Source organism: Sciurus carolinensis, chromosome 2 (genome assembly GCF_902686445.1).
Source record: "Sciurus carolinensis chromosome 2, mSciCar1.2, whole genome shotgun sequence".
Lineage (NCBI taxonomy): Eukaryota > Metazoa > Chordata > Mammalia > Rodentia > Sciuridae > Sciurus > Sciurus carolinensis.
Genome location: NC_062214.1, coordinates 14,254,318 through 14,376,423, shown reverse-complemented (window position 1 = coordinate 14,376,423; position 122,106 = coordinate 14,254,318). Strand labels below are relative to the sequence as shown.

At 38.4% G+C, this 122,106-nt stretch overlaps 2 protein-coding genes across 2 annotated transcripts; one reads left to right on the top strand and one right to left on the bottom strand.

Annotated features, from left to right (window-relative positions):
• Positions 1 to 1,157: 1,157 nt before the first annotated feature.
• Tomm34 (translocase of outer mitochondrial membrane 34) lies at positions 1,158 to 20,652 on the bottom strand. Its single transcript, XM_047540201.1, has 7 exons — positions 20,258 to 20,652; positions 16,143 to 16,242; positions 14,912 to 15,064; positions 11,642 to 11,811; positions 8,226 to 8,373; positions 2,350 to 2,476; positions 1,158 to 2,117 (listed from the first exon to the last, which is right to left on the bottom strand). The coding sequence occupies exons 1-7, from the start codon at positions 20,382 to 20,384 to the stop codon at positions 2,013 to 2,015; spliced, it is 930 nt and encodes a 309-aa protein (XP_047396157.1). The 5' UTR covers positions 20,385 to 20,652; the 3' UTR covers positions 1,158 to 2,012.
• A 2,760-nt stretch (positions 20,653 to 23,412) lies between these two features.
• Stk4 (serine/threonine kinase 4) lies at positions 23,413 to 116,896 on the top strand. The gene is made up of 11 exons (XM_047541029.1): positions 23,413 to 23,522; positions 28,891 to 28,971; positions 34,879 to 35,007; positions 37,675 to 37,789; positions 41,984 to 42,148; positions 49,081 to 49,248; positions 50,837 to 50,974; positions 53,831 to 53,959; positions 54,587 to 54,773; positions 73,929 to 74,086; positions 112,831 to 116,896. Exons 1-11 carry the CDS (start codon positions 23,488 to 23,490, stop codon positions 112,987 to 112,989), a joined length of 1,464 nt encoding a protein of 487 aa, XP_047396985.1. The 5' UTR covers positions 23,413 to 23,487; the 3' UTR covers positions 112,990 to 116,896.
• Positions 116,897 to 122,106: the final 5,210 nt, after the last annotated feature.

The window sequence follows — 122,106 nt, the reverse complement described above, 5'->3', positions numbered from 1 at the left end:
CAGGGGAATTGGCAGGAGACCCTGTCATCCCCATGTGAAGCCCTTCTCTTGGGATAGGGGGTAGAATTCATTTATGGCTATTCAAACAATCACACTGATAGCTTGTGTGTCCTTTTTCTAGAAATGTTAACTTATGACACGCAGAAATTTTGATCTTCATAGCCTTTCAGGAGATGGATGGTTATACCTTTCAAACATGGGTGATGAGGAAGCTTATCACAATATTGTCTTAGTGTTTATTTGAAATTTACCCCCCAAAAAGGCTTTATCTGTGAAAGCCAAGGCCTGGCCGCCTGCTTCCACAGAGTCCAGATGTGCCTTCTTTCTAGACCTCCATGTGGGTTGCGATGGGTGTTGCCCCTATAGCTGTCTCAAATCAGTGGAGTCCAAAAGAGGCAACAATAGGGGTGTGGCTCCCACTCTGACACGGTCCCCTGACCACACAAGGTGCCCACAGGGTGTGTCTGACTCCTGCCATGCACTTGAGCCTAGAGGTCTGACTATCAGATAGCAAAAGACTCATCCTTAAGCATTGTTCCTGTCTTCTCCACAGCTCATGTGATAAGAAGCATGAGCCAGTTCAAATTCATAAAACTTGTACTTCATTAAAGTGAAACCATTAGGACACGACCCAGGAAGGGGAGGCAGCCATTAGTTCTGGACAAATTCTAAAGTTCTCCAGACTTACTCCATGCCATGTTTTGTGAACCTGAACGGTATTTTTTTAGCCCTTTTGCCTCCTCTCCAAGTGCTCCCAACTAGGGCTTTTCCTCAGGCTGTTCTGTCTCTCCACACTGCTTTCACCTCCCCTCTGTACCAGTTAACCTCAAGCTTTACGCCCTCAGGGGCCCTTTTCTCAGTGGAGCCAGGTAGATGCTGATGACTTCATGATGCTCTGCAGGCTGTGGCTTTATCTTTGGGTGATTATCTGATTAACTTCTTGCCTTCCCACTGGATGTCAGCCCTACAGCAGGGACTGTGTCTATTTATTCTTTGTTGCCTCCCCAGCACTGTTAGTAGCACCTGGATTAAGCAGACATCTGAGTAAATTTGTTCAACAAATAGACAGAAGCACAAGAAGCATTAGCTTCTACTGTTACTGCTATAAAGTTCCAGGCGCAAAGCTGAAAAGGCATCATTAAAAGTATGACTTTTATATAGAAGAAAGCCTTTAATGCAATAGTTTTAACACAGTTCAACAAAATCAGTCAGTTCAAATTAACTTCAACATATTACAAAGAACTAAGAAGCTGGAGGGGCCACCACTGTGGGAGGATGAGGGGGGGACAAATTGCCCAGAATGGAAGCACACTGACCTCAGGGAGGCCCCTCTCCCCATCCCAGGAGGTGTGGCCATAACCACTGGGCTCTTGAAATAGCTTAGGTACCTCCATGCAGAGGGCAGCAGCACAGAGTCAAGGACAGAGCCATCCAAGGATCAGAGCTCTGCCTTCTCACCAGAGGGCGGCCTGGAAAAAAGGCACTAGGGCTGACACAGAAAACTGTGTCCAGGACAGGGTGGGGACAGCAGCTGCACCCTTGGGGAGATTGCAGCCCTGGAGAACCAGCTCGACAGGCCACTTCGGGTGTAGGTGGCCAGGGATTTTAGCTTATCTGAGCTCAGTTCAGCTGACTGCAGAGAGGTGGGGTCTGATGCAGCTACAAAGGCCAGCACTCAGTCTGCAGCACACTTGGGGCAGGGACAAAGCCAAGTGCTTTACTGTTGAGGACCTGCTTGTCTGATATGCTAGCTATGTGAGGCAGGAGGGTGGGAACAGGGCTCCAGCTTCACACAAGGGCCTTTTTGGTAAAACAATGTCTGCTTGACTAAGCTGGCTTAACTTGAACAAGCAAAGCCTTTCAAAGGTGGAGGCCACTGCTGTCCAGAGGGGCTGAGGGGGGCATCTCAGTGTTCCCTGTGGGGCATGCTGGGTTCAGGGGTGGATGCAAGGGAGGAGGCCCCTGGCTTCTCTGGGAAGGTCAGAGAGAGGTTCCTGCTGCCCTTTAAGGTTTTATTTCAGTTTCTGGTTAACCTCCTGCCGTAACTTCTGTGCAGGGCCATTCCTGGGCTCGATTTGTAGGAGGCTGCTGATGTCTGCAAGGCTGGATTTATAGTCCTAATGGGGAAGAAGAAAAGTATGGGAAAGGAACCTGGATGAGGTGATATTCAAATGTATGGGACAGCTGCTGAGGCAGCAGTGTTTTAAAAACCCAGCCTCCACCTGCCCTGAGCTATCCTGGGCCTAGGAGAAGAAATGTGACAGGAAACAGCTTACCCAACCTGTACCTGAAGGAGCACTGGCATAGACCTCTGCAGCTATGGTGGCACCTCTAGGTGGGACCTTTTACCTTGAGGGCCTTGTAGGCTTGAGCCCGTCTGTACAACGCCTTCACGTTCTTGCCATCCAGCTTGAGGGCTTCTGTGCAGTCCTTCACTGCCTCCTTGTCCTGATTCAGGGCCAGATGACAGAGTGCTCTGAGAGAGAGGACGATTGCAGAGGGTCAGTCACTTCTGTGGGCCCTGCAAGCTGGAAGCGAGTGCGGAGTGACCTCTGGATCACTGAACACCTACTCTGCTGATCACTTCACAGCGTCAACTCTACCCCCTTTCTACAGATAAAAAAACGACGAAGCTTTTACAGCTGGCTCAGAGGGCTGAAGGGACTCGCCCAGGGTGTACTGCTATTGAGGGCCAGACCCAGCGTTCAAACAAGGTGAATTTGAACAACTCCAGACTCCAGATCTGGTTCTGTTATTTTGTTTACTCCACTCTCCGGAATCAGGTTCTTTTAAGCAAAGAAAAGTCATCCTGAAGCCTTCCCCTTGAGGGATTAGAAATACTGTTTGAAAAAACAAACACATAAATACTAATCAATAAGCAAGCTGACATGTAAGGAGTGAATGTAAGATCATGAATACAGATGGCTAATAAAGCAAATATAACAATACTGTAGGATATGGACGGCAGGTGTGTTCAACGGACTATGCTTTCAAACTTTTCTATATTTTGAAAATTTTTATAATGTTGGGAAAAAATAATCATGTATACCCATAAAACAATATTCTGCATCTATGGGGAAAAGAGCACACGTGTACTTTAATCACTCAAGTCTTGGCCTTTTTTCCAAAGACAGTCACTAAATGCACAACCACTGGATTCCTGCAGCTTGTTGTGTCAGTCCATCCGTGCCACCTCCCAGTCTGCAGTGGGGTGCCGAGCAGTCACTTGGTTGGGGCTAGCATAATTTACCAATTCCCTATCAACAGGCATTTTCTTTTTTCTTTTTGGTACTGAGGACTGAATCCAGGGGCACTTTACCACTGAGCTACATCTGCAGCCCCCCACCCCTTTTAGAATTTTTAAATTTTGAGACAGGGTCTCGCTAGGTGGCTTTGGGCCTTGCTAAGTTGTGCTGAGGCCTAGAACTGGTGATCCTCCTGACTCGGTCTCTCGAGTCAGTTGGAATACAGGTGTGTGCCACAGCACCTGGCTTATTGTTAGGTATTTTCATTGTTTCTAGCTGTAAATACATGATGCTACAAAGAACACCCTTGTGGGAAGGGCTGCTGGCTCAAGATATGGGCATTTTAAATTTTGAATGTTATTGCCAAAATGCTCTCTGAAAAAGATGCACACTTAAGAACAGTTACTGACAGCCTATTTTTCTAAAACTGTGATAAACCTGGGTCTAAACTTCAATTTATGCCAATATGGAAGAAAACAGTAACTCACTTTTCAAATTTTGCTGCTTTATACAAAATAAAACTAAAACAGCCATACATAATATTTTTAAAAAAGTATGAATTCAAATTTATCCAACTTTTCCTTAACATTCATGGTTTTTTTCTCCCCACTTAGGATACCTTTCCTCTTGTAAGTTAATTAACCTATATATTCTTCTATAACTAAGTGGTTTCATTTTTACCTTTGAAACTGTGATCTACTTAGAATTCATTTTAAAATAAAAAGTAAGGTAGGATTCAGGCTTATATTTAATTTTTACCCAGCCAACCCAACACCATTTATTCAATAATCAATCCCTCTTTTCCTCACTAAATACACTAAATTCTCCAATGTTGTTTTTCCTATTTTTTTCCCTGACAAACTCGAGAATCACCATCATGAATTAAAAAAGAGGAACGAAGAGAAAACCTTGGCTGAGTGTGTAGCAGGGTGCTTGACCGGCGCGTGCAAGGCTCTGGGTTCCATCCCTGCACTTGCAAAAACCAAAAACAAACTGAACTACCCCTCCCCCAATAGGAAAAAAATTAGTATTTTGGTGATTTCATGGAATTTTTAAAATCAAAGAAAAACCTTCCTGTAGCAATTTAAAGACAGGCGTAAGCCAGGTGTTGTGGTGCATGCCAATAATCCCAGTGGCTTAGGAGGCTGAGGCAGCCATATCTCAAGTTCAAAGTTAGCCTCAGCAGCTTAGCAAGGTCCTAAGCAACTTAGTAAAACACTGTCTAAAAATAAACAGGCTGGGTTTCAACAGATGAATGGATAAAGAAACTGTAGTATATATACACAATGGATTATGACATTGAAAGATGATGAATGAAATTATGGCATTTGCTGGTAAATGGAAACATTATGCTAAGTGAACTAAGTCAACCCCAAAGATCCAAAGGCTGAATGTTTTTTCTGATATGCAGATGCTAATTCAAATGGTGAGGGGAAGAAGAGAGGTATTATGGACTAGACAGCGAGGAGTGGACAGGGGGGTACAAATGATAGAAGAATACATCAGACATTACTACCTTATGAGATTACATGACCTGTGTAACTCTACACATGTACATCCAGGTGAATGAGAAGTTATACTCCATTTATGTCAATGGCCATACCACCCTGAATATGCCTATCTTGTCTGATTTTAGAAGTTATACTCCATTTATGTATGATGTATCAAAATGCATTCTACTGTCATGTATAACGAATTAGAACAAAAAAAAAAAACACGCAGGGGATGTGGCTCAGTGGTGGTAGAGTGCCCCTGGATTCAAACCCTGGTACTAAATAAAATAAAAACAAATACAGATAGGTACTAATTCACTGACACTCTTATTGAGAGGTGGGTATGTTTGTGGCTGTGTTCTCTCCCCTTGAATTCAGGCAGGTTCTGTGACTGCTCTGATCAAGAGGAGTGGAGAGAAAGGGACATGATGTGACTTTCAAGGTTAAATCATAAAGGTCTCTGAACACACTTACTCGTGGAGACTTGAGCTGCTACATCAGAAGCTAACTAGTCTGAGGCCACCAAGGTATGAGGAAGCCCAAGTCAGGGAACAGGGAAAGGCTTCCACGAGAAAGGGAAAAAGTGCCAGCTTACTCTAGTAATTTTTTTTTTTTTTTTTTTTTTTTTTTTTTTTTTTTTAGCGACAAGCCACATCCTAGCCCTTTTTTATTTTGAGACAGGGTATCACTAAGTTGCTTAGGGTCTGCTAAGTTGCTGAGGCTGTCTTTGATCCTCCTGCCTCAGCCGGGAGTTGCTGAGACTACAGGCGTGCACTACTATGCTTGGCACTTGCTGTAGATTCTATCCCCTAGCCATGTATGTCCTTCCAGTGGGTGACACACATGTAATGATTACAGCCCCAGCTGACCCTGAATGAAAGACCCAGAATGAGAACGACTGTTCTCAATTCCTCACAAATTACAGCAAATGAAATATGTTGTTGTAAATCATTAAGTTTTAGAATAGTAGTTCCTGATTTAAACTTTGAACACAGAGAATTCTAGGGAAACTAAACTTTTCTCCCAATGGGCTCTGGCAATTTAAAGAATTAGCCAAGGTTTTGAAAAGTAGAACAACCATAGTATAAAAGCATTATACACTATACAGTGACTTCAGAATATAAATATTAAATGAATATAGTTGAATATGACCTCCAAAAATTGTATTTAAGATGATAAAAGTGACTTTGGCCTATAAAACACCTTTAATTTTTGGAAAGTGGAATGATTTGTGTATCCAGTTAGAAGGGTTTGAATTACAGAGGAGTCTGCAGGATAATATGAGTAAAAAGGAACATAAGTTTGGAGTCAGAAAGACCTGGCTTGGGGCTAGGATGTGGCTAGCATATGCACAAAGTCCTGGGTTCTATCCCCAACACTGCAAAAAAATCAAGTGACTTGTGCTGCCATGTATCGTGTTCATTAATTCATTTTTCCCAGCCAGTTTGGGTAAAATGAGACTATGACATAACTAGAAGAACTATTGTTTTGAGTGCTAAATGATTATCTTATGGAAGGGTCACTCCATATCTGGCAAGTCGCAGATGCTGGGTACCAAGTGATGATATGCCTTCAAGTCTCATTAGCACAAAGGGTAAGCTAAGGACTAGGCACTGTTCCACCAGATGCATATGCAAGAGTGGGCCATTACAACTGCATCCAGGATGTGGGTATCATTTCAGTTACAATGGATGAAAATTCAGTTTTGTAATTATTCCTCTAAATTAAGTTTATAAATTCAACGCAGTCAAAACCAAAAGTTGTTCAACCAAAGTTTTCAGAATCTGTCAATACGATCCTAAGGCTTAGCTGAAAGAACAGGTATGGGAGAACAGCAGAGATGCTTCGATTGAGAATGACGGGGCAAAGACCAGCTCTACAAGATGTTGTAAAGCAAGAGTAATTAAAACAGTGTGGCACAGATACATTTGCCTAAAGAACAGTATTTAAGCCAGATTGAGGGGTGCGTGCCTGTAATCCCAGTAACTTGGGAGGCTGAGGCAGAAGGATTGTAAGTTCAAGGGCAGCCAAGGCAACTTAGCAAGGCAAGACCCAGTCTCAAAAAATAAAGAGGTGGGGATGTAGTTCAGTGGTAGCACACCCCTGGGTTCAATTCCCAGTACCAAACAAACAAACAAAAACAGTAAGCAAAACAAAGGACTGTCCTAGATACTGCCCACAAATATGGGCTGTAGGCTTCCTTTTGAAGTTAGCCTGAAAAATTGAGGCACCCCTAATCCAATCAGTAAAACCAGAGGGTTCAAAATTACTTTGTCTTTTCAACTCTTTTGGCAGCAAAACCAGACCTGAACTGACATGAGACTATTTAGTTAAGCTACCCCATGTGAGTAAGGAATTTTCATATTTCACTGAAGAAAAACTAATAATTTCAGTTAGCCCCCCCATACCCTGCTGGGTTTTACATAATTCAGTATATGGACTGTATTACCTTACTAAAATCTAAAACACATTTTATCCCAAGAGTTTTTGAATAAGGAATAGTAAACCTACATCAGATTAAGTGAACTGCAGAGTGATAAGTACATGTTGGTAGGAAGGAGAAACAGATTTGTAACATTTTATAAGAAATATTTGGATCAGATATTGTTCTTGATGGCTGTCAAGTTTTTGACAGAATATTAACAGATCTCACTGAAGCCAGACTCCAATTCTGGCATCACTATTTATGGGCTGCACGAGCTTAAGCAAAGCCCTTCCTTCTCTGAGCCTTGGTTTTCTCAACTTTAAAACAGGAAGACCTCCTACCACCCATACCTCCAAGCACTGCTGCAGAGCAGTGAGCCCCACACAATAAGAGGATTCCAAGGCCCTCACTACCAGTGGTCACTGACAGCAGCTCCTGGCAAAGGGCCTTCAGCCCACAGGTCCAATCTCTCAGGCTAGACTGTGTCCCTCCTGTTTCCAGGCCAGACAACCATTATTCCACTCCCTGGGCTCTGGGCCAGTACTCTGACAGAAACTGCCAGTATTTTTAACAGTAGTGTCTTAGAGAAATCATGGGGTAAGGGAGCAAGAAGAGGGTAAAGAGGCAAAAACTCATTTTGAGATTGTTTATATACATAGTAAGCACACAGCTTTTACTTACTGTATGCTTACTTGGGGTGATTAATAAAAATTTGGGGGAGGGCTGGGGAGATAGCTCAGTTGGTAGAGTGCTTGCCTTGTGTGCACAAGACCCTGGGTTCGATCCCCAATACTGAAAAAAGAAAAAAAAAAATTGGGAGGAAAGGTCTAACAAAACCCAGGCTACTTTTTGGCATCCCTTAGTTCCTTACCCCCATAAGAGGGCAAATACCACTGGCAATGCCTAGGTCATAGTGCCTATAAATGGTATGAACATGTTTTGAGTTGCAACATATGACTAAATGCTAGGGACTGAAGAACCTACCACAGTTGGAGAGAAGACTATGGAACAAATCATCCAATGTTCTGAAATCCCCCAGGCCAGCAGCTGTGTAGAAGATACCTGTTGCTGTATGTGGTAGATTCCAGGTTACTAAACAAGAGGCTTTCACTGTACTTCTCAATAGCTTTCTTATGGTTGCCCTTCTTTACAAGCTCATTGCCTTCTTCCTTCAGAACTCTGGCTCTCTCCACATCCCCAGCAGAAGGCACTAGATACAAATTCAGAAGAGGAAAAAACCATAGAGCAGGTGCTAAATGAGATCAGTGAGATCTCTTCAGTATCATCTCTTCAAAGCTGAATATAATCCTCTCTCCCCCAGAGAATGCCTATACCATTGCAAATCCTCCTTCCCAATTAATGGTTTCCCTCAATTAATGGCTTCTGGGAAATTAAAGTTTTTCATTTAGAAAAGGTTGAAGAAGCCTGTGAAAAACACATTGATACATACACGTAATTATACATAGATATATTTTTTTGGGTGCTGGGGATTGAACTCAAGGCCTTGTGCATACAAGGTCAGCACTCTACCAACTGAGCTATATCCCCAGCCTACACATAATAATATTTACATGATAAAAACCAACCCAGGTTCTAGTCTTGGTGCTGCCACTTGGTACTTGAAATATCTTGTGTGACTTACTGAACTTTTGGATTTCAATTTCCTCACCAACACACTTGGGCAACACCTGTTCTACAAAGGACTACTGAGATCTGAAAATACAAGAGAAAATACAGAGAACCCTATAAACTTAAAGTAGGAGAATAAGTATTAATAAAAAAGCATCTAGTGGAGAAAAGCTATAAAGTTCAAGGCCAATCTCAGCAACTTAGCAAGAATCTGTTTTGAAAATTTCAAAAAAAGGGCTGGTGATGTAGTTCAGAGGTAGAGTGCCCCTAGCTTCAATCCCCAGTACTGCAAAAAGGCTGTAATTCTGGACTTTCAGAAAAGTACAGAAGACCCCGTACTTCCTGTTTTGCTCTGACCTGTGAGTGTCCCCCCTCACCTGACACATTCAGTTCTGTTCCAACCTTCAAGAGGCGAGAACAAAGTTAAAACCCAAAGCTGCTCATGTTGGTGGTCAAGCCCCTTCACTGCTTGGCTCTAATAGATTGTTCCAGCCTCTGTTCTACATCACTGGCTTCTTTAATCTTTAAAAACTAACTCTGGGCTGGGGCCATAGCTCAGTGGCAGAGCTCTTGCCTTGCAAGTGTGAGGCACTGGGTTCAATCCTTAGCACTGCATAAAAATAAACATATAAGATAAAACCAAAAAAAAATTTTTTTAAACTATCTTTAAAAAACACCATATTTATAACAAGGGCAAGATTATAGGATTAAAACCAACACTGGAACTCATCCCCCTGCTTAAGAAACAGAACACTATCAGGACCCTTAAGGTCCTATAAGCCCCTCCCCAACTCAACCCACTTCTGAAGGAAACTATTCCATTCTGTTCTTCATTTTCATATTTTTAAAATATAATTTATATACAATAGTACTCATAAACGATTTGTTGTTTACTTTGGTTTTGAACTTCATAAATCTATGTATTCTAAGATTTGGTTTTCTTGTTTCCCTCGCAGTGTTATATTGCTGAGATTAATCTGTGTTGATGAATGACACTGAAGTCCATTCATTTTCAATGCTACAATACCACAACTGATTTGTCCATTCTCTTATCTGCAGAGATGTGAGGTGTTTCCAGTTTTGTTTTTACTATTACAAACATTCTGCTGTGATCATTCCTGTGTCTCCTTGTGCACATGTGCATGTTTCTCTAGAAGTAAACCAGTGGGCTGCAACATACGCATGGCTCCAGGTATACCTGGCCCTGCAACACACCACTCACTTCAGTCATAACTCATTCCCACTGTTCACCTCGTGCACTTTTACTCTCCAACTCCCTCCACTGTCTCTGCCATGAATTCTGCTCCCTTCCAACCTGATAATCGCACCTCACTTTTCCAGGTCCAGTTCAAACCATCACCTCCATCAACATCTCCTCTGTGAGCCTTTCCCCAATTTCAGCAAGCACACTTAAGCTAGTTCCTAAGACAAACTTCCTGAACACTAAAGACTCTAAGGCACTCATTCCTCCTACTTGTATTTTTAAATGCTCTGCTTAAGTGTCTCAGGTCCTCATTATACCAAGAACTTCCTGAGAACCATGGCTGCCCCTATCTTGTGTCATACTGCTTAACACAAAATAAATGGTAGATGCTCTGAATTCATCTAGTTAATAGCACCCTACATTTTTATTCCATAGAAGAGTGGGGAACACTTACCACAAACCAGAATAAATGCTACCCATGGCCTGGAAAGAGGAATAATTTCTGCTCTCCCCTAATAACTATAGGTCACATGACCGGGCTCCAGCCCTGTTCCTTTTGGCACCTCCCTAGCCTTAAACCCTAGTTTGCTAGGCTGGGATAATTCCTTTGGATTACTCTAAGAGCTTTCCTGTGGAAAGTCTCCTGTTTGTGGCTGCCTAGCTTTGATCTCTCTTCTTTTACTCCTCCTTCTCCAGGATTCATACAGTGCATGTTCCAAGGAAGCATAACACTCTAGTTATGGAAGTGACACAGCCTATGGTTGAGCTAGTCACAGAAATTTCATCCTTTAGCCTATTATTAGAACAAAGGAGAGAGAATACCTGACCTAGGGATTCTGGGGAAAATGTTCTCTTTCACTAATGAACTATGGGCAGAGGGGACTTACTTTCTTCTGGGTCATGAGGCATGGTGTATGGCTGAAAGATAGGAACTGGTATAGCTACTTTACCACTAGGAGGGGAGCCTGTCTGAAGACAAAGCTCACAACACACAACAGAGAAGAGAGTAAAGACACACAACAGAGAAAATAGCAAACAGAAGTACTGAGAATTGAAGTCAAGAGTCTGGTAATGGCCATGCATGGCAGCACATGCCTATAATCCCAGTGACTTGGGAGGCTGAGGCAGGAGGATTCCAAGTTTGAAGTCAGCCTCAGAAACTCAGTAAAACCCTATCTCAAAATTAAAAAATAAAAAGGACTGTGGATGTAATTCAGGGGTAAAGCAGCCCTGGGTTCAAACCTAGTACTGGGGGTCAGGGGAGTAGTGAATTGCTGAAGTAAACCTCTCCTGAACTCTTCAGCTATATAAGCCAATAAACTTCTTTTACTGTTCTATTCTTGCAATCAAAAACATCCTAAGTGACACATCTCAATGCTGCCAGAGGAATGGGAGCTAATTCTACATGCCCACGTGCCAGGATGGTGCCTGGCTTGCTCCAGTTTCATCCACACAACTGTGAGCGCTGCCACCTCATGGCACAACTCATAACATGATCTTTAAGAAGTTGAGACTTTTTCATTTTGTTTTTACACTTTGTTTACAAGACTATTTTTTATAACTCAGAGAAACAAGGCCAATTTTTATACAACTACTCTAAAGAAAGGTTCTAAGACTCTCTGGGTAGAAAGGGGTCACAGCTCACCTTTGTTCTTTGTAGTTGTGGTTTCTTTGGATTTGCTTTTGGTTGAATCTTTGTTGTTTCCTGAAGGCAAGGATTTCCACCTCTTCTGGGCTGAGACAGGCACCACAGGGATAGAGGGCAGCTTCAGGCGCCACTCAGGCCCAAGTGAGTCCATGAGAGCTCTGGTCATTCTGGAAGGGAAGGCAGGATTGCAGGGAGCTTTACAGCCAGTCCAATTAGATAGTCCTCCATTCATACACCCAAGGGAGGCAGGCCCTTTCAGAAGAGCCAATTATCATCCTCTCCCTGGTCTGAACCATCTGTTTATATCCTCCAACACAATGCCATAGAGGAACAGGAGTCTGGCACTCACAGACGCCTTCTCAGATCAGTTATTGTGACACTCCTTCCCTTGAGCTTGGCCATACATAACGTTAAAGTGGTGATCTGCAGCTTATTGAGGATGCTTAAGCTCCGCCCCCAAAACATTACACATTCCCCAAGAAAGGATTCTGTGTTGTTTTATATTTTCTCAATGAATTTAGTAGAGGCATGAAAGCACCTGCCATTTGATTAATGCTCAGAGATTTTTTTAAAATGCAAATCTTAATTCATTCTCCATCCTTATAGTCCCTCAGAGTTCCCATTTCCCTATTTAACATGGCACTCTTTCCACTTTTATCGTGCACCACATTCTATCCTGATCCTTGTATTTACATGTTTTTTCCTTTATCTGAAACAATTTCTCCCATTTTCTATTCCCACCTTCTAGGTCCAGCTAAGTCCTACTTATTCTTTAGCTCTCAGCTTAACATGCTACTCATGCTTAACTGTGACCATGTCCATTTTGTTAACTGATCTCTTGCACCTAGCACATCACCTGACACCCACCAAGGTCTCATAAGTATGTGCTGGGCTGGGGAGATAGCTCAGTTGGTAGAGTGCTTGCCTTGCAAGCACAAGGCCCTGGGTTCAATCCCTAGCACCGCAAAAAAAAAAAAAAAAAAAAAAAGTATGTGCTGAATAGTCATATACTTCTGCTCCTACAACCCTGTTCCTATGTTACAAGAGTGAAAACCACAGACTGATATTACTACAAATTAATGATCTCCAATGAGGTCACAAAGCTGTTTTCCTGGTTAACTTAGCTATTTCAAATCTCTTAAGCCTGTTTCCTAACCTTTCTCTTTTTTCAAAGCAAGCTTTCTCATACCCCAAATATAAACCTACTGCGTAGGGACTCAATCCTTCCTCTCTCTCTCTCCTGTCACAATAGAGGAGACAACAATGACTATCCTTCCATCTGGGATGGATCCCATCTCCTGCCTCAGGCAGCATCTCCCTCTTCTTTATCTGCATTGTTTCTCTCTACTGACTCTATCTGCATTTAGGTTCCTTTAATTCTTTGTTTACTAAATAAAACCCTCCTATCCATCTACCATCCCAGCTACACTCCCCTGCCTCTTTTTTATTTTTTTATTTTTTTTTGTTTTAGTTGTAGATGGACACAATACCATTATTTTATTTATTTATATGGTGCCGAGAATCGAACCCAGTGCCTCCCAAGCATTCTACCACTAAGCTACGACCCCAGCCCCTCACAGTCACTTTCTGAACTCACTGCCATCTGGCTTCTGATGCACTGAATTGCATCCATCAGTATCGCTAGTCACTAGACCTCTAGTTTACTTAAGTTCCTTGGAATACCTGACATTAATGACATCTCAATTCCTCCTTGAAATACTCTTTCACATGTGACAACTAAATGTTCCACATTTTCCTCCACTTCTCTTCTGTGAGTCCCCAAATGCTGGAGTTTCTCAAAGTTCCATCCTCTTCCCACTACATACTTCCTGTGGTGTTCTTTTCTCCCATAGTCTCAACCACTGTGTTGATCACCCTCGAATCTCTGTCTTGCCTACTTTTCTCCTTTGCTCCAAACCCATGTAAACAGCCTTTCTTACATCACAGCTACCTCCACTGCAACATGCCAACAACCTTCCCTTCTCACTACTTCCACCTGCTGAGACTGTTGACATCCTTAGTGTCCCCTGAATTGTGCCACCATTCTCTCTCTACCATCTCCACCTTCTCCCCTGGACTGCTGCATGCTTCCCTCCTAATTAGTTCTTTCATGTCATCATGCAACAATAAGCTTTTCTATAAAACACAAATCTGCTCATGTTGCTCCATGGTTAAAAACCTTCTTACGGTGCCTCACTAGCTCAAGATTAAGTCCAAGTCCCTGAACACCAGGCTGTATGTGACCTGGCCTCACCAATTCATCCCATGATTAATTTTCCACCTACAGCACCATGTGGAATGCACTTTTTATAATTCCTGTATAATATGTCAAGCTCGCTCACCCTTGCACACACTGCCCTCTTGCCTTGATGATCCCCTCCCTAGTCCAGATCTCTTCTGTTAGTCTTCGCTCACCTCCCCTGAAAAGCCCTTTCTGGCTTCCCTCCTCCTCCTAGTTGGTTAGAGGCCTCCTTTCTGTCCCGAGAATCCTCCGTGCTACCTCCTACCATATGCCTATTACTGGTTCTCTTCCTGAGACTAGGAGCTTTAGGAAAACAGGAAGAGTTAAGTCACAGCCAGCAGCCCAGGTTCTAGTGTGAAATCTCACAGATTTTGTTGAATAGAAATTAAAAGAAGGAAAACAGAAAACAAAAGATGCTCATAAAAATAAGCAAGAAATGAAACACTAAACAAGTACTAGGAAGTCAAGGGTTTGCTAATAGTTTGGTGTTGGGTTTCTAGCAGCCCACACAGGAGAAACATAATCAGTTATACAAATGAGATAAAAACCAAACATAGCTCAGGAGACCAGGAAGAAATTTCACCTGAGGAGCTACACGGAGGGGTCATAATACAACAGCGTGAACCACATCCACAAACAATATCCTTACAGGCTGAGTCCTGTTTGCATATGCTTACTTTCCCAGTTAGAGTTAACTCTGAAGACACACGGGGTTCAAATCTCTTTTTTTACTTCTCCCTACTGAACCTGGCACAATACCTTAAAGAGAGTTCAATAAATATTACTGTGTGAATGAACTTGCATATCTAGACAAAAACCAGTCAGTTAATCTCAATAATTCTGACTCCTTAAATACCTGGTACATATAACAGCAGATTCTCCTTCCACATTTTAACCCAATGCTCCTTAGGAAATTTCTAAGACTAGACAAAGAGACCCTGTAGAGAAGACAACCAAAGCAATGGCCCAAGTCAATTAAGGACAGGAAATTCCCATGGAGAAGTCAAACAGTGAATCTGAATCACCTGTTGATGCCTTCCAGGGCTGATGCCACACTGTTATCAATTTGCAGTACAGTCTTGTAGTCGACATAGGCCAGAGGATACTTCTCTAGGGCCTCATAGGCAGATGCTCGCCGCAGTAGAGGCTTCATGCTGAAGGGAACCAAGGCCAGTGCTCTAGAAGAGGAGGCAAAAATATCATCTGCCTAATGTGTTACCAGGGCTCCTGCAGTATCTTTCAGTCAGGGTCATCTGCAGCACTCAGTATACTGAAAGTTTCTGGGCAAGAGACTGCTAAAAATGCTTAACCATAATAAAACTTTTAAAGCTGGACACAAGTAGGAAGGGGAAGAAATTTCACAATTTGTGTACATATATATTCATTTTCATAGATTCAATCCCCCCAAAATTAAGAACCAAAGATTTGTAGTTTTCTGAGCTACCATGTTTTTAGACTGTGACCTAGCAGTAGTACCCAAAGACTTTGTAGTCAGCTGGGATGGTATCTGGATTCCTCCTCTGCCACTATGTGATCCTAGGCAAATCACTTTATTTCTCCAACTCTCTGCAACTCAGTTCTGGACTGGGAAGAATGATAAACACCAGAGAGTGGTTTGAAAACTCAAAGAAGGAAACCTACCACAGACCCCATGAGTAAGCTCACCTCCCTGCTCCTGCCTACTGTCCCTGCACAAATCTAAGGCAATGTCACAGGATATCAGATCTGAGAACACATTTAGCTATGTGTTATTGTAGCTATAATGAAATGAAGCAATATTAGACTGCTCTGGAGAGAAGAGGTAATGAAAAATTATTCAATATCCTCTACAACTGTTCACTGACAGAGACCCACTGCCTTCTCTTTCCTTAGTTTTTTATAAACTATCTGTTAACCTCTATTCTATCTTTACTTCTTTCTTTCCCTCTCACCTATACCTATCCCAGAAAAACACCCGAGCAAGCAAGTCACCAGTCTGCAACCCTACCTCTCCCCGGATATCAAGTCTCACAAAGACTTCAAGGCCTACGTCCAACTATCTACCCTACTTCTTCTTAAGCAGCAAAGCTTACTCCAAAGACACAAGTCAGGTGCCACAAGGACAGAGCCTCTCATTCTCAGTGGCCTGGTGTCACTTAGCAACACTTGCGAATAACTGTCACAGGTATGACTGGAGGAATCCTTCCAAAGAAGAAATAAGTCAGGTAAACCTAGCCTCCTCTTCCATAGCCCTCAAAGTTACCCTGGGCCACTTACGAAGTGCAGTCTTTGATGCAGTCTGTGCAGTTTCCATCCTTTAAGTGGCATGCTGCTCGGTTGGAGTAGAGAACACTTTCTTCTTCAGGGTCTGAAGAACCTGCCCAAGCGAAGGCAGGAATAGGTAGAAAATCATCAGTTTGGGAAAGGGATTTCTCTGGACACTGGGGCTCATTTCATACCTGAGCTCTCTAGACTTTGGGAAAGGGCGGCAGAGATGACTATAACCTGATCAGGCTTGTCTGCCAGATGGAACAGCATGTTTGACATTCTTACAAAACAGTGGGGACACAGAGTCTTCTGCCATTCACAGGGGACCAAATAATGACCTCCTTCACTCATTCTAGCACTGAACTTGATACCAGGTGAAAAAAATATGAAACAGTTGGTTCCTGCCTCAACAAAAATCTAAGTTATAACTACTTGGGGCTGTATGTCTTAACTTTATTACAGAAAGCATGTAAACCCAAGTGAAGCTGGGGAAAAAAAGGAAAAGAACGATATAAGAAATGCCCAATAAGTAGACTAACCAAGAGTTGTAGGGAATACACCACCAGTAAAACTCCACATCATGTACAACCACAAGAATGGGATATAATTAGAATAAGTTATACTCCACATATGTATCATATGACAAAATACACTCTACTGTCATGTATATCTAAAAAGGAAAAAAAAAAAGAGAGAGAGAGAGTTGTAGGAACATGAAAGTCAAAGAGTAGTTCAAGTCAGAGGACTTCGCCTGGTAAGTGAAAACCGAGTTGGGAATGCAGGACTTCAGAGAAGTCAATCGGGAGGACTCAAGCTAATCAGCGGAGAGGAGAATTACTAGTCATTTCTCTAAAGGCAATCCTACCCATAGGAATACAGAAGGCTATGGCTACAATGATTTACATCTTTAAATATAATATTCCACCACTTCATACCCACTAGCATAGGTCATAATTAAACAACAAAAAAACCCCAAACCAGAAAAAGAGTAAAAATAATTGTTGCCTCAGTAACTCCACTTCTAGGTATATATCCAGAACAGAAAACAGGCTCCTTTAAAATTTTTGAAACATTCAGAAAACCATATAAAATACTCGTTTCCACTGCTCTGTTCAGCCAAATTATGGTTCTGAGCTTTTTATTTTTGAGGTGACTAAAGCTCTGCCAATCCTCACCCTATCTCTGTGCGGCTTCCCCAGAGCTCAGAGGCTGGCCTGTTTCTGAAGCTGGTATGTAAATTTTCAAGCATTACCTACTTTTATTATGTTTTCATAGGTAAGATATAATATCATTTTATGTCTATTAAAGCATTTCCTAGGTGGCATTTTATTGCCTCTTCTCCTGACACTTACTTCTTTCACCAAATATCACATTACCATGTTAGTATTTGGTATTTTTCACTCAATACCAACAATAACAAACTTGGCTACTAGCCACTTTTCCCCTCTTATTTTGCCAGGTCTGAGACAGAAAATATGAGAACATTATGGTTTAGATACATGGCATCCCCTAAAAGCTCATTGTGAGACAATGCAAGAAGGTTTAAAGGTGAAATGATTGGGTTATAAGTATCTTAACCTAATTGATGTATTAATCCCCTGATAGGGATTAATTGCATGGTAACTGTAGGTAGATAGGGTGTAGCTGGAGAGGGTTCCTGGGAGCATGCCTTTGGGGTTTGTACTTTGTCTATGGGAGCAGAGCTCCCTTTCTGCTTCCTGGCACTATATTCCCAGCTGTCTTCCTCTGCCACATGCTCTGCCAGGATGTTCTACCTCATTCCAGGCTCTGAGGAATGGGGTAGGCCATTTATGGACTGAGACCTCTGAAATCATGAGTCCCCAAATAAACTTTTTTCTTTAAATTGTTCTTGTCAAATCTTTTAGTCATAGCAACGAAAAGGCTGACTACAACAAGGGATAAGTAAAATACATCCTTGTGCTTAAGGAACAAGTACAAACACTCAAAACCTGTAATCCATCCCAAGTTGCTCAGAAACAGCAGTGGTGTGCTGGAAAGTGCATGAGGACCTAAAATCCAGGGCTGGGAGTGCAGATGAGTGATAGAAAGCTTGCCGAGTCTGTGTGGCTCAGCCTCTCCCCCAACATTCACCCCCCACAGCTGAAAAGAATCTACAATCCAGCCTGTGACCCTGCGCAAGTCATTCGACCCCCTGCATCTTGTGTGCTCAACTACCACATGAAGATATCACTTTACAGATTTGCTGCAAGGGTTCATTGTATCTGGGTGCTCCCTGCACTCCTTTCAAGATCAAGAAAATACCAGAAAAATCAAGACAATGTCCACAAATTACCTAGAATATCAGTAGCAAGATCAGAACCAAACTCTAGTACCTGCTAAGTCTGAACTCTAGGCTAGCTAGGATATTACCGGGTGGGAGGAGGCAGAAATATCAGTATCTCAGATACCTTAGCAATTTCCTCAGGTGAGGCTGACATGAGGAAATGGGCCTAAAGAGGAGGTTTCTAGGAAAAAAAAAAAAAAAAAAAAAAAGAGGGGTTGAATAACTTGAAACTGCAAAAAGTTTCAACAACAACAACAAAAAAAAAAAACCCTGGAATTTGAGAAGTCTAGGTAAATGACTAAAAAGACAAAAAATTTGGACTCAGCAATCAGAAAGATTCATATTCAAATCCTGGCTCTGGCATGTCCTCTCTGTGTAACCCTGGGGTAGGCAATTTAATTCTTCTGGATTCCTCATCTATGGGTGTCTTATCCATAGGGTCATAATGAAGACAAACTAGATAATGTCTATAATGTTTAGCACAGTAAATAATTCAATAAATGCTGGCCGAGAAAATGAGAAAGACAGGCAAAGGGAAACAGGTACTAAAAAGTGACTTACAGAGAATTGATCCAAGGCTCTCCTCAAAACCAATGGGAGCTCCTGGATAAGGTATTTTGGAGAAGTGGCTTTAGGCAAAGGTCTGTTGATATGAACTGGAGGCTGGGAGAACAGATAAGAATATGCTACTCCTGTTTAAAACTCTCCAATAGCTTTCCATTAGGGAATGAAACCCAAACTCCTATGGATTAAAATAGCTATACAACAAGGTTCTGCCTACCTCCTGTCTTTCTTATTCCCTCCACAAGCTCACTATAACTTTAACTCTAAATACACCTCATTTATTTTCTCTGTGGGCCTTTCTAATGGCTGTTTTCCTCCCCCAGGAATGCTTGGCACCCTAAAATTTGTGTGCTGGGCTTCTTATTCAGACATCACCTCAAGTTATCTCTTCTTCCAAGTTGTCCTTGACCTTCCAGTCTAAAGAAGTACCTCAGTCAACTCTATTGATCATTTCTTTATGTGTTCTTTATGTTCCTGGGCAGCTCTAATATGCCAGGGAGAAAAGAGGCTGGGCTATAAAGCTCAATGCTTCTTAAATATTTGGAGTCAAACTGTTAGGAAAATAGTTTTTATTGAAAGCCAGCTCTGAAGGAAGACAGAAGAAACTTAACTGTTTCAAAGGTTTTATCTTTGAAAGTCCTGAAAAAAGGGCAGAATGTTTAAAGGCAAAAAGGCAGGGAGGTGACAAAAGGCAGGAACCATACACATACAGATTTAGTTAGCCTACCTTTGACATCATCTTTAGTGTCTGTCAGCTTGGGGTGCGGGTCTGCAGCCTCCACAACCTCCGCTCTCACCATGAGGAGGCCATTCCCAATTTCAGATGGAGGGGGCAGATTTGGTCTGTTTCATTCACAGCCCAGATTTTTTCATGTCTTTTTTTTTCCTTTACTAGTTTAAGACCCCCCCCCACACACCCCAATAATCCGTGTTTTGTATAAAACATGCTTACAAATATTAACTGAAAAATGAATAGCTGTGGGAAAGGCGGGTTCAGCTATATCCTCGGGGATCAGAATGAGGCCTGAATAACTTCAGATGAGAACCAAGAAGGCAGATAAAGAGCAGGCGGAAAGAAAGGGCCGAGGAAGTTTCTCGTCTGATGCCAAAGTCGGGAAGGGGCAGGGAAGCGATGGGCCGGGAGGGCCGGTCCGCGCGGAGAAAGCAAGCCGCAGAAAGCCTGGGTAGAGTGAGGCTGGGCGGCGGAGGGGACCGGGGAAGCCGGCCTGGAGGAGAGACGGGGGCGGGTTCATACCTCGCACCTGCAGCAGCCGCAGCGCGCGGCAGTAGAGCGCCGAGGCCTCGGCGTACTGGCCGTTGCGGAAGCTCTGGTTGCCGGCGGCGCGGAGCCCCTCCACAGAGTCGGGGAGTTTGGGGGCCATCCCGGAGCGCAGCGGGCAAACGCGGGCGCTTAGGTTTCCCTAGTCGTGCGGCACGGCGTCCGGGCGGAAGCACCGGCTGCGACTACTTGGGTCCGGCAGCCAACCCGGCCGCGAGGGGGCGCGGCCTTCGCCGACCCGAGACCCGTAGCGCCCGGTCCTCTGCGCATGCTCAGTTCGGAACCTCTGTCCCTGATGCGTGAATGGCTGGGGTTTGGGGTCCTCTGGACGAGTCTGGTGAGGACGATGCCTGCCCTCATGCGCTTACGTTCTGGAGTGGCCCGGCAAGCAATTAAATCACAAGCTAATGAAGACGCTAATTTCATAATGTGATTAGTGCTGTTAAGGAAAACAAAACAGGGTAATGTCATACAAAGTGACCACGTGGAGGCTATTTTAGATGAGGGGTAAGGGGAGGCCTTTCTGAGGGGGTAATTAGGTTGAGATCTGAGAAGACTTAGGGAATGCTGTTCCAGAGGGATAGAAAGCGAAAAGCCTAAGCTAGAAAGCACCTGGCACCTCACACACTGGAGATACTGATTTACTAAATGAATGTGCAGATTGAAGGAGGAAGACCGGGCACTGAAGGTGACTAAGTTTATACCTCCAGCTTCATCTGATGTCCCTTGCTGTCCTACTCAGTATTACAATTTAAAACAAAACAAAACAAACAAAAAAAACCTTTGCAACCTGCACACACTAAGGTCTTTCTCTTGACTCCTCCCTTTGCTTGTGTTATCCCCTTCTCCTGAAAATCCTTTCCAAACTAATCTCCTATCTAATCCTGAATCAACTTAGAATTTTCAACTCAAACACCATCTCCTCCCATTCCTGACCCTGCCCCATACCCCTCCTCTGCTCTCCACTGGTCCTTAGGTTTATCTTTGTCATTTATCAGTCAGTGATTACCAGTGTAGTTTTCCTCAAAGACCGAGGTCTTTAAATGCAGGAATAGGTCCTCTTAATCTTTGTCTAAGACCTAAGAGTCTGGCACCCAGCATGTGTGTGTCTTGGCAAAACTTACATATTAAAATCTTTTCTAACCCCTAGGGTGCCGGTATTAGGAGGTATTAGGACCTTTGGAAGGTAATTAGATTGTGGAGGCATAGCCATCATGAATAGGATTAGTGTCTTAGAGGCCTCCTAGCCACCTCTACCATATGAGGACACAGCAAAAAAAAAGGAGCTATCTATGAGCCAGAAAGGGGTCCCTGAGCAGATATTGCATCAAACCGGTGCTTTGATCTTGGGTTTCCTGCCTCCAGAACTGTGAGAAATAAATTTGTCATTTATATGCCTCTCATTTATGGTATTTTGTTAATAGTAGCCTAAACAGCAAGACAACCTGAGTTGAAAATTACTCAGAACTGTAAATTGACAAATTATGATGATATTTACACTTTCATCCCCCAAATTGTTTTCAGCCTCATGATTGTTTTGTTTTTTGGTATACTGGGGATTGAACCAGAGGTGCTCTACATCCCCAGTCATTTTTAAAAACATTTTTATTTTAAAACATGGTCTCACTAAGCTATTGAGGCTGTCCTTGAGTTTGTGAGCCTTCTGTCTCAGCCTCCTGAGTAGCTGAAATCACAGGTGTGCACGATCACACTGGGACGGCCTCGTCGTTTGGAATCAATATACAAAAGTACTGGCTGAGCCTGGCTCGATCAAATGAAAGACATCCTGATTCTAACATATCTTTACTTGCCAATATTCTCTCAACCAAGGAAGGCAGAGGTAACTGTTTAAAGAAACTATCAGTTAATCGTGGGAAGAAGTGTTTAAATGAAACAAATTCTATAAATAATTGTCCAATAACATCTGTATATATTAGTCCACTAAGACTATAGTTAGCATACCTATTCCTTCCCTAGTAGAGCTGAATACATAATGTGGCTTTGATACGATGGTTAACTCTGAGTGGAAAATCTTAAGGTCAAAAAGTCAGCCTCCACTGTAATCCCAGCGACTCAGAGGTCAAGGCAGGAAGGTCACAAGTTTGAGGACAGGCTGGGAAATTTAGGGAGATTGTCTCAAACTAAAAAGAGTTGGAAGTATAGCAGTTCAGGGGTAGAGCACCCCTGGGTTCAATCCCCAGTATCACTAGGGGAGAAAAAAAAGTCACCTGCCAAAAAGTGGATACAATCCAAAGATCTGTCAGCTGATAAATGGATAAAGACAAGCAAAATGCATGCAATGGAATACACCTATTGTGCTTGGTTGAGGTTTGCTATTTAGATTTAAAATTTAAAATTCATTTTTTCAGTCACGTTAATCAGATGTGACCAGTGGCTACCATTTTGGACGGCACACATGCAGAGCATTTTCATTACTGCAGAAATTTGTATTGGGCACTACTGGGTTGAATCTGTGGAAAGAAGTAATCATGTCAGTCCATCACAGAAAAAATCCTGGGAAGAGGACAGAGGAGGGATGTTTTCCATTGTATACCGGTAAGCTGAGACTAGAGTTCAACCAGTGAAGCAGAAGACTGCAAGTACCTCCAGACTCCCTAGAATGTGTAGACCTTGGCCTGATAGGGATTGACAGTTTTGCTGGGCGTGGTGGCCCACGCCTAGAATTTGTTACTTGGGAGGCTGAGGCAGGAGGATCACAAGTTGGAGGTCAACCTGGACAATTCTGCAAGACCCTCTCTCAAAATGAAAGTAAAAAGAACTGAGGATGCAGCTCAATGGTAGAGCACCCCTGAATCCAATTCCCAGTACCGCTTACCCCCAAAAAAGAAGAATCAACAGTCCTATGGAGTCTGTGCTTCGCTAGAAACACCCGCTTCTGAGAAATGGGGAAACTCTGAAGCGCACCGGGAATCTAGACCCTTCAGCGAACAGAGACGCCAACACACGCAAGTCCACTGAGGACTCCAGGCCAGGAACCTCCTCCGCTCCAGGTTCCAGCACCACGTGGCGTAGCCAGCATCACGTGATCCAGGCGCATCGCCCAGCGGCCCCGCCCCGCTCGCGAGCCTCACGCCGCTTCCGGTAGGGGCGGAAAGCGGAAGTGTGGGAGGGTCTGCGGGGCGGGCTCCAGGAGGTCCGGGGGAGGATGGAGCAGTGAGCGGGGCTGGGCCGCTGCCGGCAGCGCCATGGAGACCGTGCAGCTGAGGAACCCGCCGCGCCGGTGAGGGGCCGCTGGATAAGAGGAAGGGCTTGGGGCGAGAGAGGGAAAGGCGGGAACTGGCCGAGGGGAGCCACCTGTGTGGGAGCCCCGGGAGAGGGGAGGGACCTGCGGGCCAGGCGGCTCCGCGCATGGGGCACCTGCCGAGTGAGGGGGATGTCTAGCGGTGAAGGTCCGGCGGAGCCGCTGAGCACCGTGAGCGTGGGGTGCTTAGAGGAGGCGCTCGCCTTGTGGGTGCTGCCCTGCGGAACGTGGCGGCAAGTTAGGGAGAGCACCTGCCGAGGCCCGGGGCCCCTCAGAGAAGGCTGTCCGACAGGGACTCTCGGAGGTTGGGGGCTTGATGAGAACCAGCGAGGAGGGGTCTGTACGTGGTGCAGAGAGGGAGGCGATGGATTTTTTAAGGGTCCTCGGTCCCACCCGAGGGGGCGTGCAGTCGGGGGAAAGAGTTGCGCGGAAGAGCTTTGCCTCCCAGGCCGAAGTTGCGCGAAGACAGGTCAAGGGTCTAGCCACGGAGAAGTTGATGGTGGATAGCATTTAGGATGGGGGTTCGTCGTGGTGTGCCCACTGAAGGATGCTGGTGTCATCTTTATTACTGATGCCCAGAATGCCTTCCTACTTTGCTTTACATCCGTCTCAGCCCTTCAAAACCCAACTTGGGAGGTAGATAAGGCTGGGTAAGCTGGGGTCTAGAAAAGTTGAGACACATGGACCCGGCCGACCATTAGTTCCAGATCCTAGTGGCACCCGGAATAGTTTTGGGTTAAGATCAGGGAGGTGGTTGATCTTGGAAAGTCTGAACTCCTGGATTGGTTGTATCATTGATTCCTGCTGTGGACTCCCGGGTCTTAATGCCACTCTGCCACATCTGGAGAAAAGTAGGGAGTACAGACTGAGGGAGTCCTGCTTCTCTCAGGTGCAGTATAATTAAATTGTTTCACGGAGAAGACATCTGACTTCCTGCTGCAGAAAGAGTACTAAAGTAGGAAGTGTTAAGTGGGTGGGAGTGCCAGCCAACCGAGAGGTGAAGGGTAGGGATTGACAGCCTGGGCAGCACTCTTGGGAGTTGTTTGAAGTGCACAAACATTGCAGAAGGCAAATAGCTTATTGGGATTGGCTCATGATTCACCAAGCATAGTGTGTCAAGACTGTGATCACTGCGATCGTTACACTCATGGACACTTACAGGGTGCCAGGCACTGTTCTTCAGTGTCTTCTTGTTGAACCCTGTGAAGTTGCTATTTGACCCTTTTGAACTATAAAAATGGTGGTTTCATATGGTTCACCTTACTAACTCACTGAATCCTCACAACAGTCATAGGACGTGGATATCCCTATATCTGTATTTTACAGATGGTGGAACTGAGAGAGGCTTGTGATTTACTGGAGTTAGTAAGAGGCAGAGTTGAGATTGTTATGTCCAGGTGGTCTGGTCCAAAGTCCGGGCTCTTAACTGTCTCACCCTCAGGCTCTCTGAAAATACCTGGTTTCACAGTCATTGTGTATGTTATTGTATATTTGCTATAGCACGGTAATGATCCAATTATGAATGTACACTGGTAATTTTTTTTTCTTGAAATACATTTACTCTTTTTCCTTAGTTTCTTTCTCCAAGGCCTTCATTTAACTGAAAAGAAGGTTAGGAGTCTGAGTTTTGTTTCTCTTTGCCTCATGTTGTGTAATCTTGGGCAAAGGAGTTAAACAGTCTTGTTTTTTGACCTCCTCATTCATATGTACCCTCTCCCCACTTTACTGGGGATTGAATGCAGAACCAATTTCTTTCTAGGCAAGTGCTCTACCACTGAGCTATGATCCCAGCCCTTTTTATTTTTTATTTTGAAACAGGGTATTGCTAAGTTGCCCAGACTGGCCTCAAACTTGCAATCCTCCTGTCTCAGCCTCTCACGTAGCTGGGATTACAGCATGCACTACCACATCCAGCTCATTCCTTGATCTTTTGAATTTAAAAAAAAAAAGTGTTATAAAAGTGCAAAAGAAGAACTTTGCAGGAATGAATTAATGACTGGTGTTTTCCTGCTCATTATAACTAGTAGTCTAATTTGCAGTAGCTTAATTTTATCATTTATATTAGTTTGTTAGGAATGCCATAACAAAGTATCACACCTGGGTGGTTTAAACAACAGAAATTTATTTTCTCATAGTTCTGGAGGCTGCAAGCCTGAAGTAAAGTGTGATGGCAGAATTATTTTGTAGCCTCTCTGGTTTATAGATGACTGTTTTCATAAGGTCTTTCCTCTGTGCCTGGGTCCTCTTCTCAGAAGGACACCAGTCATATTGGATTAGGGTCACCCATATGACCTCATTTAATTACTTCTTTACAGGTCCTAGCCACAAAACACAGTAACATTCTGAGATACTGGGAATTAGGACCTCAACATATAAATTGGGATAAGGAGAAACACATTTAAAATGTCATTATCATTTAAAAAAATTCAACTTATATTTGTGGTAACCTATATTGAATTCTGTTTGAAAAGAGGGATAAGTATACATAAATAAAATGAGGCTTTCAGCAGTTCTGAGATAGAAGAAAGAGGTTTGAGAAATAGCCAGACCTCTGAGTAAACACTTCATAAAAATCATTATTTTGTTTGGAAAGATATAGATGTCTTTCAGAGATTCAGATGGCATGCATTTCCAATAGTCCTGAGGCAGGAAATGCTCTTTGTGTTCATGAGTTTGACATTTGTGTGTGATTGAGTGGATGATGATAGAGTGGTGTCTTACGTGAGACTTAGTGATTTTAAAAAAGTGAGCTGCCATTAGATAATGATGCATTGGAAGGCATAGAGTACATTCCTGGGATGCCAGCCTTCCTTGTAGCTGTCTGACTTAGGAGAAGAACATCCACCAATATTTGGTCCTTGGATTTTGTATTGACCAGTCTTGTTTGTTATGAGCAAGCCCTGGAGCTGCTTATGACCTGGGGAAGTCTAGCTGAGAGAGCTTCGTCTGCAGTGTCAGACTGTTTTGGTAATAGTACCCCATGGTACCCCATGGTGTAAAATATCACTGTGAGTCACTCATCAAAAGATTTTCCTTATAAGTCTTATTTGTTGATAATCTAGTAATACTTTTTAGGTGAAATTCTGTTTTATTTTGATAACTCACAAAGATGACTGATTGAAGGTATAATTCCCATCTTTCTTTGTTGATCCATTTAACACATTTTTTGCCCATCTTTGGTAACTAGGTATCAGAGATGCAAAGCTCCTTTAAGTTCAAGTTGTTTTAAATAACTCCAGATCAAAAATAAAAACCCACTTAGATTGTTTTAAAGAAGTATCTGAGCAGTCATATAAAGTTTGTCAGAGTATTATCAGAGCCTTGCAATTGTCTCTCTCATGCTAGTGACAGTTTCCTTTGTTATTCTGTGGTCTCTGTAGCATAGTTGAAACAGTGAGTTTTGTTTTTTGTAAACCACAAGAGTCAACACTTCAAAGAAACACATTTGATCTTCCTTTATATAAACTGTTTATAAAACTCTATACTCGATGAATGAAGTATTGTCCACTTATTTTTTTCAGCACTGGGTATTGAACCCAGGCCTTATATTCCAAGGCAAACACTCTGCTCAGCCCTTTTGGTTTTATTTTGAATCAGTCTTACTTAGTTGCTCAGGCTGGCCTTGAATTGGCGATCCTGCCTCAGCTCTGTAAGTTGTAGGGATTACAGGCATGTACCAGCATGCCTGGCCCCTATCCACTTTTATGTAGTAGTAATGTACCAAAAAAAAAAAAAAAAAAACAAAAACAAAAACCCTGGCATATGAGGTATTCATTCCAATTTAAAAATTCATAGAAATTTCAGTTCTGAAGTTTAAGAAGAGTTTCACTTCAGCCTTTTCTGTTTTGAAGCTGGGATTTTTTTATGATGTCATTGGAATTTAATTTGGGGATCTTTTGATTTCCCCACCTCCCTCAAAGGTCAATGTGGTCGTTGTATTTTATTGATCTTCAGGTTAAGATAAATTAAGGCAATGACTTTAAGCAGTTCTTCATTTCTCTATTATATAGAGTTTTTGATATATAGAGTCCCTACTATATATAGTCCTTGATAAGTATAAAATTCTGTGAGATTGCCCTCTTGAGGTCATTGCTTATTGGTACATTTAATGTGGTCAGATTTTTTTCAATCTTCTGATTTTCCTATTTTCTGTACAAAGGTATATATTTATGTATGTGTGTTGTATGTATTTTTAAATTCAGGTCTTAAGAATTGGTATTGTGTGGCTAGCTAGTTTAGACCCTTTTTTTTTTTTTTTTTTTAATACAAGAAATCTCCAGGGTGACTACTTCCATATTTCACCATTTCCTGAGCTCTCTTTTCTTTGTTGTCCTTTGTAATTTCAGGAAGCCGTTGTGTAGACAGTGCACTTTGTGTGTGCGCACGTGCACACACACATACACACACAAGCACATAGATATTCCTTAGGAAGCTTTCTTTAAGTCTCTTAATTTTTGGAGGTCTCATAGTTTTAATAGTATTTTAACTTGTTACCCTATGTATGTTGCAATTGCCTAGTGTGGTTGGTAAAATTTGAACTGTTTGGAGGTTGTGAGCAGCCACGTATCTTTGATTTTTGGGGACTAGTCTAAGTACGTGGCTGCTTGTGGGAGGGTCTTTGTGATACTGAAATTCCCAGCTGCCAAGATCTTTTTCACTTTTACTTACATCTAAATGTATACTTTCCACTTTCTATTTCTGTGATACCTATAAACTTACGTGTTTTGACAAAATTACCAAAACCTTGCTAATAAAATGTAAAGATCCTGTTTTCCTTGGCTACTAGTCCAATTCATGTTTCAGTACATAATTAACCTCATATTAAACATCTTTCCTGAAGAGATGACTGTCATTTTTTGGACTCTTGAGATTTAAATGGATTCTAAAGGATTTATTTTATGCTTGAATCAATTCTATAGCATTTTAGCCACACAACAGTTAATTTTCTGTTTAAATTTTCCAGCAGTGGGGACTTCTTAAGGCAGTCAGCACCACTGTAGGATTCTGTATATTGAACTGAAGTCTGAATCTTGGCAACTCCTCATCTTGTCTTGTTTTTACTTATCACATGACCTAGAACTAGTATTTCTCTTTCAGAAAGTTTCTTAGCTTGCCTTTGTTATTTATTTATTTATTTATTTTTTGTGCTGCTGGGGATTGAACCCAGGGCCTTGTGCTTTTGAGGCAAGCACTCTCTCAACTGAGCTACATCCCCAGCCTGTTGTTATTTATTACCGAAGACTTTGTAGAGAAATTCCTAGGAAAATTGTGAAATGTGATTCATTGTATGATTTAGTTGCTAGGAAGTAAAATACATCTCATGTTTTATATTATTTTATTTTCACAGGCAGCTGAAAAAGTTGGATGAGGATAGTTTAACCAAACAACCAGAAGAAGTATTTGATGTCTTAGAGAAACTTGGAGAAGGGTGAGTGTGGAGAAAATATAGTTAAACAATGGGTCACAGTCTTTTACCTGCCCTAACACCTGAAGAATGTGAACCTTTCTCATGACAATAACTCTCAACTCTGAGGAAAAGAAAAAAATGTTGGCTATCATCATGGGTCTAAGTGGGGCAGATAGTAAATTTACTGCTCAGAATGCCCTTCCTCACTTGAATCACCATTATAGAAAGATTTAATGATTCCCAGTCTTTAGTATCAAGGATATCTGTTATATTTTTTCTTCCAGAATCTGGGGTTTGTATTATTGTACTGGTTAACAGAGAGCACTAATTAAATTAAAATTCATTAGAAGTTTTAAAAATCAGACATGTATGTTTATTTGCTGCTCATGGCTTCTGATTAATATGCAATAAATGTGGTTTCAGTAAAAACAATGAAATTCAGTGTTTTAGTTATTGCAGATTTGTGAGATTTAGTAAATAAATCAAAGATGGTCACCACCTTTACACTTCCCTAGGAAATTCATAATCCCATTTTGGGAAACAGTGGACTTTTTGGAATACAGACTTGTGAACGAGTTTATAAAATGTTGCTGAAATTATATTTAGTAATAGTGGCCATTTTTGACTTTTATGATACAGTAAGAGTTACATTACCTTTAAAAAAAACTTTTACAAACCCTTTTAATTCTGTTTTTCTTCTGTAACAACAAGGACATTAAAATATTAGGAGCACCTTAAGTTTTTGTTGTTAACTTTTGAGTAGATAGTAAATTCATATGATTCAAAATTCAGACAGTATAAAAATGTATACAATTAAAAAAAAATCTTCCCTCTGTTGCTCTCACACCCAGAAGCACACCATTGTAGTAGTTTCTTATGTATCTTTTAAAGATAGTTTATGCATGTGTGAGTGTGTGTGTGAGAATTTTTAATCCCTTAGTACTGCTGGTGCAAGAGAAGACCTGACATCAACTTTATTTATTTAGGAAGTACTGGGGATTTATCCCGGGACATCACACATGCTAGGCAGGCAGGCATTCTACCACTGAGCTGTATCCTCATCCTGACTGTATTGTTATTACGTTAGTTTTTAGGTTTAGTGTTGTTACCTATGCCTAACATAATCTGTAAAATATGAAGTCCAATTCTGGATTACATGGAATAGTTTTTCACAGATTACCTCCTTGTAAAAAAACGTCAGTCTTTGATTTTTTGTAAGTTGGAAAAATACTGTTTTGGAGTTCAGCAAGCATCAAGCAGAGAAGGGAAGTAAAAGATGACAACAGCTGTGCTGTCAAAAGACAAGTCCAAGATGACTCTGAAGACTGCCAGTTGACTGGCGTCTTCAAGGTGTGGGGAAGTGGAAGTCCCTCTACCTCTGCTGCCTGTGTTTTCAGTCAGCTTGGTATCCTTGCTACTTGCCTGCAGGCAATGAGTCCATGATCCTTTAATCTAACAGTGCTCTTAGGTTGTAATTAAGGTAAAGAATGGAAGGAATATTTGACTTACTTTCATTTTTAATAGCAGTATGTTACAGGAATAAGAGTATAGACTCTGAAGTCACACAGACCTGTGTTAAAATCCTTGGTCTACTAATTATTAGTTGTAGTAAACAAGTGAGCTTGAGCTTAATGTTTGCAGCCTCACAGTTCTCATCTATAAAGTGGTGATAATAATAGTATCTACTTCATAGTCATGGCAAATGTTATATGAAATAATAGAGGTAAAGAATAAATATGGTGCTTGTTCAATCCCGGGTTAACTCCTCCCCCCCCAAAAATTTTTTTTTTAAGTCTTAAAGAATATTTAGGTGTTTTTACTGGTGATTCTGAGTTGATTGGGTTTGAGGAATATAAAAAAAATAAATAAAAAAAGCCATAATATGGAATGTAATATAAGAATGAAATAAACTGTTACTTTTAATATCATATTTTAGATCATGGATGTCTTCAGCAAGGAAATCAGAAATTTCCCTGCAACAGTATCACAAAAGAGAAAAACAGTAAAGTTCAGGGATTTTTTTTCATGCTGTCACCTTATTGCACTACTGGGGAGTGAACCCAGGCCTTACACATGGCAGGCAAAAGTGCTTTACCACTGAGTTATATCCTTAGCCCATCTTGTTGCTCTTTTTAAAAATTATTATTTAAAATTTTTTGGTACTAGAACTTGAACTCAGGGGTGCTTTACTACTGAGTCACATCCCCAGCCTTTTTAAAAAAAATTTTATTTTGATACAGGAGTTTGCTAAGTTGCTTAGGGCCTCTCTGAATTGCTGAGGCTGGTTTTGAACTTGTGATCCTCAGCCTCCTGAGTCTCTGGGATTACAGGCATGTGCTGCCTCCTGGCTCCTTGTTGCTCTTTTAAATGACACGGTAGATACTTGGATTTCTGTCATCTAGAATCAGTGAACCTGAGCATGCTTTATTGACATAGCAAGATCCTGAAGGAAGACCTTAATTGTACTTTTGTAAACAGAAAATGCCATGCCATCCTTAAATTTTTTCTAGAGAATGAGTGGATTGTGAGCTTTTACTGACTTGTATCTTGTGAAATGAGCTCTTGCTAAAGAACTTATTGGATTCTGGAGCTGCACTCATGCTGTGTTATGGGGAAGTCATGTGGATCTGGAACAGGGCAAAGCCAGAACTACAGGCCAGGACGACTGGAGAGCACTTGGAAAGTGTTTTGAATTGAAGCCTACTGCCTTTTTCTTCTGGTATACTTAAAATTTTACACAGTGACTCATTTAAATTTTTATCATAGGATAATAGCAAAAACACTACAGTAGTCTGTGGTTTCATAGTAAGTGGTATTGACAAATAACACTTACACTTGGTTAGGTTGCTTTAGATACTGTGTGAAACTCCTACTTCACCATCTTTGTTTTCTGGCAGTTAAAATTCATTAAGTCATTAGTTTGGTGGTGGTTGTAAGGAATCAGGTCTAATAAGTAACTTGCCTTTAAGTGCGTATGATTGCTGAAGTTTTCTAACATTCCTTTCTCCCTCCGTCCCTTCCCCCCGCCCCCCGCCCCTCATTCGTTCATGCTAGGGTTTGAATCCAGGGGTGCTTGACCACTGAACTACATCCCTGACCTTTTTTATTTGTTATTTTGAGACAGGGTCTTTCTGAGTTGCTTAGGGCCTGACTGAACTACTGAGATAGCTTTGAACTCATGGATCTTCCTACCTCAGTCTCCCAAATGACTGGGATTACAGGGCCTGGCTTTAACATTTCTTCATATTACTGTGGAATCATGACTGTTAATTGTTCATGTGAACTATTGGAGTTTTGTTTGCCATCAAGATAATATAGGGGATCAGGCCGAGGTACTCAGGAGACCAAGGCAGAAGGATCCCAAGATAGAGGCCAGTGCTACTTAACAAGACCGTGTCTCAAAGTAAAATACAAAAAGGACTGGGAAGTAGCTCAGAAATAGAACACTCCTGAATTCAATCCCTAGTACTGAGGAAAGAAAGGAAGAAGGGAGGGAAGGAGGGATAAAAAGCACAGAGGGAAAGTATGGAGATTGTTCTGGCATGATTGCTAAGTGAGTGCATGCAGAGATCTCTCCATTTCTAATATTTTTAAAATGATGAAATTAATTCTCTTAAATATTTAATCATTATAAAAACATTTAAATTTATCTTTTATAATTAATATACATAGGACCAGGGATAGAAAAGAATCTACCATAATAAGGGGAAGGAAAAGTATGAACTGTCATTTCTGCTTCCTGGTTGCCATATCCTGAGCTGTTCTTCTTTGCCATGCTCTTCCACCTTGATGTTCTGCTTTGCCTTTGACTCAGAGCTATGAAGTCAGCTGGCCATGAACTGAATCTCTGAAACTATGAACCCCAATTTTTTGGTACTAAGACTGAACCCTGGAGCACTTAACCACTGAGCTACATCCCAGCCCTTTTTATTTTTTATTTTGCCACAGGATCTTGCTAAGTTGCTTAGGGCCTCACTAAGTTCTTTGGCTGGCCTCAACCTGTGATCCTCCTATCTCAGCCTCTTGAGTCCCTGGGATTACAGGTGTGTGCCCCAATACCCAGCTCCAAATAAACTTTTCCTCCTCTTTTAAAAAAAAAAAAAAAAAAAAAAAAAAAGGAAGAAAGAAAGAAAGGAAAAGAAGAAGAATTGTGCATCCAGTCGAACTGTCTTTCCCGAGTAAAGCGGAAATACATTTTCAGATGTGCGGGATCTAGTGTATCAAGAATACCTTTGGATGGAAATAACAGAATACTTAGTTAACAGGGGGTAACCTATAAAGACATTTAATAACTAAACAATAAATTTAGGGATAAGAGATTCCTGAAATGATTAATTACTCAATAGTGGTTTGGTGTTTGGGCAATCGAAGTCTGAACGTGGTTGCATTTGTTTCAAGCATCATCTTTATAAGACAATAATCAAAGCAATAAGGGAAGTGGCAGGTGGAAATGGGTCTTCTTGTGTGCTTGTCTCTTACCTGGAAAGGAAATCTTGATCAGAAAACCTTCAGCAGAATTCTAGTCAAATGTCGTTGGCCAGAACTAGGTCATATGCTTGCTGCTGGGTCAGTGACTGGCATAAGGTAAAAGGAATACTGTGACCAGTTTGGCTAGTGTGATTTATCCTCTGGGACCAAGTACATTGCCATCCCAACAAATCAAGATTTGATTTAGGAAAGAGGAAGAGTCTGTGGTTGAGTCTTCCACACAGGTCAGCAGTAACCTTTCTGTAGTAAAAGGGTATTTGATGCCCTATTTAAGCGTCATCATACTAGTTTTATAAATACAAGAATTCTGATGGAATTTTTATGTGCCCATCATAGATTTTTTTTAAAAAAATTGTGTGTTATTTGACATTGAAATTATTCTTGAGCATCTTTTTGGCAGCTGGTGTGTTCTGCTAGTTTGACATATTAGGTGGCACTGTTGTCTTGATTTTTTTTTTCCTTATTTTTTTTAACCCCATCAAGATGTTATATAGAAACGTGTGCTTGGGAAAGATGAAAGACAATTTACTCATTATTATTTCATTGGGAGCCTCCCTGGAGTCCAATGAAAAATCTATGTAAGATGATGATGGTATCTCATTTGAACTATCACAACTAGTTTCTAAGGTAGTTTATATAATTGTCATTTTACACATGAGAAAATTGATGCACACAGAGTTAATGATGTGTGTATAAGTAATAGCTACTGTGTAGTGGTCGTTTAAATTCTAAATTTAATCTTACAGTTTCCAAGTTGAATGGATATGTAAACTCTTTATTTTGATAGTAAGCTCTTAAGGAAAGATGGAATAAAAGGTGAAAAATTTGGTATGTGCAATGTTCATCCGATACTAATATTGAAAAAAAAGATTAGAACTTTATTAGTTTTCATAATATTTTAAGCATTATTGCAAGTAAGGGAAACAAGGACAAAAACTTATGGTACCCAGAGCAAATGTAATAAACACTTCGATATTGTATTCCAGTGTAGACGTGGAGAGAAAACGAACATCGTAATCAGACACCTGGGTTCAAATCCTGCACCAATCACTTATTTATTACTTGTGTAACCTTGTATAAATCATATAACTTCTCTGAACCTTTTCTTATTTACTTGTAAAGTAGGAATAATCACCTCTTACTCATTGTTTGTTTTTTTTTTTTTTTTCAAATAAGGATACACTGAAATATGCAGTTTCTAGGAGACATCAGGCATGTAGTACATGGAAGCTATTTCATAATTCATAAATTTAGAAATGAAATTTTTAAGGTGCCATTTTTTTCCCCAGAGTACTTTAGCTATCTCAATTTTGCAAATGTAATTAAGAGTGCATGTATTAGATACCTAGCTAAATAGGATTGTGAGTTGGTTGTATTGTGCCACTTCTTATCTCTTGGTTTGCCTTTGATTTTGTAAATGTTTTCCCTCCCCAATTTTAGGTCCTATGGCAGTGTATACAAAGCTATCCACAAAGAGACCGGTCAGATTGTTGCTATTAAACAAGTTCCTGTGGAATCAGACCTGCAGGAGATTATCAAAGAAATTTCTATAATGCAGCAATGTGACAGGTAAAGACACATGGGACTCTTTTGAAGAGAACATGGTTTTGGATTTGCTGTGATTACATTTAGAGTTTGACACCTAGAGATTCATTTTCTTAGATATTTTTGTAGAAGGGAGAGGTCAATAAAGTCACTGGGTATGGTCTTTTTCAGAAAGACTGTGATGAAAAAGTTTTGTTTTCCTTGCTAAATTATTGTTTCTGTTTTTGCATTTTATTCCTCCTTCAGTGAGCCCACTTAGAAACCAGGAAGAAGAGGCAGAAGGTGGTGTTGGCTTTTTCTGGTTTTGTTTTGATAATGATCTCTTTTACTTCCTACTGAGAGAGTGTTTCTACAGAGACAGCTAAGACAAACTAATTCAGATGATTTTTAACTCTAGAAACCTTAGACTATTAGATTTGCCTATAAAAAGAGAATACTTATTTATGTATTACTATTCCTTACTTCACATTAAAATTTTTTTTTCAAACTGAGGTAGTTAAGTATTTTATTTTTGAGGAACTAAGATTTGTCAAATGTTGTAAGCAGGAAGTCAGGCTGAAAGGTAACCGCAGAAAAGCATGTGGTTTACTCTGAAATTCCGTGACAACATGGTTTCATTGCTGTGATGGAGCAGGCTTCCCCAGCACTGTTTAGATTAGAGAGAAACAAAGTTAAGGACAATGCTAGCTACAGGGAGTTGGACGTAGTGGTTGAAAACTTTTTGAACTTAAGGCTACATTCATTCTTTATGGTCAGATCAGCTTAGTACCTCCTATTTTTTAAAGTTTCAACATTAGACTGAACATTTCTTTTCTCCCTTCCCCCCTTTCTGGTTTTTTTTTTTCTATTTTTGTGGTTACTGTCTACTTGATAAAACCCCCATTTTTCTTGATTGTATTGGCCAGATTCAGTTAACAGTTTTTCTTTTCCTTTTCTTTAAGATCCATTATGGGGGAACTGGGGTTGTAGCCCAGTGATAGAATGCTTGCCTGGCATGTGTGAGGCACTGGGTTCGATCCTCAGCACCACGTAATAAATAAATAAAATTAAAAGTATCATGCCCATCTACAACTAAAAATATTAAAAAAAAAAAAAAAAAAAAGATCATTATGGGAACTCTTTCCATTTGGCTAATTGGGACTTTGTCCAAATAGGGTATAGAAATGTTCCTAATTAAAGAAAAGATGTTTTGAAGATCCTACTCTGTGTAAGCACTGTAAAGAATACAGAGACTGGGCCCAGTCCTGGGAGTTTATAGACTAATTGGACAGGTCAGCATACATGTGTGCAGGGAAATCTTGTCAACAGTACCAGACTGTATAGAACATACTGCAACAGTAAGTACCTCACAGAGGCAGTAAATGCTACAGAGTTGAGGGAAGGGAGAGTACAAGTGGGGATCTGAACCTTGGAGACTTGGTCATCCATTTGTTCTTAATATTCAGTGTGTGTGTGTGTTTTCCCTCCTGTCTTTGTAGGCATATTTCCCAAGGTTGAAGGAGCAAACATTTGAAATTCTAAGAGTTAATGAAGCCAAGTTAGTTTTAGCATCTTTGGGTTTTCTTCAATTTTATTTGGCCATGATAACAATCTAGCCAATCAGAGGGCAGATTGTTTCATTTTACTGGGACATTTGATTTCTCTCTGAAAAATTTTTTTTTTTTTTGGTGGTGCTGGGGATCGAACCCTAGGCCTTGTGCTTGCTAGGCAAGCACTCTACCAACTGAGCTATATCCCTAGCCCTTCTCTGGAAATTCTTGTTTGGTATCTCTCTTCAAGCTTGAGACCTAAAATTTCAGATTTGATCCTGAATATTTATTTCATAATAGATTATATGATGCTTTGTTATCACAAAGTATATATCACTTCTTAGAAAAATGCAAAGAAGGAAATAAAATCACTTTTCCTGGCCAGACATGCCTGTAAACCCAGTGGCTCAGGAGGCTGAGGCAGGAGGATTATAAATTCAAAGCCAGCCTCAGCAACTTAGTGAAACCTGTCTCAAAATAAAAAAAAAAATAAAAAAGGCTGGGGATGTGACTCAGTGGTACAGTGCCCTGGGTTCAATCACCACCACCCCCCCCCCAAAAAAAAAAAAAGACTTCCTTTTGGAGAAATCATCATTGTTAAATACTCCTTGATATATATATCCATGTGTCTTTTTGGAGTTTTACTGTGCTTATCTTTTTGTAACCTGCATTTATTTAGTGTTGGTAACCAGGGTATCTTCTTACATTATCAAATTTTCCTCTAGAACATTCTTCATAAGTTCATGATGTTCACTGTATATATATACATATATATATATATGTTCACTATATATATATATCATTATTTATTAAATGTGTTAAATAAATTTTCTAATGTTGGACATTTAAATGGTATCTGAATTTTCACTTCTATTAACAGTTCTGTGTTCTAACTTTCTTTTTGAACATACATATTTCTTTTCTGAAGATAAATTATAAACTTAGAAATGCTTGTTAAATTACTCACCATTTTTTGTACTTTTGATATTTATTACGTTTTGGAAAAGCTATCCCCTCTTATATTGTTAATCAGGAGAGTGCTTATTTTAGCCTTAACTAGAAATAATTGATCTTTTGAGATGGAAATTAGTTTTCATATATTTAACAGAATGAATTAAATGTTTGAGCTCGTTCCACTAATTTGTATTGTGTCTCTCTGTAGCCCTCATGTAGTCAAATATTATGGCAGTTATTTTAAGAACACAGACTTGTGGATTGTTATGGAGTATTGTGGTGCTGGTTCTGTATCTGATATCATTCGATTACGAAATAAAACGGTAAGTTTACTTTCTGGGTGAATGATGCTGAGCCAGTCTTCTCGTACCATCTTTTCTCTTGCCTTTTTGTTCATGTGCTGTTTTCACTACTGCCATATCTAGAGAGATGACTGTCACATTTCACTTTTTCTATGGTTCTTTCCTCCTTGACTCTTGTTAATCCTGTAGTTTTGACATCATCTCAATCTAGTGATTTTTAACATGCTTAATTTTTTACTGTGGGAAATGGGACTCTCAAATCCTGGTTATGGAATGAATTTTGAATGTTTAATTTTGGATTTGAATTTCTCCTCCTACCCAACATATTCTTAGATTAACTACTATTTAATATTAATCAGAGAATAATCTCATTATGGAAAATTATTTGCCATTATGTGATTTCTGGAACAAGACCTACGAGTCATGGGTTATAGTTCTGTTTTAGTTGCTTAAACTCTGTTTATTCATTCGGTCAGCATTTCTAGAACACTGCTTTAGGCCTTTAGTAAAGCAGTCAATAGAACAGACAACCCTGCTTTCATGGTAGTGCACTTTCTAGTAGGGCACCAAAATCAAATCACTTGGGAATTAGAAACAAAATACCAGACAGTGATAAATGCTATGAAGAAGATGAATGAGGATGAAGTGGTGTTAAAGTGATAGAGTGCCTGGTGGGCTACTGCAGTGTAGGTGGTGGTTGAGAAAGGTCATTCAGAAGAGGTAACATTTAAAGTAAGATAAGAAAGGAACACCTGAAATGCAGGTGGAGACTATCCAGTGCAGAGACCCCGAGGCTGGGATGAGTTTATCATGTTTGTGTGTTAGAAGGAAATAGGCAAAGGAGAAACTGTAGGAGATGATTTGCATTTTAAAAAGACAACTTGGTTTCTGTATAGATTGTGAGTGTTAGGAGTAAAAGCAGGGGAATTTTAGCCTTCTGGGCTTGTTTGGTTTTTGGTCTTGATACAAAAATAGGAATAATGATAACCATATTAAATATTTGCATAGTTGTGAAAATTAAGTATATAAAAGTATTTGTAAATTGTGCATTGCTATACAATTTTTAAGGTGAGGGCTGCTTTGAAACTCAGTCATAAATTTTGGGTTATCTGTACCACTATTTCCTTTTCTTAATTTATGCTATTCAGAGTTGCTGATGTTTTCTTAATCAAGTAGCAAGGTTTTTAGCTAGGAATAAGCTAGGTATGGTGGTGCAAACCTGTAATCCCAGCAACTGGGGTGGCTGAGGCAGGAGAATGGCAAGTTTGAAGACCGCCTCAGCAACTTAGTGAGACCCTGTCTCAAAATAAAAAAGAAAAAGATCTGGGGATGTCAGTGTTAAAGTGCCCCTGGGTTTGAACTACAGTACCACAAAGTAAATAAATAAATAAATAAAAATAATAAAAATTTAGCTAGGTGGATTATCCAAACATAAAAGAAATTTAAGGAAATTCCAAAGCTTTGAAAATTTATTGATTTGGAAAATGGGATCCAGAGCTGCTTATGTGCAACATGAAGTTGTTTTGTTTCGGGTATTTTAAAACAACTCAAAATTAATTTTGATGGCCCTTTTGGTATTTATTGAGATTTTAATATTAGTTCATTATATTTATAATTTTAACTATTAAATGCAGTTTTAAAGTATAATTATTTTAATTATAATAATTTTAACTATTACCCATTATTTTACCAAATGTTATAATTCTACAATGTACAGCACTATAGTCACTAGCCAGGTATGGTTATTGAAATGTGGCTGATCTGAAATTAAGATGTGTTTTAATTATAAAATATGCACCAGATTTTGAAGAATGATTAACAAAAAAGTAATTTAAAAAAATTGATTTTTTTTATTGATCACATAGTAGTAGAATGGTAATATTTTAGATACATATGGTTAAATAAAAATGTATTGTGAAAATTAATTTTAGTTTCTTGTTTCTTTTAATGTGACTATTCTATAAACATCAAATTATATTTTTGACTTCCATTATATTTCTCTGGGCAGTGCCGCTTTAATTGACTGAGCTGGTTAGAATAAAGAAAAAATTTGAGTTATGAGCTTTGTTCTCTTCATATGCTAAATTCTAGCCTGTTACCTTGCTAATAGTATTTGTTTGAAGTTTCATGGAAACTATCATTTATAGCATGTGGCCTTAAATTACTCAAGTTAACTTGCTTGACTTGTCTGTGACTTAACTTCATTTTTATAAAATTTTATAAAATGACAGTAATAGTACCTCTTTCTCACTTAGTTGTTATAAGGATTTAATGAGTTTTAAAAAGTAGCGCTTAGCATTAAACACTTAGAAATGATTGCCAGTTTTTAATACTCTTAGCATAGTGCCTGGTTCACCATAGGTGCTTGTTAAATATTTGTTAATTGATTGTGTGGTGAATATTAAACCATGATTAATCATGGTGTTTAGTAAACCATTTGATTTTTGTGTGTGTGTGTGTTTGGTGCTGGGGATTAAACAAGTTCTTGTATGTGCTAGACAAGCATATAAATTGATTTTTATGACTCTCTTAAAGAAAGGTGATATTCCTATTTTGTATATTGAAAAATTGAGATTAAGAGAAATTCAACAACTTGCTTAAATCACCTTAAGCTAGAAAGTATAGTTAAGAGTAAAGTCTAGGTCTTTCTAATCCTATATTCTACACATTTGGTACCATTGCACACTCCCTTTTAAATGTGAATTGTTTGTTCAAAGGTGAACCATCTAAGAGTTTGTTGATACATTGAGTTTGTTAGGACTTGGGTTAGATCTACACAAATTCAGCATTGGTCTAATTCTGTGCCAGTCTCCAGCATTCTTGATTTCATTTAGCCATCATCATTTGGCAATTATTTTCTTAGCACCATGTGTCAGGTCACTTTTTTGGTATTAGGGATATAAAAGTAAACAAGTCAAAACCTTATGTTTTGAATAGGGAAGACATTATACAAATAGGTATATAAATAATGCATAATATGTCAGATGGTGATGTGCTGCTCTGATAAGGTGAAATGGATAAGTGAATACAGAATGATCTAGGAATGGAGTTGGGAAGATCTCTCTGTTTTTTTTTTTTTTGTTGTTGTTGTTGTTTTTGATGAGATGACATTTGGACAGAGACAGTGGAGCAAGAAAGCAAACAGTATGATATTTGGTTGAAGAGCATTGTAGGCAGAGAGAATAGGCAGGTAAAAGGCCCAGAAGGAGAAGTATGCTTGGAGTATTGAAGGAACACCAAGGTAGACTGCATGATTGGGACAGAATAAGAAAGGTGGAAAGTAGGAGAAGATGAAGTTGGATAGGCAGCTGGGAACCTGATTATTTCAGATCTGGTAAAATCAGATTTTCATTTTGTTTTGTTTTTGCAGTACTGCAAATTAAACCCATGGCCTCATGCCATCAAGGCAAGTGCTATATCCCTGAGCTGTGTCCCTAGCCCTTTTTAAATTTTTATTTTGAGATGGAGTCTTGCTAAGTTGTCCAGGCTGGTCTCAAACTTCAGGTTCTTCTGCCTCAGCCTCCCAAATAGCTGGAATTAAAAGCATGCACCCCCATGCCCAGCAGCTCTTGTGCTGGCTTTTATTTTGAGAGACTTAGGAAGCCACTGGTAAGTTTTAAGCAGATCTGGCTTACATTTTAAAAGGTTTGTTATGTGTGAAAGATATAGAGAGAGTATCAAGGGCAGAAGCAATGAAACTAGTTAAGAGATTGTTAGAACAGCTCAGGCAGATCATGATGGTGATTTGGACCATGGTGGTTATCAAGGAAATATTTGGATAGATTTTGAAGATAGAGAAGAATGAAGAATGACCTCAATGTTTTTGGTTGGAGCAACTGAAAGAATGACGTTACCTTTTACTGAGAAAGGGAGCACTGGGGGAAAAGTAGAGTAGGTTGAGTGGGTAGGAGGGGAAGGGTCGGATGGAGGTGGAAATAATAAATTTCATTTTGACATGTTCTGCTTATGATGTTTGAAAGCTTTTGAGTTAGATGTCGTAGGGGGATATATGAATCTGCTGTTCGAGAAGAGATTTTGTCGGGAAACGACTTGGGGAGGAGTCAGCATGTAGATGGCATTACAAGCTGTTAATGGGTTGAACAAGATATTAGTTTATAGTCAAGAAAAGGAATTTAAGTCTTAACCTTTTTTAAAAAACTTATTCTGATGCATAATGTAAATAGATAAAATTTGAACTTCTTGTTCTTTTTTCAGTTAACAGAAGATGAAATAGCTACAATATTACAGTCAACACTTAAAGGACTGGAATACCTCCATTTTATGAGAAAAATACACCGAGACATCAAGGCGGGAAATATTTTGCTAAATACAGAAGGACATGCAAAACTGGCAGATTTTGGAGTAGCAGGTCAACTTACAGTAAGTAAAAATGTTACTTGTATTGATACTTTCAGCCCTGTCCTGAGGAAGCTATTCTTTTTATTTATTAAAAACAAAACAAAAAGAAAAACTTGACTTGCCAGGCACAGTGTTGCATGCCTATAATCCCTGCTATTCAGGAGGTCAAGGAAGGCTGAAGCAGGAGGATCATTAATTTTGAAGAAAATGGAAAAAGAGGAGGAGGGTTCCATAGAATGGGAAAAAAGCAGGGTCTGGGATGTAGTTTAGTGGTAGAGTGCTTGCCTAACGCGTGAGACCTCAGGCTCAGTCCTCAGTACCAGAAGAAAAAAAATCGTGTTAATAAAAAAATTGTAGAATCTACAAATAGATTCAAAAGTCAGTAAGTTATTTTAGATCCTTTCTTGCGGGTTTAAGAGACATAGTTTAACTTTGTTTTAACTCTTATAAAAATAAAAACTAAACAAGAAATGATGGGATGTTAATTTAAATTTTTTTGAACTGCATCATCCATTTTTTTTTAAGTTTTAGATGGACACAATACCTTTATTTTGTTTATTTTTTATGTGATGCCGAGGATCGAACCCAGTGCCTCACATGTGCTAGGCAAATGCTCTGCCATTGAGCCACAATCCCAACCCTTACATCAGCACATTTTTAAAAGGAAGAAAAATTAAATTCAAATTGTTTTCCTTGAATACGGTATAACATTATTTTGTTCACCTTCCACGCAATATTTGACAGTTACTATACTGAAAAGACTCTTATTTGGTTATAGGATCATCTTTTCTTTCTCTTCCCACCTCACCAGTACATGACAGTGAAAAAAAGAAAAAGAAAAAAAAAATATTCAAAACAGGAAGCCTAGAATTATCTGATTTTGTGAAATAACCAAGCACATATGAAAGTTTGTATAGAAAATAGAAATAGTTTTAGACAGGCATATACTAAAACTTGTAACGTTATATATAAGCTATATATAAGTGGTTTTCTTGGGTTATAGAGTGAATATGTATGTGAGTGTGTGTGTGTGTGTGTGTGTGTGTGTGTGTGTGTGTAAAGTGTTAGTTTAGAATTTGGCATTATATATATTTTTGATTTTTTTTAATTTTAAATCTGTCTAGGATACGTTAGGGAGTCTTTGCAGCAGCACAGAATTGCTGTGATGTCCTTAAAAAAATTCATATGCTATTTAATATGCTGATTTGTGAACCCTTCAGATGTTTTAAATATACAGGTAAACCATATCAAACAATCTTAGAAAAGCTACAATCTTAATAAGGAAACTAAATTGAAAAATATATTCTTCTGGTGTTATATAGAAAGATAATATCAAAATTAAGGACATACATTTAGTAATAATTTTAGTAATTGGTTAATTACTCAAAAATTACTTATAACGTTCTTATTGCTATAAAGCCTATCTTGGCAGAATCACATACGTACACACTTCTAATATGCACAAGTCACTTGTTTTTAGTATGCTCACCACATTGTGCAACTATCATCACTGTAATTCCAGAACATTTTTTTAATCATTTTATACACACACACACACACACACACACACTTTTTTTCATATAAATATCTTACAATATGTGACCTTCATTTTTTATTTCTTTCCTTTAACATTAAATATTTCAGGGTTTATTTGTGTTGTAGCATGGATTAGCATGTAGCATTCATTCCTTTTGATAGGTGAATAATATTCCATTGTATGGATATACCTTGTTTTGTTTATCTGTTCATTAGTTGAACATTTTGTTCATTTCTACTTTTTGGCTATTGTGAATTATGCTACTATGAAATTTGTGTAAACCTATGTTTTTGTATGAGACACAGAGTTGCTGTGTCATATGGTAACTCTGTGGTTAGCTTTTCAAGAAATTGCTGAGCCTGACTCAGTGGTGCACACCTGTAATCCCAGTGGCTTGGGAGGCTGAGGCAGGAGGATTGCAAATTCAAAGCCAGCCTTAGCAACGGCAGTGTGCTAAGAACTCAGTGAGACCCCTTCTCTAAATAAAATACAAAATAGTGCTGGGGATGTGGCTCAGTGGTGAAGTGCCCCTGAGTTCAATCCCAGTACCACCACCCCCCAACCCCCTGAGAAAAAGAAAAAAATTGCCAAACTCTTTTTCAAAGTGTTTTACCATTCTAGATATTTCCATGGCCGTTATATGAAAGTTCCAGTTTTTCCACATCTTCAACACTTTTTATTTCTGTCTTTTAAATTATAATCAACCTAGGGGGTATAAGTAGTATCCCATTGTGGTTGTGATTTGCATTTTACTAATGCCTAATGACTCAGTGTTTTTTCTTGTCCTTTTTGAACATTTGTATATCTTCTTTGGGGAAATGTCTATCAAATCCTTTGCTGATTTTTAATTGGGTTGTCTTTTTATTGTTGAGTTCTAAGAATGCTTATATTTTAGATATAAATCCCTCATAGGATACGTGATTTGCAAATATTTTCTCCCATTCTCTGAGTGAGTCTTTTCTCAGTCTTGATGATATCCTTTGAAACACAAATTTTAAAATTTAGGTGATATCCCCTTTGTTTTTCCTTTGTTGCTTGTGCTTCTGGTGTGACATCTAATAAATCATTAGCTAATGCAAGGTCACAGAAATTTAGTTATTTATTTTTTTGGTGCTGAGGATTGAACCCAGGGCATTGCACATGCTAAGCGTGTACTCTACCACTAAATAGACCTCTACTCCCCTTGATCTTCTTTAGTTTGTTTCAGCAGTTTTAAAATTCGTAGTACATGAGAATTGCACTGACCTGATTAAATTCATTCCTAAATGATTTATTCTTTTTGATGCTATTTTAAATGGAATACTTGATTTTGTTCACTGCTAGTATATAGGAATATAATTGATTTTTGTATATTATCTTATCCTGCAATCTTGGCTGAACTTTGTCACTTCCTGTTTTGTTTTCATTTATAATGAGTGTATGTGTTGCTTTTCTAAAGAAAAACATGACTTCTTTTTGTCTCACTTTATTTTAGTGATGGTAAGGATGATCACACTGGGCTGTTTTGTTGGGAAACTTGCAGTGGTAAATTTAGATACCTTTCTGACTGTTCTCTCTTCTAGAGTTTGTAGGCAGCCTTCTGAGACGTGTTGGTGGGGATTGTGTAGCATGGAGCATATAGACTAAGTTAATGTTCCTAATTCACAATTTACTCACACTCTCTACTGTCTCGAAATCCTGTTCCTGTCTCTAAAGAATACACCTCCAGCCCAAAGCCAAAAGCCAGGGTGGACAAGGGAAACCCACAGGTTGCCAAATGTGAAAGAAGCCTCTATGCCTTAACTGCTTCTTTTTATATAACTTTTCAAGAAATTGCTGAGCCTGACTCAGTGGTGCACACCTGTAATCCCAGTGGCTTGGGAGGCTGAGGGAGGAGGATTGCAAGTTCAAAGTTCTTTTTTTTTTTTTTTTTTTTTTTTTCCTTTTTTGAGGTCCACTTTCACTATTCTCCATACCAAATGCTACCAGTTTCTAAGCCTTTTGAAGGCGCTGGTGTTGAAATTAGAATGTTTGCTAATTTTTTTTTTTTTTTTTTTTTAAGCAACTGATTCCATTTAATGGTCTGTTCAGATAATTACCACTCAGCCATCTGCTTTCCAGCTTACAAAATTCTGTGGCTGTGATTTCTTTTCTTTTTTTTGTTCTTGTGGATTCATTCCTTTAAAAAAATATCCTCTTAATATCTTTTGAGTGAGTTTTGTTTGGGAGTAAAAATAAGATATGTTTGTGCAATCTGTCATTGTTACCCAGAAATCTTTATTATTATTTTTGGTGATATTTGTGGGCATTTCATTTTCTGGATGTACCATGATTTATTAGCTCATTCTCTATAGTTGGATATTGGGTGCCCATTTAAGTTGTTTATAGTTTTCCCACATGAAAATCTGTGATAAGCATCCTTGCAGCTAAAGTTTTCAGCCTTTTCTTAAGTATATTCTTAGGATAATTTCTTTCACGGTGAAATTGGTCAGGAGATATGTGAAATTCTGAACCTTTTGATGTATATTGTCAAAGTGCTTTTAGAAGGGAGCAGTTTCTATTCCCAACTGCTAATTATAAACTCCTTTTTTGTGGGGGTGGATACCAGGGATTCAACTAGGGGTGTTTAATCATTGAGGCACATCCTGAGCCCTCACTCATTAAGTTGCTAAGGCTTGCTTTGAACTTGCATTCCCCCTTCCTCAGTCTCCTGAGTCTCTGGGATTACATCATGTGCTACCACGCCCTGCAGCCAACTGCTATTTATAAATGTGTCCCTTTCCCTAGTATTTGGTAATATTGGGTGGATAGTAAATTTACATCTTTCTTATCATTTTCAAAACAATTATTTTTATATTTCATTATTGACCTTTTTTAATTATTCACTTATAAATGAACTGTTCATTTGTCAATTTTTCTAATTGTTAGATCTTTTAAAAAATCTATTTGTTAAAAAAAGAAAACCAAAACTAAAAAAAAAATCATTGAAATTATTAACCTTTTCTTGTATATGTTGAAATACTTTTTCTTTGTTGCTGTCTTAATTTTGTCTATGGACTTTTTTTCCTCCTTTTTAAAATTGGTATGTTATAATTATATATAATAATGGAATTATTTTACATAATATGCACATAACATTATTTGATCAATTTCACTTTGCAGTACCTCCCCTTTCCCTCCCATCTTCCTTTCCCCGATTTCCTTCCTCTACCCTACTGGTCTCCCTTCTGTTTTCATGAGATCCCTTTTTTCCCTCTCTAACTTCCCAATGTAAATCAGTACAACCACTATGGGAATCAGTATGGAGGTTCCTTAAAAGACTAGGAATTGAACCACCATATGATCCAACTGTACCATTCTTCAGTATTTATCCTAAAGAATTAAAGTCAGCATACTCTTTATAGCAGCATAATTCACAATAGCCAAGTTATGGAACTGGCCTAGGTGTACACTGTCAACAGATGAATGGATAAAGAAAATGTGGTATATACACACAATGGAGTGTTATTCAGCCACAAAGAAGATGATATTATGTCATTTGCAGGAAAATGGATGCAACTAGAGAGCATCCTGTTAAGCCCAATAAACCATATTCAGAAAGTCAAGGGTGATACAACTTTTTTTAATATAGAAATTCCTAGATTTTTTTTTTAAATTGTTAGTTGTAGATGGACACAATACTATTATTATTTATTTATTTATTATTATGTGGTGCTGAGAATCACAGTGCCTCATGCATGTGAGGCAAGTGTTCCACCACTGAGCCAGCCCCAGTTTCTAGATTTTATATAGAAAAATTCATCCACTTTTATCTTATGGTTTTTGTCTTTGTGCTTAAAAAGTTCTTTTTTACTCTAACATTATATAACCATTCATCTGTACATTTATTTATTAATTTATTGTACTGGGGATTTAACCCAGGCGTTTTCTATCACTGAGCTATACCCCTAGTTCTTTTTATTTTAATTTCTTTATTTTGAGACAGGGTCTTACTCAATTGCTAAGGTTGGTCTCAAACTTGCAGTCGTCTACCTCAGCCTCCTGAGTACCTGGTGTTATAGGTGTGTTCTACTATACCTGGCCTGAGCTTTGTGGTTTTTTTTTTTTTTTTTTTTTTTTTTGTGGTGCTGGGGATTGGACCCAGGGCCTTATGCTTGACAGGCAAGCACTCTACCAACTGAGCTATATCCCCAGCCCTGTTTTTTTAATATTGAAAATTTCAACCTATTTGAACTTAGTTTGCTAAAAGTGTAAGGTATGTGTTTAAATGACAAGTCAGATTTTTATTTTTGCTTAATTCACCCTTTGATGATTTGAAATGGCATTTTAATATCATATATATGACATACATAATAGACTGTTATATATATATGGGTTTGTGTATGTACATGTGCCACTGTTTCTTTCTGAAGTTAATATTTTCTGTTCTATTGTACTAATAATGTGCAATACAGATCTAAGTGGGCTTAATATCCACTCATTATTTAATTTTCAAAATGTTTCTAGCTATGCAAGTATCTGTTTCTAATTGAAATAATCCAATGAAAACAACTTTGACTACCACTATTAGAAAACACCCCTGCAAATTTGAAGTTTCAGAGCTAAGGAAATAACTAAGCATTTCCTTAGTTCCTGTGTTAATTTTTTATATAGGTCTGACAGAGTGAGGTCAATTCAAAAGTGTTGCCTCTATCTCTTGCTCCTGACTGGCATAACCTGTCACAGGCATTTCAGAAGGAACTTGAGACATTCTTTTGAATCTTTAGTTTTGTTTCAGAATCCTTCTCTTCCTGAAGAGAACTGTAGGAGGAAGGTTCTCTTTGAATAGGGACACACTCTTCTTGGAAAGCATACAAATGGTTGTTTAATGTATACTATGTTGTACTATATTGACTTATTCCTTAAGCCACAAACTAAAACTTGTCTTATTTATCATTTATGTGTGTATGTATATGTTCATATATATGTATATGTATGCGTGCACACACATACATATACATATATACAAACACATATATATACATGTTTATTTACTTACTTATTTATTTATTTATTTATTTACTGGAGATAGAACTCTGGGTGCTTTACCATTGAGCCACACCCCCAGCCCTTTTTATATTTTTATTTAGAGATAGGGTTTCGCTTGTTGCTTAGGACCCTAAGTTGCTAAAGCTGACTTTGAACTTGCGATCCTCCTGTCTTAGCCTCCAGAACTGCTAGAATTATAGGCGTGCACCTCTGTACCCTGCTAATTCATATTTTAATAATTGAGAATAGTTTTATGTTTCTTGATCATTTAAATTTCTTTTGTGACTTGATCATATTCTGAGCATGGTTTTTGTATGTATTTGAAATATAAATCATTTTTTATTGTTGGAAAAAAAGTTCTTTTTCTCAGTTTTATGCTTGGTGTTGGTTTCTCTGCTTTCTATTTTAGGATACCATGGCTAAACGGAATACAGTGATAGGAACACCATTTTGGATGGCTCCAGAAGTTATTCAGGAAATTGGATACAATTGTGTGGCAGATATCTGGTCTCTGGGAATAACTGCCATAGAAATGGCTGAAGGAAAGCCCCCATATGCTGATATCCATCCAATGAGGGTAAGGAAATGGACAGAAAACCAGTGGGATGATTAGTTACTGACCATCTTTAGAAGGTTAGTTCCATGACTTAATTGATTAGGTCCCAAACAATAAATGAATTGTTTGTATGTAATTGATAAGTGTCACTATAAATGATACCCTTCTACTGACTAGTTGTAGTCACTAATTAAGTGTGATTCACCCCCCTCCATTTCAGAAGTTGGGTATTGATAGCCCCCTGGCAGGACATAGCCTACAGAAAAGAAATGCTTAGTTTGATTTGTGCAATTATATATGCTTTTAATAGTTTAGAAACCCATATTGTAACATGATAATACCAGCTGGAGCTGAATAGTGGTTGTTTTATTTATATATGAGAACTTTCCATTCAGCCAGTCTCCATGATTCCTGTTATCACCAGTTGCCAGATACCAGTTATTACAGCATTTTCTCTTAACACTTTTTTTGAACTCCCGTCACTAACACCCAACCTGTTCATTTGTTATCTTTTTCTTGACTGGCCTCTATAGGTGTTTGACTCCCCCCCCCCGTAGTTGTTTGAATTTGTAAGTTCTGGTTTGTCGATCCCCAGACTCTTCGTCTGGAGGCTCTGCTCTCTCCAACCTCCATCTTCTTTTGGAGTGTCAAGGGCCTGTAGGGCTGCATCTCCACTGAAACTCCTCAGTATTGACACTTTAAGGGATTCCCAGGCTTTACCTACCCCCCAGAATCTCCTGTCACTTAAGACTTTTAAAAGCATTCATGTGCCCAAAGATAAACTTCTTTCCCTGGGGCAAAGAAAAGTGAAAAAGTAGATGATTTACTGGTCACATTTTTAGATTGAAAGAATTTAAACTGTTTATTGCAGAGTTTTATCTTTCAAAAGCCATGACTGTGGGCTGGGGTTGTGGATCAGCGGTAGAGTGTTCACCTAGCATATGTGAGGCACAGGGTTCGATCCTCAGCACCACACATAAATAAATAAAACCTGTGGCTCATCCTTTTTTGGAAATTCAATAAATAATAGTTGTATATTTTGAAATAGTACAATTTAACTATAATGTAATGGGCCAATTGTTAAGGGTTGGATTTTTTTTTTATTTTTTGTCTTCTTTGTTCCTTCCAAGAATGTCGATTTGGCTTGACTTGGAGGTTAATGGCTCCTGTTGTTTGGACACTTCTGGTTGGTGATCTTACTGCAGTCACTGTGGACATCAGGCATAGGGGTGACTTTGAAGGAGGGATGTTTGGCAACTCTTGGGGCTGAGGTTATCTTCAGGATATGGATACTTGTAGGTGTTGCCTTCCACTTTGAAAAGCAGCATAATGCAGTTAGCATTAAAAAAAAAAAAAGCTTTACTGATATATTGATATTGTGAGGTTTAGGGGACAAGACTGCATAAGACAGAGGGAAAGGGAAAGGGTGAAATATATCAACTTCTCCAGTTGTCATACTTTGTACTTTGAGATGCTTAGACTTTGAATGGACTTATTAGATAAAAATCATTTTACCAAACTGCAAATGTAATTCCAGGCACATTTTTATTGGAGAATCACTTTTACTTTACCAAGTCTTTCTCTTTTTCTCTCTTCTTTTTTTAATTAGGCAATCTTCATGATTCCTACAAATCCTCCTCCCACGTTCCGAAAGCCAGAGCTGTGGTCAGATAACTTCACAGATTTTGTGAAGCAGTGTCTTGTAAAAAGCCCTGAGCAGAGAGCCACAGCCACTCAGCTTCTCCAGGTATGAGTCACCTGTCAGGCTGCCTCCCCGTTTCATCTATATGCAGACCAGAAAATGCTGTTAGTCCACCTGCATGAAGATAGAACAGAAGTATGAGACAGCCCTTGCCTTTAGGGGGGCTATTTGAATCTATTTGAGTAGGAAAGACAGAAAAGAATCTTAATTCATTGAGTAAAACCACAATGAAGAAAATATAGAGCTATGTGGGATTAGAGAAAACACGTTAACATTGAGTGAGCATCTGCTGTGTGTCGGCTTTGCACATGTTATGCTGTTTAATCATCACATAGACCCTGTGAAGGGTAGGTGTTATTTCAGTTTTATAGGTGAGAAAGTGGAATCTTAAAGAGGTTAATTCATTTAGAGTTTCTCAGCCAGCACACAGCAGAGTCAGTAGTAGGATCTGAGTTATTCTGAGTCCAAAAGCCCAACTGCCATCAAGGCTGTCCTTCTGACAAGGAATCAGTGGTGGGTGCTGTTATAGCTCAGGATAAAAGGAAGTCACTTTGAACTGGAGACAGTGGGAGTACTTCTTTGGAGAGAGAGCTTACATATTGGGCCTTGAGGGATGGGTGGGATTGCCTTGTGGTTAGGAGCTTGGGTTCAGAATGCACACTACTTGGGTTTGAATTCTGGCTGTTTAATACTTTGTGACCTTGGGCAAATAACTTATCTTGTCTCCTTAGTTTTCTTATCTGTAGAATGGGAATAAAGACTCGTGTGTTGTGAAGATGAAGTGATATACTATGTATTACTTCAAACATGCTTTACACATATTGAAGATAGTGTGGTATGAATTTGATAAATATTCACTCTCGTTGGGTTAAGTCAATGGTTTTCAATGATTTCAGTCCCAATGCCCCCACTTTATAACATCTCTCATTACTTTTCTGGAATGAAACTCATAGACAGTAAAATTTATTTATGCCCATAATTTAGAAAGAGTCAATATTATTTGTCTTTTTTTTTTGTGGTGCTGGGAATCGAACCCATGGCCTTTTGCTTGCAAGGCAAGCACTTTACTGACTGAGCTATCTCCCCAGCCCCTAATATTACTTGTAATATAAAGGTAATAATTTACAATAAAATGTATGACAATGTAGAATACTTCAGCTTGACCCAACTTGTGTATGTAATGAAACATATACCTGTATCTAGCATCATGAATGAATTTAGATTTAAGAGTAATAAGAAGATCAGAAACCCATTTCATTTAAGAAGCACAGGAAAATGAATGAGAGGGACACTAGCATAAAACTGATGGTAAGTAATAACAGTAAAAGGCTAGACTTTTATCTGATAAGAGGGAGGGATTCTTAAGTAGAAAGAATTTCCAAGTAGAAAGCACAAGGCAATATGATATCCTTGCTAATGACCAAGGTCTTATTTCTAAGAGTATTGTTAACTTCTTTTCCTGCCTGCCTGGGGTACTAATAAGAGTTCTTTGGGAAAATATCTTCTGTATTGCAATCCCACCACGTGTTAAGGCATCCTTTCAGTCTCTGGTGTACTTATAAAGACCTTGGAGACCTTTATACTCTCATGGGTGATGGGAAAAGAGAGTAGATTGTAAAGAGAAAACAGGAGACAATATCAGAGTAGTTTGCAAAACACCAGTCAACTCCCAAAAGAGTTTCCATGTGTCTTTCATAACATAGATATCAACTTACCATGCTATAAACCCAGAAAACAAAAACAACATAGTGTTCATATTAAAAACTGTAGGTAGGCACAGTGGTGCATGCCTATAATTCCACCAGCTCAGGAGTGAGGCAGGAGGATTGCAAGACTCAGCAACTTAGTGAGACCCTGTCTCAAAAATATTAAAAAATAGTGAGGTACAGTGGTGCAGGCCTGGAATCTTAGCAGCTTGGGAGGCTAAGACAGGAGGATCGCAAGTTCAAAGCCAGCCTCAGTAACTTAGCAAGGCCCTACACAACTCAGTGAGACCCTATCTCTAAATAATATACAAAAAAAGGGCTGGGGATGTGGCTCAGTGGTTAAGCACCCCTGAGTTCAATCCCTGGTACCAAAAACTTAAAATAAAACAAAAAAATGAAAAAAGGATTGGTAATGTAGCTCAGTGATAAAGTACTCCTGGATTCAATTCCCAATACCAAAACAAACAAACAAACAAAAAACCATTAGCAGTATCTCTGTGTTTTAATTGTCTTCACTGGTTGAATAATATTTGGGTCTACTCCATTATACATTTGTTATGAGTTTTAGTAATTTTGCAGTAACTGCACTTTTGTGGTAACATCCCTTTTTTCTAACTATGTAGTTGGGGGAATGCTCTACTACATTGAAAAGAAAGAATAAATGGGATGAATAAATTATGTAGTGATTTCTAAACAGTGTCTTTATTTCATTTTAAGCTCTCATTTCCAAAATTGCCTTCCAAATCAGTGGACATTTTGTATATCTCTTGAAAAACATTTTCAGTAGTAGAGCACAATGTATACTGTGAGACATTTAAAAAATGTGCAGAATGTGCCACAGGTTGCTAGCATTCCTGCATATCTTCTTGTGCTAGGTGTGCCCTCCAAACTTTATGATGACATCAGGCTTTTAGCACATTTGCAGAACTTTCTCTAGGGAATAATACCACCCCATTGAGAATCTCTAGAGTTAACAGAGAGACGCTATAGTTATAACCAGGTTGAAAAAAATGGGCAAAGTCTGCTTAGAGTTAAAAACCAAGTGTGGTTTAGCTGTTGTCCAGGGCATAAAGAAAAAGGTTAGATTCACTGATTGATTCAGCAAGTATCGTCAAGTACCTGCTGTGTGCCAGATACTGTTGTAACTCCCTTGCTACATAAACTGACTCCAATGATGTCTGTTTTCTTGTTTAAGCACCCATTTGTCAAGAGTGCCAAAGGAGTGTCAATACTGCGGGACTTAATTAATGAAGCCATGGATGTGAAACTGAAACGCCAAGAAGCTCAGCAGCGGGAAGTGGACCAGGATGATGAAGAAAACTCAGTGAGTAGCAGGCATTGCTGCGGGCCTCAGGCATCAAGGCCTGTTAGTTCATGATTGTCAAGTGTAAGTAAGATGAGTAGATAATGTTGGATCAGCTTGGAGCTGGAGACTCTTGTAGTACATATCTTGATCTGGACCCAAACTTGCTGGAGTCTTACTGAATCTGTGCTTGTTCTTCCCCTGGTGTTTCCTACAACATTTAATTTTTACTTGTATCTTTTATTTAAATTAACTTTTTACTTGAGAGAATGCTCAGTTATGAGACTTGGTTTTTCCAAGCCATTTTTGGGAGCGTAAGATCCATACTTATTATGTAGCTTTTATACTTAAAGACTTCCTCACTACCCTGAGATTCCAGGGGTGCTTATGCCAGCTCTTAGATCTGTGTTGTAAACTGTAATAAGAAGGGGAGGGGAAGAGTGTCCTTTAGAATTAGTTCCGTTCCTCTTATGTGGATAAATTTATGAACTTCTTTGGTTAAATAAAGAGAACTTTCACTTCTACAGGGTGAATTTAGAACCTGAAAAGGTGTCAAACTCAGAAATATTTTACCAAGATAAGCAATAGAATTCAGAAAACTCAGTCCTTTGATCAAATTGGCCCCAATTTGAGATTTTTGTCCTGCAGGAGGAGGATGAAATGGATTCTGGCACGATGGTTCGAGCGGTGGGTGATGACATGGGCACTGTACGAGTGGCCAGCACCATGAGTGATGGAGCCAATACTATGATTGAGCATGATGACACGTTGCCGTCACAACTGGGCACCATGGTGATCAATGCAGAGGATGAGGAAGAGGAAGGGACTATGAAAAGTAAGGCTCTGGTGAAATATACTAACTTTTTGACAAAGCATATGCACTTTAGTATTCCCATGGTCCATGAAAGCTGCTTCTTGGGTTCTCTCTTCTGTTACCACAACTAAAGGAGGTTTTTCATTGGAGGACTGTGTCGGGGCAAGAGGTTTGGGGGGGAAAGCTGGCATGTGGAGTCAGAGGTAAGAAAGTGTCAACAAAGAGAAGGAATTTTGCTTTTGAACCCAAACAGCCATTCTCTCATTGAATGTTGTCATTGAAGGTTCATTTGTGGAGGTAAGCACATATGTTGTTTTGGTGTATAATTCATCCCAAAGTATAATGAAATTCTGACCTGTTTACATATCTTCAGTCCATTTTCATGAAGGTTTGTGCATCTAACCCAGGTTACCAACACTCAGTCAGTTAAAGATGAGTATACAAATTTAAAAGTTCTATCATATTCCTTCAGAACTTACCTCTCTTCTTTTGGATCTGATTCATTTTTCTGATTAAACCTAACCCCGGTGTTCAGCTTCCATCTTAGGGTGTCTTGCTTTCCTCTGCTCTTCAACTCTTGCCCTCCTCTTATTCTGAGCATTAGAGACCAACTCAGGGAAGAAAGGAAAATGATAATAATTGAGTTGTATAAGTACACGTAAACTTTGCATAGGTTTAAAGCACTAAGTTTTCTGTAAGTTTTCTGTGATCTTTTCATCATCTTTTTTTTTTTTTTTTTTTTTTTTCTCTTTTTAAAATTTAAAGGCCCTTCCTCCACACCAGGTATCTGCAAACTATGGTCCATGGGCCAAATCTGATTTGCCTTCTACTTTTAGTAATAGTTTTATTGAAACACAGCTATGCCTCTTCATTTATGAGTTGTCTGTAGCTGCTTTTATTCTATAAAGGCAGAGAGCTATGAAAGACCAGTGGTCCCCAAAGCCTAAAATATTTGCTGTCTGGCCATTCACAGAAATTTGCTAGCCCCTGCACTAGATCCTTTGCATAATTTAATGAATTTTTCTTTAGTGCCTGTTTTCCCAAGCTCTTTGCTAGGTACTGAGGACAACAGAGAATGAGTAAGCAAAGCACTCCTTGCCCTGAAAGAACTCATTGTAGAGGGAAGATCATTAATTACAATTCAGTGTATGAAATGAGTTCTAACACAGTGGTAATCAGGGGGTGCTGTCAAAGCCGAGGAGGGGAAGACTATCTAACTTGGTCTAGGACCTCCAAAAAAATTCCTTGAGGAAAAATGCAGGAAGATTGGCAGTATGCAGGTTAGGCAAAGATGTTCCAGCAGAGGGAGCAGTGTATGCAAGATCCCAGGGAAGAGGTGGGCAAGGCAAGTTCAGGGAGCCACAGGTGGTTTATCTTTGGCAGTTGACATAGTCGAGCGGAATCTCAGAGAGGATTTCTCAGCTGAAATCTAAAGGACAGGTGGAGGAAGGTTATGCTTGTGTTAAAAAATATATTAGTAGTTTTTCCTCACTTTTCTGTGAAGCAAATGCAGGACAAAATAGCCTATAGACGTTCTACTTGAATACTTAATTTGTTTGATTTTAAGGAAAACTCACATTTTTAAAGTTTCTCTTAGGCCACAGGTATCATTCGTACATGAAATACTTACATAATTTAATTCTCACAGTAATGAAATGGATTTTAAGGGTTTTTAAAATTTTTAGTTTTAAATAATACAAATAATATAGCAAAAACTTGAGTGTAGAATTAATGTACTTATTTTTTAGATTTATATAGCATATTCTAAGAATAAAATAACCCACAACTTTACTGATAAAGTTAAGGTCCCCGTTACATCTTTTTTTTTAAAATTTATTTTTATTGTAAACAAATGGGATACATCTTATTTCTCTGTACATGAAGTAGAGGCATCCCATTTGTGTAATCATACATTTACATAAGGTAATAGTTTTTGATTAATTCTGTTATTTTTTCCTTCCCCCACCCTCTTTTCCCTCTATACAGTTCCTCCTTCCTTCATTCTTGGCTCCCTCCCACCCCACATTATGTGTCCATTATATCTTTTGAATCACATTAATTATGAATTTGGTGTATAATTTGCCATGACTTTTTTTCTGTATTTTTGCTGAATGTGTGTACATCCATAAACAATACTGTTTTGTATTTTTCAAAGATACTATTGCAGTAATCTTTTAATAGGCTGCTGGTTTTTGTTGTCATTTTTTGGCACTAGGGATTGAACCCAGGAGCACTTGAGCTATATCCCTGGCCCTTTTTTATTTTGAGATAGATCTTGCTAAGTTGATTAGGGCCTCAATAAGTTGCTGAGGCTGACCTTGAACTTAAAATCCTCCTGCCTTAGCCTCCTGAGTTGCTGAGATTACAGGTGTGTGCCACCACCCAGCCAGCCTGCTGTTTTTAAACAAGGACCTTTTTTGGGTGAGATGCATCTTTATTGATAATAGATTATAAGAATGTATATAACATGTTGTATTATATATTCCCCTTTTGCTGGACATGAATTTTTTTCTGGATATTTGCTGTTATAAACATGTCTTTGAACCTGCCTCTTAGTAGATATGTAGTTTTTTAGGCTGTGTCCTGAGAAGTGGGATTTGCTAGGTCTCATAAGCACTTTGGTTTTATACTTAGAATGCTCCGCAGTTTTCTTCAAGTGACTATAATAATTTACATTTTCACTAGCAGTAGATGAGAATTGTTTTCCTTCCATCTTTAATAGTTGACATTGCCAGACTTTTACCATTCTTGAGGGATATCAAATGTCATTTTTCATGAAATATTTAAGACATAAACAAATAGAAAATAAAATAATCCTTAAGTATTCCTATCCAGTTTAATAAATTAATATATTAACAAAAGAAGTTCTTATTCTGTGTCCCTTGTCAGTTTATTTCTTTCCTGTCTTCACAAGAAATCTTCAGTTTATTTGAATTCTTTCTTCCTAGTGTCTTAAATTTAACATTTATGTTTTTGCTTTTAAACCTTAAAGGACTGCTTTAAAACAGCATCCCACTATACTGGTGTAGAGAGTTTATGTGTATGGATTATTTTTGTCAGTCAGTTCTACTTCACGTTAATTTTGTGTATACTGGGTATATTTGGACCTAGTTCTGTTCTGCTCTTATTTTGTGCTTTTTACTCACTTTGTTTTTCTCTTGCTTTTTTCTCCTTTCTTTTCCTCTTTTGGGGTGGTGAGTCCTCACCCACTTACCTTCCTATCCTCTGTCTACTCCTTCTCCACTCCCTGTCACCAACTGACACAGTACATGCATAAGTATATGCCTATTTAACTTTCTGTTTTTCTAGTAAATTCCAAAGTTGGTCATTATGTGTCTTCCTGCTGAATAAAAAAAGAATCTTAAAACATTTTCACTTTTTACAAATTTCTGTCTTGTCTTTTGTTATTGTTGTCTATTGCTTTGATTTCATCTTTTTTTTTTTTTTCGGTGGCGGGGGTTAGTACTGGGGGTTGAACTCAGGGGCACTCGACCACTGAACCACATCCCCAGCCCTATTTTGTATTTTATTTAGAGACAGGGTCTCACTGAGCTGCTTAGTGCATCACCATTTCCGAGGCTGGCTTTGAATTCGTGATCCTCCTGTCTCAGCCTTCCGAGCTGGGATTACAGGCATGAGACATCATGCCCAGTTACACCCTTGATTTTAGAGTTCATCCCCAATCATATTATACTGCTGCCAGCAGAACAAAAGTTGTTGAAGGCCAGGACTAGGTTTATGTTACAGTTCTTGTTGGTAAGTCTCAGCCTGTAGTAATATACCTCTCCTTGCTGGTTGTTTCAGTAATTAGTTACTCCAGGTTATGTTTCTAAGATTTCCAAAGGGGGTATGCCTCTGACAAGCTAATAATATTCTACATATGAGAGAATGTTTTGGATATACATATCTGAATCCACAGTAAGGAGGCAGACTGCAGTTGGGGGTAGGGGATTAAGTGGGGTAGGGTGATATTTGATTGCTTTATAAGGGATCTTGAGAATGCCTGTAAACCATATAAGCCAACTATGGCCCACACTACTTTTAAAATCTCTGTATGGATAAAATATCAAGACTGGGGAGTTTGGAAGGGTTCTGTTTGTCTAGTGTTTTTGTTTGTCTTTTGCTACTAATGCTGTTTTTGTTGTTGTTTGTTTTTTGTGATCCTTGGGAATCAAACCCAGGGCCTTTTACATGCCAGGCAAGCCCTTTACTATATGTTTTCTTTTTGAATAAAAAGAAAGGAAGAGCACGTTACTGTGCCATGAGAAAGAAGTGTGGCATGAGAGGTTGTCAGTGTTAGGCACATCATGCCTCTCTGGGCCAGCAGAGGGAGCTCTGTGATAGGTTAGGGTTGAATTAAAATTGCATTCCTATCCCAAGTTCACAAACGCCCTTTCTATAATAGGCTTTATTCTAGATCAAGATCATTATTTATTTATTTTTAAATATATTTTAAGTGACCACAGCAATACTAGGGAAATGGGTTTATTTTATTTGGTTAAGAGATTGGATACCTCATACTTGGCAAAGTTCAATTATAATACTCAACTCAGCCGAAACATCTCAAAATAGTAACTTTTCCTTTCCCTGGGTTTCTTAGTGGTCCTTAACCAGAATTGATATTCTCTTTTTGCAACATGGTACCAGGCATATAGTTTTGGAACTGTCAGTAGCTTTAATAGCTCTAGCCAAGTAAAATTGAACTGATTTAGGGAAAAGTTATTTTACATATAACAGTAAACATTAATCATGATATTTTCTAGCCTTTGTTGCCAGATCTCTTCAGTTCATTTGTTTTTTTCTTTAATTTTAATTTTTGGGGGAGGAGGCAGTGCAGGGGATTGAACCCAAGGCCTTGGGTATGCTGGGCAGACACTCTTCAGAGACCTATACTCCCAGCTGTAGTTTTAATACTGCTTATTTCCATGTTGACTGCACAAGTCTAATGCTGAATATGCCTTTTCCATATTCTTTCCCCCACCTCAATCTTTTGCAGTATTTCTTTATGTTTTAGACACTAGTTTTTTGTTTATAATTATGTGCATTGTATTTATATGCATGGACTTATGGCATGTGCCTTTAACTTTGAAGTCTTTTCTTGGGTGTTCATTTTCATGAATTCACATTTGTCCAAATTTTCTTACATAGTATACTTTTTGTGACTTTTTAAAAGAAATTCTTTACCCACTCAAGTATCTTAAAAAGTCTTTTATTTTTTTCTAAGTGTTGTAAAGTTTTACTGTTCACATTTAGAATTTGCTTTAATATATTGTGAATTTGTTTTTGTTTACACTGTAAGCTGTAGTTACCTGTTTTATTTTTTCCATCTGAAATACGTGCTTCTTCCCTGCATTCAGGTCTTTGATCTCACCTTCTCATTCCTTCTTTGACCATTTATCTAAACAATTCCCCAACCCCTTTTTATTTTTGTTTCCAGTACAGATTGGTATTTGAATTTATGTCACCATTCTCCCATATAAATTTTAGGGTCAGTGTATAAAAATTTGTAAGATGCCACTGGAAATTTTACTTAGCTACATTGACTACATAGACTTCTTTTGCCATCTTTTTGATGTTAACTCTTCCTGTTTATGAGCATGGTTTATCTTTCCATCTATTTTATCTCGTATGTTCTTAGATAATATAATTTTATCCACACAAATGTTTTAAATATTTTTATTAAATTTATTTCCAGAAGCTTTAATAGTTTTTGTTTCTATTACAAATGTATCCTTCAAAAATCTTTTGCTTTTAACATTTTTACTTTTATAAGTGACTTGTTGATTTTTTTAAAACATATTGTTCATTTTGATAGGTTTTCTGGAGATTACTCCCTCCCCCAGTTAAGACAGTCTTATTGCCTGTGAATTACAACCTTAATTTCTTCTTTTAAAGCCTATATATTTTATTCTTCTTAACTAAGATCTCCAGTACAATATATTGAATAGTAGCGGGCTTTCTTGTCACCTTAAAAAAAGTTGTTTGAATGTTTTAACATTGAGCCTGATTTTGCAGCAGGACTTGACAAATACTCTTTATTAGGTTAAAGAAGTGCATGTCTGTTACTAACTTAAGGGTTGTTTTTTTTTTTTTTGTTTTGTTTTTTAAATCAAATTGATGTTAATTTTTTGTTGTTGTTGTTGTTGTTGAACACTTTTTCTTTTTCTTGCTTACTAAATTAGTTAGCACTGTAACTTTTTCTCTATGTGCTTTCTTAGCAGAATCCTTTCATCCTATGTGGTACATTGTAAATATTTCCTCCCGTCCTGTGGTACTTGTGCTTTTTGACCTATGAATTATTCAGAGGTGCTTTTTAAAAATGAAATGTGTGATTTTTTTAAAACTGCACAGTTTTAATTTTCAATTGCAGAGAACTGGTTAAAGAATGTGGTCTTCTGCCTTCCCCTTACTTTTGCCCTGGTAACCCCCAATTTACTCTCAGCTTCTATGAGATCAGCTATTTTCCATATATGAAAGAGATAATATGTCTTTCTGTGCTTGACTTGTTTCACTTAATATAATCATCTCCAGTAAGAATGGCTATTATCAAAAAGAACAGAAATAATAACCGCTGACAAGGATATGGAGAAAACGGCACTATTGTTGGGAATGTAATTAGTGTAAGCATATGGAAGACAGTATGAAAGTTCCTCAAAAAATTAAAAATAGAACTACAGAATGATCCAGCAATCCACTACTGGGTATATCCAAAGAAAACGAAATCAATATGTTGAAGAGACATCTGCAGCACCATTTAAAATAGACAAGAAATGGAAGCAAACTAAATTTCCATCACTTGATGAATGGATAAAGAAAATGTGGTACATTTACAAAGTGGAATACTCCTCAGTCATTAAAAAAAGAACCCTGCCATTTGCAGCAATGTGAATGGCACTGAAAATCCTGCTGGGATTTTTATTGAGATTGTCTTGGATCTATAGGTCAGTTTGGGAAGAACTAGAGAAAAGAATGTGGTCTTTGTGACAACAGTTCTTTAGTCATTTGTGACTGGTGTGTTTGTTATTAATTTTTGTCATATATATTTTGTGTGCTTTACAAAGAATGTGTCCTCTCTCATCGTTCAGTGCAAAAAAGATACAGGTACGCTGGGTGTCAGATTCCTATCATATAAGAAGAGGAAGTTGAATCTTAGAGAAAAGTTTAGTGTCTTAAGATCACACTAGATCTCAGTCCTTTTTTAACTTCTAGTCTACATTGCCAATATAGTATGGGGTTTTTTGTTAAATATTGTAAAAATCTGCATTTCTTGAGTTGACACCTATTTCTAGGATCTTCAGACACCCTTCTAGTGACATCTAAGGCTGCTGTGATGGTGTTGGTATTTTGTGTTATCAAGAACCATGAGTGTGATGATAAACAGAGAAGGTTTTCTAGGTTGGGGGCATGAGGGAAGGGTACCTGGGTAGTCTTTATAGCAGTACAACTTCTTTTAAGCCTGAAATTATATCAGTATAAAACATTAAATAATTCTTAATCTGTAATTTTCAGTTTTAAGAAATAAACTTCAAAAGGCTAATTTGAAAGGTTCATTTGAGAGTTTCCTAGTAAAGGATTGTCTTGAGGTTATTGGTATTGATTCAGGTATTATATGTACCATTAATATCGATAAAATTGTGTGCTTCTGAAATCAAGCATATCAACATATGCCATCCAATAATATGTTAGCATTAATTACCATTAGTATCGTGTGAAAATTATGAAATTTTATGTATATTTTGTTTTATATTACATTGTGTTTTTTGTTTTTGTGTCTTCATATGCAGAAAAATGGTTCATCATTATCCATTCTTTTTTTTAGTTGTAGATGGACACAATATCTATTTTATTTATTTATATGCAGTGTTCCACCACTGCACCACAGCCCCAACCCACCATTATCCATTCTTGAACATCTTTTTTAAAGAAAGATCATTTTTCCTGTGTTTTGTTTGTTATCAAATAGTATGTTAATATCTAGAGATAAATTGAGAACATTTAGTTTCTCATTAGAAGTAGAGTCAAAGCTTTTAAAAACATTATTAAAAATATTCTTATAAATAAATTATTCTGAAAAAGAATATTTAATAATGTTTTTTAAAAAGAAATTTTGGAGCAACTGAGATAGCTTAATTTGCACAAATTTGTAGTTTAGCGGTAAACTGCATCTGCCCACGTGAGGAAATCACAGGGCACAGGATGTCAGTTGAAGTATTTAAGTATCTAACTGTTAAAGATTTGACATGCAGTGTTTTGCCTCTCAGGACTCCATGGCGATCATGTCACTGGTCTAGTCCTTAAGCATGTCTAGATATGCATGTAACAACTATTCCCAACTCTTCCTCTCCAGACTCGTTAGGCTCATGGGAGGCAGAACATGGACTACTAATTGCAAAGTTGTTTTCCCCTGACTTGGCCTTTCAAATTAGACTCCATGAACTGAAGGCATGAATAGATGATGTTTCTTTAAAATTCATACTTAGTTCTTAAAATTCAAATTTGTCCCCTAGAGCTATAGCCACAGTAATCTCTTTGAAGTAGAATTTTAAAGCATAGTGGCATAATTAAGTTAGGGCAACTCAGAAGTGTGTGTTAGATAAATTACTGTGATAACATCATGTGGTAAAAACATTATGTATTAATAGTTCCCCAGAAAGTCTTAAGTTTTATGAAGGCACCTATTATTGCTGTGAGTTTCTCATTTATAATCAAAGGCTAGACTGTTGTTGAAATGATGTTATTTCAGCACTGTCCATCAGATATGCATGTCAGCATGTACAAGAGAGACATTCTTGGCTCCTAGCCTATTTTCTTTTCACCTGCAGTTGTTTGAAGGAGGCTTTTATACCATTGCCTCCCTTGTGTATTATCTTGCTCATTCCAACTCAGATTATAGCATTTGCAAGTATGGTAATTAGGCCATAAAGCACTACGAGTATTTTAACACTTCCTCTACCATAATAGTCCTATTGTTCGATTTCTGATCAATTCAGGGTTTTAAAAACTATCATCAGAGAATATTAGATGTCTACATATGCCTGTCACTCACAATCAGCATTATGAGAGTTTCATTATGAGAGTTTCAGATAGCATATTAGTACAATTATTTTATCAAAGCTGAAACTTAAAGCATTTAGTTTTGTTGGAATCATATTTCTGAGTGAGGGCAAAAGAGAGGAGGAAGAGAGTGGAATGAATGTTGACTTTTTGGAATCAATCTTTGACTTGAAACTTACAGAATGTGTCTCCTTGGGCAGGTTATTCCCTTTTTTGATCCTCAGTTTCCTACTCTGAGAAAATGGAGCATAAAAATTCCTAGTTTTTATTGAGATGGTATAAGAAAATATATAAAAAATACTTAGTGTACAAATGCTCAAAAATTATAGGCACTATAATAAATATTTATATTATGAACCTTTATGAGATTGGCTTTTTCCTTGTATTAAACATTCTTTTAACCAGTACTACATTTTCTTTATCCTTTTTCATTATTATTATTATTACTATTCTCTAGAAGGTAGTGTTTTTTTGTTTTTGTTTTTTGTTTGTTTAGTATGGGGGGGCCACATCCCCAGCCCTTGTAAAATTTAATTTAGAGACAGGGTCTCGCTGAGTTGCTTAGTGCCTCGATAAGTTGCTGAGCCCGGCTTTGAACTTGCAATTCTCCTGCCTTAGCCTCCCGAGCTGCTGGGATTACAGGCATGTGCTTTTTTGTCTCTGCTCTTGTTATTAAATGGTGTTTTGTAAGTGCAACCTTGAGTATGTCTGAGTGCTAGCATGAAAATGGTCGAGCTAAAGGAAGTCACTTGTCTGTTTCAGTAATGTTTTACAAATGTGCTGAGAAGAGAGGAGGGGTGTGTGTATGTGTGTGTGTGTGTGTGTGCTTTAAATTCCTTGGCAAGAAGGTGGTAGATGTTTTGAGAATCTGTTAAATAGCTTACCAAAAAGATGACAGATTTTAAGGAATGCCAGACTTGGAACCCCTTGAACCAATTTTGTGAAGTTTCAGACTCTTATCTTGATTCTGTGGAATTTTTTACTGACTGGATTTTTTTTTTCCCATCCCTGAGAGATAATTTCTGTGACTTACTGTGCATTTTATCAGAAGCTCCCTCCTGGGTGAGATTTACAATAGAAGAGCAGACATCTTGGTACTCAGACTTTTCTCACATCTTCACAAATAATTCAAGGTCATCCTGCCAGAGAAGAGACTAAATCTTAATTGTACAATTTTTTTTATTGTGTCCAGACATTAGGCCCACTTTTATCTTGGAAACCATCGACATTCTTGCTTTTTTGGAATGAGCCAAAAAGTACAGACTCTTGGTGCCTGAAAATTCATTCAAAACACCTTGCCAGACCTACGATATAAAAGTGCCAGACGTCATTGTGAGTTGGGTGTAGGACCCAGGGTCTCTGTTTTTGGGAATCTAAATTACTCCAGTATAGTTGTATTGGTAAAAAGGAAAGCCAAAATGAATTATGGAAGAAATGCATTTTCCCAGAGAGGGCAGTAGCATAATATCAATGAAGAACAAAGGAAAGTTGAATCCTAAAGATGTACTTTAGCTCCTGTGCCTAAGAGGCAGATACATTAGTCTTGATTAGTTAGTAAAATACGTTTCTCTGGAGCTCTGAGCCGTTTTGACCTGCTTATTAGTCTTGTTCAGAAAGAAAATAAAGCTGCATTTTTCAAATTATCAATTTAAATTGATCTATAGAGAAAAAGTATGATTCTCTTTAAATGATAATTCTCTCTGTGTGTCTGCTATAAGAAATACCATATTGTTATTGGTATTTGTTAAAAATGACCATTTAAGCCAGTCTCATTCCTGTAATCTCAGCTACTTTGGAAACTGCAATAGGAGGATCACAAGTTTGAGGCCAGCCTGGGCAACTTAGTGACCCTGTCTCAGAATAAAATAAACAAACAAATAAAAGGACCAAGGAGGTAACTTAGGGGAAGAGTACACTGGGTTTAGTCCTCAGTACTACAAAAATCAATCAATCAATCTTACAAATAAAAATAAGCATTTAATGCCAACCAGGAAGTATTTATTAGGTAGTCACTATGTGTCATTATTGTTCAGTATATAAAAACATCTTGAGACATTTACTGCTGACCAGGAACTTACATAAAAAAACAGGTAGATGACATTTGTCATTGACATTATTTATGGCATACCTCTATAGTGTCACTGTTTTTTCTAATTCTTTAAATGTATAGAGCATGACCCTGGGTGTTTCAGATAGTGGTATTTGATAGTGATATGATGTAATTGAGGAGAAAGGACCTTTGCATATGAAGGCAATAATACAGTAGTCCAAATGCGGGTAAGGGGTACAAAAATGATTAAAGGATTTGTAAGAAGGAAGACAAGGACTTAATGTATACAGGAAGACTAGGTAAGAGTTCATACAGGTGCAAAGTTAGAAAGGTAGAAATGTTTCTCAGATATCCATTTTACCTGAAACAGAAGTGGATGTGGATTTAGGTTTTTGTTTGTTTTTTTTTAAGTTGGCAGTAGACCTTTATTTTACTTATTTATATGCATTGTTGAGAATCGAACCCAGTGCCTCGTACATGCTAGGCAAGCGCTCTGTTACTGAGCCACAACCCCAGCCCATTGATTTAGTTTTTAAAGACTTTAAATGCCAAAGTAAGGAGTTTGAATTTGATTCTGTTTTTAAGAGGTTGTAAAAAGACACTTTGATCAGGAAAGTAGGGAGTTCCAGAAAACTGTAAAAGTGTAACCAATTAGAACTTTTGCAATAACCAAGGTATGGATCATTCTCACTTATGAACCTTTTATACCTTTTAGTCATGTTGCCCCTGTTGTTCTTTGTTTGAAATTTAGATTTAGATCTCTTTGAATAGATAGTTTGCAGCTCACCACCAGTGAGACAGAGCACTGCAGCCAGAAGTCAGGTCAATTTGCATAAAGACACTTACCCATACTGCTTAACTGGAAGTTATTCTGGGTCCCAGGGCATCTTACAAGTTATAATTCCAGCAATTCTTAGTGGTTTCAAAGAATGTGCAGAATATTTATGGTCACATGCATCAATTTGGATAATAACTTATGTAAATAAATGGGTTCATGCACGTAAAATGCTTACAGGCCGAATAAACAAAACAAAACTGGTAACCACACACATATACAAATGTTACATTTTTAAAAAACAAAAAATCTTATCATAATAATTGTACCTTATCACATATTATTCCAAGCCAGAATAACACATTGAGGAATTACTGGAGGCTTTTTCTTAGAAGTATTTATGTATGAAACACAGAAGAAAAGATGGGCTCTTCTCCAGTACTTTACTTTGGACAGAATTAATAACCATTTAGGTAAAAAAGATTTACTATGGGAATTAGGGAAAGAATAGGTTTACTATATGGTTTACTTAGTGACAGTTTGAAAAAGGAAGGCTTGAAATGGAAGGTAATAAAGTTGGTTATCTAAAAGATGGTTATTCCAAAAAAAAGAAACAGTGGGCTTCAGCCTTTGGTCAATCTCCTTCCCAGTTATGACTGTCTGGCATTGTGTTATGTATGTCCAGAAATGAGAGCAAATAGTAGATGAAAATGGCCTATAGCCTTTTCTTTTTTTAAAGATTGAGTTATTGATATATAATTCACAAACCATACAATTCACTCATTTAAAGTGTATCATTCAGTAGTTTTTTTGATATATTCATAGACTTGTGCAACCATCACAATATAATTTTTTAAAGTTTAATACTTTTAATTGAGATATAATTCATGTGTCTTAAAGTTCACTGATTCAAAGCATACAATTTAGTGACTTTTTAGTGTATTAACAAGGTGTTGCAACTATAACCAATATTGAATTCCCAACATTTTGATCACCCCTAAAAGAAACTCCTGTTGGCAGTCACTTCCCATTCTTCCCTATCCCCAGGTAACCATTAATCTGCTTTCGGTCTCCATGGATTTGCCTGTTCTGGACATTTTTATGTAAATGGTGCCTTGCAATTTTGTCACATTTCGGTCTGGCTTTTATTTTGCATGTTTTCAAGGTAAATCCATGTTGTAGTGTGTATTAATATTTCAGGTTTTTATTGCTGAATAATAGTCTGCTCTGTGCATATATTTTCATGTTCTTCAGTTGGTAAACATCTGGATTGTTGGGTCCTTCTGCTTTTACATAGTATTTTTCAAAGAAAAATAAGTATAAGGTTTAGGTGCTTATGAATTCACTTCTTTGTGGGCTTAGAGAGAGTGTCCATTTGGCTTCATAAATGTGACTTACAAAGAATAATAGGTGAGTCATTGTATGGAGTTCATGTACTTCCTGCATCAGATAAAAGAATCAGAGGAAAAAGTGGCTTCTTTCTTGTCCTGCTCAGTCCATTCTCTCTTTGGCTTCAGGTTTCTTGTATTATTCAACCAAACGTTTTCATTTCCTGGGATACATCTGAAAAATAGCTCAAGTTGAAACAGAACGCCCACCAGCCAGTAGCTGAAGGCCCTGGGATAGCATGGCCTTTAATCATCTTGGAATGATTCTCTTATGCTTTTCAGCACTGGCAGGCTGCTGTCCAGGACTTGGTCATCCAGCTAAAGGACGCCAAAAGAAAAGTTCAAAGATAAGGTTCCTGGGAAAATTCCATTTCCCTGCTCTTTCTGCACTCAACTTAATGGCAGTACTAACATGTCAGGAATCTTCATTTTGGTTTTAGGGAATTTACAAGTATGAGATGTAGCTCACCAGACTTAAGACCTAACAGTTGGCATTAAAATTCTATACTTGATGGTTATTAGCTATGAAATCTTAGGCAAAATTCTCACCTATAAAATGGGAATAATAGCATATACCTCAGAAGATTCTGAGGATTAAGTGAAATAGTACTTTGGCGTTTACTTGGTAGGTGCCTAATAAGTGCAAGTCTTCTTCCTCCCCTACTTCATTTGTCGGTCAGGAAGTTTGATTGAAAACATTCGTGTGAAGACACCTAGTAAAAAGCCTGAAATTCAAAATGTATTTAGTAAGTGTTAGTTGAATTTGAACCTAAGTTCCCAAAGAATGGGTCCATTTTTGCAGATATAGAGTAGAGTAGGGTGGGAGTGGGGTAAGAGGGGTAGAGAGAGGGATACAGACACAGTTAGATCTTATCATTTGGCTTTTGCTTCTTAACAAAGCACCGCAAGATTTTGTGGTTTAAAATAGCAATCATGTTATTTAATTCATGATTCTCTAGGTTGGCATTAAGTTTTACTCTGCTGGGCATTTCTTCAGGTCTGGTCCCTTAACTCTGCTCCGTGATCAGCTGGTACAGTAACAGCTGGGGTTGGCTGATTTATGAAACCCTCTGTGAGACATCTGGTGATTAGGGTTCCCTATTCATGGTATTTACCATATATCAGGCTCACTGAAGTTTATTTACATTTTAGTAGAGTACACAAGAATTTTAAATCTCTGCTTACTATATATTTGCTATTGTCTTAATGCCCAAAGGAAGTTAGATGGCCAGGGCCAGAGTTACTGTGGGAGCACATGACTCAGGGATGGGGAATACCAAGAGGAAATTGTTGTTACCATTTTAAAAATCAATCTCAGGTACTAATTGCAATAGGAATATGTATTTGTTCCCTGACATAATTAACCCATAAAATCAGACTGAGAATAGATGCTATAGTTTAATTACAGTGTTATGAAGGTAATGTTGGTCACAATAGGACTGCTCTCTTCTCTGTATAAATGTGGCCCATCAAATAGTATAGACAATTAATTTATGGAATCACTAAATAAAGGGTTTACCTAACTTCTAAAATATCTGCTGTGTCCTGTCAGTTGAGTGACTTCCTCTGTCGGTTCATTAATTTTTTTCAGTTTTAGTTACACCTCTAAGATGATATCTTTTGAGGGGGGCACTGGGGATTGAACTCAGGGGCACTTGACCACTGAGCCACATCCCCAGCCCTATTTTACACTTTATTTAGAGACAGGGTCTCACTGAGTTGCTTATTGCATCGATATTGCTGAGGCTAGCTTTGAACTTTCGATCCTCCTGCCTCAGCCTCCCAAGCCACTGGGATTACAGGCATATGCCACCATGCTCGACTAAAATAATATCTTAATTACAGTTTGGACTAAGGAAATTTTGGCACCTCTCTGTTAAAGAAAACAAACTGGGTCTGGGAATGTAGTTCAGTGGTACAGTGCATGCTTATGTGTGATCCCCAATACCACATAACTGATTATTGATTGATAGGTAGACAAACAAGCAGACAGACAACAATGAAAAAGAAACCCAAAGAATCAGAGATAGTCTTGCTGCTAAAATATTTGTTGAGTTCTATTTTTGAGTTTGCTGTGGTCTTTATTTGTGACATATTTTAGGCTATTAAGTATTGTAATCCCTTTGGAGATTAGAACTTCTTTTGTATATTTATCAATAACTGGAACATAAAGATATTTTTATACACTATTGCCAGTTACAAAATCATAGACTTTTCAAAGCCACAAGTGATATTGGAAATAATTTGGTCTAGTGTCTTTTTCCTGACAGTTTGAGAATCTGGGGTTTTTCCCAAGAACAGAGAGTCAGGACCAGAATCTAGATTTTCAAACTCTAGAATAGGGATATTTTTCCTTCTGATTTTTTTTTTTTTAAATCATTGTGGTAAAGTACATATAACATAAAATCCCAGGATAGGGATTTTTCTATAGTACTATTTCCAAATTCAACTTGAGTTTTTTGATAATCTGATATGTGTAATCTTTTAACCATTTTCACTATAATTAAGTTCCTAAGAAAGATATGAATTTTACTCCCAGTTTATGTCTGAATATGTGATTAAATTTAAAGCTTCCCTAAATTACAGAATTTGCTATAGTTTTTTGGGAACTTTGAACTCTAATATCAGATATAATCAGGTCCTGTCGTTGATATCAAAAGATGAAAGCAATTTTAGGTAGGATGTCTTACATGTAACACTTAACTTGTTAGAAGAGACAAAGAACAGTTGATGTTTTGACTCCAGAAATATTTAGATATTTTTGAGGGGCCTGGGAAGGGCTATTATCACCAATAAAATAACTCAAATATGAGGAAAGCATATGTTCTTATGTTTTCTTCTATACAATGATAGAAATTAGACACATGATTAAGCTCTAGTTTAACAGACTTTCCTTTGATTTTTATGGTCCACTTTAGAATTAGACAACAAAAATGTTATCTTTTTTTTTTTTTTTTTTTTTTTTTTGGGTGCTGGGGATTGAACCCAGGGCCTTGTGCTTGCAAGGCAAGCACTCTACCAACTGAGCTGTCTCCCCAGCCCCCCAAAAATGTTATCTTTAGCTGGAGGTGGTGGCTCACCTGTAATCCCAGTGGTTTGGGGACTGAGGCAGGAGGATCTTGAGTTCAAAGCCAGCCTCAGCAACTTAGCAAGGCCCTAAGCAATTCAGCAAGACCCTGTCTCTACATAAAATACAAAAAAGGGCTGGGGATGTGGCTTAGTGGTTGAGCACCCCTGGGTTCAAACCACCAGTACCAAAAAAGTAAAAAGTTTAACATTTCATCCCTAGTTTACAGATTTAATTTCTAAAGTCTACCTGTCTTGCAACTGAAAGGAATAATGAAGAAGTATGTTTTATTGCTGGATATAATGCTTTAAAAATTAATGTCCTGATGACTTTTGTACCATTCAATAGTAGATAAGTTAGAAAAAGTTTAATTTACCTACTATTTCTATGAAGAAGTTGCCATTTTTGTTGAACTCATTTTAGTCATTTCTCTGTGCATATATAACAGTGAATGAATGGATGGATGGATGGAAGGAAAGAAGGAAGAAGACAGGAAAACAAATGAGGCAGGAAAACAAACTAGACATGTAATGAGAGCCACATCCCCAACCTTATTTTGTATTCTATTTAGAGACAGTCTTGCTGAGTTGCTTGTCTTTGCTAAGGCTGGCTTTGAACTTGTGATCCTCCTGCCTCCATCTCCCAAGCTGCTGGGATTACAGGTGTGCACCACCATGCCCAGCCGCTATCATTTGTCTTTTGGTTTGACTTACAGTGTAAGTGTGCTTATTCGTTTCTTAAAAATTTGTGACTTTTCCTTATGCAGTTTTTATCTATTTTTATTGCATCTGGATTTCTATCATAGTTTTCCACATGCATTCCACACATTTTCTTATAGTATTTATGGTTTCTGTTTTTACAATTAGATCTTTATCTATTTGGAGTGTTTCTGGCTTACGGTATGAGATATAGATTCATTGTCATCTTTTTCCAAATAGCTGTTCATTTGTTGGGTGGCCACTTATAATTTTTACCTTGTTTCTGAACTTTTTATTCTGTTTAGCTGCTCAGTGTTTGATCATGATATTTTGTGTAAAAGTATACCATTTCTGAACATGTGTAGTTGGCTCTAAGAGATTCTTTGAATACTCCTTATTTTATGTGTAGGATTATGTGTTGGATTACTGCAAAGTTGCCTCTGAAGCAGTCGTCTTTTCTGATTCTGGAGGAAGGGACTGAGCAAAAGAACATAGCTTCCTAACTCATTTGCAAATCTAAAAGCACCACCATATTTACAAGTTTTGTTGTAGTTCTTGAAGAACTATGGCATGAATTATTACCTGAAATTTAACTTAAAAACTCAAGAGAGTAAGCATGAAAAGCATCTAATGTCATGAAGCACCTAAAATTATATCTAGAGCACACAGAACAGAACACCATTTATTTATTGACTGGTCCTAGCAAATACTGTGTTTAATCCCCCATTAAGTGAAGAGGCTACAGTCTGATAAGCTGTTGGCAGCATCTAGAAGTGGGCAGATCTGGAATTGACTGCTGTTAACCTTGGCAGTGATGAAAGGAAGATGACAAACATCTGAGGGGCAGTCAGGGTGCTGACTTGAAACTAGACTCCGTGAGTATCATGAGATAATGTAAAATCACATAGGACAAAGATGCTGGAGAGAGGTACTTGTTATCCTTTATCTTCTAAACACCTCTCTATCTACTTCTTAAGGCTCTGAATCTTCTCGTCCTTCTTTCTGGTTACTGAGGGAAAGGGCTCTATAGCCACATATTCATGGAAAGCACTGAGAAAAACTTCCTTTATTTCCCCATATGAGTGTTGTGACCACAGGCACAAAATACTTCCACATGTGAGATAGGTGCATTCATCTAGCAATAATTTGAAATAATGCCAGATAAAATTACTCTTTTTGCCATTGTTACAAGTTACTAGTAATTGCTCTGTTTACTGTCCTGTGGTAACTGCTGCTGCCAACCACTGATTCTATTCTCTGGGATGGTTTGAGACCCAGCCTAGGGTCTTCCTGACCACCCAGCCTGCAAGATCTTATGGGCACATGTAACCCTTATAATCAGTTTTATTCATTTAATATGTATCCAGTACTGTCTTCTTTAAAAATGTTTAAAAGATGTATTAAGGAAATTATAACAAATAAGAATTAGTTATAGTCCTACTACCAAAGATAAACCCTGTTAACATTTTGGTATGTATTCTTCCAGTCATTTCCCCCCATCAATATGATTTTACAGAATTGAGATCATACTGTATATATAATGTATACTGTTTTTTTCCCCATAATTTTATTGTGAAGCATTTGTAGATAGTACTTTTTTCAAGTTATATAATATTTCCCGGTTAGACGGATTATGATATTTACGTATATTTTATTTTTCATGCATATTTTTCTCATTCCAGTTAGATCAGGAGTTTATCAAGAAAAGTTACCCTAGTATATGATTCCCCTCCTTATTGAAATGCCTGTAGAGAATATTGTCTATGGTGGGTGCAAAATAAATACATTTACTTTCTTCTGAAGTGTTTTCCAGTCTGAATGTTACAGGAACTATTTGCTATGGGAGACCCAGAATATATTATATGCAACTTACTCAGAGTCATTGCAACACCCAAAACTTTCTATCTAGAAAAAGAAACCATGTGTGTACATGTGCATGTTTTAGGGGGGACCCTAAATGCTTTTGAATTGTATGAGAAATATTTTGAGTGAGCTTTTGTGCATTCTTCTATAGTTACATTAGATTTTTTAGTTTCTAACACAAAGACCCATTGATCCAGAGACAGCCATTCTGAAGATCCGTTTACTAAACTTACCTAAAATATAAGTATACCTTTTCACCTTTTACTTTTCTTGGTTTATAGGAAGAGATGAGACCATGCAGCCTGCAAAACCATCTTTCCTTGAATACTTTGAACAAAAAGAAAAGGAAAATCAGATCAACAACTTTGGCAAGAGTGTACCTGGCCCACTGAAAAATTCTTCAGATTGGAAAGTACCACAGGATGGAGACTATGAGTTTGTGAGTATCGTTGAAATTAAAGGGTTCTGTCTTCTGGGGGACATGATCTGAAATACCACACATCTAGTACTTTCATTTTACTGAAATGCCTGAGTATAGGAGCATTTTCTTGTGTAGTATGACCTGTAACTGCCCCTGTCAGCATCTCTGGGGCTGAGGGCCTCATGAGTTTGAAATATTTTTACTGACATTTGAGAAATGTCCCTGATTAATCTATTTTGTTTTAAAAATCATTTATTCATCTGCCATTTCTCTTTTTGTCAAACAATTAGTTTGAAATTGTTAGTGGTAAAAGAAATATTCAGTCATCAAACGAAGATGCGACTGTCTTTAGTAGTTTGTTTGTAGCTGTGATTTTATATTTAAGAATTAGATTAGAGGGTAGTTGACACTGTTTTGTAGTGACTTTGCTGTTTTGCTAACCTAATTTTAGTCTGAGAGGATTATTCTGAGTCTTCTAGAGTCTGAATATTAAGTTATTACAAAGTTTCTTGTGAAAAGCTGGGTGTGGTTTTTCCTTCCACTGCTGTGGAACAATTCTCTTTCAACCGCAACCCTTAATAATATTCCTAGGGGCTTAATGAGTTAGAGGCAATAAAAAATTTGGGAAGAAAGTAAGCTAAGGAGTTCATGTTCCTTTTGTGAATAGAACAAAATCTTTTCTAGAAAAGATTTTTGTGTTTGGAAATTTTTTGTTTTTGTATTCTTAAATTTTGAAGTTTGGTATTCACCTGTCATAATTTGTTGATGTTTATAAAAGAGCTTAGTTTGGGCATTGAATTTGAACTTTGGGAACCTTACTAATCATGGCTTTCCACTATGCCACAGACTGGCCTAGAGAAAGTGATGTCATTCTTCCTTAACTTAATTAGTACTTTTGTAAAAAAGGTCATAGTTTATTAAGGATAGAGATCTTTTGAGAACCAGAATAATTCACCTGAATTTATTTAACTAAGTAGAACCTAGAACCAATATTAGAATCAAGTGTTCATTCATCTATTTAATCAAAAAAACTTTAAAAAAATTTTTCTTTTTTAGTTGTAGATGAACACAATGTATTTATTTATTTTTATGTGGTGCTGAGGATCGAACCCAGTGCCTCACATGTGCTAGGCAAGAGCTTCACCACTGAGTCACAACCCCAGTACCCCCCACCCTATTTTTTAAACCGGTGTTTGAATCCAGGGGTACTCTACCACTGAGCTTCATTCTTAACCTTCTTTTTTTTTTTTTTTTTTTTTTTTTTTTTTTTGCAGTGCTGGGGATCGAACCCAGGGCCTTGTGCTTGCAAGGCAAACACTCTACCGACTGAGCTATCTCCCTAGCCCTTAACCTTCTTTACTTATTTTGAGACAGGATCTCACTAAGTTGCTGGGGCTGGCCTCAAACTTGTGATCCTCCTGCCTCAGCCTCCCAAGTTGCTGGGATTACAGGCATGCTCCCATCTTGGTCAATATTTTTTTAATGTCATTATGTGCTCAATGCTATTTTAGGAATATAGAAATAAACAGAACACCCAAAAACCCACCCTTCATGGAGATTTCATTCTAGAATGAAGAAGAAAAATAAGTAAAACATTTAGTGAGTCATATGGTGTGGTGTGTATTGTGGAAAATATAAAGCAAAAGGGAGGTTAGAGGACAAAGAAGGTGTGCGTGTGTGTGCACGCACGTGCATGCGCACACACGCATGCACATAGCTTTTTAAAATAGAGTACGAAATTCTTGTTGGTTAAGAGGGTGAGGAAGAAGAGGGTAAACTATGTGAACATCCAGAAGAAGTTTTCAGACAATGAGAATATCAGATACAAAGATCCTGAGGCAAGAACTCACTCAATGTGTTTATAGAACAGTAGAGATGATATGTCTGTAATGGCATCAGGAGTGGAGCAGAATACGAGATCACAGTGTAAGGAAGAGCCAGATAGCATAGGGCTTTGTGTGCAATAACAGGGACTTTAAATTCTACTTGGGGTAGAATGGAAAACCATTGGCAAGGGATGACTTGATCCTTTTTTATTATTATTATTATTCTAGTTGCTGTGTTAATAGACTATCGAATTGTAGATTTTTCTGATCATAGGTGCAGTGTTTTTATTTACAAAGGATGCCAAAGATGGGGCTCATCCTCTGCCACTCCCCTCTTCTAGGTCTTTGGCATTCATCGTTTTCCCTGAGCAGGATTTGGCTTCAGCACCTTTCTTAATGCGGTGCTGCAGGCTGCTGCTGTTAATCAGAGCAGACTTGTGCTGCTCTTCCATGGTGCCTGTGTAGTTGTCTTCAACGTATGTGTATGGTCTGGTTTTCTGAGCTTATTGAATCTGTAGGCAGAGGTGTTTAAATAACTTTCAGTTACCAGATCACATCATCATTGTGAGAGAATGCTTAAGAAACCTCAAACATCTACGCCTAGGTGTAGTTTTCTTTTTTCCTTTCTGTCTTTGTTTTTTAAAGGTTACAGAAGTTAGCTCTTCTGAAGTACCACTTTAATGCAAGTCATTATCTTAGATCAATTGTTCTAATACATGAAGAATTCATTTCTCTTTGCCACAGTTTGCCCCACACTGAGATCATTGGCAGAGAACTCATTTTGATGGACAAGCTACTTATTTTGATGGACAAGGAACTGTTCATGTTTTTAAAGAGTGTTTTTTATTTTGGAAGCAGGGGACTGCTAGAAGGAATGGGCCTATGAGCACTGTGAATAGGCTCACATGGGACCCATCTGTATTCTTCTAACCCAGAGGCCACAAACTGGCAGTATCCAGCCCTCAGATCTTTGTGTGTGTTCTGTACACAAAAACTTTTAAATTAGTTGCTTATGTTTAAACTTTGAGAGATGAATTTTACATAAAATGTTGGATGTTCTGCTTATCTTGTAAACTTGGAAGATTTGGTCACATTAGATCTACATTTTTGGGTATTGTTGTCTGGAGCTCAGTAGCAGATACCCTCTTTGGGTATGGCCTCTTCAGTCTCCCCAGTGTCTGACCCACGTCACTCATTTCTATTAACTGTCTAACCTGACAGAGGTATTGCTATTGGGACTCTTGTTCTAAATTATTTGGATTTATATAGACTTAAACCAACCTACCCTAATACATAAAATTCTGCTGTAATTTTATCTTCAAATTTTCAAGAGAATTAATTTATTTTTAAATTTTTTCTTTTTTCCAATTGATTATATATTACAATATAATGCACTTTGACACATTGTATACAAATGGAGCATAACTTCTCATTCCTTGGCTGTACATGGTGCTAAGTCACACCAGTAGTGTAATCATACATGTATTTAGGGTCATTATGTCTGTCTCATTCTACCATCCTTCCCATCCATATCACCCCATCCCTCCCCCCACTTTCCTCTGCATAATCCAAAGTTCCTTCATTCTTCCCTACCCACCCTTTTCTATGGATCAGCATCTGATTATCAGAGAAAATATTCAGCTTTTGGTTTTTTGGGATTGTCTTATTTCACTTAGCATGAATTCAAGAGAATTTATTTTTCAAATTCTCTTTAAAGAGCATTTCAACTAAACGATGAAAGAAAATTGAAGTGGAATATATGTGAATTGCTGTATCAGAAAGTACCAAAGATTAAACAAAAGGTCTGATGCCTTGGTATTCTTGATATATAGCTCTAACCTTAATCCCAAAGCAAGCATTTGTCCTCAAAGTGGTCCCCAGACTAGCAGTGTCAGTATCACCCGGAGACTAATGAGAAGTGCAGCTTCTCACGCCCTGCCCAAACATACTGAATCAGAATCTCTGGCGACAGTACCCAGTGGTGCTTAAACCTGCCCTTTTGGTGACTCTAACCCTTGAAAGTCTAATCTGAAAATGTTTTTAGAGTGTAGTGTATCTTCACATAAACTGCTTTTTTTCCTGTTAGGTCCTATAGAAATTCAGAGAGAAGGATGTATTTATATTTTATTAACATTAAATGGTTTTAAAATTTCTTTGTTATTTCTCTTTTGAGTCTCCTGTACTCTTATCAGAGGCATCAAGTAAGTACATAGGATATGGATTATGTACATCTGTGAATCACATCTGGCAAGGAAAGAGCCAATCCATTGAGTGAACAAAGTTCGGAGTACTTACCCTACACTTAAAGAAAGTGTCTGTCTGGCTGGCCTAACACGTTTCTCTCAAAAATCTTAGAGACACCTTCAGATTCTAGACAAGCAGTATTTAATTATGAAAAAGATCCTTTCTCGGAGTTGGGGATGTGGCTCAGTGGTAGAGTGCTTGCCTAGCACATGTGAGGCACTGGGTTTGGTCCTCGGCACCACATAAAAAAAAAAAAACGAATAAAATAAACTTAAATTTTTTTTTTTTTAAAGATCCTTTCTTTTCTACCATGAAGGCAGTTGCTGTTTTAAAATGAACTTTTTCACTTAGTATGATACTCTCCAGCTCCATCCATTTACCTGCAAATGCCATAATTTTATTCTTCTTTATGGCTGAATAATAATCCATTGTGTTTATATACCACATTTTCTTTATCCATTCATCTGTTGAAGGGCATCTAGGTTGGTTCCACATCTAGCTGTTGTGAATTGAGCTTCTATAAACATTGATGTGACTGAGTTACTGTAATATTGATTTTAAGTCCTTTGGGTATAAACCAAGTAGTAGGATAACTGGTCTATCTTGTTTGTGAATCTACCTCAGATGCCTAGGAGAGACCTCCAGGAAATGTGCATTGTGTGAATGAAACTGTTCTCCTTTCCTCACCATGTGAAGCAACATAACAATTTTACTATACCTTTCTAATGTCATTTATCATATTCTATCTAGTCTGACTAGTCTTATATAGTCTCTTGCATTATACAGTAAATTCATTTAGCACAAAAAAGAAATGAACTTTTTGCCCAAATGACAAGTAGGAAATAATCAGGAGCGAGAGAATTTATACTGACAAAATACTTGTACCATTTCTAAAATTGAATTTCCATATTTGCCAAGTTGGGAAAAAAAAAAAAAAACTCCAAAGATTTCCCTTAATGTTTAAGACATGTAGTGTTTAAAGTGAAAAAGGGTGCTTAAAAATGAAATATCCTCTAAAATAGGTATTTTGTATTCTATAAACAGATGGATTTTTGGAAAAGAATATCACTTTTATGAGATTTTCATTTTTTCATTCATAATGTCATTTTGCCATTCCTAATGCTACAAAAAACTGTATCCTTAAATCCAATCTGGCTCATGAATCTTCCAGAAACACCTTATATTTTAGTTTAAGAAGACTCACATGCCAGCAGTGAATAAGACAGGTGAGGTCAGTGTCTACTTGGAGTTTACAGTGAGGGAAACAGACATTGAGTAAGTAATGCGGTAAATACGCCAGTTCAGGTCATAATGGCTATTTTAGAAAGCATAGTAAAGAGATAGCCTGAGAGAGGACATAGGGAAAGGCAGGGCATCCTCTGCAAAACGAGCAGAGGGGCAGCAAACCATAGGTAGGTAGAGAGAACAAAAACAAAGACTAGGGCCTAGCTGGAGTGTGTAAAGAAGGAAAGAAATCCATTGTGAACTGGAGGTGAGGACCAGGACCCGACAGCATCTAAATGTAAACAGCAGTGATCACAGTTAATATGAGTGTATTAAAATCACTTGTTAAAACACAGACTCTGGATAAAATTAGCAGTCAAAATCCAGCTAAATGCTATGTATGAGACATGTAACTAAAATATAATATCACTGAAATGTTAAAACAGTTGAGTAGGAAAAGAAACCCTAGGAAAATATGCCCTAAAAGCGAAATAGAATTCAAAGAATATCACATGGGGAGGAAATATATTTTATATTGCTTCAAAGATACACTTGATCCAGAAGGTGTTAAGTCGTGAACTTCCATGAGGCAAACTGATAGAAATACAAGGAACAATGAAACAACTGCAGTGATAATTGAAGACTAATATTCTTCTCTCATAAATTAACATTTCAGACTGGGGATATAGTTCAGTGTAGAGCACATGCTTAACATAGCTTGAGGCCCTGAGTTCAATCCCAACACAAAAGGAAGGGAGACAGTTAAGACAAAACCCCAAGCTAACACATTTAATAAGGTTGATGAAACAGAAATAGGAAAATCTTTCAAATAAATATTAAACTTTTAAAATTTATGTGGAATATTAAGTATTCTTTTGGAATACTCAAAAACAAATATCACTCAGCACAAATTATGTAGGCCATATTTATTGGCTATAATTCAATAAAATCAGAAATTAATAGTAAGAAAGTAGCCAAACACATTATTCTACTTGGAAATGTAATAGAGGTCTATTAAATATAGTAGAGATACATTTTTACATATCTCTAAATACTACTTGCTTTAATAATGAAGTCAAAATAGAAGTTATAAACTGCTTAGAAGTCAATTACAAGAATCCGCCAAAATTTAGATTCCTGTAATTCAGAGCATGTGTGGGATACAGCACAAAGTGGTAGGTACTCAGAGAAAGATTTATAATCTTTAATGCATTTTATTTTTAGGTTGCAAGAAAGATTGTACATGCCTGGTGCAGTGGTTCAGGCATGTAATCCCAGGGAGGCTGAGGCAGGAGGATCACAAGTTCAAAGCCAACCTGAGCCAATTTAGCAAGACCCTAAGCAACTTGGGAGAGAGAGGGAGGGAGAATTTATTTATAAAGAGAGTTTGTAAGCAAGCTAAAAGCAGGATAAAGATATAAGTGGAGTTTATTGAAATAGAAGACAAACAAGTTGATCAGGAAAACCAAAAGCTGGTTTGTTGAAAGAACCTGACATTTGGTGGATTTGATTAAATTATTAAGATTATATAGAGAGTTGCATAGCAAAGTTTGAGTCAGAGCCCATCCTCTTAACCATCTGTACTCTGTAGCCTTTCTCTAGGCTGTTCTGGTAAATTCTGTCCAAAAAGTACTTATAAAAAGTGCTTGGGAACCCAGTAGAGAGCAAGAATCTCAGCAAGAACCCCAGGGAAGGCATCCAGAAGTCTTGTTCGAAGTGTATTTTGAAAGATGAATAGGAGTGTTCTAGCCAGAGGAGGAGGGGAAAGGCATTCTGGGCTGAGAGGGAGGGAAGTGTGTCTGTGGAGACTGAGGCCTGTGGTATTACCAGGAAGTCCTAAGTAATGGTAGTTTCTGCTTGAAACCGCGTTATGGAGCGACAAGGAACGCAGCCTCCCTCTAGTCCGCCATCTTGGATTCCAAAATCATAATGGTAGTTTCTGGAGCATAAAGTGTGGGGTGTGAGAAGGGAGAGGGACTCAAGGAAAGACCATAGGGGAAGTAAATTAAAGCCCAGTACCTCCTTTTCTGGGAATTTTTAGCACTCTTTGAATTTTTTTTTGGTATGTCAGAGAGATTAAAAATAGATCCAATGCATCACAAAGCTAATACCACTCTGCATTTGTGTGATAATGGGTCCATCAGAACGTAAGATCACCAAAGCTGTTAATTCAGAATTATTATTGTAAGCTCGGCGGGCTCAGTGGGCTTGGTGGGCACAGTTAGCTAGGGGCCAAATAAAATCGGACAGAAAGTGGCCAGAGCACGCTTCATTGGAATTTGGCTCTCTGTCAAAATTCCCAGACCCCCGGGGTATAGGGACCCGGAGAAAATTGCACGTGGCCCTGGCTGCCCAGGGTTTTTATAGGCTGGGATGGGAGGGGGTCCTGTTGAGTGACAGGTGGACGTGAAGAGTCAGTGGAACTTTCTAGCCCACTTGATGGTCACCTTCGGTGGTCTGGCCTTTGTTCCAGCTGTTCAGCTCTGCCTCCTACAGTCGCCTAAATTTTCGACCTAACATTATTATTATTTTATTTTATTTTATTTTTTTAATTTCCCCATGGTACTGGGGATTGAACCCAGGGCCTTGTGCATGTAAGGCAAGCACTCTACCAACTGAGCTACATCCCCAGCCCCTAATTCAGAATTAATTTGATGAAAGTGAAAAATTGACTGAAAATTGACTATTCAGAATCCCTAGATAATTATAAACCATACAGATGACTTTTTGAGGTCGAGAAGAATACATTTTAGCCCATAGTTTTCCTCAGGAGGCTGACAACAACCTGTGATTGCTTGAAACTTTGAACCATTCTCTTCTAGATCAGGGTTACAAATCTGATTGTAAGTTGAGATTTCTTTGTTTTGTTTTTTTTTGTTTTGAATTTCGAATTTTAATTAAATTTTAAAAAGTGGTATATGATTCAGTGATTGGAAAACTTATGAATATTTGGAACAACATGTACGTAAATTTCACAATGATAATAAACCACTTTGTAAAGAAGCCCTTATTTAAGAATAGAAAAAGATCTCACCCTTACTTGAATTACCAACTTTGTTTTAAAGCCTGAGGCAGTGTTAACATAGCTATCTCCTCTCACTGCCAGGGGAAAAGTATTCCATTTTACACCTCAAGTCTAATTTAAGTTGTAAATTGCATAACCTATCTTTAAGTATTAGTCTTCAGTCATACATAATAAGCATCTTAATATTTATAGATTACCTACAGAAATACAACTGAATTAACAGAAGCATATATTAAAGTACTTGCTAGTACCACCAGAATGGTTTTATTTTTGTCATTGTCAACATGCTCAACACTGGAATGTCTTTTTTTATTTCATAAACATTACTTAAGTATACATTAAACATTTTATGTTTAAATTTAAAACCAGGAGGATCACAACTTCAAGGTCAGCCTAGGCAACATAACCAGACCCAGCCTCAAAAATAAGCAAACATTGCTGCGTATGTGATTCAGTGGAAGGCCCCTGGGTTCAATCCCCAGTATTGCCAAAAAACATTTAAGAAATATGGCACGTTCAGAAGTTCTCTGTAAGCATAATCCTTTCTCAGTGTATTTTCTACTTTGTTTCATACATGAATAGCTTAATCTATAAAATCATAAATCAAACAATGAACTCTTATGGTCTAGAAGAACATACAAATTATGGAGTTCGAAAAAAGTTCTCTTTTATTTTATAAATAGCATGCAGTATTTGCAGAGTTTAATATCATTTAAGTGCTTATCACAAATTCTTATTGTTTCCCGACTTGTCCTATTAATAGACCTTTTGCTTTACTTCGTAAATATGCCATGAATTGAAAAAAGTCAAAATGGATGTATAACTAACTAGAACAATTTTTTTAAAGCCAAGAATTTTGAAAAACAACAGAAAGTATCTAAATATCACTAAATTTTATTAAGACCACTTCAGTTTGTCTGCACAACAAAAAAATGCTGCCAAAGAATGAATGCCTGTACCATCATTTAAATGGTGTCTAACAAAATCTAACATTTAAGAAATAATAAAATGAGATTAAATCCATATTAGGCTTGTAAAAAAAATTCCACTAAGATTCTGTTATAGGAACAGAACCAGTATCATCTGAAATATTTCAAAATTTATTTTGAATCATCGTTTTGATGAGTTACGACTTCAAGGGTAAAAACAATGACACAAAATGATTTTTAAAAAGCCATATTTATATTACCTGATGCACATTTCATTAGTTTCCATTTAATTACTGAAAATCCTTATTTCTTCAGCAAATACTACTTATCTGTTGAAATATACTACCTATGTAGTGATTTATTAAATATCCACTCAATATTTATTAGGTAAGCATTCCAGTTACTTTGCTCGTTGCCTATCTTTCATTTTAAAACATTTTTTAGGCCTTTAGATTTAGTGTATAAAACTTAGGAAAACATTCTCAACTGATATTCTCATTAGATGTAAATGATTCAAACTACAAATAATACTAAGCTAACACTGTTGGTACTTTTAAAAATCTAAGTTTCTGGAAGTTTTATTTTTCAGTCAATATAAAAATGATCTAGTTCTCATTATTCACTGCCAAAAAAATGTTGTTTTTTGTTTTTGGTAACAGGGATTGAACCCAGAGGTGTTTAACCACTGAACTACATCTCCAGCCTCTTTTATTTTTTTATTTTGGGAAACAGTCTCACTAAGTTGCTTAAAGCCTTGCTAATAAGTTGCTGAGCCTAGCTTTGAACTTGTGATCCTCATGCCTCAGACTTCAGAGTCTCTGGGATTACAGGCCACCACACACAGTACGAAAAATGTTTAAAAACGAAATATTCTTTGTTAAAGAATAGAAATGTTTTCTATGCTTGTTATTAAAAAAAGAAAGAAAGAAAGAAAGGATTCTGGCATACATAAGGAATCTGAATACAAATTCACAAATGGTGGCTAAAATTCTATCAACTTTCAACCTAATACACCATAACTATAAACAATTTAAAATTAAAGTTTATAATGGAAATGTCAACAAATCAGAACTACTCCACATCACTACTGATGGGTTCCAGTATACTTCAAGCAGGCAAAGCATGTGGACAGACAGCTTGGAAAATTAAAGCTATCTGAGCTATAAATAAAGAATACATAAATACAAACATAGCAGAGCCAAAACAGGCAAGTAAAAGAAGATAAATAAGATGTTATATGCAAATAGTTGATAGTTTTCTCTGTAAGCCACTTTGCACTGATTTACAAAGCTATGATTTTGTAATTCTTTTAAAAAGGAAAATTTTTCTGCACTTCTACGTGCAGTAATTTCACTGTACATTCTTGTGCAGTCTGCCGATTCTTTCAGGGAGCTTGGCATATCTCAGTAGGATTTCTGCAGAAAGTCAGCTTGTCAGCAACCCTTAATGCTTCCATAGCCTTTTGAAGTTCCTTAATAACCAATGATCAAAGCTTCCAGGTTAATTCCTTATTCATAAAGCCAAACACAGATAGTGTTTCCATGTCTAAGTCAGTATTCAAAATTCTTGAAAACTCAAGCAAATTGTCCATGGTTTCCCTAAATGTATTCAGATGCTACCCACAGCTCGGCACCACTGCCACTCACCGTGGTGGAGGCTGAGGGAGGCATCTTTGGGTTTTTATTAAGTTTTACTGAATTGTTGGAACATTTATTCATTCTTTATTAGGTCTTGGGTTTTTTGGTTTTTTTTTGTTTTGTTTTTGATTATAGTCTTTAGACATTTGCTGGGAGGTAAGAATTACTACTACTTCATTTATAACTTAAAACCATGATTGATTTGGGCAGAGATGCTTTTTTTACTCATGTTTAAATTAACAGTCTCAAAGATATGTGTTCCTATTTTCCGGGAACCAAGTATCTACAACTTGAAATTTTATCTGGTCTTTTATAAAGACAAAGGAAACATTTCTATGAATTGTCTATGAATTTATGGTTCTTTTTTGCCAAATGAATTTTAAAAATTAGTGCACTTCCTTAAATACCCCAGTTTCCATTGTGAGATAAAACGTAATGAAGTTCCAGTCACTCGGCAACATTCATCAACTTTTATACCTGTTCTTCTTTTATATAATCCTTCACCCCCACTATTCCCCATTTTTACCTTTTGATTATTTTGATGTAAATCAAAGCTAGATACATATCATTTCTAAATATCCTTATCTATATCTCTAAAATATTAAAGACCTCTTTACAATACCTTAAAGAATGATCCTTGATACTATAAAATGTTTGCCACTGTTCAGTTTTCCTCATTATGATTTTTTTTACAGTTACATAGAATCCAAATAAGATCTCTACATTGCATTTGGTTGATACTCTTATTGCTTTTAATTCTTACTTTGTGAGATTGTAGAAGAAACCAGTTCCATTTAATTTCCCAGCCTTCTGAATATTGCTGATAATATCTGAGTGGTATGTTTAATGTGTTCTCTGAGTTTCTTGTAACTTGGTAGCTTAATCTAGAACAGAAGCTCTCAGGATCCCTTTGCGCTTATCAACATTATCAGGGGCTAGGAAGTATGACTCAGTAGTAAAGCACTTGCCTACCATACATGAGGCCCTGGTTCAATTTTCAGTACTACCAAAAAAAAAAATTCCCCAAAAGGCTTTTATTTATATGGGTCATATGTATTGATATTTACTGAATTAGAAATTAAAACTGAGAATTTTAAAATAACTAATTTACTTAAAGATAATAAGCTCATTATACATTAATATAAATATTTTATGAGCATATTTCCCCAAACAAAAACAAGCAAGAAGAATGATATTGTTTACATTTCTTCAGCTGAGTATGGCTTAAATTGTAGATTATCACATCTGTTTTTGCATTCATTCTGTCTTTATATATTGTTTTGGTTGAAGTATATAAAGAAAGTCTGTCCTGGCAAAGATGTGTAGTTGGAAAAAGGAGACATTTTTAATAGCCTTTTCAGATAACTGTGGATATTTTCCTTTGACCCTATATTAAAATTCAACGGTGGTGGTGAAACTGAAGTTTTGAGAGGAATCTCGATTCCCTGCTTCTGCTGATAGGTGAGACTGGAGTTTCTCGGTTGGCTGGTGGTGCCTGTGTAAGGTTGCAGGCCCCTGCAGCTAAGAAACTCTTAATGGCAGGCTGTGCCCTCCAGTATTGCAGCAGACTCCAGCAACTCACCATCAATTTCTTCTTTCTGGTTTTTTATCTTGTGAATTTGAAGAATGAAATCCACAGACCAGGATGAGTGAATGAAAGAGTAGGATTTATTGAAGAATAGAAACAGGAATTTAACTTGCAGTGCAAGAGAGGCCTCATAGTAGGCTTTCTCCCTCCAAGTGTACTTAGTCTAGGGTTTTATGTAGCACTTGGGTCACTGCTATTGGTCCACACTTATGCTAATTAGAGTTTGGAAACATACTAATGCTTTGGTTTGGTTAACTCTTCAGTCTCAACTTCCATTCAGGTCTGCCCTACTTCCATTTTCTCATAGCAGGTCAGGAAGCAAGAGGTCGAGGTTGTGGGATGGTCTATTCTTGCAGGTTCCTGGCTGCAGCACCATGTGCAGCGGGCTTCTGCAACAGTCATTTCTGTACCATGCCCAGGCCTGGTCTCCCAATGTGACAGGTTGGTGCACCTTGGCTTGCAGGGTCTCAGTACTGCCACACCTGCATGGTGGGTTCCACCCTGCTGTGGACCATGCACTCCAACCTACCCAGGCTGCAACTCCACTGTTCTACTGCCGTTTCTCAGCAAGGACCAGTAGGCTGGCTGTGCAGCTTGGCAACCAGGGAGCCATGTCAGTGGTTTCTTAGTTGCAGTGGGGAATCTGAAACTATATCAATGCACCTTTCATATACTACGTATTAAAATTCATTGGTCTGTCTTTTATTTTGAATGGGACTTTTATTCACACGATTTAATAACATCATGCCTTCTTCATTTGAAAACCATTGGTTCACTGTGTTACACAGATTTTCCAGATATTGGCATACTTAATTATACAAAATATTTTTAAAAATCACATCCTCAAAATTATGAGCCATCTCATCAAAAAATTCTTAAAGTATAAGGATACTATCAAACTCACAGTGGTGGAATCAAGTTTCCCAAAATTCTGATTTTTGTTTGAAAGTTTGAGTTTTTATCATTGGCAACAAACACTTGCAGCCATTGTCCTTGTAAGTGACAGACTCACTTTTGAGAAAATGTTTGTCAGTTACCTAAATCTAAATAAGCATAGTTTGTTAGTATTTCAAGTTAAAATGGTATTTCATGAAAAAGCAGCTGGTTGAGGTCACAGCCCAATTGCACAAGTACTTTGCCTCAAGACAACCATCATATTTCAGTTACAACAGAAGCTCTTTGTGTAAACTTCCCATTTCATCATGGATACTGTTAAAAGCCTTGAACTTTAATAAATTAATACTTTTTAGGACTTCATCAAGGACTTTCTTAGAGAATTGGCTTTTGGCTTTTTTTTTTTTTTTTTTTTAACTGTAGCCTGTGATCCTGAAGACTGTAGTAACTGCTAATACTGTGTGGTGCCACTTTTTGATTCATGCTAAGGCTAGCAGGTTTTTATTTTGTTTTATTTGCAATACTGGGGATTGAATCCAGGAGTATTCTACCACTAAGCTACATCCCCAGGCTCTTTTTGTTTTGTTTTGTTTTGTTTGTTTGTTTGTTTGTTTGAGACAGGGTCTCATTAAGTTGCTGAGACTGACCATAACCTGTCAGTCCTCCTAAGTAGCTAGGATTACAAGCATATACCACTGCACTCAGCTAAAATAAGCAGTTCTCCCCACTGTTGCTTTTGTATCAGGTCTAATTTACGTAGAAAAGACAGAATATATATATATTTGATTTTCCCCCTTTATTTACCATTTTTCAAAATAATTAGTTCCTACCATTCTCTAAAGATAACCAGTGATTTTTGTCATTAATGAATTTGTGGATTTAAAAATGTTTGAAGTGTTTCAGTCCTTTCAGTTTTTAAAAAATTTTCAAGTTGTTCCATATTGATTTCATCCCAGGAGTTTTTTTTTTTTTTTTTTTAATCTGATTTATTCAGGTATAATTTTTTTATCTTTCAAGTTTTCAAGTTTCAAGTTTTCAAGAACTTCCTTGCTTTCTCATGTGATGAAATATTCCAGGTTCATCTTGTCCATTTCCTGTGCCAAAGCTGGAAACAGCAATTTTTCAAAGGAACTCTGGTTCCCGTTAATGGGAATGATATTCAGAGAACACAGTCTACTGCAAACTGTGCTCACAGCAGTTAAGTCATTTTTTTCTATGTGTTTTCAATGGACAAAACCAGGGTATGTGTTTATTATAAACTCATGAATTCTTACGCTATTTGCAGTCCATATTGAATAATATAGATGTAGTACTAACCACTTTGATCTAACATTTGTGATTCCCTTCCTTCAGCCCTGCCAATATTTGCTTTACATTCCATAATAAGCATATCAGCCTTGGAATAACAGTACCGGTACTTCCACTAGCAACTACTGAAAACAATTGTGTTACAGCTCCCTTTATCCTTAGGGCATATCCCAGATGTATCGTCAAATTATTGTATGTTGAAGCCGCTTGGAATAATTTCTCTGTGGTTGTGCCATCCACTCAATATGTAGATAGATTAATTGTTTCATCTTGCTTTCTGTTTTTAGGTTTTGTCTTTTTATTGTTTTACATTATGATTATATAAATTATATGGTTCCAAAGGCAAATCCACAAAACAGAGTTACTCAGATTTAGCATATATCATTATTTCCTATACCATTTTCTTCTCTTTTGTTATATTTTGAAGATGTACATAGACACACACACACTTGTATTTGTACTCTCGTTCTAAAATAACAGTAGTATATTATATATACTTTTCTCTACCTTTATTTTCACTTAACTTTGTATCTTTAAAATCACTCCATAGCAATATGTAGAAATAGTTGACATTCCTTTTTTTCTGATCTTGTATTCTCTTGGGAGGATGTATTGCAGTTTATTCAACCAGTTCTCTGCTGATGCGTGTTTAGTTTGTTCACAGTTGTTTTAAAGTTAATTGCTTCATAAATCTTTTCATAAATAGGGAATGATACTTTTTATAATTCTTGTCTTTGGTTTTTAAGGTTCATAGTTTTAGCTTTTCAGTGTTGAGAGGCAAGTTACATATTTTAAGCCTGTTTAGCTTTTTTTAAAAGCAAGGCGTAGATTTATTCAGAGATCTCTCTCTCTCTGCCACAGTCTGGTGCTGTTTATATAAACTAACTAGTCTCTAAGACTAATTTAACCATAGCACCATGATCACAGGAAAGTGAAGTCAGTCTTGTGGCAAACATTGTTTGTTAGCCTGCCCCAGGTTATGGGAATTCTGCCAGGTTAGTATTAGCAAGTGAAGGAACCCTCTGGGCCTGGATTCCTAATTGCCATAATCAGAACCTGACGTTTTTAAAGTTTGAATCTTATTACAACCAAGGTCAGATTTGGTTCAGTTACTCTAATTGTGCTATAATTTGAAGTCAGAAAAGAAAAAGGAAAATAACTATAAATTTAGTATTATTCCTTGAGAATGTTTCAAAAGTTGAAAGATTTTTTTTTCCCCCGTACTGGGGATTGAACCCAGGGCACTTAACCACTGAGCCACGTACCCAGCCCTTTTTATATTTTATTTTAAGGCAGGGTCTTGCCAAGTTACTCAGAACCTCACTAAGTTGGTGAGTCTGACTTTGAACTTGCCATTCTCCTGCCTCAGGCTCCCGAGCCGCTGGGATTACAGGTGTGCACCACTGCACTTAGCTGAAGATACTTTAAAAAGTAAATTAGCTATTAATCTAGAAAATTTTTAGTTTTCAGCTGAGGTGAATGTAGATTGTTTTTCTTCTAACTGGACCTATAGCCATGCCTTTGAATTATGACCTCATTCACCTGTTTTTTTTTTTTTTACTCTTCTTTTGAGTTGTCGAAAATACTGTTAGTCTTTCTACTCAACCTCACCTCCCATTTTTTTCTGGTATGAGCTCTTGACAATAATCCGTTATGCTGGGACATGAAATGTTGAAAAGACAAGGGTGATGATTATGTCAGTTTTCTCACCCCCATCCAAAGAAAGAGACTCTTAGAACTCTGAAAGTAGTATTTGCCCATAGGGCCTTTGAAAAAAAAACAGACTGGAGCTTTTTTCCATATCTGAAATGTGTCCCTTATGTTATATCCTTCTCCCAGCATAACCACTTCACTTGACAAAAATCCTGATGCTCCACTGCTCAAATGAAATACAACACAATTGGGTATCTTTTGTCTTTGACAAGTTTGCTCCAAGCACTGATCATTCTTGAATGGAAAGCAGGGTTTTTTTTTTTTTTTTTTTCCTTAACTGACAATATAAGGAAGATAAGGAATTGGGAGGTTGAACCAAAGGGGAAAGACCGATTGTTGGTGCTTCATTGTGCTGCCACTGAAAGACACAGCTCGGGGTATTGGTTGTGCTATAGGTCCAACTGAAAAATGTTAGATTTCAGTTTTGTTTAGAAGGTCCTATATCTCTTTGGAAGTAGATTATGTGTATCAGAGTGACTGTTCTTTGTTATAAAAAGTAGGCCTGGTCCTTAAGATCACTAGAGCCAGGTTTGTAGAGTTTACATCCTGACTTTGCCATTTTCTGAATAGCTTTAGTTTCGTTCTTCTGAGCTTCATTTTCATCTGTGAAAAGGGGGTAATTCTAGAACCTGCAGGATAGGTTTTGTGTTAGTTTGAGAGTTAGGGAGTAATGCGTATGAAATGCCTCCACCATAATAGGCACCTCATAAATGCCAGCTTCTTCTTTCCCTCACATTCCCTTCCTTTCTTCAAAACATTGTCCATGGAACAAGTTTCATTTACCTAAACCTTTTCCCCAGGGCTTTTCCATTGACTTCCATTATAAAATCAGAGAGACAACATTTCTAAAGAAAACTTAACTCCCAAAGGGACTGATTTTAAAACTGCTTAAAACAAAGGAAGAATACCCTATGTAAACTTATGATTGCACAAATGGTATGCCTTTACACCAGGTACAAACAGAAACAACATGTATTCCATTTGTTTACAAAAAAAAAAGAATGAAAACTATTGCTAGTTGAAAAGAAGTCATGAGTATCATTTTTATAACATTTCAATTTCTTCACCCTCCCTTCCTCTTACATCTCTACTCAATGGTTTTTCTCTCTGCCCACCTCACATCTTGTCTAACCCTGGTGCTCTCTGTGAGTACTTCCAACTGCAGCAACACACTTTTGCCAGTAGATGCTGCCCTTTTGCTTCTGTCATGTGCAGTCTATGTGGGGTATCTTTTTGCCAGAGAGAGGTTGTGGCTGTGTAAAATGGGTGATGGAGTTAATTCACCGGCCTACAAGTTTGACATTGTGCGATATGAGTTTCCTTGAAAATAGAGGCACCTCACGACACAGATACAGAATGAACATCACATTACATCAGAAGAGGGGTGAATGGTCCCAGCTAGGGACTATTCATTTAGGTGAGTGACTCTCTTCTTTGAGTTTCAGGTTTGTGGTCTGTAAAAATCAAGCATAATACCACTTGTCCTACTTCTCCCACAGGGTTGGAGAAAGAATTAAATTGAATTTAGGTCGGGTTATTTAAACCAATTCTGGCAGATTTCTGTTAGCAGAGACGTATAAACCTGTTTATTTTTGGTTCATCATGTGTTAAGTATTATTACTTATTTTATTATTTCACATTGTATTTGACCTTTGTAGAGATAAAAAGGTATCATTAGCTCTTTGATGACAAATATTTCAGAGACAGGGGAAGGCCAAGGGAGCAGGGAAATCCATCCTCTGGAATGCCTCCATTTGCTGATGATAGTAATAGTTTATCATCACTTAAGATGGAGCGTTTAATACAGTTAAAGGTACATTCATATCTTGTTATTTGGTGATGTTTACAGTGTTCCTGTGAGGAAATGAGACAGTTTCCTATCCTTTTCTATAGCTTGAGAAACAAGTCCAAAGACATTTTTAAAAGATAACTTACTTTCTTAGTACCAGAATCAATTCTAGAACCCAGATTTCCAAGTCCCTTCTCTGTTAACTCTTTTTTTTCCTCACATGAAAGCAACAACAAACAACACTGAGCACAGAATAGGTACTTGCTTAGTGATAAAAGCCAGGAAAAATAATCATTTGTAACATAATATGTCGTGAGATCTGAAGTAACCAGAGAGAATGATCTCAGATTTATTTTGCCCTACTGAGAATTTTGTGATATTGAGAGGAGTATTTATCATTGACTCGAAATGTATTTTTCATGTTTGTTCAGAATAAAATGCAGATTGACAAACTTTGCATTTTGTTGTTTAGGTAACAAATTCCCATGTTGGGACAATTTAATTTTTACCTTCTTTTGTTTTTCTTTATTGTTTACTTTGTATCTATGGATTTTGCAATAATTATGCTGTTGTCAGAAAATGTCATGCTAACCAAAAAAGCATTATTTTAAGAGCACTTTTGGTTTTGACCAGACATAATCTCTGTGAAAACAAAGATGTCTATTGTAGAGGAGCCTTAATGGCTTCGCAAACATTCAGTTCATTTTCTGGTGATATCTGTCACAGCGTGCCTGTCAGTCTCATCCAGGCATTTGTTCCTGCATTTTTCTTCTTATTCCCAGTTTATTGTCTAATGAGCATGAACTTTTCTGCTAATTTATTTTTTCAACAGCAGTACTAGATATTGATTATTTTTCATAATCCTTATATAGGTTGTTTAGTTTCTTGTCTTGGTTTACGTTTTATTGGCAGAGATACTTGCTATCTTTAGACAAGGTTGTAGAACTTGAGATGAAAATAGCATCTCCTAGTTGAGTGCTTATTATGTGTAGGTCCCTGTAAGTATTTTGTCCCATTTGCTTCTCATCCAAGATGCATGATAGCTCTTAGTGCGTTTATTTGGCAGTGAGGCTTGGAATACTAGATGATGTCTCTCCACAATGCATGATTAGTAAGTGATGGAGTTAGGCTTTAAATTCCAATTTTTTATGTGAAGATCATTAATTATCTTAGAATAATATATTTATTTGTTTGCCTAAGAAGTATTATGCCATATGTGCTGGTAGTGAGCATGCATCTAATTCAGATGCTGCTTATTTTCTTACTCTAATCTGTTCAGCACTTGGCACAGAGCTACAGCATACAGGTGCTCAGAATGTGTTATCTGATTGCCATTTGAGCCCAGTGTGCACTTCCAAATCCTTTTCGATTTTCATTATGTAAAATCTGTTCATCTATGTGTAGAGGAATAATATTTGGACTATAAATTTGGCAGGTGTGGAATTTAAGTTTTCGCTCCCTTCTTTAGTAGAAAGCATTGATTGGTACTGCAGTATTGGGAATCCCCTAGATTTAAGTTGGATAAAGCATATTAAACTTTTAGCAAAGTGCCTGCATTCCTGCTGTGTTACTAATATGTGGGTTCCTTTCCAAGTGATGGCTCACATATAGTTAAAAGAGAGCAGGGATATCAGGAATCAGGTCTTACCTCTGGCAGCCTTGTGACTTTAATCAGGCCAGCTGACCTTTCTAGGACTGTCTGTCTTCATCTGCTAAAGGTGAGATTAAAGTCTTCAAGAGCCCTCAAACTCTCTTGTTCTTCGTTTGTTAAACTTTAAAATGGAGCTGCAGCCTATCTGTCACAGAGGCTGCATGGGCCTGAAAGAGACACTGTGGAAAGCAGGTAAAGTTTGCTTAATGTTATTAAGGCTTTCCCCCTCTCCTTTTATGCTAGGAAGTGCTTTGGACACTCAGAAGATTAAAACAAACATAGGAGGCAGGGTAAGTGACCAAGAGCCAGATAGACCCAGTCAGTTGTGGCTTCACTATTATGCGATCTAAAATTCCAGGCAAGTTGCTTAACTTACAATGAGTATATTAACCACATTTACCTCAAGGTTACTGAGCTAAATTGTAAAATTTCTGTCTATCTCCCTATCTATTTATGAGAGAGCATCTTGCTGTTTCTCAGGCTAATCTCAAACTCAAGTGGTCCTCCTGCTTCAGCCTCCCAAGTGCAGTGACTGTGGGCACACATGATTGCATCTGGCTTAAAATACTTTTAAAGTACTCAGCAGAGTGCCTAACAGAGTGGCCATTCAATAAATTTTGTGTACATGTTAACACATAAGGTGGGAGAGATGAATTAACTACCAGAAAAGGAAAAGAGTTAAAGATAATGAGGTAGGCCATCCGAAAAAAGGGAGGTAGGAAGAAGCCCCAGCACGTACTTCACATTTTGTTGAGGCCCTGTCATGGCAGCTCCCACTTCTTAGCTCATGTTTGCTTTGAAGCACTTATTTAGTAGCTAAGATAAACTGGATCTCTTATGACTGTTTTGTTCCTAGGGTTCCAGCATCAAGAATATTGATCGAGTCATTGACAGACCCTTGTCTTTTCTCTGACCAGATTATTTCCCTCTGTCCTTCCTCCTGAAAGCTATAAGACCTGGACAGTGCACACTGATATTTGTTTTTCTAAATAGTTTAATCCTGATGGTACAGTTAAGTAAGTGTGTGTCAGAGACAAAGACAGACACTATGGGCTATCTGGGAGCCATCAGTTGTCATGACTGTTCCTGTTTGTGGAACTGAATTCCTCTCGTGCACAATCTTGGATCTGAAGGTGACCAGTTGCTGGAGGAAGGGCAAACACGCAAATCCACTTTTTAGACCCACTGCTCACTTCCATTTGCTCTTTGGGAAAATCATGATAAAAACTATTCCAAGATTTTGTAACCTTCAGAAGTGGATGTAGCTAATTGGAGTTTAAAATATCTTAAGGGATTGGTGTTTAAAATGAAGTAAAGTCAGGAAATTTGCTTTCTCCTCCCAAGTGCATATTCCCAGATATGGCAGGACCAAGCAGAAGGTTATTTTCACACGTTGGGGAGTAACGTTCCATTCCAGACTCAAGTAGAGGTTTTCCACTTTTGGAAGTGCTGCTGAGGCTGTAATTATAAACTACAACCATCCTAGGATTAATTTTAAAGCAGTTCCTGAGATGAATTAAGATCTTGCAATAAAAATACCATATACAATCTGTCACATTATCTGTGGCCACTCTTCCCTGGACCAGCCTGGTTGATGAGAGTAACAGGTGACCAGAAGTTTATTGCTGAAGGAATGTTTAACGATGGTACTCTGAATTCAGCACTTATATGAGAATGGTGCCTGAAATTTGATCAAGATTTGAGTTTTATGTTCATTTATGCAAGAGCTACGTGACGCACAGGATTTCACTTTTTTCATTCTCACCTCCTCTCCTTCCATCTGGGTTTTTATTGTTGTCGTTGTCTTCCTTATGGAAAAAGCTAGGATGGCCTAGTCCTCATTCTCTGACTTCTCGCCTTCTACTTTGTCACTGTCCGTTTCCTTCTTCTCCCCTCTTTGCTTTCTTTACCAGGGCCTAATCCAGGCTGAATGACCGCAGCCTCCAGGGAAGCTTCGTGTTAGACTAGATAACCTTTAAGGTTTGGTCCACTCCTGAGAGTCTGTGGTACCACATCAGTGAACTCTTGTAACACCTCAAACATCAGAAAAAGGTGAGCCCTCAGCATCCAAAGTCACAGGATCCTGAGGCTGGTTGCAGTAAGAACAGGAAGTTGGGAAGAAAAAGCCAGTTTGGCCCACGACACATATAATTTTTGTAATTTGAATTACTAAAATAGGCACAAGCTCTCTAGTTCACCACAAATCTCATCAGCTCCTGTATATATATATATATATATATATATATATTTTTATAATTGATTCATTGAGATTATTTTTATTGCCTGTGCCAGCCCTGAAAATATTTGTTTGTGACCTCTGATTTAACTAATCCCCGATTCATGGACATTTTAGGTGACCTCCAGCTTTTGAATATTAATAAACATTGGTTTAATGAACATCTTTACATTGTATGTCCTTAGAATTAATTCCTGCAAGTATAATTGTTATGAATATTGTCAAATTTTCCTATTGTTTTTGGTGTGTGAATTGCCAGTTTGTTATTTATCTTTCATTGGTGTTCTTCCTGGTTTTTAGAAGTGGTGATCCAGTAATATTATGAACCTTTTAATAGATGATAAATGTATTTTCTCAGTTTGCTTTTACAGATAGAAAGTTTCTACTTTGGACTCTGAGTTTCAATATTTTTCTGCTTTCCAAACCTCTAGAAGGGAGCTGTGAACAGAATACCATATTGGTTTTGGCACTGACTTTAATGCATCTCAAATAGGCTGATTCTACAGAATTTGATCCACAGTACTTCTCTGAGTCTTGATGTCTTTTTGCCAAGCAAAATTGATTATTTCTAACCCAAAGGCCTTTAGTGCTGAAGTAAAGAGGGCCTCCTCAGCTGGTGGTAGATTATATAATTTGGCATCCAGGACAATGCTTTTTATTTTTCTCTCAAATTTTTTCCTATCCACGAGTTAGTCACCAGTGGTCCATGCCTCCTATTGCTTGGGGACTTTTTGGAGGGCAGATTCAGATCTTTTCTGTCCAAGTCCTAGTAATTGTATCTTGAAAATGTTTTTCTTTTTTTCCTGGTAATTTTCTAAGTGGGTATCTGAGGTCTTTCTTTAACAACTATTTCTAGCCTTCTCCTGTGTTGTGGCATTTAGCTGTGGGTTGAATTTGTTGTGCTGATGTATTTTCAGCCATGGGGATGCCTTGCTGTGTGGATTCTGCTTATAGCTTTAGTTAGAGGTGTTTTTAGTTCCTCTAATTTGACAGTTTCCCTGAATATCTAGTATCTTGCTTCATACCTCTTTTGTAATCACATGCTCCTAAATTATTAGAGCGTATTATTTTAAAGTAGATTTATCATTGAGTCTTGTTTTTCATTCAGGTTTATAGGCAGGGAGACAGAGTCTACACTGATGGAAGGCAGTGGTTAAAGCAGTCGGAGTCATTCTGTATGGGTCATAGCCCATCCTCTGCAGCTGCCATGTCACCTTCTAACCCTTATTTTCCTTATCTGTCGAACATGGATGAAATCACATAACAGGGCTGTAGTGAGTATGACATGAGACAATGTCTTTAAAGCACTTAAGAGTCTCTGGCTTTTGTAAGACTTGATAAGTGCTCTTTTTTTGTTGTTTATTTTTCTTTTTTAAGTGTTGGTTTGTTCTTCTAGGATGTTAAATTTTTTTTTCCTCCTAATTATAAAAAGATTATAGCCCCATTATAGAGTTTAGATATTGAAGAAAAGCTTAAAGAAGAAAATGTTTCCTATAATTCTACTACCCCCAGCAGTAATCATAATTTACATTTTAACATGTTTCCTTCCAGGTTTTTTTTATTTATATATTATTTTACACAACTGAGATCATTCTGCATGTGTAATATAGCTTTTTTTTTCACTTATCACATTTTGTTATGTCATTAAAATACATTTATAAAGTCATCATTTTTATGGTCACATAATAATCCATCACATTATTTTGATTGAGTTAATCATTCTCTTTATTTGGCATTTAGTTTTTGGAGCTTTTCTGGTTGGAGCTGGGTTGCTTTCAGATCACTCTCACTAAGCCAGGCTTTCTTCTTGGAGAGAAGTTTAAAGGCTGAGGCTTCATGTTTGCTTTTGTTGTTGTTGTTTGCCTGTTGAAATGAGTGTGAACGAAACCAGAATTTTAGCCATCCCTGCACTCTCTCAAACTTAACCACCACCTTTCTGGACAGTCTCCATGCTTGTTTGCTTTTTTAATCTTTTTGGATCAATTTCTTCTTCTAATTCTGTGCTAGAAGAAGGATGAATGGAGATTATGATTAGTATTTAGGTCTCCAACTCGACTGTGCCATGTGAATGCCCAGGAGCTAGCCAGAATAAACACCAGTTGCATGTTAATAGATCCTTAGTTTCTGGTAAAAAGACTAACCTAGATTGTTCTTGACAGGGCACAATATTTTTGTTTCAGCTTCTTATTTTTCCTGTAAAGCCAGGTTTAAAGTATGTTGAGACTGAATTCATTTGTACTTTGGAATATAATGAGGTCTTATACTTTTTACTTTCAGAAAACCAGCCAAAACCAGCAGTCTGGAAAAGACATATGTATCCAAAATTGCCAGGGAAACCTGCTGTGTAGATATGCTTTCTGAGAAACCACATGGCAAATGAATGTCCTCTTTGTCTCAGAACACAGTAGCCTGGTTCTGCTGGTGAATCATACTAGCTTGTTTGAGCTTGAATTTTTAACACAGTTTTTTAAATAGCAATGAGAGCAAGACTTTAAATGCTTGTAGCTGGTGACCTCAGGAGGTTGCTTGAAACAATATGGATCTGTATGAGTTGACAATGTTTTTCACTTCCTTGGTTTGATTCTGAGACTGCCTGATCTGCAGATACTTGGCAACCATCTCCTTTAAAGTTTGTTCTTAATGCCATATTCTCTGATGTTGAAATACAGGATAATTTTTATTTTTTAATACATAGTTAGCCAGAGGCTGAGTCCAGACTGGCTCAGAAATGGATCCTAAGAACCACAAACAATTATCTTGGCACCTTGGGTCTGAGGAAAGCCTGTTCCACAGTCACTTCCATGTGGCTTCATGGGAAGCACAGGTAACAAATGGGCGTATGTCTTGAATCCCTAGAAGCCATTGTCCCCCTCAGTTAGCAATACTGGTCCAACACTGTATCAGTCAGAGAATGAGAGGCTTTAAGGATTAAAAGGGGCTTTAAGGGACATGTGTTCCAACTCCTGCCACATTTCCAATAGGCATCATGCAGTGTTTTCTTGACAACCTCTGATCCTTTCTGAGAAGAGGCAGAATTCCATAAGCTAGGAATTAGTCCATATCACTGCTCAAAATTTCTGTCTGAAGATAACAGCATTTCAAAACTGTAGCCAAAATTTGCAAGCACTTTTGCCTATGAAATTTTGATTATTTCTCACAAACTTTACAGGTTAGCTGAAATTAGCTCAATTTTCCATTTGTACAGATGGAGAAAGTCACAATCTCTTGCCCCTACACTTAGCATTATGGTAACGAAGCTTGAGTAAAATTTGCCATCCTTGTGCTGCTCAGCATATGGGTTTTGTTGGTGTCTTTGCACTTCATCTTCTATTTAGCTAAGATCATGAGTGTGAAAGCACCACGTAGTAGATGTTGGGTGATGTCTCGTTAAAAATGCAGACTCCAGACTCAGAAACAGATTCCATTTTTGTCTCTACCATGTGCTGTGTAACCTCAGATGAATTGGATTATGTAATTCTTCAAACCTGAAATTCCTCATCTGTAGAATCAGATTAATAATTTTAGCTGTAAGATCTGGTAAAGAGAAAATGAAATTAATACATGTGAAACACTTCATATATGACCAGCTATAATGAATATTTAATAAATATTAAATATAATTCTTTTATTATTGTTCTTGTTATCATTCCTAATCACCATACAGCAAAGCTCTTGAGTCCTTCCCTCTTACAGGGCAATTCTGGCAGGGCTTGTGCTTCTCTTTAGTCCTGTCTTTATAATTCTTTTTCCTCTCTGTAGGACTACCCTGGTGGTCATTTTACCTGATCACTGAGAATAACAGTGTTAGTTAACATCATGAGAAGGGCTAGGGCTGGGGGTGCACACAGTGTCTGGACCCCAGCAGCCCACTCTCTCACAGGAGGAAATTTCGGGAGTTAATCTCAGTATTTGGCCATGTTGTCAGAACTGGAAGTTGGGAGTTAACTATTTCCTTCTAGGGAAAACACCTTGCTCAATACTATCACGTTTGTCTCTCTGTTTTGAGATTGTTTCGTTCCCCTATGGCTCTGTCATTTGAATACATGTTTTTAGTAATTTAGTTCATTTTGTTCTTATAGTCCAGATTTCTTAGTTCTTGGTCTTGTTTAGTTTCATTCTAGATTAATCTAGGTTTCAATCCCCCATAGGAATTTTGATTTCATCTAAGTTTTTTAATAAGTATTGTATTTAATAAGTATTAAATACTTATTTTTAATAAGTATTTAATAAGTATTTTTTTTTAAGTTTTTAATATGTATTGGCATATAGTTTTAGACTTTAAAATGTACAGTATCTGGTGTAAGAGATGTTATATGGCTCAGTGATAGAATCCTTACATAGTGTATACAAGGCCCTGGGTTCAATCCCTAGCACTGCAAAAATAAAATAAAATTGCCATATCTATTTTGCTTTTCATTTCTAGTATTTATTATTCTTTTTTGTTTAAGTCAGACTTACCAAAGGTTTTACAATTTTTTTAAGCTAAAATCAGCTTTTGGTTTTGTCAGTCCTTAGTATTGAGCATTAGCTTTTGAATTCATTATGTTTTTATCTTGTAGCATTTCTTTCTACTTTTTATGAGTTTATTCTGATTATTTTCTTCACTGAACAATTGAGCTTATTCATTTTCAGCTTCTCATATGTGCATTTAAGGCTATAAAATTCCTTTTAATAATACTTTAACTATCATCCACAGTTTTTTATAATGGAGGGATTTTTTTGTTGTTAAAGTCAGATTCATTGAAGTTTAATTTATATCATGAAATTTGTTCCATTTAAGTATACAGTTTGGTAAGTTTTGACAGAGATATACTGTTTTGTAAATACCACCATAATCAAATATTAGAACATTTTTGTCATCCCGAAAAGTTCCTTTGTGCCTGTTTTTATCACTAGTTTTGTCCTAAGATGTCATATGAATGAAATCATATTGTCTATAACCTTTTGTGTTCTTTTATTTCATTGTTTTGAGATTCATTTGTGTTTTTGCACACACTTGGAGTTTGTTCATTTTTATTGATGAGTAACTTTAATTCTATGACTCTACCAGAATTTGTCTTTTCACCACTTATTTTCAGTGGGAGAAAATGATAGTACTTTAATTCTGTGCCAGAACTGTAAATATACATATTAGACTATTGTGATTTAAAATTAATCTTGGCATTTTTCAAACTTAATTTTTATTTGGGGTTTGGCATTTTAGAAGTCTTTTCATTGCTGAGGAAGCATGTGCTCATGTGTGTTCACTTATACCCTTCCTCCCTGTGGGAGTCTGGATTTGTTCAGGAGGTAGAAACCAGAGTTGGTTAAACAGGGGATGTTCATATAAAGAAGTATTTCCTATAAGAAAAGGATGCCCCAGAGCACATACAGAAGGGGATACTGGACACTCAGAGGCAGTAAACTAGTAACTGGTACACTCTTCCTGTTCTTTTAACAAAGAAATGCTATTGTCATAAATAGTAATAACTTTATATATATGCAGATAGAAAGGAAAAGAATTTACAAAAATTAGAACTTACAACTTCAGGTAACAAAGAATAGGTTTATAGACACATGAATATTATATTAATCATGAATTTTACCTTCCCGCAGGACCTATCTGTGATATATATAAAGCAGGGTATTGTCACTTTTCCCCGCTCTCCTATTTATTGTAGATTCCAATTTGTAAGCCAGACCGCAGATGAGAGGCAGTTTCTTTCTTTAAAATGCTTGCCCATTTTAGAAAACATTTGGGATGCACATTTTAAAGAATGGGTTTGCACCAGAGAAGCTAAATGTTTTTGACCTTGAGCCTAGATGAATTTACTGCTAGAAATATGATGAGCATACTTTCTGTACTGAAAAACTAGGACACATTCTTTATAAAGAATTTTTTTTTGGTTTGTGTATTTATGCACATTTGAAAAGTATTACCATGGCATAAATTAAGTCACATTTGATTATATCAATTAAACATTTGGAAAAGAATAAAGAACTATGCCAAAATATCTAAGGGATAGCAGATTAATGCTTTTGTAGAATAAGAATTTTTAAAAAGTCTTTTTCAAACACTCTAAAACAAGAAAAATCAAAGAAAAAATGTAAAAATTCATATGTAAAAGTTGGGTTTTTCTGGTAGGACTGAAAATCGTATATATACACACAAACACCGTCTATCTAGTCCTAATTTATGTTTTCGACACTACAGGAGTTTGGCCCCAAGACTTTATGATCACTGACCTGCCTTGCAGAAAACTTGTTCGCTTTTATTGCAGAATTCTGCACTACCCCCATCCCCACCCCAAAGGATTTTTTTTTTTTTTTTTTTAAGGAGGGGACATATTTAGGTTATGAATCTCTGACTCTTGGTTACATGGGAGTTCCGAACCTACTGTAGAGCTTATAGAGTTTTATATACTTTACAGAAAGTGTTACTTACATGCAAGTTTACCCAGTTTAAGATAGCCAAAATTGTAAAACTTCAGCACTATAAAATAACTTAAGTTTTTATTTACATTCTTGACTAGTCTTCTATAAACCTTTTGTTCTTGTAGTTTATTTAAAGTTGGCTGGTATTTATTTTGAAGATACCTTCTAAGACTATAGCTATTAAATAAAGTGAAATCAATTTGTATTTTAGCTTTCAGATTTTGCTTGGGGCTCTTTGGGCTTCTGTTACTTGGCAGGAAGTAAGAGAAGCAGCCTGACCTTTCTGGTCTCTTGGAAATTTCCAGCCCAAGAGAGTGTACAGAGGCACGAAGCTTGCAGGGATTCTTACGTGATTAGCCAGCTCTTTTCCTAAATTATTAAGTTACATTAAAACAGCAGCTTGGTGCGCTTGGTGTTTTAGGTTTTCATATCTTTTGAAAGATTAATATCCCTACAAATGATGAGACTTTTGATTTCTCTGTTTAGTGTTTCCAAATACCAGGAGCATCACGTTCTGCTCTCTTCTTGTTTTCTACCCTCTTTAGGCAGTTATTCTAAGAGGTTTAATGTGTGTTAACTAACTTCCTGAAGGTTTTCCTCTCACAGTTTGGCTTCCTTAAGTGTGAAATTTATACACCAGTTTAGAACTACTCTTAAAATAGAATTTTTCTTTAAGAGCAGTCATAAGCAAATAGGACTAGAGTGAATTTTATGTTCATTTTTTTCTTGTAACTTAATTACTTTCAGGTTACTGGATGAGTTGTTCATTCTCATTTTGGAATGCATTGGTCAGTTTTGAGTAATTGACATTTGCTTATTTAATGAACTTAGGCTTGTGTATCAGTTACATACTTTCAAAGCTTCTGAAAAGCCCAGTGTCTTCCTAGTGCTTGGGGGAACACAGTAAAAAGACTCGTTTTTCAGTAAAGACTTAGATTAGGATACATTTCTTTTTAAATATTTGTTGGAAACACTTTTGCTGGTCTGTTTCTCTGAGAATATATTAGATGTACTCTGTATTCTCATAGCACCCACTTTTTGCAAAGGCAAAGGCGTGAGGGTTGAGAGAGGAGTTGAAGTCTGAGCTGGGCTGGAGGGTCGGGTGGGCATTCCCCTAACAGAACACAGTTACCCAGGAGAAGCATGGCAGCGTGAAGAAAACATGGACCTGAGAGAGTTTTGAATAGATGTATTCGTAATACTGGCATTTAAATGGGTTCACTGGTTTTTTTCATTTCCTTAACCTGGTTTTATTAGTTGTCTGTGTCTCAAGTGTGATAGTTACTAAAATAACAAAATTTGCATTTATTTTTTAAAAACACTAAAATTCAGACCATTTCCTGAATTAAAGGAACTACAATAAATATAAAAAATAAAGTTAAAAAAAGTATAAGGTCCTTCTCTCAGAGACTGTGACCATAAGGACTCTCCCTTCTCTCAGTTCCTGTAGCATGTGTTGCTTTGTCATGGATTTGGTTGGACTTTGCAGAAAGAGCCACTGGGACTCATACCCTGCCTCATTTACTTACAAACAGACCATGGGCAGATTCCCGCATTTCTCTAGCCCTGTTTCCCGTCTCTGTAACAGGGGAATGAGGATGTTTTGAGGGTTACGTGAGATCATGTATGGATTGTGCCGAGTGCAGCATCTGGAGCAGTGCATTTAATTACTGGCTGTTTACCGTCATCGCCCCAGTAAATGACACTTTAGGCTCTAGCTTGTCTTCATGATTTTACTGCCCTCCTTCTCTCCACTTCTAGCATGAAGGGAGTCTACCTTATGCTTTTTGTTCCATCCCCACCCCGTTCACTCACATTTCTCTGTCCCCTTACCCACTCCAGGCCTAGCACAGGGGAGCGGACTCTGGCTGCATCTCTTGCATTTTATAGATGCTTAGCAATGCAAGGCCTTGGGGAATAGTCATAGTCCATCTTCTGCTTCAGTAACAGAGTAACTGGATAATTTGTAAAGTCATAGATTTATTTGGCTCATGGTTGTGAAGGCTGGAAAATCTAAGAGCATGCCACCAGCTCTACCAAGAGCCTTCACACTCTGTCATAACCTGATAGAAGGGCAGGTTAGCACTCACACAAGACAAAAAGAAAATCAGACTGAATGCATCCTTTTCATCAAGAGCTCAGTCCCATGGTGACAGCATGAATCGGTTCTTGAGGGCAGGGCTCTCGGGACTCCCCTCAGAATCCCATCACAACACCAGTTACGTTCACCTGAATCTTGGAGGGACATTAAACCATGACAGGGATCCATTTTTCTTTTGTCTTTGCAGGTATGAAAGTCCCTGATAGGTTCTTACTCTGGAGTCAAGGTCATAGGAAAATATCTGGGTTTGGTCAAAACATACTACTTTTGGTCAAAGGCTTTTATAAAACTCACAGAACAAAAATAAGACAAAAGAGGTGCATTGTGATTTTCAAAATAAGTTCATCCCAGAACAGAGTTGGAGTAAATTCTAGCATGTGGAAGTACTACTTCAAAAATTAATTTTGTCATGTAAATTTAAGAATGATTTTTAGATAACCACAGATAACAGTATGCAAGTAATATGCTTTATACTATAGCAAAACCCCATTATTTAAAGAAAAAAACTTCTTATGTTTTTATTTCTGCCATTTAAACAACTGTACCCGCTTCCCCCTTTCCCCTAACATGGTATAATACTGCACCTCGGGTAGGTGTTTGAGGCTCTGTGAACATGGTCTTCCCATTGTTTGAGCCCAGTCTTTTAAGAGACCCATGTCAGAGTTCTTGCCATTACATAGTCATATTTCCTTGTTTTACTTAGGCTTATGATCTGTATGTCATTCCAGTCTTCTAGGTAAATATTTTGTATTCATGCAGTCATGTTTTCTTTGGTTTAGAATTATGATAACAGGAATTCCAAGTGTTGATTCAAAGTGATTGTAAACTCAAAATGGGATTGAAATAGTCATTAACTGATAATAGTTTTGGTACTTTTCCTATTGGAGAAGCATTAAAAAGACTCATGGGGGACTGATGAAAGCATAATTTGGCATGACTATAATTTGAATCAAAGGAAATCTATCATTAAAATTCTCACAAATTAAAAAAAATTCTCACAAATTCATTTAATAAGGAAAAAATTCTTTTGAAATTGAAATTGATGGTGTGGTATGTGTGGTGCACACAAATTTTGATTTAATTCTCAGCATCCTTGATTCTCTGCTTGACTGTCTTCTCTTCCCATGAGAAATTACTGCATCACCGGAGAATGTCATCTTGCTAGAGTTACCTCTCTTGCTCCTGTAGAGCCAAGTTCATCAAGACAGGGCATATATGTTTGGTGGAACTAAATCAATGCCTAGATGCCTTTGGCTGATGTTCATATGCTTCTCTATTGCACTTTGACCCAGCTTTCCAGTGGCTGGTGTGGAGGGTATGGAATGACATTCTGGTGCCTTCATTTGACTTTTTAGATTCTATGAGGCTTCCCTATTGTGATACTAAATTCCAAGGGTGTATTGTTTCCTCATTCTTAGCCATAATAAAGCATCACCTGTGACAGGGGATTGGTCTGACTTACCCATCCAGAAAGGATAATGTGTTTGAGAAATCTTGCTTGTAACACCAGAGCCAAAAATGGTATGTATGAAATTTAAGTTTGTCCTTAAAAACTTCAGCAAGTTTCTCCTGGACAGTTTTAGGGACATCTCAAACACCCTTTGCACAGTGGACTTCTGTGGTGAGTTTATCTCAGTAGAGTAACAGAACTGTGAAATAGGTCTAAACCCTGTACCCTGGTTGTGGACCAGACCTGTTTGTTCACTGTGGGGCTTGTTGCCAAGGGAGGATGAAGCTGTGCTATACATTCTCACGTGTTTAGTTTAGCTTGGTCTGCTGATTGAAGATAGGTTAATTGTCAGTGTGATTCCTAGGAATTATCTCTTATGATGAAACATCAGCCAGTGCTCCTGAGTTGGTCTCTGGGCAAGTCATGCAACGACATTGACATGGTGTGATTCGGAATTTCAGGGTTGCTTAAGGCTATTCGTGAAAAAAATCAGTTTCCATCAGCTTCTTTAGTACTCCTGATTCTGGGATCTGAAGATTTTGCTGTGGTCTGGCCCAGAGGAAATAAGCCAGATTGATCTGATTTGGGGTTTCTTACACAGAGTTCACTGGAGACACCTCTCTGTGTGTGGTCTGTGTCCTACACCATATTTTTACTGAGCTCATCTTAGAGCAATGACAGTCACTGTTTATATTACATCCTCCATTTTCTAAAAGAAGATTTAAGGTGGTAGCTCCCATCTATCCACTTCCTTTCTGGTGTGCATCCAGCTCTGTGGTATGTAATTTACCAGTTCCTCTAATCTGCATAGCTTCCCTTGTGGGACAAATACTGTTGTCCTCTATAAAAAATGAGGAAACTGAGGCACATACTAGATGACTTTCCCAGTGGCATCCATCTAAAAAGGCAACACTCAAATCCAATGCTCTTGCCTCTCTAGCATAGCGCTTCTCTGGTAAGGATCTTGCTTTTTATGTTGCCTAGCAGTGTTCCTGGACTAGTGTAGTTGCCAGTAAAATGGTTGGTTTTGATTTGAATGTTCAGCCACCTTGAATTGAGTGACTGCACATCAGAGGCATGCTGTTCATATCAAAGGAACTTTGGTATTTTTATAAGAAGAAAGGCAGCAAAGTAGGCAGCATACCGTTTTACAGATGAGGAAACTAAATTCCAGAGAGGTCAAATGACTTGCCTAAAGTCACCCATCATTACTAGTGGCAACATTTTTTTAATGTGAGGGCCACGTAACATGTTTAATGTAAGTTCACAATTCTGCCAGCCTTCTACATTTTTTCACTAACCTCATTTCCAGAACCCTTCAGGTCTGTTCCAGTTACTTGTTGAATCACTTTGGGCCAGTTATTTGCCCACTCTTATCCTCACTGACCTCATTTGTAAAAGGTGATCCTAGTACCCCCCTTACAGAAACATGAAATGAAATAATGCAGACAAGCCACTTAATTCAGTGCCTAACTCGTGGCCACTGCTGAAGTCATTAACATTTCTTCCATGTGTATGTGTAAGTGGTAAGTCAGCGTTGTATCCTGCTAAAGTGAGGGTGAGACTGAATTCTAGACTAAAGTAACTGTCTGCTTTAAGATACAGCACGTTTCCAGAGACCACATCTTTTCGGATACACCTCTTCTGCATGCACATTTGCTGTCTGCACCTGCTCAGGCCACAGACGTGGCTTTCGCAGACATGAGACATTGACTGTAAAGGCAGCGACAGGTGAAGAGCTCTGTGTTTATTAGGCAGCAGGGAGCACTTGCCTAGAACACCAGCGCTGCCTGTCACACTCGGAGCCCACCCTTTCCCACGCCGCTAGGACTCCTGTTGGTTAGTCTATAGGTGGTCTGGAAATTGTAAATACCTAGGATGAAAAGGCTCATTTTAGCTTCTCCCTCTGGAACGTGACCTCTCCGAGGAAGGTGCCAGAAAAGCCTGCGCGTGGTCTGTTCTCTTCAGCATAGCACCTTCAGCAGTGACCCTGTGGCGCTGGGGTGACCTTTCATTGTGTCTCGTCTAGAAGAACCATGTCTCTCATTCTTTTTATTGTCTCATTCTTTCCAGGGTGTATCTCTTTTGAAGTTCTTTCCTGAGTAAGAAATTAAACTGGCACACCCTTTAGAAATGACTGCCCCAGGACTGGAGACCTGGTCACCATCACCAGTACAAAAGGGTTAACTAACACCAGAAGGGTTAGTTAAGTGAGCAGAAGTTTTCTTTGATTCCAAAAGAGTGCTGAAGGGATCACTTTTAAGGCTCCTGAAGAACAGAAATGTCCCGCCTGTGGTACACTGAGTCCTCTCAGCACCTTGCCCACTGCCGCACTGGGCGTGGCGGTGCTCAGTGTAAGCCTGCTCCACGGCTGTCAGTGGGTCTCATAATTGTTTGACTAGAAATGAAAGGAATTTTATTCATCCACTCCTTGAAACCAGTATTATGTCTAATAATAAACATAGTTAATAAGAGATAAGGTCATTCTTTTCCCCTCATAGAACTTACATTTTAGTAAGAGAAACAAGTAAAATAAATAAAAATGATTACAAGATGTATGATTGTTTTGAAGGAAATAAACAGAGGAGGCAACCTTTCCAGATAAGACAATGAGAAGAGGCTTACTCGTGACCCCTGAGGAGCTACTGTCTGAGCCAAAACCTAAAGGATAAAGAGTGGAGCAGGAGCCAGCCAAGCAAAAGGGTCAGCTCTAGGCCATTGAGGCTGTAAAAGGTGTGGCTAGAGGACCTAAGCAAAGGGGAGAGGGGCAGATAAGGATGTCAGAGGAACAGTGGGGACCAGAGGTGCCAGACCTTTGTAGCCCTTGGCTTTGGTAAAGGTAGGTGTTTGTTGCTGGGAGGTGAAGGTGGCTTGGACTGAAGGGCTAGAGATGGGGACAGAAAACATGGTTGGGTTTGAGTTGTATTAGTATTTCAGAGATGAGATGGAAAGGGCTGCTGAAGCTTGGTTGTGGGCAGGAGGGTGGTAAGGGAAAGGGAAGGATCAGAAATGGTTTTGAGCACCTGAGAAGATGGCAGTACCTGACGTGGGGAAGACTAGGAAGTAGAGAGAAGTTTGGGGGTGGCCTGGGAGTGTAGGTCAGCTGAAGAGCCCTTGCCTAGCATGCATGAGACCCTGTCTTCCATCCCCGCCACCACCAAAAAAAAAATCTGGAGATGAGGGAGAGTTGGGACTAAAGAGTTTTGTCTTGCATGTACGTTGTATATTTCCATGAGATACTAGGAACTGAGGTACTCTGAGCATTCTGATCTGAACACGTGTCTGGGGTTGGAGGAGAACTCTGGGCTAGAATCATGAATGTGGGGGCTATTGCATAGAGAGGATGTTTAAATCCTAAGGGATGCTAAATTGTGAATTCCCTCACCTAGTGAAAATAGCTCAAGCTTCCTACATGACTGGTAGGAAGAGAATTTGTTCTTTTAGGATGCTGGCTATAGAAAAACTAGAACTACAGCTTGCAAGGTAGCTACATGAAATTTATTTATGTCACCAAGGACTGGGAAGGTGAAATGCTACATTTGGTGCCATAAAATCATTGTCTGAGCTTGTTTTTCAGAAAAATCCATATCTAAATGGTGTGACCAAGTCATCAGCAGTGCCTGGCTCAATGTTCAAAAAGGTCAGGTGTAACTTAAGCCCCAAGGGCCTTAGGGCAGCTGTAAATTAGAGCTGAAGAGTAGGTGACATGGAGCAAAGGTGTTGCCCCCTGATTAGCATCAAGGACATCAAAACTACCTAGAAATTAGAAACCTAGAAGCCTTTGACCAGAGACAATCAGCAATTAGTTTATGAGGATTTTGCTAAAAGAATAATAAGAAAGAGGAGGTAGAATCATGCTTATCAAATTTGAGGATTTATTAGAAACACCTGAGTAACATCTTTAAAATGTAGTCTTATACCTCACCTCCCAGGGAATCCAATTAAGTTGGTGTCCCAGGCTTGTTTGGTGCCCAGGACTTTGTGTTTCTAACTAACGATTCTGGACAGACGATCCATAAATAATATGTGAGAAACACAGACTCTTATAGAGGGGAAGCAGGCCTGTGGGCACGGGGGGCTTGCAGGGCAAGTTGGAATGCCAGTGCAGTTTCACTCTTTACCTTTCATCCTGTGATGGATGAAAGGCAGTCGGTCTCAGTTCCCAGCCCCGCTTCCTTCACTGTTTGTTTTGTCTTTTTCCAAAGCAAAATCACATTCTAGGGTGAGAATAATTTGCTGATTTACTATGTTTATTTATTTTGTCTCCCCTCACTGGAGCATACGCTTCACACAGGCAGCGATCTTTGCATTTTCTTCCGTTTTGTTTCACTGCAGTGTCCTATGTGCCTGGAACAGTGCCTGGCCCATTCTAAGAATTAAGTGAACATTTGATATATGGATGGATGAAAAATATTTTGTTAAACCATACGGGAATTAATGGATGTTGTGGGAAGGTACTAGCCCTTAGGCATTGTTTTTTTTAATTAATTAATTTACTTATTTTCAGTTGTTGGTAGGCCTTTATTTCGTTCATTTATTTATATGTGGTGCTGAGACTTGAACCCAGTGCCTCACACATGTGAGGCAAGTACTCTACCACTGAGCCACAACCTCAGTCCCCCTTAGGCATTGTTAGCACAAAATAAAGTAGAATGTTTTCTTTTTCACTTGGTTGATTATGCTTGAATCAGAGGTTTTAGGAACAGTTTGTCATGAAAGATTAATTAAAAACTTTCCAATAATAAATTAATTACAGTAATAACAACAGTGATAACCACAATTTATGGAATTCTTGCTATTTGCCAAACACACTGTAGGAAGTTCTGAGCTAAGAATGCTATGCCCTTTATCTCATCTAAGTCTCACTACAGTCCAAGGATGCAGAATTAGGATTGTCTGTTTTCCAGAGAAGACTGAGGCTCAAGAGGCAAACTTACTTCTTCGGGGTTACACAGCCAGTACAGATTGAGGATCTGTGATTCTAAAGATTAAGTTCTTAGCTACTAGTAACATTGAGTATCAGGTTTGGCATCTTCTCTCTTTGCAGAAGGTGGCGAAGATCTAAAAGGTAAGGCAAGCATCACTCTTTGGGGTATCGTGGACCAAGAACATCAACCTCCAAGGTGGTATAAAACCACAGACTGGAAAGAAAACTGTATTTTTTTTCTTTTTCAGCTCAACTTTCCAGCATTTCCACATATTCTAAAATCTTTCCATTCTCACATTATAAAGAATCTTTCGTCCTTAACTGTTAGCTTTTCTCACTTCTCAGACAACCTCCCCGAAGTTGGCCAAGGAAAATTCCTGTGGTGACAGGTCACACTATACCATTTCTAGGGAGGCCACTGTAACACTCATTCACACCCCACCCCATAAGGAAGGCTGGGCAGAAAGGGCCTCCTTCACCCACCTTCTGTAATACTTTCCTGTTGAGGCCTCAGGAAGGGGCGAGGGAGATGATGATTTTTATAAATGTGAGCACAACAGATCTCTTGTGAGACTTGGGTGAGCCTTTGAGTTCTGGAAACACTGTACCTATTAAACCAAGTCATGAGCAACAGAATGAAGTATCACCACCCACTGTGGATAATGTGGGCATTCATCCGCACCCCTGCAGCCTTGCTGGGAGTCAGTCAGCACTCCGCACACATGGCAGCACATCTCACTTAATTCCTCACTCTACACATGACAAGGCATCATGTCCCCCTTCTGTAGCTGAGGAAGGCCTAAAGATAAAGTCTTGTGGCATTTGCAAGAGGAAGAGCCATGTTCTAAACACAGGTTGAGTTGTAAGACCTGCAGGCACTGGTTAGGAGCATGAACTCTGGAGCCACACTGCTTGGGTTTGAATCTTGACCTTGCCACTTACTAGCTGGGAGATGTTGGGCAGGACCCTTAGCCACCCTTTTCCTTGGCTTATTCATCTGTAACATGGGATAATAATGTTCGCATATCATTTGTTACAAGGGTTAAATGAATCAGTGCATGTGAAGTGCTTGGTGTCTGGCACATAGAAAGCAATATAAAAGTGCTGGCCATTATTAATTTATATATCAAGTCTTTTTATTCCTTTAGATGGAAACTTGATCTCAAAAGTTTCGGGTTTTTTCTAACCCCTCACCCAAAGACAGTCTTCTGTATGCTCAAGAGTCCTGTGTAGATGATCTATATGTAGCACTTAGAAGCGTCCCTGGCATCTACTTAGCCCCCAATAAATGTGAGTGGTGATTAGCATGCGGTGCCAAGACACTGTGGGAAGGCAGAGGTGTGGGAAGAGCATCCCACCTAGGTCAGCACCATCCTCGGGCGTGGACCAAGAGAGACAGGCACCGTCCAGGTGCTCCTCTCGCGGAAGCAGCAACTGGGATGCAGCCATTATTTCACACAACAGTAACAGCAAGTTTCTATAATTTTAATGCCCTAACAAGGCAAATGTACATTTTACTAATTTAAAGGATAGAGAAGATGAAAGTACCATTCACTGAGTTCCTGGTCAGGACACATTAAGTATAAAAGATTAGTACTAAATGCTTTTCCAGGGATAAATTGTCCCAGAACGGCTTTGTGGCGTGCCATTCATTGGAATCAATTGTCACTGTCCAGCCACCAGTACCTTATACTACAGTATAGTATTCTCCTCCTATCTCCCTTTCTTCTGGGAATGCCAACCTTCTCTGCCATCCTGCCATGGGCCTAGGCTTTGTCATGACAATATTCTTCACTTCTCTTCTAGCTTAAGACTTGGACAGTGGAGGACCTTCAGAAGAGGCTCTTGGCCCTTGATCCCATGATGGAGCAGGAGATTGAAGAGATCCGGCAAAAGTATCAGTCCAAGCGGCAGCCAATCCTGGATGCCATTGAGGCTAAGAAGAGGCGGCAGCAAAACTTCTGAGTGCGGCGGTACCCAGGCGAATTCTGGATTGCTCATCTCACGTTCGTTAGCCAGCACTTCTGCTCTGTCATTTCTCCACAGCACCTCTGTGAACTCAGGAACGTGCGCCGTGGGAAGGGCTGCTCGACGGTCATCCTGCCACCTTGATGAGTGCATTTACATTGGTCAGGTATACTATTTAAAAGGATTTGTATTGGCGCTTTTAACTCAGAGTTTTAAACCCTAGAAACCAGAGACTCCAGTTAAGTTATAGCTGGGAAAGTTTTATGTTGTCTTTTTGTTTTTCTTTTCCGAATAGCTTTTGATTGTTCTTTCTAGAAGACTTTTTTAAAACATATAAATATGCACATATATATAAATTATAAAGATTCCCCACTCAGTGTGGTGGCATCTCTGTACAGGTACAGTTTTGAACAGTTTTGCATCTTTTCTGTAAGATTATGGTACTGTGGAACATGAGGACAGAGGACTCCAGGAGGCTGTGGGGGATCACTGACTCCCAGCAGCCAGCCTGACCCTTTGCAGGACTGCATTTAAAAATTAGGCTTGGGATGGTGCTTGCACCATGGTTGCAGCCTTGAGCAGTCATCACTGGCTTCTGGAGCTATTGGTGATGTCCAGGGAAGCCTTGAAGATTTGTGTTTGTTCTTTGAGTCCCAGGAGAAGCCTGGCATCTTCTTTGCAAATCGGCCTTTGCTGTTTCAACGCCTTTCATCCATCTCCACTTTCCCAACTGCCTAAAGTCACATCACAGATACTGCCAGTGCCTTAAGAGGAGACGTGATCCAATGAAGGGACAAGACTACCGGAATTCTTAGTGAATGTGGGGATGTATTCAGTCCACAAAGGGAAAGGGTTTTTGAAGTTCTCATTGTTCGTGTGAAAAATCACTTCTGTGATGTTTTGCTCTGCCTTCCTTATAGACAGGAATAGAGGGCATTACTTTTATGATCCACAAATGTGTGACTTTTTTTTTCTTTTACTGTTAAGGGTTCTGAAAAAGACAAATGAATACCAGATTAAAATTTGTTCTTCAGGAGGCTTAATCCACACACATAAAATGCCATATGGAACCATAGAGATCATCTAGTCTGACACTGTTGTATAGATGGGAAAACTGAGGCTTTGAGAGGAAAGTGACATGGCCAACATCACAGCCCACGTTAGAGTGAGAGAAGGAATTGAAACTCAGGGCTCCTCTCCTGGGCCACTGAACTGAGCAGCCCCTTCCCTGAGGAAAGAGACTTGTGTCAGTCTTGATTAAGGAAATCATGTCAACAGAAACTAGCTCTTCTTGCCTTGCCTCTTCGGTAGGTAACCTGGATGTGAAGAGAGTCCTCAGAGGGGCCACGTCGTTTAGTCTCAGCAAGTGCATGAGCTCTGCACCATCTGCCAGTAGCAGACCAGCACCATGGAGGCAGACTTAGGGCCAGAAGCAGGTCGGAGGGCTTTTCAAAAGACAGCATGGAGCTGTCCTGCAGCTTTGGCTCAAAGCCACATTTACTCACACAGCAAGCATAAGACAGTTGAGAAAGACAAATATCTTTTTGTCTTCTGATATTTCTTCTTCCCTCAGGGAAGCCATGACTGAGTTGCACCTAAGGATACTGTAATTTGATTCCATAATTGCTTTTGCTCCTTGGACCTGAGAATCAATGGAAAGGCAGAGAATGTTCCTCCTCTGTGACTGGCTTCTGTTCTTTGCACTTAAGCAAGTTTTAAAAAATGCAAGAGGCAGTTGGTCTTCAAGGCTTGGCCAGTGCCGCAGCTATGTGGCAGATGTAGAAAAATAGAGGGCAATTTGAAGATCTTGCTGGAATTACATTTGTTGACCACCTGTTGTATGCCAGGTACTGAGCTAGATTAATTAAGTTCCAAATTTCACAGTAATCCCATAGATGAAGTATTTTATCTCCATTTCATAGAAGAAGAAATGGGTTTGCAGAGAAAGATTCCTTCCCTTAGCAGTACAGCTAGTAAGTGGTAGAATCAGGATTCATAGCATCACTCTGTGGTACTAATATTTACAGGGAAAGGGAAAGTCATGAGTCTGATTACAAAGAAGTGACCATGTTTTGCACAGACTCTAAGTGGCATTTTTAAGTTGGAAACCAGCTGAACTCATAGTCAAGTCTGACAGCCAAGTAAGTTTTAAAAACCAAAATATTGTATTAATTAACAGTTCTGCCTCAATCTTTTTCCACTTTAAACAAAGAACTTTGAGGTTGATTAGACAGGAGGAGAAAGCCTGTTTTTTCCTTTACTAAACAAAGTCCCAGAAAAGGAAAGCTCAGTGTTTTTTTTTCTCATAAATATTCTTGGGCCATAAACCTTGATCTACGGTTTGTTTCAAGTAACACATGGACACCCACATGTCCTACAAAGTCACCATTGGTCAGAGTCAGTATGTTTTGGATCAGAGTAATTTCCTGGGGTGTTTGTTTTCTAGTGACAGAAACAGCAGGAGCAAGTCCTAGTCATTTTTTCCTTGAATGCTAAGTTGAGAATACTTCAGCTCGCTTCCAGTGGACTTGAGTATTTACAAATCAAGCTTCACGGGACTCTGAGACTCTCAGAAAAACCATGGCCCTACACCTAATTGCATCTTTAAAATATCTCATATTCTTTAGAAATATCTAAATTGTTTCCCATTAGTAAATTTGAAACACATTTTTTTTTGCGGTACTGGGGATTGAACTCAGGGCCTTGTGCTTGTGAGGCAAGCATTCTACCAACTGAGCTATCTCCCCAGCCCACTTGAAACACATTTCTATCTTTATTTCTTGTTTATCCCTGTCCCCAATCATCATTTGAATGGATGAGAATTTGGCTCACTGGGGGTGAGAAGAGGGTTGGTGGGTGAATAGACATATGGACTGATGGCTGAAGCAATTTAAGAGCTGTAATCTTGACTCCTCAAAACTATAGACTCCAATCCGAGAAACATTTATTTAGCACCTACAGGTGCCAGAAATGTATTATGCCATTTAGAACTCAGCAGCCCTGGGACTGTCAGGGATGAGATGGCGCCATTTCTTTATAGCCTACAAATTTTTTAAAAGGCTGATAATTACAGAATATTTTTAACAACTTTACACTAATAAATTCAACAATTAAAATGAAATGGACAGATTCCTGGAAAAATGCAAAATGCTTAAGTTCACTCAAGAAGAAATAGATAATCTGACTAGCCATCTTCCAAAACTTAAAAACTTTGAGAGAGATAGGTATCATGTCCCTTGTTCTACAGATGAGGAAACAGGCTGAGAGGGAAAGTCTGTTGCTCACGTTCATGTCACTGGAATATAGCAGAGCCAGGATTCAAGCCCAGATCCTCTGCCTCTTGCTCTTGTGCCCTTCTAACATACCATGTTGCCTCTGAAGATTGCAGCTCCTTATTTATGAGGAAATTGTTCCTGCCCACTTCAGACTCCTCACCTCATCGGACCCCGCCCCATCTTTCTTAAGCACTGTGTCTATGTCTTCATCAGGTATTCATTGTCTTTGGAATTCACATTTTTATTTGTGTTTGGGGGGAAAAAATCTCTTCCACCAGCTTGCACTTGGACCAACTTAGGGGACAAAGAGGCTTAAATGCTGTTGCTGATATACAATTTTAAAATGTGAAGTTTGTAGCTTTAATTTTTTGTAATATAAACTTATAACACTGGCTTAATTGCTGACTTGAAATGCTATTTTGTAAGGTTTGGATGTAAATAATCATGTTGAGGTCAGCAGTTTGTATATGTATGAGATAGTTTCCTCCACTGCCGCCCCCCCCCTTTGTTTTTGTTTTATTTTTGTATTTTTAATTTGAGATGCTTACCGTGTGCTTTTATGTTAGAATTGTTTTCCCGCCTTTCTTCTTCCTACATCTTGTTTTAAATAAACTGTCCTTGGGACCACAGACTGTCATCTTTTTAAAAATGACATCTTCCATACATGCCTGCATAATGGCGTTGTGAACCCTTGGGACACTGACTTTGTTGGGTGCAGATGCTGGGATCCAGCATTGGGGGAGAGGTAGGTAACTTCCTTTGGGCACCTCCTGTGTGCTAGGGACAGAGCTAGTTGTCAAGGATATAAAGATGTACAAAACAAAGTTCTTGCAGAGCAGCCGGGGAGTCAGTCAAGCACAAAACCACACGAGAACTACTGCGGCTCACTTCACTCCCCGAAATATTAAGTGTACTTTCCTTACTGTCACCATGCTTGACGACCGATATTCTCTGTTGGTCAGATTGAGAATCTAAGACCAGAAGGAGAGGAGGGATTAAGTAAATTAACACTTATGAAGCACTTACTGTGTGACAGACACAATGCCGAGTCTTTTTAGATTACTTCACCTTGTTCTTGCAGTATGTCCACTGGGGAACAATGAGGGGCCCTACCAGCATTTAATGGGCAGAGGCAGGTTTGCAGTGTCGTACAGTGCATCCTGGGAAACAGTCCTGCACAGCATCCAAATGTTATTTTGATGAAAAACATCTGAGACTCATTTACAACTAAACAAAAAGAGTACATTTTATGTGATCTTACTGCTAATTTTCCAAGAACCACGTAGAAATGAAGACACTTGTAATTCCTTTTGTTTGGAGCTTTGCCAAGAGTTGTTATCCATTTCAGAAAGTCATATCATCAAAAGCAACAATGCTTGTGATTTTTGAGTCACCAGTGCAAGACAACACACCAAGATTGGTTTAGGTTTGTAAATGTTATATTCACAGAGATTCTACATAATGTAAACAAATAGTGATGACTTCATGAAATGATAATATGCTATAATTATAAAAAAGAGGGTGACAAGATTGAGAGTAATGTGTGTGCTTGTGTGCATGTGTAGGGAGAGAGCTTTACACAGAGGGATCTAGGCAGTCTTGTGAGAGACGGCACTTCAAGGGAAACCTAAAAGGCAAGAAGGGACCAGCAGGTGGAAGAACTGGAAGATGTGCATTCTGGGCCAAGGGAACAGTGAAAGCAAAGGCCCTGAGGCAAGGACAAAAGTTGACTTGCTGGGAGAATGGAAGGATGGTCCCAGACGCTACCTGAAACAGTGTATGAGGTAGGTGAAAGGTGGTCATGGGAAGGGGTGTGGGTGTTGCTTCCCATGAGGAGGAGAGACTTCAGAGGGTTGTGAGCAAGGAACTGGCTTGATCAGATCATACTCTTAAAACTGTGCCTTGGGCTGGGGGTAGTTTAGGAAGTAGGCGACTTGCTTAGCATGTGCAGGGTCCTGGGGTTAAATCCCCAGTAGTGCAAAACAAACAAAAACTGTATGAGATAGTGCTTTAACCTTAAGGATCGGGAATGTGATTTTTTAGTTCTGGGGATTGAACTCGGGCACTTTACCACATCCCTGATTCTTTTTTTTTTTTTTTTTTTGTGTGTGTGTGTGTGTGTGTGTGTGTGTGTGTGTGTGCTTGGAATTGAACCTAGGGCCTTGTGCATTGCAAGGCAAGCACTCTACCAACTGAGCTGTATCCCCAGGACCCCCCGCTAATCCTTTTTTTTTTTTTTTTAAATTTCTTAAGACACAGTCTCACTAAGTTGTTGAGGCTAGCCTTAAACTTGCAACTCACCTTCCTCAGCCTCCTTTTAGTCACTGGGATTATAGGCATGTGCTACTGCACCCAGCGGGGTGCTATCACTACATACCTGCCCTAATAGCCAAAATAAAAGTGATAGAAATGCTGTGTTCGCCGGGCATGGTGGCACACACTAGTAATCCCAGTGGCTTCAGAGGCTAAAGCAAGAGGATTTTGAGTTCAAAAGCCAGCCTCAGCAATGGCATGGTGCTGAGCAACTCGGTAAGACCCTATCTCTCAAAGAAACGACAAAATAAGGCTGGGGATATGGTTCAGTGGTCAAGTGCCCCTGAGTTCAATCTCAGGTACCAAAGGGGAAAATTTAAAAAAAGCATTGGCTGTGTTGGTGAGATGTGGAGCAACTGAACTCTACATTACTGGTAAGCACACATGTGACCCGGCAGTTCCTCCCTGAGGTCATTCCCCAACAGAAATGTACATTTACTTTTACAGAAAGACATACACAAGCATGTTCACAGAGCATTATTCATCATTTTGCCACACTGGAAACCATCCAGATGCCCAGGAACAACAGAGTGGATAAATTACATAAATACATACACAGTACTGTGTAACACTGAGAATGAGTTAACTAATGTAGCTACTATGGCAATAAGCAAAGACAACCAAATGAGAAAAGCAAAGACTAATTTTTCTGAGCCTACTATATCAAGGGGGTCAGCCACTGTTCTTGTATTTGGCAGAGACTCAAATGCAGGCAGAGAAGTGGGGAAACTACAGTGGGAAAAAGGGAAGGTGCCAGGTGTGCCCTGATCACATGCTGTTGGCATGGGAAAGCTGCAGGCAGGCTACCTAGAAGCAGGATGCTCTGTGATAGGTGAGGGGCACGTATGGTTTTCTCTGGTTGGTTTTAAATTGGAAGTGGGGACCAAAATTAGGAAATCTGTTAGTTATTAACCAAATACTGGATGTTTGAGATTGATGGTTAGAGAAGTTACTGTTTCCTGATTTGTCACTAGAGACAGCAATCTGACTTCCTGCAGGTCTGACCGTTAAATAGCAGGCTGGCCTCCTGGGCTATTCATCAGAGATACTGGGTGCATTTCCTGGGCAGGCTGCTGCAGATTGTGGGTCAGAGGTCTTTTTCTATGGCCTGGCCGTTATCCACATGTACATTCAGTCTCTCACTATAAACGACAATGACTGAATCTCTCAAACATTAGAATGAAGCCAGACATGTCCGTGACAGATGAAAACAAAACATAGTATATCCATATAATGGAATATTACTCAGTTCTGAAAAGGGAAGGACATTCCGACACATGCTACAACAAGCTACACCTTGAAGACATGCAAAGTGCAGTAAGCTAACAAGAGGGCACATACGTGATTCCACTTACACAAGCTGACATGAGTAGTCAAATTCACGAGTTCGGAAGTCGGATGGTGGTTGCGGGGGGCAGAGAGGGGTCCAGTGTTAAATGGGTGGAGTTTCGGTCTGGGAAGTCTTTTAAAAAGTTCTGGAGATGGATGTGAGTTACACATTGTGAATACCCTTAATGCCACTGAACTACATGATTAGTGTGTAAAATAAATTTTATGTATATTTTACCACAATAAAGTCAGACACAAAGGAATACAGACTATATAGTTCTATTTATATAAAATTCAAAATCAAGGAAACCTGTGATGCTAGAAGTCAGGAAAGAGCTTGACTTTGGTGACTGGGGTAGTGACTGGATGAGTGTGCGAGGGCTCCTAGGGTGCGGGTCAGCTTCTGATTATCTGGGTGCCTGCTGCATGGGAGTGCTCACAGTGAGAAGGTATATCGAGGTGCTCTCATATCTGTGTTCTTTTTTCCAGTATGTACTTTATTCTTGAATAAACAAATCTTTACTGTACTGGATTCTCTTTGCAAGTCTCCAAGGTCATGGATAAGAAACTACCTAGGCCTATGGTGGCTGCTCTTGGCCCAATAGCATTTATCTGGGTCAGCTTTGGCATGTGTTATGTCCAAGTTCCGAGCTTTGGCAGTGTGAATTCCACACTCACACTCAGGCTTCTGGACCCCAGCGTTCACTGGGACCTTAAGGACAAGAGAGTCTGACTTGCAATCTGTAGATAAGCAGACTATTTTCTTCCCCAGGGCGCCCTGCTCAGAGTTCCTTTCCTCTCCTGTGGAAAACAAGTCCTCTGGTGAAGGCCACTCAGCTCTTTCCATCCTGTGTATTTTTTGTTTTAATATTTAGCATTTAAGCTAGGCATGATGGTGCACACCTGTAACTGTAGTGGCTCAGGAGGCTGAGGAGGATCTTGAGTTCAAAGCCAGCCTCAGCAATTTATCAAGGCCATGAGACCCTGTCTCAAAATAAAATATAAAAAGGGCTGGGGATGCAACCCAGTGGTTAAGTGCCCCTGGGTTCCATCCCTGGGTGTGTGTGTGTGTGTGTGTGTGTGTGTGTGTGTGTGTGTTTATATTTAGCATTTATTGTGCCAGACATTTTTACATTATTTCCCTTAAACTTGACATTAACTCTCAGTGTAAGAAACTGAGGCTCAGAAAGGCCAAGAAGCCCAACCACTTTGTTGGGTTTCTATCGCTTGTAAATGAAAGATTCCTTCCCAACCTACGTAGGCAGAAAAAGATGAGGGAGTGCTTTGGAAGCCTGTGGGAGGTTGGCCCTGAGATGGTGCTGCTTAGAGGTCGACAGGTCCAATCCAAGGTTGCATAACTGGTAAGTGGCAGGACCAATGTTTGGACCCAGGTCTGACTTCCAGACTGAGGTGTGTGCAGTTCCTCCCCTGGAGTGAATGAATTTCCCAGACAAGGTTAAACATCAGTCTGCATCTGTCCTGGCCTTCTCTCCCTTTCTAGCAGAGGATTCTGAAAGACACTCCCTTTCTTCTCAAAGGTTAGCTTCTCAACATATTAAACATCCTAGGGAGCTTTGTCACCCTCAAGACAGGCTGCCTGCAATCTGAGGCCTGGTCATCAGTAGGGCCGTTGCAGCCAGCACCTCAGAGCTGGAGGAGAGGGGAAACTCATATCAGGATCCACACCTCAAGGCCACTGCCTTCAACAATGCCCAAGGAGTTAAGTTTGCCAAACAAAGGCATGTCAGGCATGTGTGCCACATGAGTGTGATCCAGTGTTGTTAGGAAGCTGGAGTCTGAATTCCCAATCCATTACTTTTTTTATTGCGGGCCTTAGTTTTCTTGTCTGTCCAGTAATGATGATACTATTTTATTATCATTGCAGTTGTCTTGCAGGGTTATTGTAAGAAGTGTATGAAACCAGACACGGTGTATATGCTAGGACTCCCAGCTACTCTGGAGGCTCAGGCAGGAGGGTTGAAAGTTTGAGGCCACCTTGGGCAACTTAGACTTTGTCTCAAATTTTAAAAAGGGCAGGGAATGTAGCTCAGTGGTGAGTGCTCCTGGGTTCAATCCTCAGTGCCACACACAGACTGAAAAAAAAGGAGTATGAAATAGTGAAACCACTTAATAAACTGCAGAGTGCCACAGGCATGTGGAGGTGGAGGGTAGTTATTATTTACTATGGCATCTTTAC

What these genes read in the sequence shown, in the direction of transcription:
- Stk4 (XM_047541029.1), top strand. Translation starts at nt 23,488, where the DNA reads ATGGAGACCGTGCAGCTGAGGAACCCGCCGCGCCG. An exon ending in TTAGAGAAACTTGGAGAAGG is followed by an intron (nt 28,972 to 34,878) that starts GTGAGTGTGGAG and finishes CCCCAATTTTAG; the next exon opens with GTCCTATGGCAGTGTATACA. An exon ending in ATAATGCAGCAATGTGACAG is followed by an intron (nt 35,008 to 37,674) that starts GTAAAGACACAT and finishes GTCTCTCTGTAG; the next exon opens with CCCTCATGTAGTCAAATATT.
- Tomm34 (XM_047540201.1), bottom strand. Translation starts at nt 20,384, where the DNA reads ATGGCCCCCAAACTCCCCGACTCTGTGGAGGGGCTCCGCGCCGCCGGC. An exon ending in CACAACTACAAAGAACAAAG is followed by an intron (nt 8,374 to 11,641) that starts GTGAGCTGTGAC and finishes ATTTGTATCTAG; the next exon opens with TGCCTTCTGCTGGGGATGTG. An exon ending in AAGCCTACAAGGCCCTCAAG is followed by an intron (nt 2,118 to 2,349) that starts GTAAAAGGTCCC and finishes CTTCCCCATTAG; the next exon opens with GACTATAAATCCAGCCTTGC.